The sequence below is a fragment of the Manis javanica genome, chromosome 3 (genome assembly GCF_040802235.1).
Source record: "Manis javanica isolate MJ-LG chromosome 3, MJ_LKY, whole genome shotgun sequence".
Taxonomy (NCBI): domain Eukaryota; kingdom Metazoa; phylum Chordata; class Mammalia; order Pholidota; family Manidae; genus Manis; species Manis javanica.
The window spans coordinates 71436251-71580429 of record NC_133158.1 but is presented as its reverse complement, the minus strand read 5'-3'; the positions used below and the strand labels follow the sequence as shown (position 1 = coordinate 71580429).

The 144179-nt window shown below is 39.1% G+C and overlaps 1 protein-coding gene and 1 long non-coding RNA gene across 2 annotated transcripts; both read left to right on the top strand.

Annotated features, from left to right (window-relative positions):
- Window positions 1–46407: 46407 nt before the first annotated feature.
- On the top strand, window positions 46408–123943 carry LOC140848399 (uncharacterized). Its single transcript, XR_012129213.1, has 4 exons — window positions 46408–46806; window positions 109486–109594; window positions 121700–121878; window positions 123859–123943. It is a non-coding gene; the product is annotated as an uncharacterized lncRNA (long non-coding RNA).
- A 71-nt stretch (window positions 123944–124014) lies between these two features.
- HHLA2 (HHLA2 member of B7 family) lies at window positions 124015–138535 on the top strand. Its single transcript, XM_073230462.1, has 6 exons — window positions 124015–124130; window positions 126301–126392; window positions 127382–127648; window positions 129851–130168; window positions 132737–132851; window positions 135986–138535. The coding sequence occupies exons 1-5, from the start codon at window positions 124015–124017 to the stop codon at window positions 132820–132822; spliced, it is 879 nt and encodes a 292-aa protein (XP_073086563.1). The 3' UTR covers window positions 132823–132851; window positions 135986–138535.
- Window positions 138536–144179: the final 5644 nt, after the last annotated feature.

Below are 144179 nucleotides of genomic sequence, written 5' to 3'. Positions count from 1 at the left end.
TGTGAGACTGGGTGCCATGTGGAAGAACTACAGTGAACAAGAAAACTCATGCACCATCTCAAGCAGGGGATACTTTTGTCATGCAGGAATTCAGCCCAATTTTGCTTTGTGTTCTAATGTTGCAAGGATGTGAACCTTGACTTACATGTCAATGTGAGATTCTCATGTTCTTGAAGGTGACCTTTATATACAGAAAATATTATTTCAGTGGCTACTTGTTAAAGATATTTGATTTGTTAATATGTAGAAGTTCAAAATTGAGAAGCCTTGTTCTTAACTTTTATTTTAATATTTAAATCTTACTCAATTTTTAAAGTAGTGAATTGATTACAGTCAAGTTTAAGGGGGAATTTGCAACTTAAAGTCCTTTAGAGATTTTAATCTTTAATCTATTCATAAACTTAATATATTTGTTTTAATATTGTCTGACAAAGCATTCCAGATACTGTTAAAACTGAATCTAAAAGTAAAAAAAAAGTTGGGAGGGAAGAGGAGTAAGTTCTATTAAGTATTCCAATACTGTTTGTAAGCACGGATTTCAATGTAAAATGAAAAGTCCAAATCAGTTGCCCTTTTACATATTATAGGCTGGAATCACAAGTCATTCTGTTTTTCTAATAGGCCAAATTTTCAAACATTAGATACTTAGGTGTCAAATATGCACAAATTAAACATTCTTATTACTATTGCGGATTTGACTTTCATCATTACTGTATTTAGTGTTACAGTTTTCCAGGATTAATATATATTCCCCCAACAGAGAACTAATAATCTGTGAGGTGGGGACTTATTAAGTTTTCCATCCAATATACCAAGAGATTCCTGCATCAGAGGTAGAAAAGTTTCTTGCTCAGATCACCAGTGGGACACAGTAAGTCCTAGCTTTCTGTAACAAAGTCCCGAATTTAGAAAAGGAAGTGGTTTTGTAACCCATTCCTCTTGGTTTTCTTCATTTTCCAGCTCTTACTAATGGAAGTCTTCTAACTCCTCAAGGACTATAGATAACTTTGGTAAATGCCATCCAGTTATACTGTACATATTTCAAGGCTTTGCTCTGCTCCATGATCTCATTTTTTGAGGGTGAGAAACAAAGTGCATATATTCAGCTTACTGCCTCTGTGTAGATGATGGGGATGGCTATTCAAGGGTTCCAGGTAGGAGTATATGTTTCGGTGAAGGGGAGTGGAAGCTTATTAAATTTGCATCTTAGAGTGGTCCAGCAATATTATGAAGGGACTATCGTAAGGTGAAAATTGATACAGAAGGCAATTTAAATAGTCAGGTGAGAGATGGTCCTGTACAGGGATGGGTGGCAGTTGGAATGGTGGAAAGAGGGTAGATACTAAGAGGGAGATTCAATACCTAGTGATGTTTTCTAGGACATGAATGGCACCACAAAGATGCCCTACTTTGGAGCAAGAAAGCTGTTCATTATATCCCTATTCCACTGGGTCACTGGCTATGGGATATCACAGACATCTCTAGGTAAGGTGGCTTCTATTGGTCAAGAGTAATTTTCTGGAGAAGGATGCAACTGTGAGCACTGAGCAGCAATACTCACAGCACCTGGGGAGTGGGTACATCAGCCCTGGAAAAAGGGATCTGGGCAGGCACCAGCAGCTTTTACTACAATATTTGCATTAAAATGCAATACCTCTGAATTTCCTTATTTGAGATATATACTAAAGTAGTGAAGCTGTTCTTGAGCTAAGGTTTTAAAAATATTTTCAAAAGGTAAGGCTTCTAAAGGTATAGACCATTGGTTGGTCAGCTATAGTATAAACTGTCAGATGAGAAAATACACCTAAGTAATTGCAAATATTGAAACATTCAATCTGGTTTGTTGATTAGAGTTCTTTTCTATTCAGTCATATATGTTACTAACACTTTGAGACATATTGGGCACTAAGAAGGATTGATTTGATTTGTCAGAGTAAGGTTAAATAGAATTAAGTTTATTCTTTAAGAGCTTGATTACGAAGATTCAATTTATTTTATAGTGTGGGATGGCATTTTTTCCCCCAGGAAAAATTAAATTCAAGATGGACAGTAAACAATAAATGTTATAAGATTAAGCTTTCTTACTGGGGTTCTGTAGAGTCTGATGAAAGCAAAATCTGCTAGATGCTATAACTTCATGGTATAGCTCTGCATCTCAGTGCATGTTACTAACAGCCTCTTCCCCAGTGGTTGTTAGCACCTTCTCTTGGGGTGTTGGAACCTGTTGCCCAAACCATCACATGGTGATAAAACATTAAATCCAATTGTCTTCTTTTTATTCCTAGCTATTTAGTAGAGATGATTTCCTATATATTTTGCTTCATTAATAGGACAGGTAATCCATTCTGCCTACTGAGATTTTGATAAGAGAACTTTTTTCTTTATGAAGTGTGAATCTCAAAGCCCAAACTAATAGATCCAGAGATCAGTGTTTTGCTTTTGACAGCCACAGAGAGTATTTTTTAGATTTTTTTTTTGCCCAGGAAATATTTGAGTACATATAATGTGTTGAGCACTATGCATGAACATGGCATTAATAAAGGTGGTTTCTGTTGGTCAAAAGTAATTTTCTGGAGAATGATGCAACTGTGAGCCTGGTCTCTATGCTCAAATATCTCATATTCTGACCAGCATACACGTGTAAACTGGCAAGTGCAACCTAAGACACAGAGAAGTATAAAGTGTGTTTTGGAAGAAGGCTCTCTAGGCTTCATTCATCCTATCCCTCCACGAGACAGACTTGGTCATGCCTCCTTGGTTGTATCCTTATTGCTTATGATAATTCCTTTCTCTGGAGTCCCATTTTTCTACTAGGCTCTGAAAGGTAAAGAAGAATTAGGGGAAATTAATAGGAGAATCAATGTAATTGACATAGAGCTGTTGCCTGGTGAGCTGGACTTCAGCGCAAAGGTGATAGATCTTCTCTTGTGTGTCCCTTGTGTGGGCTGCTGGCCTACTGCCTTTTGCTATGTGTGCAGGGGCATGAGCTGACTCTTTTGCATGGGAAGTTTAGCCTGGGGTGGGTCATTCATCAGATATTTTGAGAATCTGGAGAAAAACATGTACCTGTGGCCAGTCCTCTAAAAATTCAAATTGGAATGTGATTAAGTGCATTCCAAAGAACACTCCACTCCATATAGCCCTTAAATCAAGGGCATAAACTAAAAACTCTTTATGACTTCCTAACAGCATATCATTTTCAATAGGTCTTTATGCTGGATATATATGCACAATAAGTATTTTTTTTTATTGTAGCTGTGGAGTTCAGAGGAATACTCATAAACTTCCTGTGAAACTTTTCTTCCTTCTCCTCAGTACTCCAAGGCAGATAATGGATTTTCATAATAGCTTTCTGAGGAAGTGTAGACAATTGATAGTACATAGAATGTGTGGTTGTCTAAGTCTCCAGGAAGAAGGGGAAATCCTTCTTCCCCTATAGAGTGGGAAATGATGGTTTCCCCTTCACCCCATAGGGATGTGAAAAAATGGCAGCCCCTTATTTCCTTATTAATGTGAAATGTTTATGCTTATCTGGTTCACTTTCAGACTTCAGATTTTGAGCAGATGTCTCTTTGCTTCTTCTCATGCCTGTAAAACTATTTTTGTTTTCATGGCTTTAAAATAAGATTTACTCTCTGGAAGAATTAACTTACCTCTCTAATTCTCTCAGTCTTCTTGATTATCATATATTTATTCTTTCAGATGGACTCTAAATTTATTTAATGTTAAAGTATGAACTCTTAGAATACCTTTCATAGTATTAAATTTACCATCCATGGATACTCTATATACTTTGAATATTTTATTCAATTAAAAAGGTCTCTGAAAAACTTATATTTTTTATTTTTAAACTGGCAGTAAATTTTAAAACAAATTCTTGCTATTTTCCTTATGCTAGTAAGTAATCACTGTTTTGTATAAAAACTCCATATTTTACTTTCTGAAGGCAAGGAAAGATTGTTATAATGCAAAAAACTTGAATCTCCTCAGTTTCATGGAAGAATAGTACTTCTGAAATTGGAGGCAGGAGCTTTTATAAGTAAAATTAGAAATGCTCCATAGGATCTTGTTCTTTCAAAAGAAACACCAAGTCCTTTCATCAAATAAAAAGAAAAATGTCTTTATTCTTGCTTGGAATACAATAATGACTTCCTTAGAGTTTTCCCTGTGTATCTGGGCCTCTTTCACACTTTTGTCTACATTGTTCCCAGAGTAATCTTTCTAAAATGCAAATGTGGACATGTCACTGTCCTACCTGACATCCACACATGGATCTCCACTTGGGAATAAAGCCAAAAATATCTTATATACAAACCTCTAGGGACAGATCCAGGTTTTCTGGGGCCTGAACCTTATGCAATTTTGGTGTGTGTGGGATCTTTTTTAATAAAAAGGAGTGTAAAATTTTGAATTCAAAATAAACTACAGGGCCTTAGAAGGGGCAGTGCAAGTGAGGTTTCCTGGAGCATAAATTTCACTAATTTCCTGGTATACCTGCCTCTATTAAGGGAATTGTTTTATCATCTCAAATCAGTTAAGGTTACCATGTCCAGATAAAGTATCTAACAAGCTGAAGTTGAAAAAAAACTTTTTTTGTACCCTTCTCTATTCTCTGGCTGGAACCCTGTAAATTAGATTAATAAAAGACAGATTAATAAGAGAAAAATAGTTTATTAGCACGTGTAGCAAGTGTATATGTGAGAGAAACTCAATGAATAGCTCATAGGGGTGGTTAGAATTTGGGCTTACATTATATCTTAACAATACTAATTTACAGAGAAGTGACAAGATGAAGGAAATGGGTTTTAGGGTCCCAAGTAAAAATATGGGGGAAACTAATGGAAGATAAGGATTGTTTTGGTAAGGCATGTTATGAAGATTGCTCTCTGACTGGGCTGGTAAGAGTCTTAGGTGACTAAGAGTTAGGCTTGATTTTAGGCAAATGTGCACAAAGGCAGAAATATATATATATTTTTTGGCATCTTCTATTTCTCAATTGTTTTCAGCTCAAAATAACCTTTATGCCTGGGTGGCATATTTTGGTGTGTCATATTCTGAATCCCTATAGCCTAGAGATCTCTGATTAGAACTCAAGGTGGCCACACATAGCCTGGATGATTCTTCCTAACATAAGACAGACTTGTTGAGCCCTATTTATAGTCACCACAAAGAGAATAGTAAACCCATAGTTTTCAGACCAGATAGGTCTCAAAAATGTTCAAGTTTGACCCTTAAATTACTAAATTAAATAAAGTCAGTTAAATTATTCCCTGTGATTTGAGATTGCACTTTCTACCCAGGAGAAATTTCCCTCACTAATTCTTTCTCCCAGCAGAAATCTCCTTCACTAATTCTTAACTTCCTGGTTAAAATCTCTATTTAACGGTCTTTGTGTTTGGCTAAGCCACAGTTCTTAATGATACTTTAATAGTGGCTAATTGGATTCTGTATCTTTTATATTTTTGGTTTTGTAGTCAGCACTACCAAAGTCACGCTAATGATACTCATCATTAACTCTTCCTCACATCAGACAGTGTTTCTGGATTCTCTTCAGTGGAGACTGAAGAGAATGGAGTGATAAGAGTGCTACAGTGTAAGAATTTTTTCTTACTCTATATAACCATTCTTTCCTCACTCAGTAAATTCTGTTCCTTGCTTTTGATTCTTCTAGAGCCTCTTTTCAAAAATTGCAATAATTCCTTAATCCTTAGGTAACCTTTCTCTAAAACGATTGTACTAGTTAAGAATCAGAGACCAAAATGGGATTAGACATGCAAGAATTTTATTAGGGTGTATGCCTGGAATCGAAAATGACAAAGGCTGGGTGAGCAGTCATGTCTTGGTGCAAGACTGGTACCAAATGAAGAATCCAGGAAGGAGGGTCGTATGGAAATGCTCACTTTACACTGCAATGTAGCCTAAGGGCCCCACTCAAAGCTGGCAGCCTTTGTATCACTCTGTGTATGAGTTGGGTGAATATTTCCAGGTTTGGAATGTGTTGCCTCCGGAAGCCAAAGAAGTCTTCCAAATGCTTTGCTCCCTTCTTTATGAAGGGAATGCAAAATGCAGTAATTTGTCTTTTACTTTGAAGCATGTTCCAGCATGCCCTTGCTCACACTAGGTTCTCAAATCTTCTGATGGGACTGGCACTTGAATCTTTGATCTCTCACCCTCTAGAGCTCATGTGTCTTATTAAGGCCAACTACCACTTGCTCCTGCTCAATATTGTCAGGGATGTAATGGTGTGATGTTCTATGGGATGTCCTGCAGGCCTAGTTCTTTTTGGACTATGACAGAGGTCAGGAGAGTTAACATAGCCCTGAGGGGGAAATCTCAATAAATTTTGTTGTCCATCATTGTGAATGCAAACTGTTTATGATCCTTTTTCTTTATTAGGAATAAATAGAATACAATCACTAGACTAACAGCTGTATATTGTGTACTTGATGCCCTATTAATTTGCTTTATCAACCATACCATGCCTGCTAAGTACCTACAATCTAGGATGTACCTTGGTTGACAATGTGACAGTCTTCGGTCATTTCCCAGGATCCATCTGGCTTTGGAAGGGGCCAGAGTATCAAATTAAATGGAGATATGAAAGGAGCCACCACTCCTGAATCCTTCAGATACATGACACTGGTACTAATATTTGCCATACCCCTGTATGGGACATAATAATGTTTTTGATTTACTGTCTTGGTGGGGGTGGGCAAGTTTAGAGGTTTCCATTTGACTATCCCCATTTTGAAAGATCTTTCTCCAGAGGCCAGGGACATAATGTGGTAATGACTACAACTGCCAAGTCTTTCAATTCAAATCATGTATGCAAACATCTGTTGTACTGTCATGGTACACCTTTGCCATAGTATGGCAGAATCCTTCCTCAGAGAGCCCAGCCCCTTCTTTGGTTAGTGGGATGCAAATATATAAATTTGTTCTGGTCTGGAAACTGAGCAAGTAATTGTGACTTTGTTGGGCAACCATGCTCAGCATTCTGTTCCTCCGTTCTTGTCTTTATTTGGTTGGAATGTTAAGCATCATCCTGGGTAGCTGCCTATCTGTTTTGTCACTCGAGACACCAAGCTCTGTTAACCATCTCTACAACTCCCTGTGGATCAAGCAGCCTTGGCTGTCCTCTGGCCTTGCCAGTCATTATGGTATTACAGCTGCCTGACTCCTGACAGACAAGTGCCACCATCTGGCCTCTATTACTTCAAGGCCCCCTCATCTCCATGGATGTTAATCAGTCTAGCTGTGCAACTGCTTCTAGAATTAGCATCCTTCACCTGTAGAGAAAAGCCATCACAGAATTTCTTAGTGATGCTGATGCCTTTTTCACCAGTGCCCTCCTGATGGCCTTGGTAAATGGTGTACTCTCTCGGCCCTCCCATGGAAGAAAATCTTCCGGTGGGTCTTCTGGCCTTATATATCCATACCATGTGCCACTTCCCTCAGCTACTTAATTATTTCATCTGCCTTCTACTGGGGCAACATGAACATCTCTATTCTACTGAGGATCTACCCTAGCTGTGAGTTTACCTATCTTTTGGGGTCCTTGCTAAGGTGTTAAATCCTGGATCTTGATAAACTATCCCCAAAGTCAATGAATTCAAGTTTATTCAGGTAAACATTCTGTCCCCATTAATCAAGCACTTTCAAAATCTACTTCCAGAAGTAATTTCCTGACTCCTGCCAGCTCATTCATGTAATTCTTTGAGTATATAGTCTCTTTCCTCCCTTATAAGGTCCAGCACGTCTCCACTTGTGTTAAGCTAAAATTTAACCCTACTTACTGGCCTGGCAGCCAGGAGAAGTCATAGGGGTAGCCTGTGTGGGTATCATCTGTTGCCTTGTCAGGGTGAAACTTCTGTTGTGCTGGGAGAATTCTTTCAAATGAAAGAACTACAGAGATGCTAGTTCTTACCAGAGAAGAGTGTGCTACCTCTGCAATCCCAGAAGGCCTGGGAGGTTGCAAAGTCAACATCCTCAGGATAGCCAGTCAGATGTCCCTATCTTGTTTCAGGGTTCCAGGTTTTCTCTACCATGGCCCTGACCATCGCACAACTGACCTACCTTGGCTGAAAATGTCTCTGGAGCTCTGGGAATTTATCAAGTCTTCAGTCTGCTGCTCAACTGTTTTTGCTCTCCCAGGAGAGATGGGCCTCTTTATGAACTGCCACCAAGGCTCCCTGGCTCTCATATTTAGCTGCTAACTGCTTGTTTACAGCCCTCATCTCCCATTATCCCTCTGCAGCATGACCAAACAACTCAGCAGTAACATGCAACTTCCCATCTTTGTAAGCACTGTTTCCCCCATGGTTTTCAAATGCCAGTATCAACCCTATCTACCAAGTATTTTCCTCCACTGAAATGTTTACCAGAGATCACATCATTCACCAAGGCCATCAGGAAGACACCGGTGAGAAGTCACTGAAATCTAGTAATTTAGTCACTACCTTTTGCCAAAAATTGTGCTCCACCTACCAAGCAGGATGGTGCCCACTCTTCCTAGTGGCCAGTGAGCCAATACTAACCTGCCATTTCACTGCTTATTTTTTTGGGCCATTCCTGGTACACTGGTGTTTGTTTGGGTCCTTTGAGAATCAAATGCCAAGACTGGGTTAAACTAAAAGGATTTTATTAGAGAAAATGCCTGTATGAGAAAAGAACGATGAGTGAAATGGAAAAGGCTGGAAGAGCTGTCAGTCTGTGGGCACATCTGATCTCAAGCGAGGAGGAGATGGAAGGAAGGTGGAGTGGAAGTATGTGGTTACAGTCTAAGGAAGGCTCTGCAAGATCTTTGAGGAAGTCCTCAATCATTAGAGGTGTCCATGTGCCTTCAGTACTGTGTCATTGCCTGAGAGCAGCCCTTGGCAAGCACTGTCTCTGTTCAAAACAAAGGCTGTGGTTTTTTTCAGATTGCAACATTTGGAGCCTCTGGTCAATTCTTCTCATTCTTATGGACACCAAAGCTTAATCAGTGTTCTAGTTACTATTTATGCATAGCAATGAACACCAAAACTTAGCTTAAGACACCATTCTATTTGTAGTGTTAAAGAAAAAACAAAATGGAAGCCGCAGTGTAAATGTAATCCTAGACAAAACACTCATAGTCATATAACCAAAACTTAAATTGTCCTGATTTCCCTAAAATGCTGACTCTGACCTTAAGCTTTTTCATGTTAGTGTGACATGTAAGTTTATACAGTGCTACCATGCTAAAAGGAATGCAAGTTTCTAGTAACCAAACATAGTAGAAAACAATGTACTTCCTCATTCATGCTTTGTAAACTGAGCTCTAACTCTAAGACCTGAATTTCATACCACTTTCAGTTTTGAAGTCTCTATGTTTGTGAACAATTTGGTTCTTGCTCAATAAAATATTCATATCAAATAAAGCTCTCTGAATTTTCTCTTGACAGTAAATTGATTCTATGGGCTAGCAACTCAGAGCATATCAAACATGGCTTGTCTCTGCTCTGTATTGTTTAGGACTTCAGCTAGGAAGACTTGACGGCTGTGGCCACTTCATGGTTGGGGGCGGGACTCCTCTGAAGGCTATTTCCTCATAGCAGGCACCTGGGCTGGGATGGTGTGAAGATTAAGAATGCCAGTTAGGATGCCCTACATGGCCTTTACACGTGGCTTCGCTTCCTTACATGATAACATCAGGGCAGTCAGACTACTTGCAAGATGGCCTCCAAGCGTAAGCATTCTGGTGAACAAGGAACACCTTTTGTACCGAGCTTCCGTTGTATTGCATTGGTCAATGCAGTCACAAGCCCACTTGGTCTCATGGTGAAGGAGACAAACCTCCCACACCTTTTGATGGAAGGGGTGACAGTTTTGTGGCCATTTTTTCAAACCTCCTCAACCAGTGAACAGGTTCCTATAAGGAAAGCTCTAGAAAACTTTCAGCTTAATGTGTAGCTGTTTCTCGCTTCCTGGATTTATACTTATCACAATACTCTTCAAAGTATATTGTAATTACATGTTTACTTCTTTTCAGTCTTCCTTGTTCCCCTGCACCTGGCATGCAGGTGCATAATAGGTATTCCTTCCTTAAACCTACTTTGGAGCAAAACTAACATATACAATAGTGTACAACGTAGGACAATAAAATTACAAGTTGATGTGATTCAAGTTATATTAGAAGACCAAAATTTTCCTTGCTCTCTCATCTGAATTAAACCCAGGTTGATGAAAACCAGGAATTATCCAAATAACAAACTGTAGGGAGCTATTTCAGGATTCTTCTTTTTTCTGAAGCAGTTGATAAACATTTCAACTACAGGTTGACATGAAATTACAAAATAAAATCTGAATTTGCCTCCGAAATGGCCTTCATAAACTGGGAATAGGCAACTGAGCTCTTAACCTAAAGAAGTTAAATAGCCTTAATAAATTACTAATGATTTCTTAAGGATATTCTCAGTGTATTCAAGTGGAGTGTGTTTACTATTGTTGGAAGGCTACAAGATAATTGGGAAGAATGGCACCACTTTGTCCTGAAGGACAGAACAATTCTTTAACCTTTCCCTACTCATATCTCCGTTTAAAAATATATCAAAAAGTAAATGAAGAATATTAGTTAATAAAATGGATTAAAGTATTTAATCTCTATCAGCACAGTGGTTAAAATACAAAGTAACAGAAGAAATGAGGGAAACGAATGAGACCAAACCAAAATATATTTTATGGCTGTATGTCAAATTACCCTTGAGTTTGTTTAATCTTTGTGTGATTTATACATGAAGAGCTAGCTAATTTGTGATATTGTTTGGAGAACTCAGAGGTATCAGAGTGAAGGCAGTTTTTCCAAAACTAAAATGAGCTGGGAAGATAAGAAAATCCACCATTTAAAATAAATTGGCTTAGGGACTAGCAAAACTCAGCACAAAGCTCTATCACAAATAAAATCCTTATTGGAAACTCAGCTTTTACCTATCAGTAAATATAATATTCTTATATTTATTTTAGCCCTGTGCAGCAATAGATATCACTTATTTATAATTTTGATTTTGCCTGTGACAATTTGCATAGCTTGGTAATTTAAGAAATTTACAGAATGTTAAAGGGAAAGCAAAGATCTGCTGAAATTAGAAAAACAACCATCAATGCATTTTCATCATTGTGCAGAATCTAATTACTGGATTTAGGCCTGTCTTTCTTGAAGATTGGTAGGATTACATCGTTATCATCTCTTGTTTTCCCCTTGGTTTTTGTTCAGACTACAATAGAGCCAAGTGGACTGCTTTCTCTGTGGTTTCCTTGTCTCACTTGTAGCAGGCCTGCCCAAAGAGAGAATACGTATGTACAGATGGGAGATAGCTCTTTAACTTGGTTTTAGCATAAACTCCATTGGGTTGAAAGCTCAAAATAATAGTGAAAAATACTATGAATCCAGAAAGATATGGTTGGCTAGCTGTATCCTGATTACCTACCAGTTCTGAGAGTTACAGAGAGAGCGAAAGGAGAGCACCTATGTCTGACATCAGTTAAGGCTACAAAGCTAAAGAGAAGATTCTTTTAGTTTGAGAAATTAATTGTATTTACCTGAACTTTATGATTACATAATCACTCAATACACCTATATGTCGTTGGCAGTTTCTGGCTGTTAAGTCAAGGTAATTAGATAAGGATAAATCCTTTTAGATACTAAAACTAACATTTAATGGGAATATCCTTAAATATGTGGAGTTCCTGAGCCTGATCTATTACAAACTATGCCGGTGCCCATCCCCCAACCAATAAGAATGGTCTAATTGACTGCATTTGAATGGAGCTTGTACATCTATGTGTTTCAAATCTCCACAGTAAAATCTAAATGCGGCTAGTAGTTACATCATCCTCCCAGGAAAGTTCTATCTTGCATCATGTTGCTATGGATAAAAATTCAAAACTACTTTTTCTTTTTTCACAAAACACTGCCTGTGAGATTAACTACACTGCCCCGTGACATTTTGCAGTGTGACTTTTTCTCTGTTAGTTATCATCCATCTTGGGCTTCAACTTCCTATTAATACTCTTTTACCTTACAGAAAAGATTTTTCTCCTTTATGAGGAAGAAATAAAACCAAATTAAACAGTTCTGCCTCCTTTCACTGTATGATTTTTAAAAAAATCATATTCTTCAAGCAGTGGGGTCTGTCCTATCTTTATTGCTTTCTTCCTTTACAAACCTAATTCCAACTTCCTAGTGCAGTCCTTTATTGTTTTTCATTATATGACTGTTCCCTGAAACTGATCTGAATTGTTGAATTTATGCACGTTTCCCTTTTTCTTTCCTCTGTTATCCCCCAAGATGGTCCAGGTGCCAGGATTTAGTGTGAGCCCTCTACCAGGCCTGAACTGCCTCTCACAATAATAGATTGACATTTGAATGCTCTGACTGCTTTGAAATAAATTTTAACCCTAATAGTACATGTGTGGCAGTCAATTATCTGGCACACTTTTCACAATGTGCTTGACATTCTTTCCTTTGGTTGTAATAGATGCTGAGGTGTTTTCACTTTCTCCCAAAGTTTCTATTCTACTTCAAAATGCAGTAATTTTTGTTGATCAGAGTGAAATTAATCAAGAGGATAAAATATGTTCTTCCAGAAAAGCAGCTTCTTAAAAGTTCTGCTTCATTTTTTCAGATGGATTTCTCAGGCAGGTCAAGATTTTCAGAGAACATTCTTTTTCACAGTACCCCTTCTATAGGAAGTTTTCCTACATCAATAGTCAACTTAGACAAATTTTATGTAAATAGAATTTTTCAATTATTTTCCATAATAGAAAAAATTTGGAATAAACTAACATGTCCAGGGGTACGTAGTTAATATTCCATTGTATATATGTCCTCTAATTTAGGAAATATTGGAAAAGCTGTTTTAAGGTATTTAAAGACATGGAAAAATACTCATGCAATAAAAAAATAGTTTTGAAAATTGTGTATAAACAGCATAATATCAGGGTTCTAAAAATATATGCATATAAAAAATAAGATTGCTCATTATGTTAACAAAGTTATTCTGTAATGATGATTGTATTATCTGTGTTTCTTTTTTAATTTTCCAGTCACTGTAATCATATACTACTTTCAAAATAAGGAAAAGTTATTAGATCATGTTTTAAATCATACATACACTTCTGTTAATGGATATTTGCTTAGTTGGGGTTCTCTATCTTTTTTAAACCTTGGTTTAGAATCTGTTTATTAATCACTTATCAGGTGTACTACTGGGGACGGAAGAAATAGTTGCTTGCTAAATAATTGTTCTGATTCTCTTTCATGATTCTTACTATGCTAGGTACAGCGCTAAGGGTGTGAAGTACACAATGTCTTGTGTGTCTAATTTAGACATTACCTTCCTTGATCCTTAAAAGAAATCTGGTATTTTATAGTTGAGGGCACTGAAGCTCAGACTGTCCAAGGTCACATAAGCATATGTGTGGTAAGCTATAATTGATCCAAGGTCTCTAATAACAAAGCCTATCTTTCCACTACAAAGTGAACATTATCATGCTTCCTCCATAGTACTTGGATAACATAGCAGCCTCTAACAGAGTCATTTGAATATACAATAAAGTTTCTTCATTGCCCTGCTTTTCATTAGATTTTTTGTTAACCTTTTTTTAAGATAATTGCAGATGCACATGCAGCTGTAAGAAATAATATAGAGAGATCCTTCCTACCCTTTACCTAGTATACTCCAGTGGTAACATCTTTTAAAACAATGGTACCATATCATCATCAGGATATAGACACGGAAACAGTCAAGATGCATTAGCACCAGGATACCTCATGTAGACCTTTTGTAGCCACGTGCACTTCCTTCTACCATCCCACTTAACCTTTGGAAACTGCTAAACTGTCCTGTTACACATAATTTATCATTTCAAGAATGTTACATAAATTGAATCAAACAGTATGTAACCTTTTGTTGTTTTTTTTTAAATGCAATGTCATTTCCTAGAAATTCCACTTGGTGTTGTATGTATCAGTTGTTTGTGTCCTTTTATTGCTGAGTGGTATTCTGTGGTATAGACATACCACAGTTTGTTTAGTCATTCATCTATTATGGGATGTTATTTTTTTTTTAATTTTAACCATAATAGTACATGTGTGGCAGTCAATTATTATATTTTTAATCTTTAAAAATATACTGGAAGAAATTTGCAATGAAGGATAATTAATTGAAGACAGGTTATTTTGGAATGAAGGAGAATTACTTAAAGACAAAGATACTCTTCAAAGATGACAGCCATCAACTTTTTCTCCTCCTCACAGAATGAAGATTGGTGTCTTTACTTCAAGACCCAGGAGAGTCCACACTTGTAAATATTCCCTTAAATCTATGATTCTCAGCTCTATCAGACCCAATGGTACCTTACAACAAATGTTTGTAATGCCTTCTTTTCTATGACAAGAAAAAATTAATCAGTAATAGAACCTAACTATCTAGTTTTTAAAGATCAATATAATATACCCTGTTACATAAAGGAAAAAAAAATTAGACAAATTACATATTCTAGAATGGAAATGTTCAGTCATAACTACATTAAAAGACAATGCAGTAGTTAGGTGTTAGTACCTCCTTCTTGAATAATGAAGCTAGCAAACCTGAAGTTACTTCATACAAGGTACATAGGGAAACTGAAGCAGTAGTATGGGTAGACACTAAAATAAAATCTAGCATTACTCTTGTGTATAAGAAAAAGAGAACTTATTTTACATAATGTATATAATAACATTATAATGCATATAATAATTTTATAATGTATATAACACCACCACTTGAAATAGAAATAATATGCCAAAATAAATTACAAACTGTTAAAATGGAAACAATGGGGATATATGATTCTTACACATGAGATCAGCATTACAAGTACAGTATTAAAATGTCCTATGTTATGATAAGGCTGTGAAAGTGACAAAGTGTCACATCTCCTGTTTTGAAATCGCATTACATGTTGGGGAATATGTTCATTCTTAGCTAAAAAGGTCTGGGTGGCTATATTCTTCAATAAACAATAGGACTGGGAATACAATGGATTGGGAAGAAACCATCAAGTAAGAGGCTACAGAGAAATTGTGTGATGAACTACTGGGGACCATATTTCAGTAAAAGTTGAAAGCAGGCAACCACAAAATAATTTCAATGAAATTTTCACAATATAAGTTTTTATCCTTAGTATATAAAATAATGAAAGGTGGTAAGAATGTAAAATTTTAAAACAGTTTTATAATGAACTGTAGTGAATATCCTGTATGTTCTGCTAATTTAATAATATTTGTTATTAGTGATTTAAAAGGATTCCTAAAGCCATTATATATTTTCAATCTGCCTTGTCATTCTTGTAGTAATTGCACTTCTGCACTGAAACCTTTTTTTACCTAATATGTGCTTGAAAATGCTGCACAACATCGAGTAGATAAAAAGTAAACTTAAACTCAATATATTGTTTTAAAGTAATCTTTATCCCCGTTAATTTTTTTCCTGACATCTTTCTGTTACATTACTTTGACTTCTTGCATAAATACATGTAAAATCTTTTTACTATTTCATTCACTAAAATATGGTAGGTTTATACTTGTAATGAGTTGGGCTTTCTGAGATATTAAAAAAATTTTCAGGAAGCTGCTACTTATGTGGAATTATCCTTTGTGTTTTAGAGTACATGACATACTAGCCACTAACCATTAAATACTCAAGTCTCCATTTCCCTGCCCCCAGACAAGCAAGAATGCTTCCACATTTCCAAGAAGAACCCCAAGCTCCGGTACCTGCCTTGTTGGGAACTTCAACTAACGCTGTGGCTCCTGCCCTTTTGTGGGGTGATTGTTAAGTTTCAGCTATTTGAGCCTGAGGAGTGAAGTCTGGACAAACAGATTCTGGAATGATTTCCTGATGGGTGGAGGCAGCCATCATGTGTTTGATGAAATGGTGATTTTAGAACTGAATTTAAATGATAAATGTCAGATTTGGCAAAAGTGAGTGGGAAATAAATGCAAAGGTTATTCGCAAAGAAGAAAGTCATGTAAAAGACTAATTTTGTTCCTTATTTTGTTATGGTTGTTTTTAATCTGCAAAGCTGGATTAGGGCGTGGGAACCAAGAAGGAACAGAAAATAATATGCAAGCTATGTGCCATATGCTAAGAGCTCTACTGCTAGTTTCAAGTCTAATCTTTACAAAAACTCTTTGAGGAGTTACACTGTCATTTAATCCTCATTTAGTAGTACAGGAAACAGGGATTCTGAGAAATTATTTAAGTTTTCTACTATTAAGAAGGAAAGAACTCGACTTGGTATCACAGGGACGTCAGGTACAGTGAGACGAGAGACCAGTCAAGAAAGCAAAGTCAGTTTTACTGCACTCTGCAGAGTAGCAGAGCGGGCCTGCCTAAGGTGAGACAGGCCCGGGTGCTCATTCTGAGGCTTCTTTTAGGTGGTTTTTGGTAGGGCAGAGAGGTCCTTGATTGACAGCTGTCAGCTCTCTAGGCTTGTTCTGATTGGTAAAATAGGAACAGGGGCTGTGCTGTGCCTGTGCTTCTGATATTTCTTATGTAGGTAGACCCTGGGCATTTACTGAGTTACTCTTGGACCCTGTGGCTTCATCTGATTAACTCTCTGAGTCATTTCTGGCTTTCTGGCTCTATCTGATCAATTCCCTCAGTCATCTTTGGGGTGCTCTATCTCCTCCTCATCCCACTCATTTCTGTCTTTCTGCCTAACACTACCTCTGTTGAAAAACAGTATCTGCCAAAAGAGGAACAAGAAGAAAACTGAATGCTGGAAATGAACAGATTGAAATACTCATGGTGTTGAATAGGCAAGCAGGCTCATTTGGTACAAAATACTCCTTGTTTTGGGGGAAATAGAAAGCCTTTGTGATATCTCCTAACTTGATCTAAGGTCTTTTGTCCAAGTGGTAAGAATATACTTCGTACGTAGGAACAAGATATGTCACCCAAGGTTTAGACTTTTCAGGTCTAGCTATGGCTAGGCCCCTATTAAATAATGGGATCAGTACTTGTGCTATAACTAAATATTTCAAATTGAAAGATGGAACAAGTTCTCCTTAGCTCAGATTAAAGATTCAATGCAGGCAAAATGAGTTGCTTTCTGAGAGGTTATGGACAGAAAACCTCTTACTGTCTAATGTGTCACCCTTGGCAAGATATATATTTTAACCAGTAGGTCTTAATGCTTCAATTCTCCTAAAGGCAGTGCACTGGAACACGGTCCTACTAACTCAGGAGGGCCAACATTTTCAGGAATTTTGCTATCTGTTTGTTAAAAAGATAGTTTGAAATCAGCTGTGATGGGAATATTTACATCATAGAAATAAGCAAACCCTACATATCTAGCTCCTATGCTCCCCCCCTTCCAAAACTAATTGTTAAATAATTATCAGCATAGTACTGTTTAAAAGCTATAAAATAGTTCGAGTATTACCTGTGCTCATGCAATCTTGGATTTTTCAGGGTATCTTTCTGTGGCTTAAAATCATTGGCCATATAACAACTACTGAAAACAATTTTTGCCCTTATGCCATAACCCATGTTTGTTTGGGGTAAGGAAATTAACAGTTATTTATTTTGGGGGAGCAATCTAGTACAAATGTAGTATAATTAGTTTATGGCTCATTAAGGCCTTTATTATTTCCATTTGTCTTTACCCTTTACTCCCATCATCCTTTGCTGTCATTGGCAAACATTCTAATCAATACAACATTTATACTTTTGTTTATGTTATTGTAAAATGTGTACTGTTCTGCATACATATATAAACTTATAAAAATGGTTTATCTCATTCTATTTCATACTTTTTACATCCAGAAACTGTTTTAAGGATTCTTAATTTGACTATGTTGTAACCAACTGTCTCCTGGAAAGACTTCACTAGTCACTTTCCCATCAGCCATTCTTGAGGATTCCCATATTCCCACATTCTTGCCAACATTTAGCTTTCAATATCCAGGCTAATAGGTATAAAGTGGTATCTTTTCCTAATTTACATTTCTTTGATTACTAATGAGTTTGAGCATCTTGTTAAATATTCACTAGTCTTTTGGGTTTTCTCTTCTGAAAACAGCCTGTGGATATATATATACACTTTCCACAACATTTTTTCTTTCCATAGAGTCCCTTCTGTTTATTATAGTTCTAGGTATCAGTTTCTTGTCAATTTCAGATTCTGTAGGGGTCTTTGGAGGAATAAATTTAAGTATCTTTAATATCCTGGCCCTAAAATTAGAAGTCCATAATTTCATTTTTTTTTTTTGGTGATAGTGTACTAAGAAGAAAACTGTGCATTACCTTGCCCTACACCCTCCCCTTTGGATAGATTTTTTTCAGTCAAGATAGATTAGAGTATGTTGCAGTACAAACCATCCCCCATATCTTTGTGACTTAAAACAGACAGAGGCCTCAATGAGAAATGAACATGTCGACTGTGGATTTGCAGAGGAGTTCTGCCTGCCAGTCACTCAGGGACTGATGGATCAGGCACCACCTCAAGCTTTGCTGGTTAAGACAAAGGGAGAAGGCAGAATTTTGGAGAGTCTAGCACTAACAATTAAATGCTTGGCCTGGAAGTGGCACCTGTTGTCCATAACTCTTGGTCAGAAAAAGTCATGTGGCCTTGTCCATTTCCAAGATGACGAGCAAGTACAATTTTGTGAGAAAAAAGATAGATGCAAACTGTCTTAAAAAATCATTAATATTTGCCCCTCTGGCCACCAGATATGCTGATCACCACTTTCTTTCCTGCAGCCAAAACAGTTAACTTTCTTGAGAGGGGCAACCCAAAAGTCACTTCCAGTTAGTGCAGCAAAATCAAAGCCCAGCATCTCTGAGTGATAAATACAATTCTTTACATCAGGTCCAGGTATGGTTCTTCTTTATCTGGAAACACATGAACTGAAAAGACAAGCTGTTAGTTTCTCACACATGCAAAATACATGGGTGCAAATAGCAAAGGGTAATTCAAACAAACCACTGAGTTCAGGTTGGTAAAGAATGGGACACTTGGGAGTCAATGGCCATTTAAAAATCACCCTTGGGGATGTGTTGTGAGAGTCCTTTATACTGGTGGGTGGGGGATGTTTCTAATTAGGGCTCAATTTTACTTTCTGGGAGGGACTTCCAAAAGTCCATTGTTTTCCAGGGTCCTTGGCTTTGGCCTTGAGGAGGCTCTCCCTACTCCATTATCTTCCTTGCTACATTTGAGAAGGGCCCTGGAGAATATATTTCCCTTAGAGGTTGAGAAGCTTTCTTTATGTTTCTTTCAGTCTCTACTTTAGGGCCCAAGGGTCATTTTAAGTTTCAAATTTTGGTTTAGCCTTATGGTTCTTTGAACTACAACTACAAATGCAAACTCTGATTATAATCAATAGCATGTGCCAATAGACACATCCACAATTATTTTCAATTAAGTGCACAACTTGAACCTACAAGGATTTGGTGAATCATAGCCTTTGTTTCTTCATGGAGCCATTTTGTGCTCTTAAAATGATGTGGTGGATGCTTTAACCTTACTACATCTGTGCTCTGAAGTAACTGACACCATTCAGGAGTTTTAAGCTTCAGCCATGTGTTTGATTTAGTTCTTGTGGTAAGTATGAATTCTAACGAGCCTTTTTGCTCAGAAGCCTTCTCATTTTTATCTTTTACCAACTGGGAATCATAAACAGTGCTTCTCCTATCCCTGAAGTCCTAGGCTTTCTGAACTCTCTCTCTGCCCTCTCATTCTTGCTTGCAAACCAGCCAACTCTTTCCAGAGTTAATCTATTTCTTGTTTGTTGACAGAGATAGCCAATTAAAATTATATTTTCCAACATCTTCCCTCAGAGCTTCAAGATTATCAAGCACATATATTACATACCTTCCAAAGTGTCACAGCGAAAATTTTACCAAATGTTTCACCACTGCATAACATGGACTGCTATTCTTCCAGCCTCAAAAATTTATTTTCGTCCTACCTAGCCCCTAGGCCAATACCAAATAATGTGAGAATCCTCCCACAGTCACCCAGGTGATGGAACTGTCTTTTGTCAAAATATGCTTGCACAATCAGAAATTTTCAAGAAGTTTTATTGAGGCTACTCAGGCTCCAACTTCATGAATTTGTCCTTTCAAGGGACCCTTGAGTGAAATGTCTAAATCAGAGATCTCAGTAGCCCTTTTCTACTTGTTTGAAGTAGAACAGAGAGAGAAGATTCATGCTTAAGACTAGAAAGTTGAATCAAGTAGCAAAGTAACAAAGACACTTACCACCAAGAAAGAGGTCTTTTATTAACCTCCTAAGAGGCTTGGATGAATGTGGAGACAAAATGCAACAAGCTGAGTAGCAAGAAGGTTTACTCAAAGCAAAGTACACACTCAATGAAAAGGAGAAGGCTGTCTCAGAAGAGAGGTGCACATAAAGGCTTAGAATTTGAATTTTTAAGGATTTCAAGAATGGGGTAAAGGGTCAGGGGAGTGTAGGGTGATGTGTGATCTCATGATGTCTATCTCTGGTGGTAGAGACATTATGTTACTGTAGGTAAAATTTTAATATTTCCAGAATGTCTTGCCTGGCTTCTGCATATCAATAGGTGTTTCCAAGGGATGGAGAGAATTAGTCTATGTACATATCAATAGGTAATTACAAGGGTGTGCAAGGGTTTATCTGGACCAGAGATGTTGGGTGGAGTTCTCTTTCTTTTCTCCTGAAGCCAGGTCAAGAGAGAGACAGGGTCAACTGCTTGTAAGAAATAAAAGGGTTTCTTAACTTTATTTATCCTTTTTGAATGATTTAGGTTTTAGAGGTATTTTGCCCCTGGGATTTTTCCCCTGGAGTTACATCTGGTGGTAGTTGGCAGGACCTCTACACCTGAAATCTGTCTAAATGGTTGTGACTCTTGGGCGGGTTGCCTCTAGAGATGATGGGGAGGCCCCAGTGGCTGCAGTAGTGGAGAGTAAAGCTTTACTTGGGAACTCCTTATATGTGGGGCTTCCAATTGAGGAGCCCCTAGTGGGGAATGCGTCTAGAGTAAAGCACCTCCTAGAGGGGTGGGGCCTTCCCCAGAACTGGGGAAGAATGGAAATACTGGAAACTGCAGAATTAGTCCTCCATCATATAGAAGACTGCTTAGAGGACCTGAGCGGCTGTGTAGCAGCTGGCATTGTAGGATCTCTTTTCATTGAGATAGTGGGAAATATTATTGAGAAGAGAAGAGAGAGAGACTTCAGGAGGAGAGAGACACACTTAAGCATTGCTTGGAGGAGCTGGGTGATGACCAAAGGAGCACTCTTAAGAAGAGAGACAGTTATTGAGAGGACGGGTCATGCTCCCGGAAAACTCCTTAACAGCAGCAAGGGGGCAGGCAGCAGGAGAGTCCCTATTGCAGAAGGTCATGGGGGAAGGGAAGGAAAGAGTGGTGCCTTCAGAGAAGGAGATGGTGGAGGAGGTGTTGAGAGAGGATGAGAGGGTGGGGCAGAGGATCGATCTGTGGCTGAGGCCACCTCCTGAGGCACCAGACTTTCCTGTATTAAAGGCACACCGAGTTGCAATTCAGAAAGTAAAAACAACAACTGCGGGCTCCTGAGGGGGAGAAGTCGCCCCCCTCCCCAGGTTGTGGAGCACTCTAGAATGAGCCAGTGGCCATGAGCACCCGGTATTGGCAGACGCCATCAGAACCTCTGCCTAATTGGCTTTTGCATCTCTGGGATATGGGGGTGGAAAACATTGTTATGTCAGGTTCTGATATGAATAGACTGGCTTCCCTGATGAATCACCCTTCACTCCAGCAGCAGTTGCAAAGTGCCTGTCACACCTCAGGGAATAGGTGCTTCTATATTGGCTGGCAGCACCTATCAGGGCAGTGTGGCTTAACCAGGGTGATTTACCATACTTACCCACTAGCTTGAAAATGTATGTAGAGCTCCAGCAGGTATTGCAGGTATTGGGTATTAAAAATATCATCTATAATATGGACCTTCAGGGGCGCTGATAAGGAGTGTTCACTGTAGGAATGAGAAATCTGGTGTTCCATACAGCTCCTTCATCTCTCTTTGGGTCCTTAGTGACTATTCTTTGCCATCCACACAGGACAGCTCATAAGTGAGGCTACTTGTACTTTAGCAGATCTGGAGGAGGTTGAAGCAATAAGAGCCCGGAAGGAAGTAAGGGCTATGACTGAAAGGAGAGGTGCAGAAGTCACCATGAAGGTCTTGAGGACCCAGATGTGGGTTGATATTATAAAAGCTGGGGTAGTAAAAGAAAAACTTGATGGGAAGCCCAATAGCATCTTATTAGAACTCTGGCATCAGTTAAAGCCAGAACAGTAGTTCCAGCTGCTGTGGTCCAGGACATGGAAGCTGGAGGCAAAGCCCCATGTCTGGCCTATGTCCCTGCAAGACTTCCTGGGAGACAGTACTCAGTCTCTGCCTGGCCCTCACCTCCACAGGACTAGGCATCATGGTTCGACTGAGGGAATGCTCAAGGCCCCCACCTTAGGGGACATGGTGGGGACCAGAGGCCACATGTAGAATTATTAATTCATTGGTCCCCTGTGAATGTACAATGTGTCCTAGCACTGGTGGACACAGGAGCTAACTCTTCTTTGATTTATGACAACCCTGAGCATTTTCCTGGGACCCCTGCTGTGATAGAAGGCTATGGAGGTAAGACAATTAGAGTGAAGAAAGCCCAAATCCCTTTGGGGATAGGGTGTTTACCCCAAAAGGAGTATACTGTGTACATTTCTCCCATCCCTAAATATATGTTGGGGGTGCACAAGGAAATTGGAGAAACTCTAGAGGAGTTGGAGAAGGTAGGCATCATAAAGCCCTACAGGCCTTGAGTGTAATGGTCTCATCAAGGCCCTGTGAGCTAGATGTTCATGTAACTGAGGATGGTTGTGGATGGGGTCTTTGGTAGCAGCTTGAACGGATACTCCAACCTATTGGATTCTGGTCACAACTATGCAAAGGAGCAAAGGTTGGTACACCTTGATAGAGAAGCTGAAGGGCCCCCACCCATAAGATGGCGAACTCACCCCTCGTGCCCCCTAATCCCAGCACCTAGCCAATAGCCACAAGCCCCGTAGAAGTGACACCTCAATCAGCTCATGCCCCTTCCTATATAACCCAGCACCTTTCCCTAATAAAGCGGAATTCTCCGGTGAATTGCTGCTGTGTGTCGCTCCTTTCCTTTCAGAAGCCATCAGCTGCTGTGCACCATGCCTTGCTGGCTACAGAGCCCATCACCAGAACAGCTCCGACAAAGGTAATAACCACCAATCCCTCTGCAGGGTGGGTGCAAAACTGGACCCAAAGGCCACTGAGTGGCATTTCACAAACACCTACACTGGCCAAATGAGGCACATATTTATAGCAGCATAGTGCCCTTTCCAGTAGCCCCTTAAGTGGAGAACTCCAATGCTTCCTGGGGCCAGTGATGTATACCAATGGGGAGCAGGAAGAACTTGTTTTTGTGCCATTGGTAGCCAAGTGTCCTTATCAGGAGGGAAAAGCCCCTATACCTGAAGATGCTTTGTATACAGATGGCTCCAGCTGTGGGAAGCCCCCAAAGTGGAGGACTGTGGCTTTCCATCCAAAGACTGAGACATTATGGATGGAGGTTGGAGAGGGGAAAAGCAGCCTTTGGGTTGAGTTGCAGGCAGTATGGCTCCTAATCACCCAGGAGCCCTCCCCTATAGTTGTCTGCACTGACAGCTGGGCTGTCTATTGGGGCTTGACTCTGTGGCTACCAACATGGTACCATGCCAACAGAATGGCTGGTCACCAGCCCCTTTGGGGTCAAGAGTAGTGGCAAGACCTATGGGCCTCTGATCAGACTAAGACTGTTACCATATGTCATGTGACTGGTCATTTGCCTTTGGCATCCCCAGGAAATGATGAAGCAGACACATTGGCCCATGGGTGGGGCTTGCCATTGACCTTTGAAGAAGTCAGTAGAGCCCAGAAGGAGTGCCTTGTGTGCTCTAAGAGGGACTTACACCAAGTCCCACAGCAACATGGGACAATAGTAGGAGGACCAATACCCCTTGTCAGGTGGTAAATAGACCATATTGGGCCTCTGCCCATGTCAGAAGGATATTGGTATGCCATGACTTGTGTGGATACAGCTACTGGACTATTGGTTGCTTTTCCTGCACATCATGCAGATCAGCAAACCACCAAGAGGGGCCTAGAGCATCTCTTTGCAGCCTATGGCCGGCTGCAGGTGACTGAACGAGATCAAGGCACCTACTTTACTGGACATGTGTTACAAGAATGGGTGCAGCAATTAGGAATAAAGTGGAAGTTTCATGTACCATATAACCCTACTGGGGCAGGAATGATAGAGAGGTACAGTGGTTTGTTGAAATCTGGCCTAATGTCAGACACCAACAGTCTAGTGGGTTGGTCAGTTTGCTTATGGACAGTGCTGCAGCATTTTAATGAGAAGCCCTGAAAAGGAGACTTGAGTCCTGTGGATATGCTAACACACCTTGTTGACTCTCCTATACAACTGTATATGCAAACCAAAGAGGAATTATTGAAGCTAGGATGTGGCCAGCAGAGCAACATCCTGCTGCCAGCCCCAACTGCATTAAAATCTGGAGACACTGGTCAGTGGGCATGGCCCTGGACATTTTGACACATGGACCAGCAATGGCTGGCCTTCTGGAATCTTGGGGAAAAGACCTGGAAGCTGGCCTCATGTGTATTCCTGGAGTAATGGCAGTATGGCCCCCCAAAATCATGGTACTATACCCAAAATGTCCGGGAGGTAAGAGCATCTTATGGGGAAGGTTTGTTTTATCTTTTTGGCCAGTGCGTGTACCTCCCATAGCCTTATATATTGACCCATCCATAACTCCCACAGGGAGGGGGGTGAAAGTCTGATGTACTAGATCAGGATGAGATCCCATTCCTGTCACTGTCCTATCACAGGACCACTCTCTTGCATGTATCCTACCTGATGGACAAGATTTGCCTATGCTGCTGTCATTAAAACATATATCTTATTACCCTTAAAGTTATTTTCTTCTATGGTTCTTCTGGCCTGGATGTGCCCCCTGGTTGCAGCTGCTGCATGATGATTGCTCTGAACTCCCTACCTGTTCAGCTACTGACTGACTGTGGAATGGGCAGGCTTTATACTTAATCTGCATAGGACTTTGAACCTAACTGAATCTTCTGCATTGAAGATTATCATGATTTTATATTATTAGTCTGCTTACAATGTTCCAGTTTTCTCATCATTGCAGAAGATGGGGAATGTGTAGATTGTGAGGCGAGATTTCTGGAGGGGTGGGCTGTGGGTAAAATTATAATATTTCCAGTATCTCTCGTCTGGCTTTAGTGCATCTGCATATCAATAGGTGTTTGCAAGGGGTGGAGAGAATTAGTCCATCAATATATCAATAGATAATTACAAGGGCTTGGGAGGGTTCATCTGGACTGGAGAGGCTGGGTAGAGTTCTCTTTCTTTTCTGCTACAGCTGGGTCAGGAGAGAGATGGGGACAACTTCTTGTAAGAAATAAAAGGGTTTCTTAACTTCATTTCTCCCTTTGACTGATTTCCCTTTGACAAAACCAGGATACAGGCTATATTTGGCCCCAGGGCTGTAGTTTGTCAATCCCTGGTGCAGAGAAATTTGGCCAAATCTCTGTAGGAACATGGATACTGGGAAGCTGCAAGGGAGACAAGGGGGCATCTACAGTAAAAAGTCATGCCATATGATGGAGTCCTTATTGGTTAATGTCTATGCTAAAATACCAAATTTCTAGGCTCCAGAAGTTATGCATGGAAAGATGTAGATACATCCTTTTAGCCCAAAGCTGACTGGACATCATTTCTGAGAGAAGATGAGGAGGAAGCCTGAAAAGAATCTTTAAATAGGAATGCAATTAAATGATTTTGAACTTGGCTGGAAATAATTGTTGGATTGGAGTAGTCTTTCTACTGATGAGCAGAAGTGGGGCTCCAGAGCTAGGATGAAATTGGTTATAGAGATAGTTCTAACGATGTTCTTTCCAATTTGACTTTCAAATCTATACTAAGTTTATATAGAGGTTTGAACAACCACCAATGAATTAGAGGCAATAAATGCATGTCTCTCTGCTATTGTTGCTTTAAGCTGCCAAATTTGTACACTGCAGATTCAAAACCCCTTTTAGTTTTAAATAGCTTTTGTACTCCTTTCTATGTATATCCAAGCCTATGGTAAGAGATAAACTTATTTATCTTGTAATCCCCAATTATTTTTAATCACTTTGCATAAAAAATAAGATGTATTTTTAAATAGTTTATTTTTTTGAGAAACTTTCTAGCCTGAAAATAGGGTAATTTTCAAACCAATTCTGACAACACCAAACTCACTGAAAGATACTATCAAAGTTTACTTGATTAGGAAAATATTAACACTAGCCAGACTATAAGAAAAAAAATGGAGAAATTAATTCCAATTATTGGAAACATTTAGGTTTTTAAAACATGTCAAAAGTTCAATTATAAAAATTAATTTCCAAATGACCCCTATATTGGCTCTTCATGTTTCCTAACAGGAAGAGCTGTATGGCAAACAAAGAAGTCCTCAAATCTTGAGTTGATCTCTATCTAGATAGGGTTATTGGGCTCTTTTAGTGCCTAGGAAGTTTTGGCCTAAGAGGTCAGCTATCATACCCACATTTGGGACAGTTAAACTCTTTTAATCACACCTCTTAGACAATAATCCTGTGGAAAAGCCTCTGATGGTTTTGAGATGTTCTAGTCCATGTGCCTTTGGTCTTTACATCTCTCCTTTTGAAAGTCTTTGGTCTGGTAGCTTTTCATTCTGCTGCCAGGCATGTGTTAGAGCAGAGTTGTACAGGGTTTGAGTTGAACTGGTTGCATGGTGGTATAAACCAGGTCGGGCCTCACGGAATCCCCAGGGCTAAGACAGACAGGAACCTCAAGGCTAGTGTATCTGTCAAGAAAGTGTGTTCACACAAAGTTCTTAATGGCTTTTGCTGTCTTTAATTCTGGGCCAGCCCAGGTCCCTCTGCCCAGTTCTATACTGCCTTTGTAGTATCTTAAAAATTGGACATGAGAAGACTTGTAATTGGACTTGTATTTTATCTCTTAGTCTGATGTCCAACATGATTATATGTTTAAAATGACCTGGGAGTCTTCAGAAAGACTTGAGCCAGTCATTTCTCAGGGGTGAGTTATTGTCTTAATGTGATGTCCCTCCATGGGATAGGTAAAAACCTTATCAAGGCATCTATAGTAGGTATATCTGGGAACGTTCTGTCCTGGTAGGTCCCTAGTCTACCCTGTTCCATCCTTTGTTTGCTCCATCCTTGGGCAATGAAGAGTATGGCAATAAATAGTTCTAGATATCTTATTCAGATGTCTAGGGGCAGAATGTCTACTTCATTCAGTTGTCTTCTTTCTCTGAGGATCTTGAATCAGCAGTTGACTTGCTCTTTCTCTGAGGATCTTGAATCAGCAGTTGACTTGCAGTTGAACATTATTTAAAGTCTGTAGTGGATATAACTTTCTAATTCTGTTAATATTTCTACTTTTCCATAGTATTGGGGATTAGTAAGGTAGTGAAGTTTCTGAATAAAGGACAAAACCTTTCTCTGTCTCGATGACAGCAACTTTCTTGAGTAGGCAACATTTGTGTTGCTTTAGCATTTCAGATTCATGAACTACTACTGGACTACTGATAAACTACTCCAAACAGCTATCAATGATAAGTGTGTATGTGTATTTATCATACTTATTGGCAGTTTAACATGCCCTTTGTCTGACTACAAGTCAACCACTTGAGTAATTTGGCTTTTGTTAAGGGACTGGATTCTACAAGAATCCAGAGTAGTTATTGTAGTCTAGAGTAGTTATTGCACATCCATTCTGATACAACTTTTCACTTTTAAGATAAAATCCATCCCCCCAAAAAACAAGTCAGAGTCTGGTATGGGCATATCCAAAAGATGTGTTCTTGGATGAGCACTTCTCAAAGTATAGAAAAAGAACCATGAGATTCTCTTTCATTAGGTAAGGTTGATCATGCTGCTGGATTAAGAATGTTAAATCAGTAGACAGGAATATGAAGAGGAGAGAAAAACAGTATTTCATAATTATTTCAACCTCAACAAAAATTTCTAGATGTTTTCATTTAATAATAGGGACAGTACTGCATGTGGTACCATCGGACTTATGGATTGTTATTAGTTCAAGACCTCTGGTAAAAAAGATGTCAAGAAGAAATAGAAGTGCAAAGCTTTAATGGAAGCAATGAGCCTGTGAAATATAAAGGTGAGAGTAGTCAGGTAAAGTCTTCAGACTATGATGTGGGTGTAATACTTGTGAAAGAAAAGAAGAAAGGAGAATAGGGAATGAAAGACCTCAAGCTAAGGTAAATCTCAGAGAAAGTCATTTGGTCAGCCCAGTCGGGAGCTGCAGAGCAAAGACTGCCCTTAAGGAAGTCCCGTGTTGGGACTTACACCAGAGTGACTGAGCACCATCTGCATGGGAAGACTGTTCTGAATTCTGTGGCACATCTCAAAAAAAAAGCATATGGACACTGTCAGCTAACTGCACTCCCTGTGGCAGGTTTTCTGTTTGCAGGCAGTCCTAATGGAGCATTACATTGCTCTCACAGTCCGTGCTTGCTCTATGCAGGTCCACTGAACACAAAAGTTCAGGAAGCAGCTTCTTCAAGGTTCCTGTGGGCCTCTCTTCCTGAGCAGGGACTTAGAGTGGGGGTTGGTGGGTGTAACCATAGCTTTGCTGTCGCAGTTGGTTTTGGGGCCATAACTGATATGATGATTACTAGTTGGCAGTCCCAATCTCTTTGGACTATATTATGACACAGGGCCAGATTGTTAACTGTCCCTGAGGCAAAATTATAAAGGAATTTTATCTGTTCCATATGAATGCAAGTTTTCTTATTCTTGTTCCTGATTGGGACAGAAAATAAAATATTTGTTATATCTATGATTATATCCCATGCACCTGAAGCCTTATTAATCTGCTCTAATGGTGCTATCACATCCAGCCCAGTGGCTGTCACAGGGCTACTATTTGGTTGAGCTTGCAGTAGTCTATAGTCATTATCCAGGATCCACTCAATTTCTCTGGGGCCAGAGTGGCAAATTAAATGGAGATATAAAAGGGACCACCACTCTTGTATCACTTCTGGAGTGTGACATTGTTTTATATTTATTATCATGGCTGGGGTGGTACTTCAGAGGCTTCCACATGACGTTTCCCACCATGATAACTCCTACCAGGAGAACAATGACCCAGTGTGAGGGTTATGCCATCTGACAGGCATGTCAATCCTTATACATTTAAGGGCAAGGGAAATGATGACTGTGTAGTCCTACAGACCAAGTGGAGGCACTGTAAATCAGCAGAATCCATTTATAATCTCATCTTTGCATGCCCCAGTTTAGCAATGGAGCCTTGATTATGTTCTGTGGGTATCAGTGTCATTGAAGAACCTAGGTCCAAAAGTCTTTGAAATGTCTGGATATTCCTTTGCCCTTATGTTGAAGTAAATGGTCATGGATTTCATTGAGAAGGACTAACGGACTCATTACAGTAGATATCTACCATGGTTTTGCAAAGTCCTTTCTCCTGAAGACCCAGTCACCTTTGTCAGTCAATGAGTTCTAGATTTTAAAACTGTCCAAGTCCAGAAACTAAGTAAAATCACGTGACTTTTAAATGAGATGACCACCTTCTGCCTCCTGCTCTTCCATTCTTGCCTCCCTTTGTATGTTGAGCAGCATTCTCACTAACTGCTCATATATTTTGTCTCTAGAGACATTGGAATTCCATGCAGGCTAAGACCCCTTAGCTGACCCTCCAAACTTTCTGGTTGTTAAGGTAATTCTGGCCCCCTGGTTTAGCATTTAACTACTACCCTCTTCCCTCTGATCTTCCATTAGCTCTATTGCTATTAGTGAGGTAAATCCTGAGACCATCTTTCCTAACTCTTAGCCCTGGCCTGAAGAGGAGAGCAAACACTGAACTATTTACAGAATCCCCCCTCCAACACATTCCAAAGGCCTGTTGAATAGTGCATATTCTGGACACTTCTGTGAAACATAATCCTGTGGTGGGTATTCTGGCCTCATAAAACACACCATTCTAAGAAAACCCACTTTCCTGAACCTTTTATTCCCTTTCTCCACTGTCTGTCTAGCAACTCAGGTATTTTTACTTTGCACAGGGTGGACCAGCACTTCCCTAGGTTTCTAAGAACCATCCTAGCAGCATGCTCACTCCAATCCTAGGGTCCATGCCTTATCCTGTAAGTGCCTCCAAGTCAACAGCTCATTTGTACAGTCTGTCACCCTTAACCAAATTACTAAAATGGACACACTCCTTGTTGTTTTTAGTTCAAGCTAGCTAATTTTCGGGGGCATTTAATTCTATCCTTTCTTAACAAGCCCAGTTTAACCCAAGCTGGCTTATGCCAAGGTTTAACCCTAGTTGTCCACCTGAAAGCCAAGAGACAAAATGCAGACATTTCTTGGGGTGGGCACCCAATGCCTTGTGAGGAAGAGCCTTTAAATGTCTTCCTGTATGAGGTCAAAGCTAGCCTCTAACAGGACAGGCTGGGACACCTTTCTAAGTTTCAGTTCAGGGTGTCCACAGAACCACAATCCCCAGGGATGCCCATCTAGATGCTGTCTTGCCATATTTCCCCAAACATGGCCTTGTCCCTCACATAGCAGACTCTGTCTTAGATAAACTTTCACAAGTCTTTGAAACTTCCCAGTCTTAACTATCAAATTTGTAATTTGCTCCTCACTTGTACCTACCACCCTTCTGAACAATATAAGGGACTCCTTGGAAGCTACTAGACAGGCTCTCAGGTTCTCACACTTAGTTTTGAATTGTTTAACTGCCCTACAGTGTCTCATTTCCCTTTTATTAGTTCATTGGTGAAACTTAGCAATAACCAGCTAATTCTACTTTTCTCCTATGTATGTATGTATTATCATCCTTATTATCCTTTAAATAGTCCCACTGGGAAGGGTATCCCTCAATTGGGATGTTTTTGTTGTCCTAATTTGTGACATTTTTAGTAATTTGGTTTCAACCTTGTGCCAGGGAGTAACCTTGCCTCATATACCATTTAGGATGGAGTCCTTCTCACCACCCAGCTAGGGACTGAACCATTCCCCAAATCCCATCTTACCACCTGCTTTTTTGGACCATCCAGGTACCAATTGTGTTAGGTGTGTCTTCTGGGAAGGAGATAGAAATGCATGAGTTTTATTGCTGGTAATACCTGTGAAACATAAAGGAGAAAGTAAGCAGGAAGAGGGAAAGCCTTTAGACTATGATGCAGGTCTGACCCTGTTAAGTAAGGCAGGGAAGGAAGGGGAATTGGGTTAGAAGACCATGAGATGGTAGTGCAGCTTTGATAGTCTCAGTGAGTCCGATGGAGAGCTCCAGAGCAAAAACTGCCTATCACAGGAGGCTTGTATTGGCCAAGAATAACCATACTCCAGCATCCCTGTATTTCAAAGTCACTGGCTGAGAGCTGTCTGGGGTGGACTCTCTTTGACTCAAACACAACAACCGATCTTGAAGATGCTACAGCTAGAGGTTGTCAGTGACCTGCTCCTCATTACAGGGAGATCAGAGCATTGTACTTTTGTACTTTTATAGTGCCAAATTAGATATGTGCAAGAGGCAGGCATTACTTTTTACATTTCAGACCCTTTATCTGGGTTCATTTCCCTTCTGTTTGAATAACACTCATTAAAATTTACTTAGTGAAGTTATTCTGGTTGTAAAAAAATTATAATGCTCTTTTTCTTGAGAATGTCTCCAGGTATAGGATGGTAAGTTATTTTTTCCTCTTCACTTTAAATATATCATTTCCCTGTCTTCTGCCTCCCATGATACTCTTTTAAGAACTCAACCATCATTCTAATCATCTTTATTTTGTAAACTATCTTTCATTTGTCTCTGACTACTTTTACAGTCTCTCTTTCTTCAATATTGATGATGGGTCAATGTGTGGTTTTATTTTTATTTTTATTGCTTTGGGCTTCTTGGGAGTCTTTGCTTTTTCATAGCTATAAAAATTTACCAGTCACTATCTCTTCCTTAAGCTCTCTAAGTTGTTCTGGACCTCTAATTAGATAAATGTTTGACTTTTCATTCTATTTTCCTTGCCTTCTCTTTATATATCAATCCTCCTGGGATGCATTTTGGAAATTTTCTTCAAATTATACTTTCAGTATAGGCAGAGCAAAATTAATCAGCTTTTTAATTCATACTCTAAATTTTCCATTTTATCTACTGTAATCTTTTCTACACATTTTAGCTGGTTGTATTTTAAATCTCTTGATTCTCATTCTTTAAAATCTTTTGATCCCAGCTCATTTTCAATAATCTCTTTCTCCAACATATTTGCTTTTTATTCTGATATCTGAAAATGTTTGTGGGTCTACTTTTGCCAGGTCTTTCTTACAGTATATTTTCATTATTCTGCAATTTGTGTTTTGGCTCATAGGGAGATGCTCAGTTTCCTTGGAAATTTATCTGTGGGAATTTTTGGAGGTCTTGGCTTTTGTTAAGTTCCTCAGAGAGGATTGATTATTTTCTTTTCTCAGCATCCTGAAGATATGGCTGATCCAAAACAATGGCAAATGAAATTTCTGCTTGGACTTTCCTTAGACCACACAAGTAACTTGACAATACACTTGAGGCCTAGTTATGGTTGTGTGTTCTCAGGGAAGAATTTATCTTTATATACCTTCACTTAGTAACAAGCTCGAGAAGGTATGTTTCTTTAACGTCATCTTTTTAGATTCCCTAACTCAGTGGGCCATAGGGTTTAGTTCCTCTTCCTCATATTAGCTCACAAAGCAGCAGCTCAATAATCTCCAGCATTCAGCTGAACCTGAAACTGACAGGGTAAGAGTGATTTGGTGCCTGCTTATCCAGCATTCCTGGTCTGAAATAATTTGGGGAATTTTTCATATTCCTTAATTTTGTACCAGTCTATTGGCACTTTGAAAACATATTTTTTTTAATTTCCATTTGTTCTTTTAGATAAAGGAGAGTCCATTCGTTCTTTTAGATAAAGGAGAGAGGTGTTGTGGATATTTAATCCCTATGCTTCTGGAAATACAAAAATCTGTTCTTCTTCATGGAATCCTGATTGTTTTCTCTATTCCTTACTGGAAACTAAGAGCACATATTTTGGTAGCTGGATACTTGAAGTAAAAACAATTTCAATAGAAATTTAACTTACTGTAGAAAAAAAAAAGAAATTTACGGCCAGGATTCACACCTCCCCTGATTCTAATACTGCTCCATGTACACATAACTGAGCCTACTTGCATACACGTGGGCGTGAGGATGTTTACCGCCAATAGATCTCTGCTCCGAGGGAACTGTCAGTCATGGAGTTAGAAGCCCAGGGTAGGGGTGGTGAGTAAACACACGACCCCTGGACATAATTGGTCCAGCGTCTGCCAGTCACCGTAGAGAACCTCCCACAGAGTTCCTCCTGGTGCTAGGGGTTGGGAAGTAGAGGCCCGGGAAGGGGGAGCCCAGAGAGAGCAGAGAGCAGAGCCCTCTACTAGAGACATACAGAGAGGCAGGTGGCACCAGGAGCTGGCTAGTATTGGCGAGCAGAGACTGAACCATAAGAGAGCTCAGGGGGCCAGCAGAGAAGGGTGGAGGGAGAAGCTGCAGAGCCTTGGTGCTAGCCCCATGCCGGGCAGCAGGAGGGAGCAGCGCCAGGGCCAACAGAGACCAAGACGCATTCTGTCTTTGTACTTGTACATAGGCGGGAGACTGCCCTGAGAATAAAAGTTGGTATGAGCCCCTTGTAACACTATGTTGTGGTTATTCGGTTTACCTAATTCATATTGAACTTGCTCAAAGCGGGGAACCTCCTCCACCTAGAGCAACATCCCCAAATTTTTCCATGAGGAAAGTTCGCTGCTGAGAAGGGGAAAATTAACATAGTCCAAGTAAAAGAACCTGTTTGTTATGAGAGCATCTTTATTTAAAAAGCCAATTTACTGCTTGCCTTTGTTATCTAATATAATCTTGATGTTAACAAAATATGTATCCTTTTATGATTTACCCAAACTGTTCTACTTCCAGTCTCCTTGCTTCCTTCTATTGATCTCCCATCTGCTCCATTCTATTCCCTTAGAGTTAAAATTCCAGGCTATGTTTTTAATACTCTCGTGTTAGGGCCGCATGCACATTTCAAAGTAGAAACATGCATTTCTAAGGTTCCTATTTATATTATTTTTCCTGTGAACTATGCTGGAGGACTGAAAAATTTCTACTGACCCCTTCAAGACCTTAGCCCCAGCTGTCCCTTTCCACCTCTCTTACTAAACCCAGCTGTCCCACCAATGGATACTAAACACATCCCCAATCTTGTCCTGTGTTTGACTTTTAAGAATTTGAGCAATGAAATCTGATCTTCCTTAACAGTAGTCAATAGCACCTTTAAGTGTCTGGCTTCCCCCAGAACATTCAACTTGAGCCCTCATCACAATGCAACTTTTAAAATAAATACTTGAGATAAGTGCTTTTCTTCCCCCTCCTTTCACACCCCTTTTGTTCAATAAATGCTTGTTAGTTATCAGGCAATGAGTATTGTTGGTGTTATGGTGATAGGTAAATAAATATGACCTCTGTCTTTAAGGAAGTCTTTTAAAAAACTATATAGAAAGATAAATTTTTCCCATATGATTTGACATATTCCTCAAATCCCTTGGTAACTGAAGAAATATAATCCAAGTTTGAGTAAATTTGGCCTCTTCAGGTAAGTAGGACAAAAGAATATGAGTGTGTATCTGACTCCTCTGAAAGTGGTAAGCCTGTGTGTCTGGCCAGAGGAATTCCTTCTACAACATGCAGAGACAAAGTATATTCCCACAGTCAGACATCTGATCTTCACATAAAATAGTCTTCTCTGAAGGAATCCTATCCTTTAACTCTCTTCCAAAGTGGGAAATGAGATTCAGGCAGATTTACATCTTCCAGAAAAATAAAGAAATTTGGGTATGTGAAAAATAGATGGATTCATTTACTGTGTTTAAGGAAATCTAAATATTTAAAACAGACCATTGGGGTGGCAATCAAATCACCATATCTGAATTTCCTCAAAAAGTAAGAGAGAATCTTCACTTTCACATGACTTTGACTTGTTAGAACCTGGAAGCTGAACCAATTAATATTAGTGTTATGATTATATACCTTGCAAATGTCTTTTGCTCTAAAACTCTTAACCATTTAATAGCTTAAAGAAATGGTCATTGTGTGCTCCATTGTGGCGGTCTAAAATTAAATAAGTTAGTTTTCTTCATCCAATAAGTTATATACTGTTGGAATGTTGTAGTTTAGAGTTGCTTATGTGTAATCCTCCTTTAATAACTTAATGCAGGAGAAATAGGACCCCATATCTGTACATTACATTAACTATGTACCTATATTGATGTTAGTTGTAAAGGAAAGCCTAATCTGTAACTACTGGAGTGGAATCCTGAGTATTTCCTCCTGGTGACTGTAATATTCTCACAAAGTCATCCTTGACTATGCTGGCAACCATCTCCAGTTTTGTTCTGCTAGCCTCAGTATATTTCTTTTTTACCCCTCTGTGGAACAATGAGGTAACTGGGAATAAAGACAGGGCAAGACTGGTGATAATGGCAGGATGTTATTGAGTTATTACAGTAGTGTGTAATAACTTTTTGTTAGTGGTGGTGGTGGTGGTAAAAGATGAGGGTATCTATCACTCAGAAGAGAGTGCTTGCATGTATAACCACTCTATTCCTATGACATTGGGTGTCATCCCCATTCTGTTACTGAGTGAAAGGAAAGGAGCGACGCACAGCAGCAATTCACCGGAGAATTCCGCTTTATTAGGGAAAGGTGCTGGGTTATATAGGAAGGGGCATGAATTGATTGAGATGTCACTTCTATGGGGCTGGTGGCTGTTGGCTAGGTGCTGGGATTGGGAGGGGGGCGAGAGGTGATTGGGCTTCAGGTGGCGCCGGCGGGAACCGAGGACCCCGAAGAGAAGCCGGAAGTTTGCCATCTTACTGGTGGGGGCCCTTCACTGAGAAATGTCACTGTTGCTGAGGATTGACTGAAGATACACTGTAAAATCACTATAACATAGGAGGAACTTGCTTTTGAGTAGGCATTTGCATTTCTGTTATGTGCTAGGGGGTTTGTTAAAGAAATCATATTCCAGTACAGAGCAAAATCACCAACTCCAAGGGAGAAAGTCAAGTATAGTCCTAAAGGTATGGAGAGGATATGAGAGTCTGGCAGATACTGAATCTCCCTGGAGCTAGAAGATTCAGTGGAAGTCTGGTAATATGCTTGAAAGATCAGGAGACTTAGCATAGTGTCATTTTAAAAAGAAAACCCAGTATTTCAGTGTCTACAATGAGTCAAGTACCTTACAAATGTTCTTGTTCTTGTTTAATCTTCTGCACTGCCTTTTGTTACAGATGAGGAAACTGCAATATAAAGATCAAATCCTAAGGTGACAAAAAGGACTTCTGCTTCCAGAAAGATCAAGTGGAAGTGTTGGGGGAGCCTTGTGTATCTTCTTTGGTTTTTTGTCCCCTCTGAAACAAAGAATTGAAGAACGGAGACATAGCAGTGAAGCAGAGTAAAAGTTTTATTTAAAGTTACTTAGAGAAAAAGTGCAGGCAACCTCAGAGAGAGGAGCGCACTGAAAGGTTGGGGGTGCTCCCTTTTAAGGATTTTTCAGGAATGTGACAAAGGGCTAGGAGTGTGGACTTGTTAAGTGGTATCAGTCCTCCAGGTAATTCTGGAAAATTAGCTTAACACAAAAAATTTACTGCTCTGGTTGCCTCCCAGGATAGCAGCTTATTGGTTTGGGAGCCTATCAATTAAGACTGCCTGCCCTTCCTCCAAGGTGGGCTGAGTTATTGTCTGTTTGCTAAAGAGGATGTTAAGAATCTTACTTCTTAACTTCTTGGATTTTAAAATGCAATTTTTGTCTTTAAGATGGAATCTTCCTGCCTTTATTATGCTGTTTATAGGTAGGCCTTTTAGCAGGCTAGAGTAAATCTTACAAAGGCATGATCTAACTGACACAATGAAGACATGGGCTGTGCTCAGATACTTTTCCTTTCTGGAGAATATTCGAACATTCAAGGTCAAGTTGCTCCTGGCTTTTTGAGCTATAACTGATTAACTCTGGGTCTTTTTAGTGGACTTTCCTGGCCTTATTCTCTTTCCACCCTGCTCATATCTATTTTCCTCCCTAACAGAATTACTTGTCATACCCTGCCCCTTAAAACACATGAAAAGACATTCATCATTATTAGACACCTGGGAATGCAAACTAAAACCATAGTGAGATATCACTGTACACTTAGCAGAATGGGTAAATAGTGACAGCACCAAATGCTGGTAAAAAATAGTGACAATACCATAGGCTGGTAAATATTTAGAGAAACTGGATCACTCATACTGCTAGTAAATGGTTCATACTGCTGGAGGGAATATAAATGGTACAGCCTTCTGGAAATCAGGCATTTAGAAAAAAAAAAAACTCTCCTAGCAATTGCACTCCTGGGTATTTATCCCAGAGAAATAAACATCTATGTTCACTCAGAAACCTGTATATATAGATATTTATGGCAGCTTTTTTCAGAACAACCAAAAACAGAAGATAGTCCTGATGAACTTCAGCAAGTGAATAGTTAAACAAAGTATAATATACCCATACCATGGGATACTACTCAGCAATAAAAAGGAATAAACTACTGATACATGCAACAACCTTGATGTATTTCCAGAGAATTATGCTGAGTTAAAGTCTATATATTGTCTAATAGCATTTAGAAGACATTCTTGAAATGACAAAATTATAGAGATGGAGAACAGATTAGGGAATGCCAGGGGTTAGGTGGGGTGAAAGAGGAAGAAGAATGTGGCTATAAATGGTCAATATAAGAGATTCTGTGGTCATGGACATGTTCTATATCTTGACTTTATGAATATCAATATCCTAGTTGTAATAGGCTGAATTGTATTCCTTAAAATTCATATGTTGAAGTCCTAACCCCCAGCACCTCAGCCTGCAACCATATTGGGAGATTGAGTGTTTAAAGAAGTACCTAGTTAAAATGAGGCCCTTAGGGTGGCCATAATCCATTATGACTGGTTTCCTTATAAGAAGAGGAAATTGGTCACTGACACATACAGAGGGAAGGTCCTGTGAAGACACAGGGAGAAGACAGATATTTATAAGCCAAGAGAAACTAACCTTGCCAGCAGCTAAAATTGTTCAGCTCACCTTTACTTCAGCTTCTGAGGTCAAGAAGCCTCAGAAGAAATCAACTGTGCTAATAACTTGATCTCAGACTTCTAGCCTCCAGAACTGAGGAGATAAATTTCTATTGCTGAAGCCATACAATCTGTAATACTTTGTTATGGCAGCCCTAGCAAACTAGTATACTACTTATGTATTATACTAAAGTTTTACAGGATGTTATCTTTCTGGGAAACTGGTTAAAGGGTACATGGGATCTCTTTGTATTATTTCTTATAACTGCATGTTAATCTATAATTATCCCAAAATAAAAAGTAAAAAAAAAAGTGGTTCTGAGGTTCAAATGAAGGACTCTCCATTACTAAAGCTTGTTCTCAAAACTGACCCAAACTTTTGACTCAGTCACTTGGCAGAGGACAATCATCAAATCTGAGGTTGAGTCAAAAATCCAAATTAAGAATACAGACTGAAGTGATTGGCATGGATGCTGACCTAGAGTCTTAGTAGTAATAGGTCAAAATAAAGCATTTTGCTGTGGGTTTTTCTGATTTTCTTAATTGTGGGTCAATACTCATGACTACTTTCTTTTTCAGAGAAATGATCCAGTCTCACAGACCCACAGTTCAGAGTAGAGAGTGACCTTGAGTTCTATTGTTTGCATATATAAGTAAAAACACATCACCAAATCTTAAAGTACTTGATGCCACACAGTGCTATGTGATTTTCCAGAAATCATACTGCATGATTTTGAATGCAACTGTATCATAGTGACTAGGAAGGTATTGCTTTTAAATAGGTATTTTTGGTACCACATAGACATAGACCCTAAATGCAAGCCAGCTATGTTGGGTCCTCAACTGAAAAACAGTAATCTGAATTAAAAACCTGTAGTCTGTTTCAATGCTTAAAAAAATAAAAATCCAAAAGAAAAAAAAATCCCTTTGTTGAATGCAAGATGCTTCTGTGTGTTTCTCATGTGGTAAGGGATTTTCATAAAGAACTTTCAGAGGTAATTTTGACTTGGTGAGTGTTTTGTTTTATATGCTGACTTTAGAAATTAACCTCCTCCTAAAATCCAATCCCACTTTGCTATTTTGACACTTCTTTTGTATGAAAGTATTCATTAACATTTCACATAATTGCCCTGTTTCCAGAGCAAGTATGTAATTTCCTACAGAGTGAAGACTTCATAATGCATATCCAATAAAGTCCATCCTGTCTGCCAGTAGCTGATGCCTTAGTTTTACCATGAGCTTGAAAGAGATTTTTCTGCTGTGAATCCTGTCCTTTTACATCCTGTGGATCTTGTTGGCCATCTACACCCACAAAAGGTGACCATCAGGAGAGGCCATCTGTAATGTCTACTATTCTCCAGTCATTGTTCTTCCCTAAAAAACTCCTAGCTTTTTTTCTGAATACGTACTGCTAGTGATGATAGCCAAGCCAACATACAGGATTTTAAACAAGATAAATTAGAGGACTTTCATAACTTCATTTTTACTAAGTCAGTCATGCAAGTATGAATCTAATTTTGATAATAATATTGGAGAGTAGGGAAAGCCATGATAATGTATAAAGGATAACTCACATTCTAGTGAAATGTGAAGTCAAAGGATACTTTTGAAAGAAAGGTATTTTTCCTTCTGACTAACAAGTAAATTGCACAGAGCTTCAAGAAGAATTTGTATTAAATCAAGTATACATTTTTTTCCTGAGCAATTCATAGCAATTATGGAAACAGATTTCACTTTATTATTTTTTAACTGAAATACTACTATTTTTTATGTTCAAGTTACAATTTAAATGTTCTTTAATAATTTTGTTAAGTTATTAATCACATAGATAATTCTCATGTTCAGCCCATAGGATAATAACTGATAACTTTTTATAAGTGTCTCTATTTTAGGTTTTGAGAGAAATGGATTCCTTGGCTACTTGATATAGATTGTATATATGTTCTTGAGGAGAGCCATGAAAGAAACTCAATCGGTTGTTCCACAGTGACGGATGGTTCAGCCAAATATATCTAAGATCCAGAAGCTAGGTCTTACTTTCTTTTCTTCATGTTTATAACTTAACAGACTGCATCTCAATCTTTAGTGACAAGCAATCATAGCAATGTTTACATGCAGGCTGCTTGATTTCTGATGTCTGTCAAATATTATAAAATAGTCTTTGTTGGCTCTTAAATCAGAAGCATTGTGGCCAACTGATCCGATAGTCTGCATAAGCAGAATTGTTCCTTTTGTACTGTTATTTATACTTAGATTTGTCCTTTCCAAATCAAGAATAGTTTGACATTTCAGCAGTTTTTCTTGAACCTGTGCTAGTACATGATACTGATAGCAATATGGTACTTCATCCAAGAGATTTCATTTACATTTTGTACCAGAAGCAAGCAAATACGAATAATTATATTCCATATTTATAAAATCCGTGATGGTCAAACCTCCATTAATACATATATGCATATATTATTACAATTGGTAAATATTTATATCATAACTACTATAAACCTAGAACTTTAAGGACATCATTCTGTTTTCTCTATTTAGTAATATTGCTTAAAATAACTATCAATTATGTCTAAAATCAGAAGCCATAAGAATAAAAATTTTACTCTTATTAGAAAATGGAGGATGTAAAGGATCCATCCAGGAAGCTTTATAGACACAGAACCCTTATAAACTGACCCTAGAAATGTCATTGTGTAAAGAAAATGATCTCCAGATCTTCTAAGTCATCTGTAGAAGCCCAATTTATGTATTTCTCTTTGCATTTATATATGCATCATTTTTCTTTAAAAATTGCAATCTTAAGAGTACCCATAATTTCTCACTATTAAGCAACTAATGTGTGCAAGGCTCTACAGAACTTAAAAAGGTTATATTTAGTATTAAAATATTAAATCTTGAAGAGAGAACCAAGATGGCGGCGTGAGTAGAGCAGTGGAAATCTCCTCCCAAAACCATATATATTTTTGAAAATACAACAAATACGACTAATCCTAAAAGAGAGACCAGAAGACACAGGACAAGAGCCAGACTACATCCACACCCGTGAGAACCCAGTGCCTGGCGAAAGGGGTAAGATACAAGCCACGGCCTGGCGGGACCTGAGGCCCCTCACCCCAGCTCCCGGCGGGAGGAGAGAAGTCAGAGCGGGGAGGGAGAGGGAGCCCAGGACTGCTAAACACCCAGCCCTAGCCATCTGCACCAGAGCGCAGACACACAGTGCATGCATGGGGTGCTGGAAACCAGGGAAACAGGACTGTAAGACCTGTGAGTGGGTCCCCGCAGCCAGTGCCCCTGGGACAAAGAAAAGTGAGTGCTTTTTGAAAGTCTTAAAGGGACAGGGACCTCACAGGTGGACAGGAGCATCCCGGGACACTTAGCCTAGCAGCTGGGAATCCCGGGAAACACTGGGCGCCCGATACCTGCAACACAGCTTGAAGGACCCTCACTGCAATAAACAGCCTCCCGCCTGTTCCCCCTCTGACACAGATCCGCCATACTGAAGCAGCAGCCTGAGGCAGGCCACGCCCACAACAACTGCAGAACTAAACTCCATAGCCGCTGGGCAGGAATCAGAAGCCCTGTCTGTGTGCAGCTGCCCAGCACGAGCCACTAGAGGCTGCTGTTCTCCCAGGAGAGGAAGGCCACAAACTGGCAAGAAGGGACATTCTCTTACCCAACACATGCACCAGCTCCCCACAAATATATCTATCGCCATGAAAAGGCAGAAGAAATTTATACAGACCAAGATCACAGAGGCAAACCCTGAGAAGGAGATAGACCTAACCAGTCATCCTGAAAAAGAATTAAAAATAAAGCTCATAACCATTCTGATGGAGCTGCAGAGAAATATGCAAGAGCTAAGGGATGATGTCCGGAAGGACATTACAGAAATGAAACAATCTTTGGAAGGATTTATAAACAGAATGGATAAGATGCAAGAGGCCATTGATGGAATAGAAACCAGACAACAGGAACACATAGAAGCTGATGCAGAGAGAGATAAAAGGATCTTCAGAAATGAAATAATATTAAGAGAACTGTGTGACCAATCCAAAAGGAACAATATCCACATTATAGGGGTACCAGAATAAGAAGAGAGAGAAAAAGGGATAGAAAGTGTCTTTGAAGAAATAATTGCTGAAAACTTCCCCAAACTGGGGGAGGAAATAATTATTGATCAGACCATGGAAGTGTACAGAACTCCCAACAGAAAGTACCCAAGGAGGACAACACCAAGACACATAATAATTAAAATGGCAAAGATCAAGGACAAGGAAGGAGTTTTAAAGGCAGCTAGAGAGAGGAAAAAGGTCACCTACAAAAGCAAACCCATCAGGCTATCATCAGACTTCTCAACAGAAACCTTACAGGCCAGAAGAGAATGGCATGATATATTTAATGCAATGAAAGAGAAGGGCCTTGAACCAAGAATACTGTATCCAGCACGACTATCATTTAAATATGAAGGAGGGATTAAACAATTCCCAGACAAGCAAAAGCTGAGGGAATTTGCCTCCCACAAACCACCTCTACAGGGTATTTTAGAGGGACTGCTCTAGATGGGAGCACTCCTAAGGCTAAATAGATGTCACCAGAGAAAATAAAATCACAGCAAAGAAAGCAGACCAACCAAATACTAATTAAAGGCAAAAAATAAAATCAACTACCCACAAAAGCAGTTAAAGGAAGCACAAAAGAGCACAGAATAAAACAACCAACATCTAAAGAATGGAGGAGGAGGAATAAGAAGGGAGAAAAATAAAGAATGACCAGACAGTGTTTAAAATAACTCAATAAGTGAGTTAAGTTAGACAGTAAGATCCTAAAGAAGCTAACCTTGAACCTTTGGTAACCACGAATCTAAAGCATGCAATGGCAGTAAGTACATATCTTTCAATAATCACCCTAAAGGTAAATGGACTGAATGCACCAATCAAAAGACACAGAATAACAGAATGGATAAAAAAGCAAGACCTATCTCTATGCTTCTTACAAGAGACTCACCTCAAACCCAAAGACTATAGAAGCAAAGAAAGACTGAAGGAACAAAACAACAGCAGAATCATAGAACCTAAGAATGAACTAACAGTTACCAAAGGGAAAGGAACTGGGGAGAAAGGGAGGGAAGGAAGGGATAAGGATGGCGAAAAAGAAAGGGGGCATTACAATTAGCATGTATAATGTGGGGGGACATGGGGAGGGCTGTGCGACCCAGAGAAAACTAGCGATTCTACAGCATCTTACTATGCTGATGGACAGTGACTGTAATGGGAATTGTGGAGGGAACTTGGTGAAGGGGGGACCCTAGTAAACATAATATTCTTCGTGTAACTGTAGATTAATGACAAAAAATAAATTAATTTAAAAAAATATTAAATCTTATAGCCATATTTGTGTGTGATTTTAAGTGAAAAATAAGATGAGTATTGAATTTTAGGTCTGGCGATTAATAGGGTATTAAGAATGAACCAGAAAATCTAAAGGATGTATTTGCAGCTTGTTGTAACTTTGTTTCCTCCAAGAAGCAGAGCCTGAGGTTGTTTTGGGGAAGTGAATCCAGAGAATCGGGAACAGAAGTATGAAATAAGGAAAGAGGGAGAGCTAACTGAAGGGTGTGTGGTTGAGCTGGCTCTCCCTTTGGGCAACTGAGGCCACTGGAACATGTTAATTTTCTCTCCTTCAGGATTCTCACTAGGAAGCAGAGAATCCCTGGGACAAGCAAGACAGACACACAGTGTAGCTGAGATGAGGTGCCATCAAGAACACCTGCGCATGGTTAACACTTGACCTAGCAATGGCCAAAGCCAAAAGATGGGCAGATGGGATATGAAAGGGGCATGGTGCGTGTCTAATGTGATGCCCATCTTTGACACTTATTCATTAGGTACATCACTTGTTCACTCTTAGCACTTGTTTCCTCCTCCTAAAAGAGGCAGGGGGTAACCTACCCTGTCTATGTCCCAGAGTGATCATAAGGATTTGTAAAAACCCTTGGAAGCCATTTGAAATATAACTCACTACAAAACTGACTATAGCTAAGGCTATTCTAGACATGTAGAAATAGAGAGAAAACAGTACTAAGAGGATGTCACAGAAAGAATCTAGAAGGCCCTGAGAAGCCCATGCATATGACATGGCAGGTCTAAAGCAACCATGGACCAGAAAGGGAAGAAATGCACAAATGATGACATCTTGGAAAATAGATGTGTGAATTTAACAGACCAAATTATCTTCTAATGGGCATATTAGGAAATTGTTTTTTGTCAGAAAAAATATTGATCACACTGACTTACCAAATGTCTAATATATGAAGACTGTAATACCCATTCTGCTTCTCAGAGCAATTTTAAGATTCTGTGTTTCAGTCATGAAACCCCTCAGATTTAGAGCTCAAATTCATTTCCTTCTGCTGTGTTTTGACAATTCAAAGACTCCAGTTGGATTATTAATTTCAGCCCTCTATGATCTCTGACGATTCAGCCAGTAGCTACTCTCCCATCCTCAAGTTATATGGCAGTTACACTTTTATTTCTTCAGAACCTTTGAAAATTAGGAAGTGCTAAATGCCAGTGTTGTTTTAAATTCTCCTGTGAGCCTTAGTGTAGGTGCATATGCATGATAGATACAAAGCTAACAATATTCCCTATGCCATCTCTCCTCCCAGCAACTTGAAGACATTATAGAGGAACTCTGCAGAGGGGTGTCCAAACTGATTCTTGAGTGGTAACAAGTCTCAAAGCCTAACAGCTGAACCTCTCTGCAAGCACTGGCCCCCTGGCCTTCCCTAATCTAGAGTCCTCATGGCTCAATCTGCTTGCTTTCAGGTCCTCCTTCCTGAAGAGGTAGTGACAAATATATCACAAGGGAAAGGTACAGAACCTAAAACTTTTGATCTAGACTTCAGTCGTATTACACATGTTGTAATAACTTTCTCTGTGATTTAAACCTCAAAACAGCCTTATCTCCCAGCCATTGATTTTCTTAAAAACTCTGTTGCTATTTTTATTTCAGTTTGAACAATCTCTGCATAATAAATATCTTTGTGTGTATATGGTATTTCATTGTGAAACTTTAAAAATGTTCAACGTATATCTGTTCTTCTATTGTGAGACTGTGAAAGTCTGTTCTCCTTATGTGTGTGCTTTAGGATAGTAGCAATTTTCTAAAACTAACATTAGAGTGGCTGTGATATACCAGGAACTATGTGGCCCTGGGGATTCAGAGGTGAAAGCTGAGATTGCATGAATCTTTAAAGGAAGTCCTAGTTTGATCTTACTTCATATTGGATCTCATTAAATAATGATTAAAATTGGTGTGTATGACTTTGAGGATTCTGGGAGGGGGGCAGAGACCTCCAACTCAGCTTCCAGTGGATGATTAAAATCTTACCAAAGAGAACTTCTGAGAAGAAGGAGAGCAAGAAAGAGATGAAAAAAGAGAGGGGAGAAGTCACCAAATGCACCCTGTCCTCTCCTGCAAGTCTCTCCATGTGGCAGGAGGATAAAATTGATGTGGGGAGTAATGCATGAAGGCTGGAAGGCAAGTCAGGGCCACGTGATCAAGGGCTTTGGGTGTCCTGCTAAGGCTTTGATCCAAACAGAAGAGTCCTATTGAGGAGAACATTGTCTTCATGAAATATCTTTTTGTTTACTTTGTAGCTTTTGTTTCATACACTGCATAGGCAAATTGACCACCTACTAAATGCTAGTATGTGCTAAGCACAATGCTAGTTGTGAGGATATAAGGATGGGCAAAGCATAGTTCCAAGTACCTACCACACATGTGGCAAAGAGAGAGAGGGAGAGAGTAGGAAACACCTAATAATTATAGTAACAGTGCATGCTGTGGTAACAGAAAGCAGAGGTACTGCTAGGCTCTCCCCCACAGAGTTCAGGGAAGTCTTTACAAAGAAGGCTGAAACTGACCTTCTTAAGCGTGGGTGTTGTAGCAACCAGACCCGCAATGAGAATTGCAGGTGCAGATGAACTACGACTTGGCTTAGGGTTGTGGTTCGTTTCCATGGAACTGTCAGCACCCACTGCAACTGGCAGCATACTTTTTTTTACCACTCGGCAGCAAACTAAACAGAGTTTGGAGGTCACAGAGCAGTCCCACAGCATGAAGTTGCCTAAATTATGCTGCTGATGGTGAAGGCTGGCACATACAGAATGAAAACCAGAGTGCACTACTTACATAGGTCAAAGTTTAGCTGCTCCATTATATTGTCTGTGATTGGGCATTCTGCTCTGGACTTTGGAGAGCTATACTGACCCTGATCTGGGTGGAGTTCCTTTTGAAAGAAGGAGTCCTGTGCAACATCATTGGTTGCCTTGATCTGCTATGAAATGATTTCTCAAACATACCTTAGACTTCAGTCTCTGACACACAGTACAGTCCTCATCCCTTTCCTCTCACACTGGAATTCAACCTCTGTTCTTATGGACTGCTTAGCATTCAGATGAACAGCACAGATACCTGAGAAAGGTAGGAATTTCTAAATTGTTTATACCTAGAATTTAAAATTGGGCATGAATTAATAAACAATGTGTGGTTTTACTTTATGCTTAGTTTTTCTGTTAGGAAAACATGTGGCTTGTTATTTAAACTGATTTCATGCAAATATCTATAGTATCTGTGTACACAATGAATGCTTAATAAAATGTTGTCTAGAAACATCATGCTGAAATATTTCAAATAAAAGAACTTAACCAAAAATGATAAATGATAAAATTGAGAAAGATGAAAGTACTAATGTTTTGAGAAGACAGTGAAAGAAGAATGAGAAATTTCTGTTTTGAAATTTATGTCTGAGGGTATATTCTTACTCATAATTATTCACCCAGGTATACTACAGAGGCTTGTTAGCTGCTCCAAATATATACTTGCCCGGCTCTGTGAGGAAAAAAGGACCCTTGTAGTAGTTTTCTAGCAGAATCGAGAGATTTTTGAATTCTAAAATAACAAATGAAGTCTGCTGGGTATTTACACTGTCTCAAGGAGAGTCATTAAGTTAATCTAATTTTTTAATGTTTAAGAAAGGATTCAACAAGTGAGATTTAATTCTCATTAGTTTCATTATATTAGGGACTTCGGACATTAGAAAAAAAATTAAAATATAATTTAGGTTTTTTGTGTTACTGGTACCTGACAAAGTGAACTTGAGTTTTCCCGATTGACCAGAAACTTGGACGAAATCATTTCTGTCCAGAATAATAAGGTGGTGTCATCTCCCACATTTATAAGCATATTTTAATTAAAATATATAATAAAGTATAGTGGTCAGCATCATAGTCTCTAGGGTCAAATAATCCTTGGTGTGAATACCAGCTCCCCCATTAAGTGTTTGTATATTTTTCTCTGAACCTTGTTTCCTAATCTGTAAAATAGGGTAGAAAGGATGTCCTAGGTTTGTTGTGGAGATTCAGTGAAATGTATTAAAGTGCTTAGCAAGGCACCTGGTATATAGAAAGTGTTCAATAATTATTGAGTATTATTATTTCAGAATATAGATGTGAAAGACAAATGATTTCCTAATGATGTCATAAAATGATGTTATGATACCTTGTCATAATATTGAGTGTCCTGAAAGTTTGGTGGATATTAAAGAAAACTACAGTCTGTGTGTGAATGCTCTGCCCAGTTTCAGTGTGGGGCCAACAGCATGCTCTATCAGTTGGCCTGTGCTGATATTGGGGAAGGGACCAATTCCTGGATTTAGTTTTCCTCCAGATGCTTAGAGGAGACCACAGTTGTATGAATATTTTAATCAATAACCAGGGGTCCTGGCAGTCCTTCCTGTGGTTGGTAACCACATAAAGGTGTTAAAGGTGTTTTGTCCCCTGCATCTGTCCATTAGCTGGAAATTCCCAGAGCTTTGCCTAGGAGTGGAAACTTTGTCTAACCTAGCATCCTCTTTTTTGAGGCTTTGAAGTAATCTCTGTAATGACTCCCAAATCCAGAAGTGCAGACTTTTCCCCCATCTGATGGCAAAGAATATTTCATCTCTAAAAGGCTCCCCAGCAGCTGCCCAAGGGCCACCGAAGAGCACACTTACTTTCTGACTTATTTTAATTTCTTGGAAGACCAAATTGCTTACTCAGGAAAAAAAAAAACCGTTTTTTTTTTTAACTTCTCCCAGAGACTGGCTCTTGTGTATATACTCTCTAGGGGCTCTGACCTGACTCCCCTAGAAAAATAACTAGGGTGCAAGTTCATTCCATGTGTCATTCTACAATCCCTGCTGTTCTGATTTTCTTTAACTTTGGGCTCTCCTTTCCAGTAAAATACTATCTTCCTAACCAGAGCGCACTTTTCAATGGTGTGTGCTTGTGGTATTTATGTATTAAAAATCCTTCTAATTTAGCTCAAACTGAAGTTCTCATACATATTTAAGGGCATCTTTTACTCCAAGATCTTTAAAAATATGTGTAATTCTTTCTTTTGAGATAGATCTTAACCTTGAAGGCTTTCTTTTCTCTGGATGTTCATTTCTGGCAGGTCTCTATGATAATATCTTCTGCTGCATCCCTCTCTGTTGAAGAATAGGATGCAGCTTATCATCTTTCCAGTTTCAAAATTTTTCTCTGTAAAAACCATTAAATATCTTTAAAACTATTAAACTGTAAACACTAATAAATGTCTCATTAGAGGCTTGCTTTTAAATTCCAAGTAATGGGGGTTGTTCTTCCTTTGCTCTGGATCTTGGAATCCTATAGTCTTTCATTGTACATCATTCCTTCTTCTCAACCATTTACAGTTCAGACTACTAATCCCCAACCAAAAAGATACTAAGATGCAAATTGGGGATGCACAAATGATGTTTTCAGCGTTATTACTTAAAAAAATTTTTTTGAAGTATAGTTGACATAATATATAATGTAACACAATATAACATATAAATGTATATATTATATATGATATAATTAGTTTCAGGTATACAGCACAGTGATTTGACACCATATTATGAAATGCTCACCACAATTAAGTGTAGTTACCATCTGTCACTACACAAGTTATTACAATATTATTGACTATATTCCCTGTGCTGTACTTTTCATCACCATGACTTATTTATTTTACTAGCAGTGTGTACCTCTTGATCCCCTCCACCTATGTTGCCTGTCTCCCTTCCCTCTTCCCCTCTGGCAACCACCAGTTTGTTGTCTGTATTTATGAGTCTCTTTCTGGGGTTTTGTTTTTTGCTTGTTCATTTGTTTGTAGATCCCACATGTAAGTGAAATCATGTGGTATTTGTCTTTCCCTGTCTTAGTTCACTTAGCACAATACTCTATAGATCAATCCATGTTGTTGCAAGTAGCAAGATTTTATTAATTTTTTTATGGACAATAATATTCCATTGTGTATATGTACCACATCTTCTTTATCCCTTTATCTACTGATGGACCCTTTAGGTTGCTTCCATATCTTGGCTATTGTAAATAATACTGCAGGAAACATAGGGACATAGATCTTTTCACATTGGTGTTTTTGTTTTCTTCAGGTAAATACCCAGGAAGATGCAAATCAAAATCACAATGAGATATTACCTCCCACCAGTCAGAATGGCTGGTATCTGACAGCTTTATTTCTCTAGTACTTTCTGTTTCAGATGGGATATCTTCTCCAGGACCACCAGGTTCTGTCCTATATATCATCTTTGACAAATGGGGTCCTTTTTATCTAATCTCACTTAGATTAGAGGCATTGCAAAGAACACCTTGTGAAGAGAGCAACTTTCTTGCCTTCTCTTTTTGTTGTGTCCTCTATCTGCCCTAGCTGTAATCACTAGAATATCCTGACCAGCACACAAAATCAATGTTACTAAGACTGCCTTTGGTAATATTCCTATTTTTAGGATGATAGGATTTAACATAATTTCAAATTAGGGAATGAAATATTTCTTCTTTGGATAATACCCCTGTCTTATACAAATTTCAGTACTTCATTGAGCATTCTTTTCCAAGTTACATATTTAAAATTTAATCATTGTTTTGGGATTATGATAGGCATATTGTTTTTCTTTTAAACTGGGCCCTCCCCTTCATGCTCTCCCAGCCCACTCTATCCCGAACTTAGTTTGTATTTAAAGTATTTTTAAAGACAGTTTTCCATATTTAAATAGGCTTCCTTAATTTCTGTATTCTTTGAACAATTTCCTCTCATCATCTAATCTCTCAAGAATTTGCTATACCTTTTTTAAAGCTGTGATATAGTTTTTAAAAACCTGAAGCATTTAATGATCATTTGCCTATAATTATGTCAGCAATTTCTACCATAACTTTTGATGTAACTGCAAAAATTTCCCCAAGCTATGTTTCTAAGTAACACAGACAATAAGCTAAAATATTTAGCAAAGCTGTCTCATTTGTTTTAAAAATTATAAATGCAAATTAATGCAAGACAAAGATGCCTCTTTTTATTAACAAAATATTTAAAATACCTAATGCTGGTTATTTTGAGGTATGATAAGCACTTTCAAACATGGCTAGTGGCTGTGTATTTACAAACCCTTTTTGAAAGCATTATCTCAGTAAAGATAGAGTGTGTATAATTCTACAGCCAATTTCAAATTCATAAAGTGCCAAGACACAATATAAAAAGCTCACTATTTCCAGACATGGTGGGTTACTAGAAAGGTCATTTCCTGGTAGGTATAATGGAATTGAATTCTAAGGGCTAAGAAGCTATTGGTTGTTCACTTTTTTCCTCTGAGATACATTATTTGCATGTGGGACCTGTAGACAATAAAAATATGAACATTTTTTTTTTACTCTCAAGACTTTTATCCCATTTGATAATAAAGCAAAAAGCCTTTGGCAACTTCTTAAATTCCATCTGGTAATTAATGGTAAGGGGGCCTCATTTCTGAGTTTCAAGGCTTTTATAATGATTAAAATTATTGTGTATGTACTATATGCCAGACATTGTTCTAAGCACTTTTATACATATAAATTTGTTTAATCCACCAAACCATCTAAGAGGTTCTTTTCCCCATTTCTGTCCAATGCCATAGACCTAAGGATAGGAGCCAGGGTCTATATCCCAACAGTTTTATTTCTTATTGGTCTTTCTCAACAAGATCAGTTATGGTAGGTGTTTATCCCTCTCCCCAGGTATTATCAGACATAGAAAGCTCTGGTCTATACTGTACTCTCTTACCAGAACTATCTCTGGAGAGTTAAATGTTAGGATTAGCTTCCACCTACAGAGTATGGGTTTAATATTTATCCATGAATGAAAGTATGGTCAGAATATCTATCAGCCCTTAAAGCTGTGGCACTAGCTGGTCAGTGGAGACACTTCCCAGTCAGAATGCACCCGGTGTTAAACAGCCAGTAAGACCGTGTTGGATGTAGTGACTGGATATTGACCCACTCCATGACGGACTTATCCAGGGATGTCTGTGAGACTCAAGAAAATTAGCAGCTAAGTTTATCTTTACAAGGTGCATTATGTTTAAAGAACCTATGGGAACAACCTTAGGAATTTGCTAAGGGCTCCATAATCATAATGCAAAGCAAGTTCTTTCTATACCTTGTGTTGTTTAATCTAGCCCAGAATTAGAGATCTTCACTCCTCTTGGGCCTTCATTTCACTCTTGGACATTCTTTGTTCTATTACTTTTAGCTTAAAGAACCATTTTTTTAATAGGAAGATGCAAACAAAATAAGAATTCTGTGGTCTGTTAAACACATGCTAAGGAGTAGAGCCCATCCTTTTTCCAGTATAAACTCCAGATGTGGCTTTATTTCCAAAGTGCTCCTCATTTTTAACTCTTTTTCTTAGACTTGCCTCAAACTGGAATGTGTCTTTTCTGGTATTTTAATTCTAGCTTGCGAATATGCTCATATTGAATTTTTCCTTGACAATACCTTTCTAACAATTATCTCTAAGATTTCTTTTTGAAAATCTGAGTTTAGAGAAACTTTTTGAGTCACAAAATTTTCTTTGGCCTTTCTTCCTATTTTTGCAGGGAGGGAGGACTTTTTGTGAAAGTATTTGTATTGAACTTGAAAGACTCCATCCATTGTGCCGTTTTTCATTTTAGGGAGTTTCACTATGGCATTATAGCTAAATTCTTGGAAATGTTTAGAAGTTAATCTTTTTTAAAGTTTATAGCAATGTCTGTCTGTGTTCACTAGTTTTTTTTTTTTAATAACGTGATTACCTTTTTACAAGTTTCTCCTATAAACAGCCCATTTTTTTTTATCCTCTTTTCGGGAAAGTGGCATTGTACTGTGCTTAATTTAAAGACAGGAGAATGTGTACTGTGTGAGGTAGTAGTTTGAACATTATTCTTACACCTTGGTTCTTGTCAAGCAAGGATCCTAAGATCTGAGCTTTGGAGATCTTTTAAAGTAGAGGCTTTTACTGTTTGTATCAATATCTTATACATCATTTTTCATGAATAGTGTTAGATTTTTGGAGTGGTTAGCTCCCTTTGTTAGTGGACATTCAGAAATTAATCTTTTCTAGAACTCCCCCTGGTTGTAAATTCCTGGCAAAAAAGCTCAATTCCTTTCATGCAAAACAAAATGTTCACTGCTTTTTCATTATAGCTTTCATATGAGTGAAGTTTTTGTACTTTTGGGGGGCAGATATCCCTTTCATTACAGCTGTGTATTCCAAAATATAATTCAGATATGTTTTATACTTAGACCATATTAGTTATCTATTTATGTGTGCCAAACTAACCCAAAATGTAGCTCCTTAAAACAACTGTTAGCTCAGAGTTTCTGTATGTCAAAAATGTGTATACAACTTAGCTGCATGCCCCTGGCTCAAGGCTTCTCAAGAGGTTGCAGTTCAGTGTGTTAGCCAGGGCTACTGTCTCTTCTGAAGGTTTGATAGATGCAGGATTTACTTCCAAACTTAGACACATGGTTGTTAGAGGAATTCAATTCCTTGTGGGCTGTTGGTCTTGAGGGCCTTAGTTTCTTGTTGTTTGTGGGCAAGAGGCCTCTCTCAGCTCCTTGCCATATGGACCTCTTATATTGCAGCTCACAATGTGGCAGCTGGCTCCCTCAGAACAAAGGAGTAAGTGAGGGCCCAAGACGGAAATCAGTCTTTCTGTAACCTAATCCTGGAAGTGACACCTGATCACTTCAGCTGTATCCTACCAGTGAGTCACTAGATAGATCTTAGATTCAAGGGTGGTGGAATACATGAGAGTGTGAATTCTAGAAGGCAGATCACTGGAACCATCAAAAAAACTGTCTGTCACACCTGCCAGGTGGAACATGCATGTGTGCATGTAAGTGTGTGAAGAAAAGAGTCTCAGTGAGCCATGGGTTTAAACTAATATCTTATAAGAGGCCAAGCATGATAAATGCCCTAATAGAAGTGATGACATTGCAATGGGAGTGTAAAGGAAAGGAAAGTAGTTTGGAGGAAGATCTCATGAAACTCTATGGGGTTATATGTGACTTTGAGAAATCGTAAGAGCTTTGATAGGTGGGTGTTGACATAAAGAACATCCCAGGAGGGGGAAGCATCATGGGCTGAGCACAGGGGAACAGTCAGGGGATAGGTAAGTGACTGAACATGAATCTATATATTTGAGGAAGAGAATAAACTGATCAGAGAATGTCCCTGGGTCATACTCTGTATCTTCCATGACATGTGGTATGAGGTTAATAGCAGGTGCTTTATACTTGGGGCTTCCGACTTGATATGAATTTGGAATAAATTATTCAGTTCCTCACCCATCAATCTATTCATCTATAATGGACACACTGGTATATATTTTATAGAATTATTGCTAGGATCAAATAAAGGACTGTTTTCAACATATGCAGCAAATTTCCTGCCATATTGCCAACACTTATTGAGGGACTTCTGTTAAATACAAAATGAATCGTAGGAGATCTTCTTGTGTTTGTGGGTGAAAAGACTATCTGTGCACAGCAAAAAATGAGAAAGCTTTGAAAGATCAATTTTTGTTGTTGACTTTATTTACTTCATATATCTGGCTCTGACTTGGAAGGTAAAAGTATACAGAAACCACATCTTACCTAAGCTGTATAGCTGAAATGGTCGCACCTAAACATGCCCCAAAAATAACAGGCTTCTCAGCCTCTTGACAATCAAGACTTGACAGCGTGGAGTAGCAGGAGGATGGGCTTTGGAACAGGACTGAGGTCCATCCATGTCACTTTGAGCAATTTACTTACTCTCTAAACCTCCATTTTCTCACTTGAAGTGGAGATCAAATAGGAACTTAAATAGAAACTATTATAGCTCATAACTAATTATCCTGCCTTTTAACATCTTTTCAAAGATGTATTTCCATAGAGAAGGCTCTCTTAACTCCTTATCTTTTTAAGGCTCTCTCTATAGGTGTTCTAATTGAATTTTTTTTCTTTCTTTCTTACGGTTTATGCTCCATTTGCCCTGCTGACTAGAGAAGAGAGAGGCATTTCTGGGAAGGAAAAATCTCTCTTACTGTTTCACAGATTTTCCTAAAGACAGAAAATGATCTAATTGAGTCTATTATAATCATATTTTTGAATTCTGCCTACTTAGAATCTTCTTTTTCTTTTTACTGTTTTACCCTTTGGTCAATATAGTTAAAATACTGCAACTTCCACCTTTTCTTCCCCAAGCCCAGCTGGCAATATATTTTTTAAAATCCAAAATACATTCCTCTAAACTTGTTCTTATCTAACTTTTTATACCTAATCTCCAGATTAGAAGGATGGTTTCTAAAAACATATTTATACTTCCTAGCCAATTTAAAATCAGTATCTGTGGAGGACAGCTATGACTGGCATGTGGCATATGCAGAGTATGTAAAATATTATTCACTTTACTAGAGTGGGAGGCATGGTAGAAAAAATATGAAAGCTTGGCTGAAGGAATAGATAAGAATTATGCCTCTGAAATATGTACCTCTGAAGATGTATGTGGACAGATTGTATAGTGCCCAGGGAATAATCTCATCCCAAGAACCTTTTGACTAGAGTTTGTGGTGGTGTTGAAGGGAGGGGACAGATCAATGGCCTTTTCTACAGAATCACTTCAAAGGAGTTGTCAAGAGCTTTTTATTTTACCCAGGTAGTTCTGAGAATTCCTGTTCTTTCCTTTTGAACACAGGAACGCTTTCCTGGGTGTTGCTTCTAGGTTAACCAGAAGGAACTCCTGTCTCACTCATACTTCCCTCCAGCCTTCCTCAGTTACCCTAACAATAATGGGTATGCACACAGTATTCAAATCTTTGGGGCCCTGGAAAGTCACTGTGATTTTTACTGGTTTTCCAGCCTCAAAAAGGATACTCTCACTTTTACAAGTAATGGATAGTTGCTTCCAGAACAGGGTTGAAGCCATGGTCATGTTGTGTGGTTTGGAAACGCTGATTATGGAAATGAGACCAGACTTTTTTCTTTGACTTCAGGATTATTAGCCATTTAAATAAAAGCACCCTAGCATTCTTGAAAAACTGTCCAGATATCAACAAGAGCCCACTTGCTTCAATAACTCAAGTGTTTAAGTGCCAGTGACAACTGAATTGAGCTTCAATTCCTAATGCACATGGTAGAGAGTAAGGGGTGGACTCAGGGAACTTCTCTTCTCCCAGTATTTCTAAGAGGATATGCACTTAATGTTCTTAATTGAAAGGACTTTTTAATCTTCTCAAAAAATATAAAATAATAAACACTAATGTTAACTGTAGGATAAATTCTTTAGGGATGTTGGTTTACTATTCATTTCATCTTTGGTTGTTTTAAGTGCTAATAGGGAATGGTGGGTCTTTTTACCACATTATTATCTTTTTTTGGAAAAAAGAAAACAAAGAGACTTATCAAAATCTAAGAGGGCTGTATTCTTTCCTGTTCACATGACTAGTCTTTCCATGAGAATTTAAATTTCTTCTGCGGTAACCGTGTCAATTGCTAAACGTAGAGATTTAGCAATTGCTGCTCTTAGAGATTTATAAATTGACAAATTATTTTACTAATATAAATATATGTGAGCTGAGCTAGCAGCTCTGTAATTATTAAGATCAACTTGACAACAAAGAAATCCTATCTGTTTTGATTATTATAATATGGTTATGCAAGATGTCAGTATTTAAAGATCTGGGTGAAAATTATACAGAATTTGTTGTACTACTTTTACAATGTTTTGTTAGCTTTGAAATTATTGCAAGAAGAAAAGGTTAAATATATATATATTTAACTATATATATATTGCATATATACAAAACCTTCAAACAAACAAACAAACAAACAAAGAAACCTATTGTCTTGCCAATGGGTTTCAGCCCCAGGCAAGTTCTCTATGGATTCAGTGTGACCAAAGAAAATGACAGCAAACGTTCTTGGGGTGAAAGGGTTATATCCAAATTTATTTCCAGGTGGTAGGTCAGTCACTGAAATCCCATTCACTCAGAGAGAGTCTGCATGCAGCAAGCCAGTCTCTGCCTCTGGACCCCTCTGTCTGCACAGCTGTCCTCTGGGCCCCTCTGTCTTCAGTGCTGCCATCACTTCAGCCTCTACTCTGCAATCCTGCAGCCTTGCAGCCCTGCCACTGTGTCGTGCCCAGAGCACTGGGCGGAGATCTTCATATAGAGTCAACAGCCATCTATTGCCCACAGGTGTGCAGTGAGCCAGTCAACCAGCGCCAGGTGAGAATCCTGGCTACAGGAACTCTCATTTTATCCACACCTATTTGTTTAGTTTTTCAAAAAAGAAAAGCTCACAATTTAAGAAGTTTTTGCAAAAGACCCAGGAAATATAGCAGCCCAACTGCAAATGGGAGCAATTGATAGTCAGAGCTTGGAAATGTTAAGATTGTAGGTTTAGTGGGAGGGGAGACAAGGAGTTAAGTACAAGAATGATAGGGATCTATGTCAGAGTATGATATTCCTTTAGTTTTTTCATGTGATATGATTTTTTTATTAAAAAATTTTATTGAGTTGTAAACTGACATAACATCATATAGTTTTAGGTATACAGTATAATAATTTATATATATTGTGAAATGATCACCACAATAAATCTAGTTAATATCCATCACCACACAGAGTTACAAATTGTTTTTTCTTGTGGTGAGAACTTTTAAAGGGTAGGATATTCTGAGTGGGAGATTTCAGGGGTGGAACAGTTCTGGGTGATAAGGGCAGGAATCCATCTGTGGAAGTGACAGGTTGGGTGCAGAAATGACTCGTTTTGGAGTTCTTGGCTTTTTTTCTCAAAAGTTTTGAATTTGTCATTACATGGTGTGAATAAAGTGAAGGTTCCTATGGCCAGGATTCTCACCTGGCCCTGGTTGGCTAGCCCACTACACACATGTGGTTAATATGTCATTATTGATTCTATATAGAGAGCTCTACCCAGTGCTCTGGGTGACATGGTGGCATGGCTACAAGGCTGCAGGAAAGCAGAGAGGAGACTGGAGTGGCGGCAGCACCAAGGACACAGACTGAGACGGCTGCAGGAACAAAGAGGCCCAGAGGCAGACACCAGCTTGCTGCATGCAGACTTGCTCTCAGTGGACCGGATTCTAGTAATTGGCATGCCACACTGAAGGAATAAAGTTGGATATAACCCCTTCACCCTAAGAACATTCCGTTGTCATTCCTCAGTCTCATTGAATCCATAGAGAACTTGCCCGGGGCTGAAACCCGTTGACAAAACACATGGGCATCTGTCTTGCCAATGGGTTTCAGCCCCAGGTAAATTCACTGTGGATTCAGTGTGACCAAATAAATGACAGTAGAACATTCTTGGGGTGAAGGGGTTATATCCAACTTTATTCCCACGGTGGCAGGTCAGTCACTAGAATCCCATTCACTCAGAGCAAGTCTGCATGCAGCAAGCCAATTTTGGCCTCTGTGCCTCTGTGCTCTGCTCTCTTGCAGCCATGCCACCATGTCACCCAGAGCACTGGGAGGAGCTCTTTATATAGAGAGTCAATAACAATGTATTGCCCACATGTGTGTAGTGAGCAAGCCAACCAGGGTCAGGTGAGAATCCTGGCCACAGGAACCTTTACTTTATCCACAGCATCAAAATCATCCAGAATGTTGTTAACTTTGGGGCTGAGAGGGAGATTGAATTTTGGTGCTAGTTTTCAAAATCTGTGGGAGCTGGTCAGAATTTAGTAGATAAAAAATAAAAGATTTGTTATTAGTTGTTGCATTTTACAAATTATTTTGCTAATCTAGACAAGACAGGTGGCCCAAGCCACAAGATATTCATTAAAAACATTTCATTCCTATAAAGATGTAAAGACTACTATTATAACCCAACCATCCATGTCCTACCCAGCTTAATACAGCTGACACTCACTAGGTATCTTCCTGTAAAAGCAAGGGTCATTCAGAAGGAATTTAGAGCATTGTTGCATAAGGAGATTGCCAGCTTTACTTCCTGATTCCAATGTGAGAGAAGATAGAAAAAGGAGTCACTCCTTCTTACGTAAAAGGAAACGGGGGGAAAATGGTACTTTGGCAACCAATCTGGTTTCAATTAAGCTGGAAGACAGGAGGAATCTAAGCAGGTTATGGGTAAAGGGCAGTTTATTGTGGAATGATGTTTTCAGAGGGAAGAGATTTGAGAGTTACAGGAGAAGTCTGTGGCTGGGGCAGAAGCAGCGCAGAACCTGGGAAGGGCATGTGAGAAGATGGGCTCCTGTTCACATTGTGAAATTCCAGTCATTGCAGACTTGAGGATACATAGGAAGGAACAGCTCTGGGCTTTCAAGGATAACCTGGCTGGGGTCCCTGAGTCTTAGGGAAGATTTTATGTCAAGCAGCTGCTTAGCCAAAGATTATACAAATGATTTATTAAATTAGCGCCCCCAGGAGAAACCAGTTAGGGAGTGGGGAAGCCAGCATGAGGTATGTGATGAGAACACAACCCAGGTGAGCCAATGATATGCAAAAAGTTGTTTACCCAGACTTATGAGGAAAAAAAACTTCTCATCAAGTGTGGGCTGACATGCCTCCTCTGCTCACCTGGGTTTGGTAGTGTGTGGATGTCAGGGCCGAGACTTCTGCAGCCATAAGTGAAGCTGGATTGCATGTGGAGCAAATCCAGAGAAGCCAAAGCAGAGACATGGGACCTGGTAACACAAGTGCTGGATCAAACTGGAATGAGGCTGCTAGAATCTTTAGTTATGTTTCTCAGGTAATTTCCTTTGTTGTTTAAGCCAGTTTGTTCCAGGATTTTGTTGTTATTACTTGCAACAGAATTGTAAATTCTCAAACATTTTCAGAATCCTATAATTTATCTAAATTTGCTTTAGTCTTGGGATCGAGAGAATAAAAAATGATTAGTGACATCAAATATTTAGGTTTAACTTCTAACATAGCTGAAGTATTTCATGACATTACAATTGAATAATAGAATTTTTCCTTTCTCTTTGGAAAAGAAAAAGGAGATAATTCATCCATAAATATATCTTTTAATTTATTCTTTCTGGTTTTGAAGTTAGTTTTCTTAAAATCTGAGAGTGAAGAGACGTAGGCTGCTCCAATTTTCCCCATTGAATTCAACTTTTTATTTTATATGCAAAACAACTTTACATCCTAAGTGTGCTTCATAGATTACATTTCTAATTCTTGTACATTCTTAATGCTTTTAGTGTCTCGTGCTCTGACACAGTTCTGAAGTCGTCTTTGAAGGGCTTTCTACCATCCTTTTGTTTTGCCCATGAATTCTGGAGACGAGACAGCAGAAAGGGCTGATTGAATTCCAACTGTACTGTAGCTGTTTTCCCACTTTTATTCATTTCCTTTTCTGAAGATTCCAAACACATCTGTTGTTTTCTTCTTGCAATCTTTTTTCTTAAGTTACTTCCGATGCAACTCAGAATTCTTTCCTCATATTTTTCTCCCACTGAAGTTGGCTGTCTTTACCTCCCCTGCCACCAATTATTTCAAGTGTCCTTGCCTCTTCCAGCCCCATTTTCTTCCTTAGGCTAATTTGAGACTACATCACTCCGCCTCTCCCTTTGGACATTTCGGGTGTGGCGCACAGTTGTTTCCATCCATATAACAAATTCTTGTAATTTTACCTATGAGAGTTCTATCTCTATCTCAACTCAAGCAGCCTGAAGATTGTTCTGCCTACTTCTCTCTTCTTAAAGCCAAGCAGCGTATTTTACTTCTCACTTTTTTCTGCCTTTAACCTTTCCATCAATTCTTTTGGGCTTCCAAATTGGTTTAATCTGACTCATTTGCTGAGTAGCCCCCCTGTGAGCTGAGTTGTCCAAGTGTTGCTGGTACATTTAAAAGGTAAAGTTAATTCAATCCACATAACTGAGCCAAGGTATTGGGTTGGATTCTCATTCCAGAAAAAAGTTGAGTCAAGTTATAGGTTTAGGAAATAAGGTTAGTAAGGATCTGAGATTTTATTTCTATATTGTTATTTATATTCGCTATATAATTCATACAAGAATGTATACTTGTCCCATACATCTGATTTTTCTAGTAGGGAAATGAAATTTAATATATGAAGATTTAACAATCTGGACTTTCTATGGTATATAAATTGGGTTGAAAAAAAGAATAAGTTGTTTCACTTTCTATTTTACCCTATGAGTGGTTAGTCTTGAGAAAATAGGTCAGAAGTTATAAGCACTAGATTAAATTGCTGGAAACCTATAAATAGTGTACTACCCAGTCTTCCACCTGTCTACCTTTATTTTGCTGATGGTATATTAACACAGACATTTTACTGGCAGTCTAAAATTTCCCCCAACTTTCTTCCCTGCTAGTTGTACTTCTCATTTTTTCAGGTTACAGCTGGGGAGCCCTTGATTCTGACCATCCAGGGTATGAAGTTCTGTTCAAGGCAAATAATACATTTTTTAGAATTTGTTTTTCAGATTTTTTTCTTTTCCCCAATTCAGTTGTAGCGACTTTACTATTTCTTTGCTGCAGGGGCTTCTCTCAGGTCAATCGTGACTCTTACTTTAGGAAAGTGCCTCTTCCTAGGTTTACTTTTGGCTGAACTCAGAAGAGAATATTTAATGGGGTCTTGAAGTTGAAAGGAGAGGAGGTAGGAAGGAGGTGAGAAAAGGAATTCTTTGGGAGAATTCAATAGATGCATTCTCTTTCAGAGGTCCATTTCTGTCCAAGATTGGCTCTCCCCACGAAAACAGCACAGACTGAGAAGAAATGAAACACCATGGAATCAACATTCTCTGTTTTTTTTTTCCACAAAATAATTGAATTTATGAAAGAGTAAGATCTTAGATTTTTTTTTTTTCTCGTCAGTCTCCAATCTTCTGAAGCATAATGAACAAGTTCTTACATGGTGAATGAATTCTTACATAGTGAATAAGTTCTTACATGGTGAACAGTACAAGGGCATTCATTACAGAAACTTTCAGTTTTGATCATGCATTATGAATTATAAACAATCAAGTCAGATATGAATATTCGTTTGATTTTTTTTTATGGTTTTTTTTTTTTTGAGAGGGCATCTCATATTTATTGATCAAATGGTTGTTAACAACAATAAAATTCAGTATAGGGGGGTCAATGCTCAATGTACAATCATTAATCCATCTCAAGTCTAATTTTCGTCAGTCTCCAATCTTCTGAAGCATAACGAACAAGTTCTTACATGGTGAACGAATTCTTACATAGTGAATAAATTCTTACATGGTGAACAGTACAAGGGCATTCATCACAGAAACTTTCGGTTTTGATCACGCATTATGACCTATAAACAATCAGGTCAAATATGAATATTCGTTTGATTTTTGTACTTGATTTATATGTTGATCCCACATTTCTCCCTTTATTATTATTATTATTTTTATTTTTAATAAAATGCTGAAGTGGTAGGTAGATGCAAGATAAAGGTAGAAAACATAGTTTAGTGCTGTAAGTGGGCAAATGTAGATGATCAGATGATCAGGTGTGTGCCTATGGACTAAGTATTAATCCAAGCTAGACAAGGGCAGCAAAACATCCACGGATGCAGAAGATTTCTCTCAAAGGAGGGGGGGTGAGGTTCTGAGCCTCACCTCTGTTGATCCCCAAATTCTCACCTGATGGCCCCCCTGCGACTGTGCCTGTCTTAGGTTGTTCCTCCCTTGAGGAATCTTACCCGTCTCTGGCTAACCAGTCATCTTCCGGGGCCATACAGGGAGATGTAAAGTTGGTAGGTGAGAGAGAAGCCATATTGTTTGAAAAGGTTAGCTTTTTACTTCTTTGCAGATTTATGCCCTGTGGCTTCTATGCCCAGCACTTGTCTCGAGGTATCTTTACCACCTGGAGGAATTATGATACTCGGTAAATTCGATATGAGGCACGAATTCTATTTAAGGGTTGTAATTAGGAAGAAAGAAGAAAAGCTACAGATGTAGCATATGGAAGGAAACATGGGAGGATTGATTATTTCTTTGACATATCTTCTTGTAGAGTACCTTAAGTATGTATAGGTTTTAAACTACTAACTAATTTGCACATACATATTAACATAATAGGAATACGGTGACATAAACAAAGCAAATCTATAATTACCATCCATCTCCAGTGAAGCCAAGAAAACCATTTAGGCACCCTAGCCATTTGTGAAAATTTGTCTATGATATGATGGATATTGTCCAACTGTACTTGAACCGTCTGAGAGAAATCAGACAAATTAAAGCAGCCCATTTCTGGGATCTGTTCACATCCCATATGTTCTTTTAACCGTAGATAGTCTATAGTCATAAGATTTTGGAGTGCTACACCTTGCACCCCTCCCAACTCCTGGTTGAGTTCCAACAGTACAGATCCAGTCAAATTCATTTCTCACTGTATGCACATGTCAGCCTAGACATCTCCCTCCTCATTCCTATGGCAAGTCCAGGAGATGGTGGGCTGGATGCAGCCACAACCGCAGCATCGTCTGGATCCCTGTGGAGGCTTTTTGATGATCATCCCCCGGCACAAGTCCTCCAGAGAGTGCTGATGCCGGAAGCTCCTCCTCATATCATATCTTAGTTCATTTTCTGGGTATCCAAGCTAGGCCTTGATCTTCTGCATAGAAACAAACAGACCCTTTGCCCACACTTTGGCATGCCCTCTATACCATTGTGCAGAACTCACTGGAGGTCAGCACACAGTAACTGCTTTTTTTTTTCTTTTTATTAAGAGAAAGGAATATTATCAGAAAAGAGTACCTCCATAGCTGATCATCTGACACCCTTTAAGTGATCAACATTAAGGATATTTAAAGCATGCGTTGATCTTTGATTTACCAATGGTTTTATCCCATCAAGGAGTAATCCCCCTTTTCTTTCTTTTTTTTTTTTAATTTTTAATCTATACCTACATGAAGAATACTATGTTTACTATGCTCTCCCCTATATCAGGTCCCCCCTAACAACCACATTACGATTACTGTCCATCAGCTTAGCAAAATGTTGTAGAATCACTACCTGTCCTCTCTGTGTTGTGCAGCCCACCCTCCCCTTTCTCCCTCCACCCCATGCATGCTAATCTTAATACCCCCCTTCTTCTCCCCCCCCTTATCCCTCCCTGCCCACCCATCCTCCCCAGTTCCTTTCTCTTTGGTACCTGTTAGTCCATTTTTGGGTTCTGTAATTCCGCTGCTGTTTTGTTCCTTCAGTTTTTCCTTTGTTCCTATACTCCTCAGATGAGTGAAATCATTTGGAATTTCTCTTTCTCCGCTTGGCTTATTTCACTGAGCATAATACTCTCCAGCTCCATCCATGTTGCTGCAAATGGTTGGATTTTTCCACTTCTTATGGCTGAGTAGTATTCCATTGTGTATATGTACCACATCTTCTTTATCCATTCATCTACCGATGGACATTTAGGTTGCTTCCAATTCTTGGCTATTGTAAATAGTGCTGCGATAAACATAGGGGTGCATCTGTCTTTCTCAAACTTGATTGCTGCATTCTTAGGGTAAATTCCTAGGAGTGGAATTCCTGGGTCAAATGGTAGGTCTGTTTTGAGCATTTTGATGAACCTCCATACTGCTTTCCACAATGGTTGAACTAATTTACATTCCCACCAGCAGTGTAGGAGGGTTCCCCTTTCTCCACAGCCTCGCCAACATTTGTTGTTGTTTGTCTTTTGGATGGCAGCTATCCTTACTGGTGTGAGGTGATACCTCATTGTAGTTTTAATTTGCATTTCTCTGATAATTAGAGATGTGGAGCATCTTTTCATGTGTCTCTTGACCATCTGTATTTCTTCTTTAGAGAACTGTCTTTTCAGTTCCTCTGCCCATTTTTTAATTGGGTTATTTGTTTTTTGTTTGTTGAGGCATGTGAGCTCTTTATATATTCTGGACGTCAAGCCTTTATCGGATGTGTCATTTTCAAATATATTCTCCCATACTGTAGGGTTCCTTTTTGTTCTATTGATGGTGTCGTTCGCTGTACAGAAGCTTTGCAGCTTAATGTAGTCCCACTTGCTCATTTTTGCTGTTGTTTTCCTTGCCCGGGGAGATATGTTCAAGAAGAGGTCACTCATGTTTATGTCTAAGAGGTTTTTGCCTATGTTTTTTTCCAAGAGTTTAATGGTTTCATGACTTACATTCAGGTCTTTGATCCATTTTGAGTTTACCTTTGTATATGGGGTTAGACAATGGTCCAGTTTCATTCTCCTACATGTAGCTGTCCAGTTTTGCCAGCACCATCTGTTGAAGAGACTGTCATTTTGCCATTGTATGTCCATGGCTCCTTTATCAAATATTAATTGACCATATATGTTTGGGTTAATGTCTGGAGTCTCTAATCTGTTCCACTGGTCTGTGGCTCTGTTCTTGTGCCAGTACCAAATTGTCTTGATTACTATGGCTTTGTAGTAGAGCTTGAAGTTGGGGAGTGAGATCCCCCCTACTTTATTCTTCTTTTTCAGGATTGCTTTGGCTATTCGGGCTCTTTGGTGTTTCCATATGAATTTTTGAATTATTTGTTCCAATTCATTGAAGAATGTTGCTGGTAATTTGAGAGGGATTGCATCAAATCTGTATATTGCTTTGGGCCGGATGGCCATTTTGATGATATTAATTCTTCCTAGCCATGAGCATGGGATGAGTTTCCATTTATTAGTGTCCCCTTTAATTTCTCTTAAGAGTGACTTGTAGTTTTCAGAGTATAAGTCTTTCACTTCTTTGGTTAGGTTTATTCCTAGGTATTTTATTCTTTTTGATGCAATGGTGAATGGAATTGTTTTCCTGATTTCTCTTTCTATTGATTCATTGTTAGTGTAATAGAAAGCTACAGATTTCTGTGTGTTAATTTTGTATCCTGCAACTTTGCTGTATTCTGACATCAGTTCTAGTAGTTTTGGAGTGGAGTCTTTAGGGTTTTTTATGTACAATATCATGTCATCTGCAAATAGTGACAGTTTAACTTCTTCTTTACCAATCTGGATTCCTTGTATTTCTTTGTTTTGTCTGATTGCCGTGGCTAGGACCTCCAGGACTATGTTAAATAACAGTGGGGAGAGTGGGCATCCCTGTCTGGTTCCCGATCTCAGAGGAAATGCTTTCAGCTTCTCGCTGTTCAGTATAATGCTGGCTGTGGGTTTATCATATATGGCCTTTATTATGTTGCGGTACTTGCCCTCTGTTCCCATTTTGCTGAGAGTTTTTATCATGAATGGATGTTGAATTTTGTCAAATGCTTTTTCAGCATCTATGGAGATGATCATGTGGTTTTTGTCTTTGTTGATGTGGTGGATGATGTTGATGGGTTTTCGAATGTTGTACCATCCTTGCATCCCTGGGATGAATCCCACTTGGTCATGGTGTATGATCCTTTTGATATACTGTTGAATTCTGTTTGCTAATATTTTATTGAGTATTTTTGCATCTACATTCATCAGGGATATTGGTCTGTAATTTTCTTTTTTGGTGGGGTCTTTGCCTGGTTTTGGTATTAGGGTGATGTTGGCTTCATAGAATGAGTTTGGGAGTATTCCCTCTTCTTCTATTTTTTGGAACACTTTAAGGAGAATGGGTATTATGTCTTCTCTGTGTGTCTGATAAAATTCCGAGGTAAATCCGTCAGGCCCCGGGGTTTTGTTCTTGGGTAGTTTTTTGATTACCGTTTCAATTTCTTTGCTCGTAATTGGTTTGTTTAACTTTTGTGTTTCTTCCTTGGTCAGTCTTGGGAGGTTGTATTTTTCTAGGAAGTTGTCCATTTCTTCTGGGTTTTCCAGCTTGTTGGCATATAGGTTTTCATAGTAGTCTTTAATAATTCTTTGTATTTCTGTGGAGTCTGTCGTGATTTTTCCATTCTCATTTCTGATTATGTTGATTTGTGTTGATTCTCTTTTTCTCTTAATAAGTTGGGCTAGAGGCTTATCTATTTTGTTTATTTTCTCAAAGAACCAGCTCTTGGTTTCATTGATTTTTGCTATTGTTTTATTCTTCTCAATTTTGTTTATTTCTTCTCTGATCTTTATTATGTCCCTCCTTCTGCTGACTTTAGACCTCATTTGTTCTTCTTTTTCCAGTTTTGATAATTGTGATGTTAGACTATTCATTTGGGATTGTTCTTCCTTCTTCAAGTGTGCCTGGATTGCTATATACTTTCCTCTTAAGACTGTTTTCGCTGCGTCCCACAGAAGTTGGGGCTTAGTGTTGTTGTTGTCATTTGTTTCTATATATTCCTTGATCTCTATTTTAATTTGTTCATTGATCCATTGATTATTTAGTAGCATGTTGTTAAGCCTCCATGTGTTTGTGAGCGTTTTTGTTTTCTTTGTAGAATTTATTTCTACTTTTATACTTTTGTGGTCTGAAAAATTGGTTGGTAGAATTTCAATATTTTGGAGTTTACTGAGGCTCTTTTTGTGAACTAGTATGTGGTCTATTCTAGAGAATGTTCCATGTGCACTTGAGAAGAATGTATATCCTGTTGCTTTTGGATGTAGAGTTCTATAGATGTCTATTAGGTCCATCTGTTCTAGGGTGTTGTTCAGTGCCTCTGTGTCCTTACTTATTTTCTGCCCAGTGGATCTATCCTTCGGGGTGAGTGGTGTGTTGAAGTCTCCTAAAATGAATGCATTGCAGTCTATTTCCCTCTTTAGTTCTGTTAGTATTTGCTTCACATATGCTGGTGCTCCTGTATTGGGTGCATATATATTTAGAATGGTTATATCCTCTTGTTGGACTGAGCCCTTTATCATTATGTAGTGTCCTTCTTTATCTCTTGTTAATTTCTTTGTTTTGAAGTCTATTTTGTCTGATATTAGTACTGCAACCCCTGCTTTCTTCTCACTGTTGTTTGCCTGAAATATGTTTTTCCATCCCTTGACTTTTAGTCTATGCTTATCTTTGGGTCTAAGGTGAGTTTCTTGTAAGCAGCATATAGATTGGTCTTGCTTTTTTATCCATTCTATTACTCTGTGTCTTTTGATTGGTGCATTAAGTCCATTTACATTTAGAGTGACTATTGAGAGTTATGTACTTACTGCCATTGCAGGCTTTAGATTCGTGGTTACCAAAGGTTCAAGGTTAGCTTCTTTAGTATCTTACTGCCTAATTTAGCTCGCTTATTGAGCTGTTATATACACTGTCTGGAGATTCGTTTCTTCTCTCCCTTCTTATTCCTCCTCCTCCATTCTTCATATGTTGTGTGTTTTGTTCTGTGCTCTTTTTAGGGGTCTTCCCATTTAGAGCAGTCCCTGTAGGATGCCCTGTAGAGGTGTTTTGTGGGAAGCAAATTCCCTCAGCTTTTGCTTGTCTGGGAATTGTTTAATCCCGCCATCATATTTAAATGATAGTCGTGCTGGATACAGTATCCTTGGTTCAAGGCCCTTCTGTTTCATTGCATTAAGTATATCATGCCATTCTCTTCTAGCCTGTAGGGTTTCTGTTGAGAAGTCTGATGGTAGCCTGATGGGTTTTCCTTTATAGGTGACCTTTTTCTCTCTAGCTGCCTTTAAAATTCTTTCCTTGTCCTTGATCTTTGCCATTTTAATTACTATGTGTCTTGGTGTTGTTCTCCTTGGATCCTTTCTGTTGAGGGTTCTGTGTAATTCCATGGTCTATTCGATTATTTCCTACCCCAGTTTGGGGAAGTTTTCAGCAATTATTTCTTCAAAGAGACTTTCTATCCCTTTTCCTCTTTCTTCTTCTTCTGGTATCCCTATAATACGAATATTATTCCTTTTGGCTTGGTCACATAGTTCTCTTAGTGTTGTTTCATTCCTGGAGATCCTTTTATCTCTCTCTATGTCAGCTTCTATACATTCCTGTTCTCTGGCTTCTATTCCTTCAATGGCCTCTTGCATCTTATCCATTCTGCTTATAAATCCTTCCAGGGATTGTTTCACTTCTGTGATCTCCTTCCTGACATCTGTGATCTCCCTCCGGACTTCATCCCACTGCTCTTGCATTTTTCTCTGCATCTCATCCCATTGCTCTTGCATTTTTCTCTGCATCTCTGTCAGCATGTTCATAATTTTTATTTTGAATTCTTTTTCAGGAGGACTGGTTAGGTCTGTCTCCTTCTCAGGTGTTGTCTCTGTGATCTTTTTCTGCCTGTAGTTTTGTCTTTTCATGGTGATAGAGATAGTGTGCAGAGCTGGTACAAGTGACCACTGGAAGAGCTTCCCTTCTTGTTGGTTTGTGGCCTTCCTCACCTGGGAGAATAGCGACCTCTAGTGGCTTGTGCTGGGCAGCTGTGTGTAGACAGGGCTTCTGCTTCCTGCCCGGTTGCTATGGGGTTTATCTCCGCTGTTGCTGTGGGCGTGGCCTGGCTGTGGCTGCTGCTCCAAAATGGTGGAGCCCCGTTGGAGGGGGAGCGGCTGGGAGGCTATTTATCTCTGTAAGGGGCCTCTGTGCTCCCTGCTGCCCAGGGGGTTAGAGTGCCCAGAGATCCCCAGATTCCCTGCCTCTGGTCTAGGTGACCTGTCCTGCCCCTTTAAGACTTCCAACAAGCACTCTCCTAACCAAAACAACAACAGCAACAATTAGAGAGGAAACAGAAAAAAAGGAAAAAAAGGAAAAAACACTTGATTTTTTTTTTTTGTCCTCAGGCGCCGGTCCCAGGCACTTGCTCACTGGTCCTGCTGCCCTGCCTCCCTAGCACCAGGGCCCTTGTCCCTTCAAGGCTTCCAAAAAGCACCCGCCCACTGGTCCTGCAGGGAAAAATGCGTGATATTCTTTGTCCTCAGGCGCCGGTCCCAGGCCCTCGCTCACCAGTCCCGCCACCCTGCCTCCCTAGCACCAGGGTCCCTGTCCCTTTAAGGCTTCCAAAAAGAGGAAAAAAAAGGGGAAAAACGCGCGATTTCCTCCGTCCTCAGGTGCCGGTCTCAGGCACCCGCCCACTGGTCCCGCAGGGAAAAACGCGGGATATTCTTTGTCCTCAGGCGCCGGTCCCAGGCACCCTCTCACCAGTCCCACCACCCTGCCTCCCTAGCACCGGGGTCCCTGTCCCTTTAAGGCTTCCAAAAAGCACTCACCAAAAAGAGGAAAAAAAAGGGGAAAAACGCACGATTTCCTCCGTCCTCAAGTGCCAGTCTCAGGCACCCACCCACCGGTCCCGCAGGGAAAAACGCGGGATATTCTTTGTCCTCAGGCACCGGTCCCAGGCACCCGCTCACCAGTCCCACCGCCCTGCCTCCCTAGCACCGGGGTCCCTCTCCCTTTAAGGCTTCCAAAAAGCACTTGCCAAAAAGAGAAAAAAAAAGGGGAAAAACGCGCGATTTCCTCCATCCTCAAATGCTGGTCCCAGGCACCCGCTCACCGGTCCCGCCACCCTGCCTCCCTAGCAATGGGCTCCCTGTCCCTTTAAGGCTTCCAAAAAGCACTCGCCAAAAAAAAAAAAAAAAAAACTGCTCCGGTTTCTTTCCACCCGCCGGGAGCCGGGGGGAGGGACGCTCGGGTCAGACCGGGTCGGGGCTTGTATCTTACCCCCTTCGCAAGGTGCTGGGTTCTTGCAGGTGTGGATGTGGTCTGGATGTTGTCCTGTGTCCTGTGGGCTCTATTTTAGGAAGATTTTTCTTTGTTATATTTTCATAGCTCTATGTGTTTTTGGGAGGAGATTTCCACTGCTCTGTTCACGCCGCCATCTTGGCTCCGCCAAGCCTCTGTTGTTTTTTGTGGAGAAGTCAGAGGTCCTTTTTCTTTTTCTCCACCCCTGCCCCACCTCTTTGTTGCTTTATTGTTTAGGCAAAAAAAGTAAAATTTTATCTCCCCTTCTTTTTTATTTGATATTCAGCAAATTTAATTAGGACAGCTCTTGCTGATGAGTGTTTGGTATCAATTTTTCATGAAGCATGGGATGTTCTTTCAATCAATTCAATTCTGTCTTCATTTCAGATAAATTTTCTATTTCATTTATGTATCGTCTCAATTTGATAGGTTCTTGACTTTAAGAGCCAATAACAATTACCCTTATATTGCATCATCTAGGCTCTATAGCTTAACTTTATCTAATTGCATTAATCTCTTCTTTTATCTGAATTATCAGGATATGTCAAATATGTACTATGGTGTGAAATAATAGCAAATATACATATTGGTTCCCGCCCCTTGTTCCTGGCACAGAGCTCCTAAAACCCTTGTAAATGCCTAAGTGATAAAAGTACTAGGAGCATCTTTTGTTCTAATGAGGCGACTCCAGGTGGACTCCTGGTTAGATGCTGGTCGCCAGAAAGACCAAGCCATGATAAGAAGCTTGAAATTTTTGGCTCCATGCTCTTTCTATGGAGAGCAGAGAAGGAAGAGGGGCTGAAAATGGATTTAAGTGGTCATGCCTACACCTCCATAAACTCCCAAGAGAACAGGGTTCAGAAAGCTTCCAGATGGCTGAACACACTCACATGCATGGAGTGAGATGCACCCTAACTCCAAGGGTACAGAAGATTCTGCACTTGGGACCCTCCCAGACCTGGTCCTGTGTATCTCTTTATCTGACTGTTCATCTATATACTTCATCATATCCTTTAATAAACTGGCAAATGGAAGTGTTTCCCTGAGGTCTGTGAGCTGCTCTAGTGAATAATCAAATCCAAGGTGGAGGAGGTCACAGGAACCTCCAATTTGTAGCCAAGTTGGGCAGAATTTATGGGTAACTTGGGGACCTACTACTTGTGACTGGCATCTGAAGTGGAGTTGGGGTGGAAACTGAATTCTTTATATGGAAGATCTGATGCTATCTCCGGGTAGACTATGTCAGAATTGAGTTAAATTGTCAGACTCAGCTGGTATAACAGAATCGTTTGGTGTGGGAAGAAAACCCACACATTTGGTGGCCCAGAGCATCAAAGTGAAGTGTTCTGTGACACAGAATGAGGAGAGCTGCATGTATTTTTTAAAGTATGTGGTAATTGGCTTTCAGTAGTTTCTCTTCTGTATGTAGCTAGCTCTACATTGCTATAAATTCTTCAGAATTTTAATACATGTTCTGTTTCCTTCGATCTGCACTCCCATTTTCATCTTATTCTTTCATTTACTTTGTTTTTATGCATTTGTTTTACTAGTATACATATGCCAGGGATTACTTTCCGGAGGGTATGGACCTAGTGTAAGTAAAGGTTTTCTGTTCTTTGAACTGTTTCATTCTAGGTTGAGCTTTATTTTATTTTTTAGTCATTTGCATGCTATTACTGTAAGCACAGAACCCCCCAGCCCTTTTTGGACTACAGTATATATTGCATATTTAGTGTGTTTTGCTAAACTTATTTCCTTATTTTGCTCAGTAAGTGACTAAATAGTCAAATTGCTCTAAGACAGTATGTGTGTGACGGATTCTTGATTTTTCCCACTGTATCTGAGACCTAAGGCCACTATCACAGCCACCAATACCACAACCTCACATCAACTCTGTGAGGACATTTTGTATTCTATCTTCCTTTTCTTAGCCTGAGTCATTGGCCAGTGGCAGACTGTAAGCTTTGTGTAGTTTTTGCTAGATAACTGAGTTAAAGCTTTTTTTTAAAAGATCTACTAAAATTCCACTCTGGAGTTTACATCAGTGTGTGTGTGTGTGTGTGTGTGTAGATTTCTAATGCAGGGGTAGGGTTGTGGGGGCTTACAGTGTGTAAACTATACTTCCACTGTAGCATCAGCTCCATTGTTTATGTTCTCATTTCTTTCATAGTAATCCCCAGTCAGGAAAAAAGGGAAAAAATGGTTTCTTTCTGAATTTAAATAATAGTTTTCTAGGTCGCCCCTAGCAAATTACCACAAATTTGGTGGCTAAAACAATAGAAAGGTAATCTCACAATTCTGAAGGCTAGAAGTCTGAAACCAAGGCCTCCTGCCAGGCTGGGCTCCCTCTGCAGGCCCTGGGGGGAATCCCTCCTTGCCTCTCCCAGCCTCTGGGACTGCTGCCACTCCCTGGTTCATGGCAGCATAACTCAAATCTTTGCCTCCATAACCTCACGGGCTTCTGCCCTGTGTGTTCTTTCCTGTCTTTCATCAGTCTTAGGGTACAGCCTAATCCAGTATGATTTTGTCTTGCTCCTTACTTTAATGACATCTGCAAAGACTCTGTTTCCAAATATGGTCATATTCTGAGGTTTTAGGTAGACATGAATTTTGGAGGGACATGACAGTTGATACAGATATATTGGGAAGAACTCTTCAAGATTTTTGTCAACATACCCACAAATCTACTGGGCCACTAAGGGACAGCTGTATCACCTCCACTAAAGGCCACACTCCTGTCCTGTAGATGCCTAATCTCTAGATTGGGTAAACTGCTCCTTAAGCCCAGGGTAGTAGGGTTCTCCTCTTTGCAGCCAGCCTTGGAGGCACAGCATTGTCCTCATTAGTCTCCCTTAGTCCTCCCCCTGGCTTTGTGAATGACCACATCAGTGAACTATTCTGACTGCCCCAATATACTGTGACATTTGCTGTTACAGTCCTGGACTGATTCTGTGTCCTTGCATTAGAACTGATTTTAAAGGGAGTATTTCTATCTCCCCATGTAAGACTATATTTGTTATACAGACTTTTCATATATATGCTTTACTGTACTTTTAAAAAGTCTTTTATTCATTTAGTGAGTTTTAAAAATTATTTTGTATATCAATTTTTTCTTCATGTATTCAGATGATTGGATTTTCAACTTTAATCTGTTGAATGTGTTGTGTTCACCTGGTTCTCTAGGAGGCAGAACCTGAAGCAAGGATTAAAATGCTGATACTTAATTTGGCAGGTGCAAAACCAGGGTAGTGAGAGAGAAGGAAAAGGGAAGTGAGGCAAGGAAAGATGGAAAGCTCTGTGAAGGGATGGATTATCAGGCTCTACAGCTTCAGAAGTAGGCAAAAGAGACCTCACAGTTCCATGGTAGTCGTGTTCACATAGGCTGATGGATGGGCTTTTCTGAATGGGTTGTATAGAGTACTGTGTCTCCAAGCAGTATATGAGGGGAGAGAAGGCGGCAGAATTCATGTGCCCAGTTCTAGTGCTTTTTATTGGTTAGTTTACCCGACAGGAAGTAAACTCTCCTATATATCTAAGTTTCATCATCTAGTCCCTTCAATGGCAGCTCAGGATGTCAGGTCCCATGTCCTTCGATTTTTGGTGTTTCATTCAAGCTCAGAAGTGTGAGATGTCAGACATCCCAGCTATGTGGATGATTGGCTCAGTTCTGCAGTGGTGGCCAAAAGGGGAGGCCTGGTACTAATTGGGGCTATTAGACTAATCATATCTTAGCAGTGATAGTAAGGTCTGTGAAGTATTTCAGCAAGGGAATTTAAGAAGGCATATAGATTTGGATCCAACACACGTGGTAAGCCACATTTGTAAGTCTTTCTAATATTGAACCCAATATTAAACCTCATATAAAACTTGGTCACTCAGGCAGCCATAAAAATGTAGGGCTCAGGTCTCCCTCTGTGCAGATAGTTGATTGACAGCCCCAGTTGCTGCCCCTCTGGGTTAATCACCACCTTTGTGTTACAGCCACCTTGGGCCATGACTGATCTCACCTGATGCCCAGCCTTGTTACTGAGCTGATGATTGAGCCCATAGGTGATACTGATGCAGACTCATCTCTGAAGGGCGTAGGAGTCCTACAGTGGGGGACTGGCTTACGGACTTTCTGTTGCTCTTGTCTTGCCAAAACTTTCTTAGAACCACCCTGCAGCCTGAGGCTCTTTTTATTCCATTTCCTCCTGTCTCTCTCTCCTTTCACGCCACAGTCTGAAAGTTCTGACTTCTGCTTCCTCAACTTTGTGCTTCCCAGCAATTTCCCTTAATAAATCTCCTGCATATATTATCAATTGGTGTTGGCTTCTTGAAGGACATAATTAGCACAACTATGGTATATTCCCTGTTTAAACATTGATTTAGTTTGCTAACATTTTTGTCTAGATTTTTGTGTCTGTTTTCCTGAGTGAAAGATGTAATCTTGTGTCCTCATGCTGTCTTTGTACTACCAAGGTGATACTCTCCTTGAAGTTTTCTAATTTTTCATATGTGGGGTAGCTTTATAAAGGAAAGATCCCTGGTGTGGAGAAAGTAAAGGTTTCTATAGTCAGGATTCTCACTGGCCCTGGTTGACTTGTTCACTATGCACGAATGGGCAATACATTGTTATTGACTCTATATAAAGAGCTCTGCCCAGGACTCTGGGTGGCACGGTTGCAAGGCTGCAGGAGAGCAGAGGCTGGAGTCTTGGCAGTGCTGAGGACAAGGGACTGAGATGGCTTCGTGGGTGGAGAGGCCCAGAGGCAGAGACCAGCTGGCTGCTTGCAGACTTGCTCTGAGTGAACAGGATTCTACTGATTGAGAATAAATGTGGGTATAAACCCTTTCACCCCAAGAACATTCTACTGTCACTTTTTTCAGTCTTATTGAATCTATAGTTAACTTGCCCAGGGCTGAAACCCATTGGCAAGGCACCTAGAAAACTGTTTTCAAGTCTATTGGCAGAAAGTTGCTGATAGTATCATTTCAAGCCTACTTTATTTGTAGTTATGTCACATTCTTCATAATATTTTACTCATTTAATTTTGCCAGAAAAACTTATGTCAAATTGTCAATTGTATTAGTCTTATCAATCAACTTTTTTTTTTGGTATCATTAATCTACAATTACAGAAAGAACATTATGTTTACTAGGTTCCCCCCTTCACCAAGTCCCCCCCACATACCCCTTCACAGTCACTGTCCATCTGCTTAGTAAGATGCTGTAAAATCACTTGTCGTCTCTGTATTGCACAGCCCTCCCCGTGTCCCCCACGCACTATACATGCCTCTTTCTTTTTCCCCACCCTTATCCCTCCCTTCCCACCCATCGTCCCCAGTCCCTTTCCTTTTGGTAACTATTAGTCCATTCTTGGGTTCTGTGATTCTGCTGCTGTGTTGTTCCTTCAGTTTTCCTTTGTTCTTATACTCCACATATGAGTGAAATCATTTGGTACTTGTCCTTCTCCACTTGGCTTATTTCACTGAGCATAATACCCTCTAGCTCCATCCATGTTGTTGCGAATGGTAGGATCTGTTTTTTTCTTATGGCTGCGTAATATTCCATTGTGTATATGTATCACATCTTCTTCATTCATCTACTGATGGACACTTAGGTTGCTTCCATATCTTGGCTATTGTAAACAGTGCAGCGATAAACATAGAGGTGCATCTGTCTTTTTCAAACTGGAGTGCTGCATTCCTAGGGTAAATTCCTAGAAGAGGAATTCCTGGGTCAAATGGTATTTCTATTTTGAGAATTCTGAGGAACCTCCATACTGCTTTCCACAATGGTTGAACTAGTTTACATTCCCACCAGCAGTGTAGCAGGGTTAACCTTTCTCCACAACCTCACCAATATTTGTTGTTTGTCTTTTGGATGGTAGCCATCCTTACTAGTGTGAGGTGATATCTCATTGTGGTTTTAATTTGCATTTCTCTGATGATCAGCAATGTGGAGCATCTTTTCATGTGCCTGTTGGCCATCTGAGTTTCTTCTTTAGAGAACTGTCTATTCAGCTCCTCTGCCCATTTTTTAATTGGATTATTTGCTTTTTGTTTGTTGAGGCATGTGAGCTCTTTATATATTTGGATGTCAATCCTTTATCAGATCTGTCATTTATGAATATGTTCTCCCATACTGTAGGATGCCTTTTTGTTCTATTGATGGTGTCCTTTGCTGTACAGAAGCTTTTTAAGTTGATATAGTCCCACTTGTTCATTTTTGCCTTTGTTTCCCTTGCCCGGGGAGATATGTTCAAGAAGAGGTCACTCATGTTTATGTCTAAAAGGTTTTTGCCTATGTTTTTTTCTAAGAGTTTAATGGTTTCATGACTTACATTCAGGTCTTTGATCCATTTGGAGTTTACTTTTGTATATGGGGTTAGACAGTGATCCAGTTACATTCTCTTACATGTAGCTGTACAGTTTTGCCAGCACCATCTGTTGAAGAGACTGTCATTTTCCCATTGTATGTCCATGGCTCCTTTACCAAATATTAATTGGCCATATATGTTTGGGTTAATGTCTGGAGTCTCTATTCTGTTCCATTGGTCTGTGGCTCTGTTCTTGTGCCAGTACCAAATTGTCTTGATTACTGTGGCTTTGTAGTAGAGCTTGAAGTTGGGGAGTGAGATCTTCCCCACTTTATTCTTCCTTCTCAGGATTGTGTTGGCTATTCGGGATCTTTGACGGTTCCATATGAATTTTTGAACTATTTGTTCCAGTTCATTGAAGAATGCTGTTGGTAATTTGATAGGGAATGCATCGAATCTGTATATTGCTTTGGGCAGGATGGCCATTTTGACGATATTAATTCTTCCTAGCCAGGAGCATGGGATGAGTTTCCATTTGTTAGTGACCTCTTCAATTTCTCTTAAGAGTGTCTTGTAGTTTTCAGGGTATAGGTCTTTCACTTCCTTGGTTAGGTTTATTCCTAGGTATTTTATTCTTTTTGATACTATTGTGAATGGAATTGTTTTCCTGATTTCTCTTTCTATTAGTACATTGTTAGTGTATAGGAAAGCTACATATTTCTGTGTGTTAATTTTGTATCCTGCAACTTTGCTGAATTCTGATATCAGTTCTAGTAGTTTTGGGGTGGAGTCTTTAGGGTTTTTTATGTACAATATCATGTCATCTGCAAATAGGGACAGTTTGACTTCTTCTTTGCCAATCTGGATTCCTTGTATTTCTTTGTTTTGTCTTATTGCCATTGCTAGGACCTCCAGTACCACGTTGAATAAAAGTGGGGAGAGTGGGCATCCCTGTCTTGTTCCCGATCTCAGAGAAAAAGCTTTCAGCCTCTTGCTGTTCAGTATGATGTTAGCTGTGGGTTTATCATATATGGCCTTTATTATGTTGAGGTACTTACCCTCTATGCCCATTTTGTTGAGAGATTTTATCATGAATGGATGTTGAATTTCGTCGAATGCTTTTTCAGTATCTATGGAGATGATCATGAGGTTTTGGCCTTTTTTTTGTTGATGTGGTGGATGATGTTGATGGATTTTTGTATGTTGTACCATCCTTGCATCCCTGAGATGAATTCCACTTGGTCATGGTGTATGATCCTCTTGATGTATTTTTGAATTCGGTTTGCTAATATTTTGTTGAGTATTTTTGCATCTATGTTCATCAGGGATATTGGTCTGTAGTTTTCTTTTTTGGTGGGGTCTTTGCCTGGTTTTGGTATTAGGGTGATATTGGCATAATAGAATGAGTTTGGGAGTATTCCCTCCTGTTCTATTTTTTGGAAAACTTTAGGGAGAATGGGTGTTATGTGTTCTCTGTATGTTTGATAAAATTCCGAGGTAAATCCATCTGGCCTGAAAGTTTTGTTCTTGGGTAGTTTTTTGATTACCGATTCAATTTCGTTGCTGGTAATTGGTCTGTTTAGATTTTCTGTTTCTTTCTGGGTCAGTCTTGGAAAGTTGTATTTTTCTAAGAAGTTGTCCATTTCTCCTAGGTTTTCCATCTTGTTAGCATATAGGTTTTCATAGTATTCTCTAATAATTCTTTGTATTTCTGTGGGGTCCGTCGTGATTTTTCCTTTCTTGTTTCTAATTCTGTTGATGTGTGTTGACTCTCTTTTTCTCTTAATAAGTCTGGCTAGAGGCTTATCTATTTTGTTTATTTTCTCGAAGAACCAGCTCTTGGTTTCATTGATTTTTTCTATTGTTTTATTCTTCTCAATTTTGTTTATTTCTTCTCTGATCTTTATTATGTCCCTCTGTCTGCTGACCTTAGGCGTCATTTGTTCTTCTTTTTCCAATTTCGATAATTGTGACATTAGACTATTCATTTGGGATTGTTCTTCCTTCTTTAAATATGCCTGGATTGCTATATACTTTCCTCTTAAGACTGCTTTTGCTGCATCCCACAGAAGTTGGGGCTTTGTGTTATTGTTGTCATTTGTTTCCATATATTGCTGGATCTCCATTTTAATTTGGTCATTGATCCATTGATTATTTAGGAGCATGTTAAGCCTCCATGTGTTTGTGAGCCTTTTTGCTTTCTTTGTACAATTTATTTCTAGTTTTATACCTTTGTGGTCTGAAAAGTTGGTTGGTAGGATTTCAGTCTTTTGGAACTTACTGAGGTTCTTTTTGTGGCCTAGAATGTGGTCTATTCTGGAGAATGTTCCATGTGCACTTGAGAAGAATGTGTATCCTGTTGCTTTTGGATGTAGAGTTCTATAGATATCTATTAGGTCCATCTGTTCTAGCATGTTGTTCAGTGCCTCTGTGTCCTTACTTATTTTCTGTCTGGTGGATCTGGCCTTCAGGGTGAGTGGTGTGTTAAAGTCTCCCAAAATGAATGCATTGCATTCTATTTCCTTCTTTAGTTCTGTTAGTATTTGCTTCACATATGCTGGTGCTCCTGTGTTGGGTGCATATATGTTTAGAATGGTTATATCCTCTTGTTGGACTGAGCCCTTTATCATTATGTATTGTCCTTCTTTATCTCTTGTTACTTTCTTTATTTTGAGGTCTATTTTGTCTGATACTAGCATTGCAACACCTGCTTTTTTCTCCCTATTGTTTGCCTGAAATATCTTTTTCCATCCCTTGACTTTTAATCTGTGTATGTCTTTGGGTTTGAGGTGAGTCTCTTGTAAGCAGCAGATGGATGGGTCTTGCTTTTTTATCGGTTCTATTACTCTGTGTCTTTTGATTGGTGCATTCAATCCATTTACATTTAGGGTGATTATTGAAAGATATGTACTTATTGCCATTGCTGGCTTTAGATTTGTGGTTACAAAAGGTTCAAGGTTAGCTTGTTTACTACCTTACTGTCTGACCTCACTTGCTTATTGAGCTGTTATAAACACAGTCTGATGATTATTTCTTTCCCTTCTTTTTCCTCCTCCTCCATTCTTCATATGTTGGGTGTTTTGTTCTGTGCTCTTTTTAGGAGTGCTCCCATCTACAGCAGTCCCTCTAAGATACCCTGTAGAGGTGGTTTGTGGGAGGCAAATTCCCTCAACTTTTGCTTGTCTGGGAATTGTTTAATCCCTCCTTCATATTTAAATGATAATCATGCTGGATACAGTATCCTTGGTTCAAGGCCCTTCTGTTTCATTGCATTAAATATATCATGACATTCTCTTCTGGCCTGTAAGGTTTCTGTTGAGAAGTCTGATGATAGCCTGATGGGTTTTCCTTTGTAGGTGACCTTTTTACTCTCTCTGGCTGCCTTTAATACTCTGTCCCTGTCCTTGATCTTTGCCATTTGAATGATTATGTGTCTTGGTGTTGACCTCTTTGGATCCCATCTCTCAGGAGTTCTGTGTGCCTCCGTAATCTGAGCAACTATTTCCTCCCCCAGTTTGGGGAAGTTCTCAGCAATTATTTCTTCAAAGACACTTTCTATCCCTTTTTCTCTCTCTTCCTCTGGTACCCCTATAATGTGGATATTGTTCCTTTTGGATTGGTCACACAGTTCTCTTTATATTGTTTCTTTCCTGGAGGTCCTTTTATCTCTCTCTGTGTCAGCTTCTATGCATTCCTGTTCTCTGGTTTCTATTCCATCAATGGCCTCTTGCATCTTTTCCATTCTGCTTATAAATCCTTCCAGAGTTTGTTTCACTTCTGTAATCTCCCTCTGGATGTCTGTAATCTTCCTCTGGACTTCATCCCTTAGCTCTTGCATATTTCTCTGCAGCTCTGTCAGCATGTTTATGATTTTTATTTTGAATTCTTTTTCAGAGAGACTGGTTAGGTCTGCCTCTGCAGATCCTTTCTCAGGTGTAACTATCTTGGTCTAGACCAGATTTTTTTGCCTTTTCATGGTGATTGCAGTGGCTGTAGGCAGGTTGCAGGTGTGTCAGCTGGGAGAAGAAAGTCCTTTCCTGCTTGCTGGATGCCTTGCCCTTCTCCGCTGCCTGTGACAGCTACCTGCACTCCTGGAGCAGCCACCGGGTTAATATCCTAAGCTGCTATGGGCCGGGTGTCCGTCAGAGCAGCGTGGAGCCCTGTGGGGAGTGGCAGGCATGCCAGGTGTGCTCCTCCATGCTAGTGGTGACCCTGCCGGGCAGCTGTGTAGCAGCAGTGGCTTTTGGGTCTGGCCCGGGTGGCTGTGCATTGGGCTGGGATTCTGGTCAGCTCCTGGGAATGCGCTTGCTCCCTCTGGCTCTGCTGCCAGTGTGCGCAGGGCTTTTCCACGCAGGCTTCTACTGAGCTCTGGCTTCACTACCGCTGGTGCACGCAAGCCGTACCCAGTCTGTTCATTTGCGCCACTGCGGGCTAGCCCTGCGGCACATGGATCTGCTCTCAGTTCCTTCTAGCGCTTCCGCCCCCGGCGCGCGCTCCCACTCTCCTGCTACTGGGCCCTTGTGTCGGGGTCCACGCCAGTTGGAGGAACGACTGGAAGGCTGCCTAATCCTGTGAGGGGCTTCAGAGCTGCACTGCCTCCATTTAGGGCACCTAAGTTTCCCTGGTACTCACAGCTGCCGGGACAACTTTGTCCAGCTATGGGGTCCCTGTCTCTTTAAGACTTGCGGAAAGCACTCGCTTTTCTTTTGTCTCAGGGGTGCCGGTTGCAGGGACCTGCCCCCAGGTTTTGCTTTTCCGTTTCTCTAATATGCAGCAGCCCGTGCACCTTGTGTCTGCGTTCCGGGTGCAGATTTCTAGAGCTAGTTGTTTAGCAGTCCTGTCACTCCCTCCCCATTCTGACTCCTTTCTTCCCACCAGGTTTTGTGTTGGGGGAGTGTTCGGGTCCCGCCTGGCCGCAGCTTGTATCTTACCCCTTTTGTGTTATGCTAACTTCTTGCAGATGTAGATGTATCCTGGCTGTTGTACTGCATCCACTGGTGTCTCTTTTAGGAATAGTTGTATTTATTGTATTTTCATAAATATGCATGTTTTGGGGAGGAGATTTCCTTTGAACTACTCATGCCGCCATCTTCCTGTGATCCCTATCAATCAACTTTTATTTAACTTTTTGTATTGTATTTATATTTCCTATTTCATTTATTTCCACAACTGTTTTCTTGGTCTTTACTATTTTGTTGTTTTGCTAACTTCTTAGATTTTGCACTTATTTCATAAATTTTTCAACATTTATTAACTTTTTAATGTAAGTATTTAGGACTATCAATTTCTCTTAAAGGACTGGTTTTACTGAATTCCACATATTTGTACATACTGTATTTTTTCATTTAGTTATATTTAATTTTTAAATTTTGGAATAATTTTAGAGTCACAGAAAAGTTGCAGCAATATTACAGAGAGTCCCTCTTTACCTTCATCTAGGTTTCTTTATGTTAACATCTTATATAACTGTGGCTCATTTGTGAAATCTAAGAAATTAGCAATGGTAAAATACTATAAATTACAGATTTTTTTTTACTTTCATCCATTTATCCACTCATTTTTGTTTTCCATCCATCCCAGAATAGCACGTTTCATGTAGTAATAATCTCCTTTGTGTTCTCTGATCAGTGACAGTTTTCAATCTCCTTATTTTTTTCTGTCCTTGACAGTCTTGAGGTGTAATGATCAGATATTCTGTTGATTACCTCTCAGTACGGCTTTGTCTGTTTTACTCTCCTGATTAGAGTTGTGGGTTTTGTGGCACAATACTACACAAGCAATGTCTCCTTCTCATAAGATTGTGGGCATGTGATAGAATGCTAACTTCAATCACTTGTTTAAGGTGATGTCTGCCCTGTTTTTCCATCATCAAGTTTCTCTTCTCCCCCTTTTCATACTCTATTTGCTGGAAGTGAGTGACTGAGTCCAGCTCTCCTGCAGAGGCCTGGTATGTACTATATATTCCTTGGAATTCTTTGGTAAAGAAAAATATTATTTTTGACCATTTATGTCAGTATAGATGCAGGGATTTAATTTTCTTTTTTTGGTTTATAATCCAATATTATAATTTATTTTGCTGTTAAAATTTCCAGCTTTGACCATTAGGGGCTCTTTGAGGTTGATGCCTGTGTCCTTTAGATATTCCCCCACTTTTTAATGAGTAGTTTCCCCTCTCCATCACTCCCAGATTTGTGTTCACGTACGACTCATATTTACCTAGACTAAAGCATATATATTTTCCTAGAGAGAAATTCTTGGCTAACTTAATAAAAGGTATTATTTTAGCCCCAGTTTTGATATTTATTTATAGGGAAAAATAAGTCTTACATGGATAAAAAGCAGTTATGTATTTTTTAAATTGATCTTGGGGACAGTATCTGAAGAATGAAAAATTTTTAACAAGGTCAGCTGACACATTTGTTATTTTCATCAAATTTTGTAGGAGTTAATGGCACATTGTTCCCCTCTTCTTGGAAAAAAATCAGCTTAATTGTTAATATTTTTGAAATTTCTTGGCAAGTCAGAATAATTCATTTGAATTATCTAGAGAAATTTTAGAGTATAATAGCCTGAATTCTGATTCTCAAAAGTTGTTAATCACTGAAAATTAACTGCATCCCACATCGATCCTGGCAGTTAGAATGAATTTTCTTGTGTGTTATGATTATGGATTTGATTTCTCATCTTGGCAGATAGAGAACTAGATGCCCCTCTGGTGCATCTCAAGACTGATTTGAAAGTTTGAGAGACCATTCAAATTTAGGTTTGAGGAAGATGTGAGTGCTTGACAAATATTTTATTATAAATATTTGATTTTGCCATTTTCCCTGGTATATAAGTTCTTTGAAGGCAGAAACTTTTTTAAATGCAACATTTAGCAGACATATTCAGTCATTATGCTTTTCAACAAATGGTGTTTTGGCAACTGTGCACTAATACGCCCTCACAGAATTCTTGCATAGGATTTTATTTACCAGTCACCAAAATGCACTATGGATTTTGTATAGGGTTATCATTAGAGATCTCCCAGATTGTTGTAAAGAAATAGAGTTGAGAACACTAAAACTCTGTTATTTATTTTTGTTAGTTTTACTAAATGGAAATTTGTGTGTGTGTGCATGTAATATATACTTGGAAAATTTTTCCACTCATAGCAAACTTGTTTTTTTTTTTATTTCCCCCAGCTATTTGATTTGCAAGTGGTGAAGAATAACAGCTGGTAGAGAGGCTTATCTGAGTTTCTTAATAAGCCTATAATCACTTTGTTAAGCCCCTAGGGGCAGTCGTTGTCTAAACTGTCTCTTGAGTAGTTCCAAGTACTGACACAAATTGACAAATAATTAAAGACACAGGTAAATGTGCCCACTGAATTTGTACCTATGGTCAATGCTTAATTATGTTATTTAGCACATGGTGAAACATTCTAGGTGATGACTAACATTTTGAAAATATCATATAATGTTGAATATTAGTTATCCATATGTATGAAGGTGAAAATCGAAGTTCAAGCAAAGGGAAGGGCCTGTCAAGTCAACCTGTGCCAAAATTATTAATAGAATGGACCTCCATCTTAATGTTACCTTCAAAATCCTCCAGCGTTTTCTTATACTTTGCTTAGATTAAATCTGAGATTGGGAACAGGCATCAGGAGGAGGGTAACTCCTTGTTGATCTCCTCCATGGTTTGAGAACTAAGGACACAGTCAAAGGATGACATGTGGTATACTGCATTGAACTGCAGTCACTAAAACCTGGCATAAGTTTCATTCTTTCTGTTTTAATCTAGAGACTAGTTTATTCTATATAATAGTTGAAAAAATGGATGACACATACCTGTTTGGTAAGCATATATGTCACTTGGCTTGAACAGAAGAGTGCAGATGTTGTGTGTGGCTGCACCAGTCACCTGCACATTAGCTCCTGCTCTCTGTCTGCCCTTCCACTACTCTGCTGTGCATCACAAGGAGCTACATTTCCCTGGCCCCCTTTCCTTCTGGCTTCTGTGTAGGTTTGGCCAATAGGAAGCACAAGCAGAAAACTGGAGGACTGGAGAGGAGGAGAGAAGCCACGTTAATCTACCTGTCTTACTTCCTGAGAGGTCTTCTCTGTGTTGCTTCAGGGGTCTAGCTCCCCAGCCTACCACCCACTTCTGCTCCTCCAGTCCTAGGCGTTGTAGTAGCTTCTAATTATTGCTCATCATTGGACTGCCTCTCTCACTCTTGTTGTCCCCCACTTCTCCCATCACCCGTATGGCCAATTTCCTGTAATTAATTTCTTTGTGAAAGACCTGTGGTTGCTGCTTTTTTCTGGCTGGATCTTGTGGACTACTAGCTATGTCAGTGGACAGGTGTCAGTATGAGCAGTAGGCCTTGTTGACGTTCTACCCAGTTTGCTAGGCAGGTGTGCCCAGTCCTCTCTTACTAGGAGTATTGGCTGCTAACAGTTCATGGATGCAGAATTTTCCAGAGGATTGCCCTTGGCTATGCCACCCACCTGGGATGGCTTATGGACAACAACTGACTGTTTTGAAGACTTAAAACATTGAGCTCTTGCCTCAAGGATGAACAAGTCTGCTGCCATCCATGCTCCAGTGCTTCCTGTGTCATTTGTCAGGGACCAGACCTCAGCCAAGCCTGCCTTTGCTTGGCTTCTTTCCCTTCTCTGTCTTAACTTTCCTCACTTCCTTAAAATGTTCTCTTGAAAGCATGCTCAGAAAATCCAGAGAACCCCCATCTCTGGTTCTGCTTCTGGGGAAGCTGAGAAAGTATATTTCACAGAAGAAATGGAGAAAATCAGTCTGTCTTGTGAGATGGTTAAATGGAAGGTGTGAACAGAGCTTCAGTGACAGTCTTTAACAGGGTAGTGGCAGCAAGAATGAAAAAAAGCAACAGCTGGAAATCTCTGTTGTAGTTCTATAGTAGTTATAGAATCTCTACAGTAGTTAGAGAATTTGAAGTTTAATATATGGAATAAGAATGCCTTACACAATTAAGAAGGTATCGAAAGGCTAGATGTTATGGCAAAAAGATGAGACTGTGCTTTTGACTAGGTGAGTGTGGAGTTCCAAGAGTTTTCAAGAGTAAAAATACCTGAGGGTGATTAGAAATCCAGGTCTGTTCTAAGAATAGAAATAGAAACTCTGAGACAATTATATGAAGGCAATTTTTCTCAGACTTGAATAATACATAATTCTCCTTTTTGGGAAAAATTCTCTTGTATATCCTCAGTGTTGTCTTAAATGATTTTTAGTACAGAATTACTTTTCCTTTCTTTCTCTTTTGAAGCTGCTGGTGATGGCTTCCACATGGTATGTCATTTGGTCTCCAGCTGACAAAATATGTCTGCCCCGTCCTTATTAAAATGGGACAAAATGGGACAACTTGATGCTAAACAAGGGCAGTATTGACACTGAAATTGTGTAGCAGCTCTTTAAAATGTTCATTCAGGAGGCTTAGAATATGGGTCATTTTATCACAGAAATGAGAATAAAGTTCCTCAGTGACTTTTAGATGATGAAGAATACATCCTCAGACAATTTGAGGGGAGGGTGAAGGATGAGACTTTGACAAAGATCATCTCAGGCTCTGCTTTCAGGGAAAACAGGCTGCAACAAAGACTGGAACAGGGATAGGAGGAATTTACCTCAGGAAGAGCAAAACCAGACACAAAAGAATAAAGGTCAACATTGTGATGCATTATAGATTAAGTCACCGCCTCCAGCGACTGTGTTCAATCCTTTGGAAACCTTTGAGGAATGTTAGGAAATGTGTTTCAGAACCATTAGCATTTATTCATCCCCTCTAGACCTCCCATGAACATTACCGCCTCCATATTTCTGGATGGTGCATGCATACATGCACACGAAAGCATAGTGAGAAAAATCTTGTTTTTCTCTCTAACTTCCCAGTTCACAACCTCGTAGACACTGGCATAGCCTCAGGACAAAGTGCTTCAGGCTACATGTGCAGTCAGCTGATTGCCACAGCATGACCACAGTAAGAAGCTTACTAGGTGGACTGAAGTCGTGCCTGACAGGTGTCCACACAGGCAAGCTACTATGTGTATGGTGAGGGATAGCCATGGAGTAATGAAAAGACTTGATCTGCATTAAGTTCTGGCTCTTTGCCACCTAGAAACTAACCTCAGGACTGATGGACCAAGGTCACAATCTACTACAGAAACTAAAGCTGAGGTGTTTAGGAACTGACCTCCCATCATACCCCTTTGCAGGGTTAAAACAACTTCACAAGAGCCTTTCTTTTTCCTCTCCTGCTCCTAGCAAAATCCTCTTGAATTTGCAAGGCACAGTTCAAATATTATCTTTGAGGGACTATGCATGGCTTCTCTAACGAGGTATCACTTTGTCTTCTGAGTGTCTGATGTTCCTAGCAGAAGTTAGCGTGTACCATGTTTAGAGTAATCGTACACCCCTTAATTTCTGCTGAATGGGCTGTGGGGCACAGATTGTTTTTTCATCTTTGCACCCACAACACCAGCAGGTAGGCAATCAATACCACCTGGATTGTAATAATGAATGCCTATGAAAACACTTGATACAGAGAGACAGATTAAGGAAGAAAAAACATAGAGGAGGTGGACGGAGGGGTATGGTACCACGTTCCAAAGTCTTGTGAGCACCTACTCTTTTGTTACCATGAGCAAAGCAAATTCAAAGCCCTTTTATCATTTCGTAGGTAGGTTCCTTCCCATTTTGAATCTATTCTTGAAAGTCATTGAGAGAAATTCTCAACTTTTAAATAGAACAGAATACTGCTCAGCATGAGGGAGGATAACAGGAACAAGGGGTGTTTGCCCCCAGAGGCCTTAGGGATGGGTCTGGCTATACCCATAGCTCCTTTCTCCATGTCTCCAGAAAAAAGCTGGAAAGAAAAAAGAAGGTAAGGAGAAGGTGGTAGAACGTGAACAACTATTTGTGTACCCACTAATACACAGCTAGGCATTTTACTTCATCAAGTTGTTGTGAGGAATAAAGAGATTATTTGTATCCAGTGCTTACCCCAATCTCCCTTTTACAGGTGAGAAAACAGCCTAAAAACTATTGTATTAACAAAGTCCTAGAATAGCAAATTTTGGAGCTGGAAGTAAAAAACCAGGCCTGACTCCAGAGCCCAGGCTCTCACCTGCATCCTGCTGAACAGCGACTGGTGCTGACAACACAGCTCAGACGTCCCCGATATAAAAGGAGCTGGCCACTCTGAGCTGAGACTTGTCTCCTATCCATCTGGACGTAAACGTTGCTGTGCCTACCAAGAAAGATGCCAGGCTCTGTGCCAAAACTTCTTTTCAACTCTTCAGAAGATCAAATGCCCTTATTTTTTCCCAGATAGGTTGAAAATGGTGCTTTTGTACTTATGTCAAGCCTTTCATCAGAGACTCTTGCCCTGTGAAATTAGATTAAATTCAAGATGGCTGATCAAGTGTGTGCCTGGGGTGTTCTCGCTTGCCTCCCGGCTCTTGCAACGGCTTTGAGTCCAGAACTGAGTGTCCCTGGGTGCCCCACAAAGTGTACTGTGATTAAGTGCACTCTGTGGCTCTGGGGACAAGGGTATTGGCAACTGGAATCCTCAGGAATGACCAGGAGACCATGCCTCCTATCGCACAGAACAGGGTCATAGTCTAGTGAAGTTTAAGCACCTGCCTGTGGTACCTGTCAGGGAGCTTCCTAAGGCCGTTAGCCTTTCCTTTGCTGCTTGATGCTTCTTCAGTCTGTCCTCCCAGCTGGTCAGCATCCCCTGCAGTGGCAGCAGTACTAACTGCTGCTCACCTGCTCTGTGGTCTTAGGCAAGTCCTCTGATACAGCTTATCTGCCATGTGAAAGGATGAGGCTGGCTAGCACTGCAAGAAGCTTCTACTTCAAGGAGTCTAACCTATTGGATAGGTGAACCAAGATGATTTGTCTTATGGTGAGAATGTTCTCTTCTGGAAACTCAGGGGACTTCCCTCTGAGATAATAAATCTCTTCTAGACACTGCAGGTGATAGATGCCTTAAATGAATAAACCAGTTAGGGATTATTAGTCTTTGTATATTTTGTGTTAAATCCCTTTTATTAGAAAATAGTGCAGAATGTGAAGTTTAATTGATATATAGCCCAGTTTTAAGTACTATTTGCCAAACTAGAGATAGCTGATCTGATCATTTTGAATGTTAAGAGCAGACCTACATGACTGAGGTGAAATGAGAGAAGTTTAGATGCTTCATAAAAATCTTTGGAAAGTATGTCACCTGGCTTTCCTTGGTATTTTTAAAGGGCAATAATAAGCATATATAGAAGTATATGTGGTAGTTTTCTTAAGGTTGTCTCTTTTTAAACTAGAATGGTGTACCTTGCATTTTCTTTCCTCTTGACTTTCAAATATCTATCTGTCCCTTAAAACTACCTCCTTTCAAAAGCCTGATCTGTTTGTGTGGTTTGCATGTGGTTGATGTTTATTTGCGTAATCTGAGGTGGCAGAAAAGGAATATATTTAACCATCTAACCTTTACAATAAGGAACATTTGAAATGTCAACATTTTATTTCAGGAACAGGTGTGCTATTGCACTTATTATAAGGCTTTTATTTATTTATTTACACTATGCATCTTTCTGAAGAGAAGTTTGAAACAGCTTAGAACAGCTTATAATAAGGGTAAAATAATAAAAAGATATGAAAGAGAAGCAGAGTAAATATTTCAGCCAGAAGAGTCAACAGAGTTGCTATGACAGAATGTAAACCTGTGTCTAAGATTCTTAGAAACACACAAGGTGATACACACATTATATAATCTTTAATATTCAAAAGAAGAAACAAGTTCTTATGGTTCAAAACTCAGACCTCTAATGGGGCACATTACATAAAGGACGTTGGTTTAATCCAGTCAACAAATATTTACGCGCCTATTATGTAACCAGACCTGTGTCAGGTGCTGGAGGCAAAACTATGTATGTAGATACGAGTGCTCTTCTCATGAAGCTGGCAGTCTCTAGGCATGATAAACATTAGACCTATTGATACATAATCAATTATACTTTTCTTCTGTGTTAATTAGTGAAACAGTAACAATTCCTAAATTTGCTTTAATGTCTCTGGCTTAGATTCTTTGACTCCCCAATATGAGACCTAAAAGATCAGTAGGCCATCTAGGTTCAGATTACAGAAGAATGGCGAGGCCGGGACAGCCAGAGGAGAGCCTACAGGAGACCGGAAGGGCGGGTGGGGGTGGCCAGCCCAGCAGTTCTGCAATGCACTGATGGTGCTTTACTTTACCAAAGTACAACATGGGCCCAAGTAGATGGATTTTATTTCTTGAGAAATGCTGGCCTTTTATTTTAAAATTACTCATTAAATTACATACTTTAAGTCTTCTTATTTTTTTCAAATAAAACTTGGCAACCCTTTGTCAGTTCCTCCAAAAAAAACTTAAAAAAATTTAACTAGTACATAAAATCCAAAAAGCTGGGAAACACTGGTGTACATAGGACCCTCAACAAGTATGGTTGAGAGACATGAAGATAATAAAGGTTTAGAGTTGAAGCGTGAGTTTGTGACAAGATTTCACAGGTCTGTGGTAGTCTTAAGCATCGTACCCTGGCTATCAGAACACATGGCCGCCCTGGACAATTCTTCAGACTGAGCAATGCAGTAGGGCACCCAGCTCACGGGATGAGTAGGGATTGAAAGTTAGTGCTCATTCCCCTCACCGAGTAGCGTACCCTGGTAGAGGGCAGGGTCTTCCTGAAAGGGAAGTCTTTTTTTTTTTTAAGTAAGAAAATACTGTGGCCAATGATAACTTACTAGTCTTCCAGTGATCTAGCCTGATCCAAGGATAGAACTTAGCCCAGGGGAGTGGATATATGATGTGGAGTTAGGATTCCTGTGACATTCTTTCTTTCAGCCAGGTGTATTTTTTAAAGTATTCAGCTGTTTTCTGATACCACCTAGGAAGGATCTAAAGTGCTAACTGTTGCTGATTAATGATGTATCTATGTGTTTCAGAAATTAAACTGGCAAGTGAAATTATGAGTAGCAGTAAGAGGTGATATCTTCATGTTCCGATCCTTGAGGGAGGTACTTTATTAATTTATAGGTACCAGTAGAATCCTGATGAGTCATATTCTTAAGAGGGTGAGGTAGCCTATGATCCAGGGACATTGCTTCTTGAGAAAAGTATTAGCTTTATCTGTAGTCAGTGTTGAATTTAATCCTTATTAGAACAGTCTTTTTCTTAAGACCACATTATAAAGCAAAGTAGAGATGGTTTTGGTCAAAAGCTTTTTGGGTAAGGTTAGTCAGTTATCATCAACAGCCTTGAAAAAAATCCATAACTGAAAGGTCTGCTTTGACTAACACAGTCTACTAAATATGCCTCTCAGGATGAATTAGCTGCAATATGCATCCATGGGTTACAGGGTAAATTGACATGTTCTATGGAGTTCTTTTGTAATTGACCAATTATATTAGGGACTATGCAGAAAACATTGACTTTCCTTAGCTAATGTTCGTCTAATTCTTGGAAATCAGCAATTACCCAAATTATTTTTTCCCAACATCCTTTTTTTATATTATACCAATTTATGTTCATTGTAGAAAAATTAGAAAATACAGATAAGAAAAAAGTCATTCATAACCCTATCCTGTTAAGAAATAATACCAACATTTTATTTATGCTCTCAAATATTTTCTACCCAAATAAATTTTGTGTCTGTGTATGTTTTGATCTATGGTGACCCTGGCTCTTATGATCTACCTCAGATCACCTTCTACTCCCCCCCACCCTGCCGCCAGCCACCCAAGTCATCTGGGAAGTTGAGTGCATGTCCTAAGATTTCTGGAATTGCTCAGGGACTTTGTCAACCTTGGTTATCATTTCTTGCTTCATCTTGTAGCTGTTTCCCTGACTATACTTGGCAAAGAGCTCCTTTTCTTGTCCTCCCCAAAACACATACAGTGACACTCAGAAGGCAGTGTAAAGTTCTCCAGCCTCTAAACACCTTGTTATTTTGCTCTTTTCTTCTTCATGTCTTCCCACACCCCAAATTCCTGTTTATTTCTTATTCATAGTACCTAGGAAAAGACTTTTATAAGATGATTGCATGGGGGAGTTAGGACCTGAGGGGGTGGGGGTGGGGGTAAGGAGGCAAAGCTCCTAAAAGAATCCTAGTGGTAGCTAGAAAAATACTTTTAAAAAATTCCAGCATATAATGTAGTTGACCTGAAAACAAAGAATGAGACCACACTTTATTCACACAGTGAAACCCACACCCACATTTTAGAATATTGTGGAGAACAGACCTCAGCAAATTTGGCCAGTTTATAGCCATCAGAGTCTTCTTCCTATCAGTTATCTGTTTCCAATGATTAGATCATTGGTAGGGCACTCAATCTCTTTTCCAGGTGGTTTGTCTCAGTCTGGATTCTGCCACGCATACCATGGCAGCCATGAACATACTCAGGTCTCCTTCGGGTAGCACGATGACTGGCAGTGCCAGCTGCTGTGCCTCTGGTTCTCCCTTCATTCACACTGATGTCGTGATTCCCAGGATTGCTCCCAATCACTGGGTACAGCTGGCATATTAATCCACGCCCTTTGCTGCAGCGTGAGTGACTCCTTGGATGGGTAACTTCATCATCAGACTGGCTAAAACTTTCTTGTAATCAGACTGTAATCTGAAACTCTCCCCATCCAAACTTCTTTCCATCTCTGTCTCCTCCACGGGTGTCAGACCTTCATTGCAGTCTGAAGGTCCTCCTGACCTTCTCCAACCATCTTCTCTTTTCCTTCATGGGTATATCCTCCAGTATATCTCCTGCACTATTCTATCTTGGCATCTGCTCAAAGTACCCAAAATAATACATGCATTTAGCAAGTGACATAAAGAATCATAAAACCTGTTGATGGAAGCTTGGTGAAGTGCTAGAACACTTGTCCTGTGGTTATTCTACTCCTATTCATGCAAAAGCAGATGTGCTATCACCAGTGGATAAATATGATGAGCATATTTTATGCTAGTTGGTAAACCTTCCACTGCTAATAGAGCTGGTTATCACTGGGGCATCTGCAGTAGCTGCTTCTAGAGCACAGATGCCTAGAGCTCCTGCACTGAAGAGGGTTCCTCTGGTAGTCCTCAACCACCCCTGGGAAATAAATCAAAACCAGTGCATACACACATCATATCATCTATGAGTAAGTATTTTAAAGCAAATTACAGTGCAATGTGAACTTTACCCTTGTCGGTAAACGTATCATATTTAATTACTGCATAATGGTCAATTGCGTGACTATCCCAATTATTTTAATCAGTTCTGCAAGAGTGGATGTTTTTGGTTCCTGATTTTTAACTGTTAGTTTCTGATTAAGCAAAGCCTTTCTCTGTAATTTGGGCATTGTCCAACTTTTCATAGAATATTTTTTAGAAGTAGAATTGGGTCAAAAATCATGCCCAATGTTAAGGATTTTGATGGTTATTTTATTGCCAAAATGCCAACCAGGAAGTATGTTCCAATTTATAGTCCAACCATTACTGTAAAAATAGGCTTATTTCTTCTTCCTTTAATTCCTTTCTTCTTCTGCATATTAATTATATGTGAAATATAAATGTTTAATCCAAAAAATAATTTTAAAAAACCCTTTGAATCCTCCACCAAGTTTAGAAACTAGACCTTAAATCCTCTCATGCTTGCTGCTTCTTAACATTCCTCTCCATGCCTCCCCTCCACACAGGTGGCAAATACAAAGCTAGCAATGTGAACGTTTCGAGGACAAAAGAAACTTAATAGTCTCTGGGTCTTAGTTCTGCTTCCTGGGAGTTTGTAAGAGCACCTTCTGAGGCATTCAGTGGCAGAGGCCATGTCTGAGCTCTAGGAAATCTGGGGCTCACCATAGTCTATGAATTCAGAAAGGTTGTAGTGTGAAACAGGTACTAGACATATGATCAGAAGGGATGAGGTGAATTGCCCTAGGTTTCTGGCTTCTAAGCTCACTGTGGCCTTGTTCTAACTTCAGAACTAAATGGAAGAAGAAAATTTTGGAGGGATAAATATATGTACAACTCATTTAGGCAGCAAGACCTGGAGGAAGAGCAGGAAATTATCAACAAACTGTCAAAATTAATCCATTCTTATCTACTCTAGGCTCTCTAGAGCATTCATCCAGGTGCTTGGAAAAAAAAAATAGTCTGTATCAAACCAGTGGCGGACCATAGTCATGCATCCTGCAACATGTTTGTCTAGACTCACACTGCTGCAATCTGGTCCTGTCTCCAGCTAGCATCTAGGGATGTCTATTCACTACCCTCCTAGCAATCCCTTTATCCCTCTCCTATTTGGAACTCCTGTTTCCTCTATCACATCTTCCTTTTTTTTGGTTTATATTCTCATCTCAGTGGAGCATATTTATAGTAGCTTCTTGAGAAAAAGGATTGATAGTAAATTTATTTTTTTTGAGACTGTGAATGTATGAAAATGTCAAGGTTTCAGAGTTTGACTGTAATTATTGATTACAAGTAATTTTCCTTTAGAATTCTGGACATTCCTTTCTTCTTGCTTACACTGAGCCATTATAATTCCTGATCCTTTGTGATATACTTTTTCTTCCTGAAAGTTGGTAGAGTTTTCTTTTCCTCTAGTGCTCTGAAATTTTAAATGTCTTTGTGTACTTATTTTCATCTACTACTTCTATTCTGTAAGCTTTTTTCAAAAAGGAACAACAGTTCACCTCCTATTCTGGGGAATTCTGTTGAATAACTTTGTTTTCTGTTTCCTCTGTTCTTTTTGTTTTTTCTTGCAGATTTTCTAGAGTTGTCATCCAATTTTATTATCTCTTTTACTCTTATTTTCTGCCTCTTTGTCTTTTTGTTCTACCTTCAGGAGATTTCCTCTACTACATCTTCTAACCCTCTGTGGACCTCACTTCCACTGTTAGGTTCTCAATTCCAAGGTTTGTTTTCTGTTTCTGTTATTTTTTGTGACATTCTGTTACTCTCTTTTATAGATGCAGTATCTTCTTATTTCTCTGAGGATGATAATAATTTTATTTCATTTGGTTTTGTTGCCCCCTTGCATTATTTATTTATTCCAAAGTTCCTTTTTGTGAGGGAGATCAGGTTTGTTTTGTTTTTAATTTATATTTTCCATGATAGAACTTTCCTCAGGATTCTGGTAAACTTAAATACTTATTTTTAAGACTAGGGGAACTATAAATCTCATCAAGCTCTGAGAGCTTGAACTCTGGGCCTTGCTTATCAACTGAGCTCAATGTAGAGTGATCTAGATTCAGGGGGAGGAGCTTGTATGCAGCATGAAGTATACATTTCATCACTTAATCCTGACCCTTACCCCAGCTGTAATCTGTGCAAGATCATCTTGCTTTTAGTTTCTCCAGAGAACAAACTTCCGGATTTCTCTGAGTTGGGGGAGGCATTCCCTCCTCAGGAGGGAATCTGGAAGGTCTAACTTCTTCTTAAACAGCATAATAGGATTTCACTTTGTTTTTAAAAAATTCTTTGACTTCTGAGAGTTTTCAATTCCTAGTTTGTTATTTTCCTTTTCGCCCCTTATTTGAGCAAGCTTATAAGAAAGCCAGAGAACTCCTTCCTTTGGCAATGGAGGGAAGTTCAGCCCACGCCAGGAGTGAAATTTTCCATTGTCCCACACTCTAATCATGATAAAAACCAGGGCCAATCACTCTCACTATCTCTTAAGACACTCAAGTCAATTCGAAACCAGCTTGGGTGTCGTGCTGCTCTGCACAGAAAGTTCCATGATGCAAGTAATATAATTGTTTCTCACCTCTTAATGTGTGCACTGTGTCATTAGTCTAGACTTCCCATCTGTTCAGTGGGAGAGTGTCTTAGTCTGCTTGGGTTGGTTTAACAAATTACCATATACTGGGTGATTTAAACAACAAACATTCTGCCAGATCCTGTGTCTGGTTAGGACACTCTTCCTGGTTTGCGTAACGCCATCTTCTCATTGATCCTCACCTGGAGAGCAGAGAGAGAAGCATGCTCCCTTCTTCATATAAGGGCACTAATCCCAGCACGAAGGCCCCATCTCCCACATCATTGCATCAGGTATTATGGTTACAGCGTATGAATTTGTGGAGGGAAACAGACATAGTCTGTTAAAAGAGGATCCAGTCTATCTATATTGGATGGCTATAAGAAATAGCTTCCACAGAAGATTTTCTTGTCTTAGGCTTAGTTTTCCTTTCACCACCAGTTCCGAAGACAGTTCCTATGCTTTTGAGCGCTCTGTGTTTTGAACTGGACAGCTCTCACATTTTCCCAGTATTAGCTAGCTATTCACTTTCTTGGGTCTACTAAGTCAATTAGTACTTGCTCATCTTTCTCTAGGTTCCAAAAGTTTGCCGGTATTTTTCCCTCTCCTACTTTCTGATGTGTACATTTCTAAAAAAATTCCTTCTCTAAATTTTTATTGACTTGAGGTAAGAAATAAAATGAGAAGCATGTGTTGAGACTTCTGTTTTAACCCATAAGTGGATCATTTCTTCATACCTTGTCAACAAAGGATGTTATTTTTTTCATTTATTGCTAAATTCCTGAAATGTATACTGCATTTAGTTCTAATTGCTCTGACAAACTATATTATTGATATTACTGGATTCTTATTTGATCCACCATTCATATGACTAAAAGTCTGAAGTACACTTCACCATTTCCGTCAGATTCATAAATCCAGCCATTCAGTTTACCATAAGTTTGCTTCCTATTTTTAGCTGTTCCATTATAATGCAGATGGAAGGCTTCTGCCAATATTCTAGAAACAAGTTGAAATGAAAATGAATTATCTATACCAATCTCTACTCCATTTATGTGAGGGAAATGGAAAGACAATCTATTCATGAGTGTCTGTTTAAAATAAAAGCCACTTTTTTCTTCTTCTTGGTAATAAAAAGTTGATCCATCTTTTTAACAAATTTAGCAGTGACTTAAAATTCTTGGTTATACATGCCAGATTTAAATTAATATTTCAAAGAGCAGTTAATTTGAAAATAATGATTTCATCAAATAGTAACCCTATTTTGTTTTCACAGGTGATTTATAGGTTGGCAAAATTTCTTTTTGTTATTAAAAATATAATTCAAAAGTTATTTTCACAGTAAAAGCATATAGATGAAAATTAGCCCTTCTTTTCCAAAAACACCAGTATCCAAGTCTCCCCTCTTACAGGTAGGGGACCAAATTAAACTTAGTATGTATGTCATGAAAAATGATCTGTGCAGATATAAGCATGTATGCAATTGTGAGCTTTTTAATACTAGCCAGAGCATGTTCTGCCTGCTATTCTGTACTTTATTTTATTTAACCATGTATTTTTGAAGATTATACCATATCAGCACATTTAGGTCTCCTTATACTTTTATTTTTTTATAGAAATAGAATAAATACAGGGAAGAGACAAAATATATATAATTACATGAATCAGCACAAAGCAGAAGTCCATCAGGTAATCACCTGGTTAGCCAAGCTATAGAGCATTGTTAACCCGCCACATCCAAATTACTACCTCCACATTATTTCAACCCTCCAGTCCATCAGATTACTACCATATCTCCCTCAAAGGAAATCTTTTCTGAACTTTTATGACCATCGTTTCCCTGTTCTTCTTTAGTTTTACTGCCTAATATGAAGCCTTAAACTTTATAGCTTAGTTCTGCCTGTTTAGAATTCTTTGTCTGTGTTAGAATTTCAGGCAATTGGAATCAATTTTTCTTCCTTTCTGGCCTTTGCTGCAAATTTATTACTCTATTTTTTTACCTCAACTACTTTGGAAATCACACATTCTTTTCCAGTTCTTTTACTGGTTAATCATACGATTATGACACATATTTTTTGGTTCTTAAAATCTTGTGTTAATTGGTATTTTACCTTCTTTACAGACAGCACAAGGACTTTAGATTCCTTTTAGATATTTAAAGTCCTGTTGACTCCTAAACTTTTAAGCGATTATCGTTACATTCTTTAATTCTGTCTGTATTTCAAAAATTATTATCATTATCATCTTCATTAGTCTACTTACTTAAATTTGCCTCATATTCACCTTTTCATTTTTCTTCATTCCTTCCTGAATCTGAGCTTCCACCTGGCATCATTTTTCTCCTGCCGGTAAATATGTCTTTAGTATTTCTTTTAGTACAGACCTACTGGTTATAAATTCTGTTTGTGTGTCTTAAACTTATATCACTTTTTTAAAAATATATTTTTGCCAGACTTGTAATTCTGGATTGGGTGTTATTTTCTTAATGATATTATTCTCTTGTCTTCTGACTTCTTTTAACTCTATTTTGAAGTCAGCTATCTGCCTAATTATTTCCTTTTTAAAAACAATATGTCCTTTTTTGTTATTCCCAACTACTTTAATATTTTTTCTTTCCTGGGTTTTTAACATTCTACTGTGAGATTCATGGTGATTTTCTCTTTATTCTGTTAAGGGTTTGTTGGGCTTCTTGAAACTGTAAATTAATGTCTTTCAGTTTTGGAAAATTCTCATATATTATTTCTTCAAATAATCCTTCCTACTCTCTTTTTTCCCCCCTAGGATCTCACTTATATTGCATCTTCTCACTGTATCCTTTGTTTATCTTTCTAATGTTTCTATTCTACTCTTTGTCTTTGATTCATTCTAGATATTTCTTTCTGACCAATCAATATTTCAGGCTACAAATTCTCTTGGACTATTTAAATAGCTGTTAAGTCAAGCTAATAAATTGTTGAATTAATTCTGGTTGTTACTTCCCAGTTTTTATAGTTTCTGTTTGGTCCTTTATTATGGTTTTCAGTTTTCTGCCAAAATTCTCTAGTCTCCTTTAACAAAGTAAGTATGGTTATTATGAAGTCTGTGTCTAAAAACTTCAACATCTTGAAGTACTCATGAATTTTATTTTCAATTATTTCTGTCTGTTTGATTGTTATCTTGTCTTAGAGTGCCTGGTTATTTTTTATTGTGCACCAGACATTGTATTTGAAAAAATGTTGTAGAAATAATTTTAAGCTTGGGATACAATATCTTTTTGCAAAGAGGATTTATATTTTATTCTTTTAGTCATATGGGGTACTAATACTATGGGATCACCTTACTACAATTTCATCCTTACAGCATGTAGAAGAGTACTAAAAAGATGCATCTTTTTAATGATGCTAAAGTATTATCTATGGCAAATGCAGAGATAGGCGATCACATTTTGGTATTATCTGTGCTAGCTATTTATTTAAAACTTACTATGTTCCAGTAGTATTTTAAGTGCTTTCCAAATATCATTAAAGTAAATCTCATAATAAGGTCATTCTTATGATCCTGAGATGGCTATTACTATTATCCCTATGTTACAGATGTAAAACTGATGCAGAGAAGAGGTGGGTAACCTGGCCAATGGTACATGGCTTAAAAGAGGAAGCTGGGCTTTGTATCCATGTAGTCTGGTTCCACAGTCTCTGGTCCTGATGTGGTAGAGAAACAACATTCTTTAAAGGGAAAATATGCATATTCTTGTTTTTGTCAATTCTTCTTAGCTTCCTTAGTTCAGTTCCTGGTTGCCAAATGTATTGAACCAAAGGGCAAACACCATCAATAGGATCAAGTAATTTAAGTTTCTTCTGGGGGCAAATTTTGTGAATGGTCACTAGGCTAACTTGAAGAACTTGGTTTGGTAAAAGATAATGCTGTTGAGGTAAGTTTAGACTGTGAACACTGTATTATTCTGGGAAATGGAAAAATTTGAATTTAGGTGGGGAAGGGCAGTTAGAAGTGGCACTTTTGACTTTGTCTAAATATTATTAACTTAAAAATGTATTATCTATTTGTCATCTTGGCAGGGGTGCTGGGTGGGTTTAGGAGAAAATCACAGTAGGATTATTATATGGGGAAAGGAGACTGAGAGAGCTCCCAGTTGGTATAAACTTACTTCTGTGATTCAGAATTGGGAAGAAACAGAACTGTGGGTTAAGTGTAGGGTCTCCACAGACTCCTTTGCACTAAGAGCAGCAAGTGTGGAGAAATGGCATCTTTGAACTCTGAACCTTTGCTTGATTCATGTGTGAGATTTGTTTATGGTGTTTCTTTTTTCCAATGACTATTCAGGCTGCTTCAGCATGAATAGTTGGCTCAGTACCCAGAGAGTGATTAGCTAAGTCAGGGAGCAAAATGGCATACAATATAGAGGAAATTTACCCTGGAACAAGTGTAGATCATTTAGTCAAATTACTATATTCTCAGCATGCTATGACTTCCCTGAGAGAGAATGCCATGGGAACTGTCTTAGAACCACAACTAAACAGAATTTATTTTCCAAGGAACCTAAAAAGCATGACCTAACATGTGATTAAGGACCACTAACATGACTTTGGAGGGAAAGATGCGATAAAAAAAAAAAGACCAAGTGAGGCATAAAACAATCCTACTTTTATGAGTCAGAACTCCTGGCTGTAAGTGACAGAAACCAGATTCAAATCAACTTAACCACAGCCATCAAGAGAGGGGAAGAGGAACAAATTACTGTCTTAAGCTAATTTCCATATATTGACTGCTTATCAGTATAAATTTACACTTGTTGGAGATGGAGAGAGGATCAAAATGTTTTCAGCAGGGCTAAACTTACTTTCGAGGGGTCTGAACTTAAAAGTAGATAAAAGGAATGTATTGGCTCATGATACTGGGAACAGTGGGGCAGGTACTAAATCACACTTAACTGGATCCAGAAACTGAAAGTCATACCTCTGCTGCCCTTGCACTACCCAACCTATCTTCGATCTCTGCTCCTCTCTTTGTGGGCTCATTAATTCTAATACCCATGTACTTTTCCCATGTTGTTAGGGAAGGAGGACGTGGCATCTTTCACTCTTCCTAGATTAATCAGGCTTAGAACAAGTGTTGTATTAACTATCTACTGCTGTATAACAAATCATCTCAAAGCTCAATAGATTAAAAACAACAATCATTTATCATCTTACAGAGTTTCTGAGGGTCAGGAATCTGAAAGCAGCTTAGCTGGATGGTTCTGGCAGCTTATGGGGTTGCAGCTAAGGTGTTGGCCAGGGCAGCAGTCACCTAAAGGGACTGGAGAAACTACTTCCAAGCTCATCAGTCCAGTTACTGGTGGGAGGCTTCAGTTCCGTTCATGTGGACCTCTCCTGTGGCTGTCACTGTGATTGCAGCCTGATAAGACCCTGAGCATAAAGACGTATTTAAGTTGTGCTGGGACTCCTGACCCACTGAGATTATGAGATAATAAGTATGTGTTGTTTTAAGCTGTTAAATTTATGGTGATTTGTTACACAGCATAGAAAACTAATACAGGTGCGTACCTAATAAAGCTGAATGATTAGGTAGATGTCAATTCAATCTCTCCTCACATTGTGAATTGGGAGGGAGATCCCCCAAGGAAAGAAAAATGCTGTCAGACAAAGGAGGGATAGCAAAGGCTGCTTGGCAAACCAAACTTAGCTCTCAGTTTGTAATTGTGTTTCAAACCTGGGACCCTAGCCATTTCCAGGATGTGAATCATCCAGAAATACCCTTCACTAATATCTAAAACAGTGTTCTCAAAATGTGGTCTTAGGGACAACTTGCGATAGGACTCTCTGGAGTATTTGTTAAAATAAAGACAATCATCTCCATAGATGCTGAAAAAGCATTCAACAAAATTCAACATCCATTCATGATAAAAACTCTCAACAAAATGGGTATAGAGGGCAAGTATCTCAACATAATAAAAGGCCATAAATGACAAACCCACAGCCAACATCATACTTAACAGTGAGAAGCTGAAAGCCTTTCCTTTAAGATCGGGAACAAGACAAGGATGCCCACTCTCTCCAATTTTATTCAGCATAGTTCCGGAGGTCCTCGCCAAGGCAATCAGACAACACAAAGAAATAAAAGGCATCCAGATTGGTAAGGAAGAGGTGAAACTGTCCCTGTTTGCAGATGACATGATATTGTACATAAAAAACCCTTAGGAATCTACTCTAAAATTATTAGATCTAATTTCTGAATTCAGCAAAGTTGCAGGATACAAAATTAATACACAGAAATCTGTTGCATTCCTATACACTAATGGTAAACTAGCAGAAAGAAAAATCAGGAAAACAATTCTATTCACAATTGCATCAAAAAGAATAAAATACCTAGGAATAAACCTAACAAAGGAAGTGAAAGACCTATACTCTGAAAACTACAAGACACTCATGAAAGAAATTTAAAGGTACCAGTAAATGGAAACACATCCCATGCTCATGGATAGGAAGAATTAATATTGTCAAAATAGCCATCCTGCCTAAAGCCATCAACAGATTCAATGCAATCCCTATAAAAATACCAACAGCATTTTTTGGTGAACTAGAGCAAATAGTTCTAAAATTCATATGGAACCCCAAATAGCCAAAGCAATCCTGAGAAGGGAGAATAAAGCTGGGGGGATTACACTCCCCGACTTCAAGCTGTACTACAAAGCCACAGTAATCAAGACAATTTGGTACTGGTACAAGAACAGAACCATAGACCAATGGAACAGGCTAGAGAGCCCAGATATAAACCCAAGCATATATGGTCAATTAATACATGATAAAGGAGCCATGGATATACAATGGGGAGGTGACAGACTCTTCAACAGCTGGTGTTGGCAAAACTGGACAGCTACATGCAAGAGAATGAAACTGGATTATTATCTAACTCCATACACAAAAGTAAACTTGAAATGGATCAAAGACCTGAATGTAAGTCATGAAACCATAAAACTCTTAGAAGATAACATTGACAAAAATCTCCTGAATGTAAACGTGAACAACTTTTTTCTGAACGCATCTCCTCAGGCAAGGGAAACAAATGCAAAAATGAACAAGTGGGACTACATCAAACTAAAAAGCTTCTGTACAGCAAAGGAAACCATCAGCAGAACAAAAAGACATCCTACAATATGGGAGAATATGTCTGTAAATGTTATATCTGACAAGGGGTTAACATCCAAAATATATAAAGAACTCACAAGCCTCAACACCCAAAAAGCAAATAACCCGATTAAAAAATGGGTGGAGGATATGAACAGACAATTCTCCAAAGAAGAAATTCAGTTGGCCAACAGACACATGAAAAGATGCTCCACATCACTAATTATCAGGGAAATACAAATAAAAACCACAATGTGATATCACCTCATATAAGTAAGGATGGCCAGCATTGAAAAGACTAAGAACAATGAATGCTGGTGAAGATGCGGAGAAAGGGGAACCCTCCTACACTGCTGGTGGGAATGTAAGCTAGTTCAACCATTGTGGAAAGCAGTATGGAGGTTCTTCAAAAAACTAAAAATAGAAATTCCATTTGACCCAGGAATTGCACTCCTAGGAAGTTACTCTAAGAATGCAGGATCCCAATTTCAAAAAGACATATGCACCCCTATGTTTATCACAGCACTATTTACAATAGCCAAGAAATGGAAGCTACCTAAGTGTCCATCAGTAGATGAAAGGATAAAGAAGATGTGGTACATATACACAATGGAACACTATTCAGCCATAAGAAAGAAACAAATCCTACCATTTGCAACAACATGGATGGAGCTGGAGGATATTATGCTCAGTGAAATAAGCCAGGCAGAGAAAGACAAATACCGAATGATTTCCCTCATTTGTGGAATATAACAGTAAAGCAAAACTGAAGGAACAAAATAGAGACAGACTCACAGACTTCAAGAAGGGTCTAGTGGTTACCAAAGGAGAGGGGTGTGGGAGGGCAGGGAGGGGGAAGGAGAGAGAAGGGGATTGAGGGGTATTATGATTGGTGCACATGGTGTTGGGGGGAATCATAGGGAAGACAGTGTATTACAGAGAAGGCAAATAATGACTCTGTGGGATCTTACTACACTGATGGACAGTGACTGCAATGGGGTATGGGGAGGACACAATAATATGGGTGAATGTAGTAACCACATTGTTTTTCATGTGAAACCCTCATAAAAGTGTGTGTCAATAATACCTTAATAATAAAAAAATTAGAGGCTACTAGTCCTCACTCCAGATGTATTGACTCAATCTCTGTGTGATACACCTTAGGGCTATATATTCTTTTTATTTATCATTTTATAGTTTTTTATTTTGGAGACTTTCAAAAGCAGAAAAAAGTTGAAGTACAGTGAACACTTTTTATGCCTATCTCTAAGATTCATCAGTTATTATGTAACCCAACTTTCTTTCTCCTATACATATTTATGTACATGATTTTATTGCCAAAGTATTTGAAAGTAAATTACAAGCATTCACTTCACCCCTACACATATTAATACATCTCCCACAAGTGAAGTTATTTCATATAATCACATACCTTTCTCACATTGAAGAAATGAAACATTAATGTATTATCTAGTACAGTCATTTTTTTCTCAGTTATTCTCAGAATGCCCTTTAGATTACTGCTTCTTAAAGTTTGATCCTTAAACCAGCATTCCAGGTATCACTGTGTTTTTACAAGAATCCAGTAATTCATGTGCACATCAGTCTGAGAAGCCCTGCACCAATATTTTGATTGAATACATAGTCAAGGCACTCATTGCATTTTGGTTACCAATGTTTTCTTTACCCTCTAGCATCCTTAAACTAGTATAGTCTGTGTTTTTTCTATTCTTTTTTATTCTTTTCTTGTTCTCCCTTCTTCCTTGCCTCCCCCTTATCTACTCTGGCAAAGACAATGTGACATTTAAAAACCCCACCATACTTTTGAAACAAACCACAGAAAGCTGTTTAAGGGTTTAATGAGTAATACAAGCAAGACGTAGAGGAATGTTGTAGCAAGTGACATTACTAGGAGTTGACTGCGGTTTCATGAAAGGCGTGGCACTTCTGCAGATCTTGAAATCACAGATGCTGTCTTTATGGGAAAGAACTTGTGCAAAAAAAGTGTGATATCTTGGGAAGCCAAGATACTTTCTTTCAAGTAGCTAGTTCAAGAAACAACAGCCATTTTTAAAGGCATGTTGTAGCTTGATTCATAGCAATCAGAAATCTTAATTTGAAAAAATAATTTCCAAACTCAAAATGGATGCTACTTAACTGTGAAAACAAAATTATCCCTGGGTAGTGAAATTTGTGAGTTGCCAATCTTTTGCAAAAAGGTATCATTGTAAAATCCTGACTTGCATTATAAATTCCCATAACATTAATTATCAATCCAGTCTTCAAAATCACCTCATAAATAAATGTACATTTACATACCATGTTTTATTTCCCCATATTGTTATTTGAACTTCCACCCCATTATTGGACATTTAAATTGCTTCCAATTCTTCACTTTAACAAAAGGCCCTGTCCACATATCTATTGCATCTCTGATTATTTTTTATAGTAGAGTCCTAACAGGTTGCAATAGGCTCAAACTGGAGTGTATGCCCAGCTCACATTAGTTCCCTGAGAGGCTCTCTCTGGACCAACATTCTCAGTTCTTGTCCCTAACCATTCTAGTCCAGGAATAGACCACCTTGATCCAAGCTTCCCCTGCCACCAACACCAAAAAGAGAGAAGACTTGGAAACCTGACAAAGGCAAAAACATCTGGGGTCATCTTGGGTAGGGGCCTAATGCAATGACCTCAGGCTTCTGCAGCTAGGTTTTGACATTGCACTGCTCCTATTTCTTCCCAAAGCTGGTTTGTGCAGCACTTGCTTGAGTCATGTGATCAACCTTAGACTGCATTCCCCAAAATGCATGTTTTGTGAGGTTCCTTTCAATTGCTACCAAAAAAGAAACCCCTAACAGATACTGATGGTGGCTTATTTATAACAGACACCTAGATAAAGACAATATTTTGAATTAGCCAATGGACCTTACTAGGATGAAAGGCAGTGAGGTCCCCTTCTGTGCTCTGGGACAGAAGTGTACAGGCTCATGGTAAGTGGTAGCCAGATATCTTGCCAACCTCTCACCTTCAGGCAACGGGGCATCTCCTTGGAGTGAAGCCCTGGGTGTCTGGGGAGCTGTTGCCAAAATCAACAGAATGGAGGCTAATGAGGTACCCTGGCCCTGCACATTATCACATTATGTAGCTGGTCCTGGTCCAAGGCCACAAAGCCATTAAGTGGAGGTGATATAAACAAATCTGGGCAATCTCACTCCACTGCCTGAGTTTGTTCTTTTTTAAGTGGAATAAATGAGTTTATTCACAGGTCTCTCTTACTCCCTCCAATCTTTTTTTAAATTAAGGTATCATTGATATACAATCTTATGAATGTTTCACATGAGCAATGCTGTGGTTATTACATTCACCCATATTATCAAGTTCCCCCCACCAACACCTTTGCACTCACTGTCCATCAACATAGTAAGATGCTATAGAGTCACTACTTGTATTCTCTGAGCTATACTGCCTTCCCCATGATCCAATTACATTATGTGTGCTAATTGTAATGCTCCTTCTCTGAGCTATACTGCCTTCCCCATGATCCAATTACATTATGTGTGCTAATCGTAATGCCCCTTAATCCCCTTCTCCCCATAGCCCGATTTCTTAACCACCTTATTATACTCCCTTGCCCAATGCATCTAACTTCTTTATATGAAGGGAAGCTGATGTCAACTGCCCCCAACTATAGAGTTGTCTGAATTAGCAACAAGAAATACAAGATTCCCAGTTAAATTTGAATTCCAGATAACCATGAATGTTTTGATTTAATATAAATATGTCCCAAATAATGCACACGACATGATTATAAGAAAAAATTATTGTTTATCTGAATTAAAATGTAACTGCATATCCTGTATTTTATCTGGCATCCCTACATGGCCCAATTCCGTATCTCTCTTTTCATTATTGCTCTAAGTGACAAAACTTAAATTCAACACATATAAGCCTCAGAGGTTAGAGTGAAGAAAACATTTTCAGGGGAAGTTTCAGCAATTCAGATCTGCTGAAATCATTGCTATAGCACTCACCAGGTAGTCTGTATTAAATGAACTAGCCCTAGGAAGCCTACTTTAATTTCAAGTTAGGTGGTTTGGGGAGTGCAAACCATTACTAAATGCTGTCCTATACTAGGTGACATTGAATTCCTTCCTATCATTCTAGAGCTTTTCTTACTCTTAAAGTCTGCAAGAACTGGAAACATTAGTTTGGCTATATGTGTATGTGTCTGGCCCATCAACCTCTCATTCTATTCTGCTCCTGGGATGGAAGAATTTTCTTTCCCATAAGAAACAGATTACTGAGCCAGGCTGAAGAATCCTTCATAAATGTACGTTACTGGCTGTTTTTGTAGGCCAGAACTGCAGAGGAGAGAGAGGCAATGAAAATGGGACCCCTGAACTCAGCAGAGTTAGGAGGAGCCGTGCTGAAGGCAACTGATTGCAGACCCTGAGCGGGTGTGACCAGAGGCCCAAAGGCAGGGTAGTGATCAGGGTTTGGGGAATAGATAAGCAGAAATCTTTAGCTCAAATTCAACATTGACTCTTCAGTAATTATATGGGCAGACTTTAAGGTCTGTTTTTTGTGTTGTGTTTGGTTTATTTTTTACTTTTTTGATGTAAAAACAAAAACTTGCATTCTTCAAATGTCTTCAGTATTTGCAATGGCTAAACCAAGGAACAGGATGGGAATAAAGTATGAATATCCACATGTACATCTTTCAAGACTTTGAAAATATCCTAGGATGACCATGGTTTTGCATTTGATCAACTATTTTGAAGGTATGGGATATATAAATGCTACCATTTGGCTCTCCTACTCTGAGCAAATTTTACAAAGAGGTCAAGGAGCTAACTTGAGGATTCTCAAAGTTGCCAGGTTGCCTATTATAAAGTCAGAGAAATATGCATTAATTATAGTCCCACAGAGACTAGTGTGAGTAAACTTAGCTGACCTACAGGTAGAGTCTTTCCAGGAACATAACATTCATGTCAAGTATTTACAACAGAGGTAATTTAATGCAGGGAACCAGGTGATAGAGGGTCTGGAAAATCAAGTAGAAGATAGTGAGAAATTCAGGGAAGAGTGAGAAGTCGCTTCTACAATGGGAAGAATTAATTCTATGGGATCTCAGGGATGAGGTCACCTTGTGAAAGAACTCTGGGATGTCTGCCTATCAGGAGACTGAGCCACGGAAAATATGGAGCTGGTGTCAGAAAAGCTGCCCAGCATATTATTCCTTAACCAGGTGGTGTTTCTCACTGCAATGCTCTCCAAGTGTTGTCTCCTCATTGGAAGAAGTTAATGCAGTGACCAGCGGATCTAGATACTGAATGGTACCTATGGCAAATCCTAATAGAACTGCAAAAAACTCCTAGATTTTGAGAAAGGCTTTGCTTCCTTTAGCAAGGGATAGTCCGTTTAGAAACTGTCTACATGGATCAGATAGCACTGTTTACGTAAAAGATATTTGTATTTTACAGTCTATGATCAAGGATCCAAATCTACAACAAAGTAAAAGCAAAGCCTGTTCACGTGATTGAGAGCCTCTTCTGTAGGGATGGCTTTCTGGTGAGCATTCACACGGAACATGAAGAAGGAAGTCATGGCAATAGGGATGGAGGCTCTGTATAGACCCGACTGCATAGCCACTCCTTCAATAAAGCAGACCAGGCTGGACCACCGCTGAATGCTCAGCTTGTCAGCCTTAGAGGTCAGCCCACCTCTCTGATGTGACATCACACCTAGTAAAGACAAGTCAGATCCTTGTTGGATTATATTTAATTGCCCTTGTTATAGAAGGAAACAGCATTCCCCTTTTCCACTTCCTCCAGGGTGTGCCTCTTCCAGAACTACCATCTGCAGACTTCCTGAATGCTTCATACACCATCTTATTACCCACCAAGGTTGGCTGCACAGGGCGTTCTCTGATCAAAAACAAAGAAGGCCATAGACTAATTCAAATGTAATTCACTGCTTTATGTTCCGTATCAATGAAGCAGCTAGCCTTCTCATATGGTGGAATAGCCTCTACAAACTTAGCAGTACAATCTTCCAGGAGCCACCTGATGACATAGCTATGTCACAGAAGATTGTAAAGTTAGGCTCTGAACCAGTGTCCCGAATAAGGCACTGTTCCCCTGTATCTAGAAGATGTGGATCTCAGAACCACAGAATGAGGAGGGACTGATGTGTGTAACAATTATAACCAACTAACCTACTCATCATGTTTACTCACTATTGCTTTTAGTGTCACTCACCTTCCCTTTGGGATACGGCATGGTTTTCCTGTATTGGAAGCTAAAAGTGATCATTTGGGTTCTTCATGCCAGAAGACCCAATGGCAGGAAATTGAGATAGTATATTGGCCCTGGGTGATAGACCATGCCTAGTAAGAGGACTGTGATTCCTACTGTACAACTAGAAGGAATATGATACAAAGTGTTTTTTTTATGTTCTCCTCGGGGAAGGTTAATGGGAGACTATTGCCTCTCTGCAGGCAAGACCATTAAGAACTGAAACAGCTCAAGAATCAAGGTTCAGGCTGCCCCACTGGGGAAGTAGGTCATGGAATGGCAGAAGATAAGAAGATCCCAGAATGAGTAATAGGAAAGGGAAGATGTAAATACTAGCTCTGACATAGGGATAAGTGACAGAAAGACTATATAGGCTGTTTCCTAGCTTGCTGTGCCATAATTTACAGCAAAATGATTTATTTTCTATCCATATTTTATAGAATATATTGTTGGTGGTAAAACATTCCTTTTGGACCATAGATTTAGGCAGAATTTGAGGGGGAATGTGTTTCATCTAAGGAGGAGTTACTCAAAATGGGGGTCTGCAGGCTGGTGCCTACTGGTGAGCTCTTTATTACTAGTTCATATTGCAAGTATAGAAATAAAGAATAAGTACTTAAAATTACTCTATCAAACTGACATCAAAATTTCCAGACCTGGTGTATACAATAATAAAAAATTGAGGCTTGCATTTTATGTTTAATTTCATTTTTCTAACAATTCATTTTTATTGCATTTTCCCAATGAATTTATCCATGACAGATTACAAATAAAACAATACTGTTCCTTTACTACAGGTAGTTTAAGAAACACTGATTTTGATGGGCAGTAGCCTTGTGAAATCCTCTGTTGCTCCTGGATGCTGCAGCTGTGTGTAGCTTTGGACTTCTTTCCACTGTGAAGGAGGTGAGTGGACCTGCCCCCATTCATAGAGCATTTGGGTGGTGGTGGGTGGAAGCAGGACTGGCTGCATAGGAATGTGTGTGTGTGTGTCGGGCAGCCAAAGTGCATATATAGAAATACACCAGTGAACTGACATCAGTTTATGTCCTGCTGTCTCTGCTCCCTGCCGTGGTTTACTGTCCCAGGAGTGTGTGTAACCAGTGCTTGGCCTGGGTCAATTGGGAAAGCAGGTAAGGGACTTAGTAGGTACAAGCAGATTGGAACTGAGTCACTATATAAAAGAACACTATATAAAATCTGCAGGGTTCCTGCCATTGTCTTTCCTGGCATTATCTAGGCCTCTTTTCAAAGCTTTGTTGTTCTTCCTTCAGCTCTGGGGTTCCCCAGTGTAGTGTCCTTCTAAATTCCCTTCTTGCTTAAGTTTTAAATCTGTTGCTTGTCACTAAACTCACCTTAAATGATATAAAAGTCTTGTACTTTTAAAGGCATCTGATAAATATCACCAAAATGCTTTCTAGAAGTTGTATATCAATGCATACCGCAACCAAAGATATAAGTGACAATCTCCAAGTATCTCTCCCAAAACTGAATATTAAATGTATATATGTATATGCATGTGTACAGACTTCTATCTATGTGTATCTTTGCCATTCTGCCAGGTTGGAAGTGGGGCCTTGTTTAGAATTTTTTTCATATCTTTCAATATTATTGAATGTTGGGAGATTAACTGTCAGGACACTTTGATGTGAAAGTTATAGAAACCAAATTCAAATTAGCTGATGCAAAAAGATTCGATTAACATATGCAAAATGGAAAGATACTGGGATAGTTTATAGAATTGGATTAAAAAGTGTGGGAACCAAGGCCACGAGGACACGCTGAGTAGAGGGCACTGCGTCCACTCCGGAGCGCTCACCTGCTGTCGCCACACTCTCACCCTCAGTGTTACCGTGGACTCTACTCATTGCTTTATTTCTGTAAAGCAGTTCTGTTCATGGGGCAGGAATTTTTTCCCTCAGTGGTTCCAAAAGCACATTCTCCAGCCTCCAGACCTGGCAGAGAAAGACCGCATTTACTATCTGGAGTGCTTTGGCACTTGTTGGATCCCACTCCGGATGAGTTGCCGTGATTCACTATGGCAACCCTTGGGTGGAATGGTAGGGCAGGACACTGACCAACAGCAATGAACAGTCCTCCCAGACTGACATGAAATGGGGAAAAGAGGTTCCCCTGAAGGCAAGGCTGCTGGGCAGGAAGAAATGTCTCTTGCACAGTTAGCAGGAGCTCACGACTTCTGAGCAGATTGATTACATGTTGAAATCAGTGTTTGAGCGCAGTGGTACATGTGTAGGGTGACCATGTAATTAATCATCCAAACTGGGACACTTTGAAAGTGAAAGAAGCTACTCTTAATAATTAATGAAATACATGTTAACCTTATTTGGAGAGCTAAGGAAGTGGAAGCAGAGAGGGCACTTTGGAGTCATTGCACTCTTTCCTGTTGTAAAAAGGTCTGACAGTAATTTATAGGTGTAAAACCATGTGTTTTTACACCATCAACCACCCACTGAAAAAAGAATAACTTCTTGAAACTAGGGCCAAAACTCGCAAAAAGGTGAAGATTCAGGAAAAGGTCAAGATTCATGAAAAGGCTATATCTACCCTGGAAGGCATTTGTTCCTCCATAACTGGTTCTCACAGTAATAACCTTGAGATGGTGAATTTCTGATGTCACTTGTGATGTTCATGATAGAGTAGTTAGTAGGCCTCAAAATCATGAGCCTGACATGGTTTAAAGTCTTGACTTTGCCATTTGCCACTGTGACCTTGAGCAAGTTAATTTACCTGTCTAAACCTCAGTGTCTTCATCTCTCAAATGGAAGTTATAACTGCACATGATTGTATTTAGATTTATGGTGTATATAACATTATTATGTGCTAACTAGCCCTGAAGTGTTAGCTGCTAATATTATCAAAAGGAATAATAAATGCAGAAGCAAAGAAAAAAATACAGATTTTTTTTTTAGCAGATGGGAGCCCCTAGTAAACATTGTTCATACCAGTTCTTTCATCCATCTTTATTTACTCACATAATCTGCCCTTCTGATCTGCCAGTTCCTCCTCCACCAAGTGCCACACAAATACAGAAAACACTCCATTTTGTGGCAAGGAGGGACTAGCTGAATGTCTCTCATGCTGTTTAAGAATGTTTTTATGTTTGTCTTTTGTGTCACTAGGACCTTTAAACAGTGATTTGGGCAGGTAGGGACAAAATCCTGGTTCACAGGACTTTAAATAGTCTGTAGCGAGAAGTGGCAGCAGATATGGTCCCAGATGTAACTTGGAAGGTAAAGATAGTTGGGAATCTAGGTCATAAAGGGAACAACAGAGCTGAGGAATGGCATTCAGTGTGTTTGTAGGCATGGGGGAGAGAGAGTGGGGTATTTTGGAAGAAGCACGAGGGTCTAGGGAAAGATAAGAGGGGATGAAACTGAGTCACCGAGGACTTACCAGAAGAACTGATAGGGAGGAGAGATAAGAGACTTCTTATTTATCAAAGAATGTAGTATCTCATCACTGAGAGTCAGGATTGGAAGCTAGGCTGGGAGAAGCCGTCATCGACTCCACAGAGAGCCGTGCCGGGTCTGCATCTCACTGCCAGGGCACGTGGGAACATGAGCAAGGACGCCTCACTTTTAAAAATCCTCCTTTTCAGGATTGGTTGGTCTCCCTCCCCTCCTCCTCCTCCTTCTCCTCTCCTCCCCATTCCCTGAATTTTTCAGTGTCTCCACTGAACTCAGAAACCCTTCTAGGAAAACTTCTAACTATAGAAACAAATAGAACTGAGCAAAGGCTGACCTACTGAGTGCATCTGGGCAGCTTGGTCGGTGAGGGGACCAGCATACCCAGGTGACTGAGCGAGTCAGACTCCTGTACCTGCATCTGAAAGGCCTGTCACCCACTTGTGTTGTCCCTTCTTTAGTCTTAGCTTTATAAATTCAACACTGAACTTATGACAGTGAAGTGCACATAATTACATCATGACACGCCAAATTCCTTTTTTCCACCAGTATTCAAGTCCTACTTATACACTGTGACATTACTTTACTAGTTCATAGCCTTATTTTTAAAGGCACCTTGAAAACAATATTTACTCTTTTTTTTTCTTTGAAACAAATAAGGAGAAAAAGGGCTCTGGCCAGTAAACTAGTTAACCAAACTCTTTTCTAAGTGTACATTAGGGAATTTCCATATTTGCAAGATATGGCTTCAGTTGAGAATCAGTATTTTCGTTATAATATTGACACTAAAAAGAAACAGGAATTTTATAGTTAATGTGGTTTTGCTATTAGAAATATTGTCCTATAAAAAACACAAGGCACATTAAACTTACTATGAACTTCCAGTGGTTCATATCTTCTTTCAATATGTGCGGTAAAGGAAGAAAAATTATTTTTTTCATTGATGTATTTATGTGGATAAAAATATAGAGCCTACGACCTGTGTCAGTAGCTCTTCACCAGGTAAGAGTTATTTTTATTATGTCACTTTGGGGTGTTTGGAGACATCTGAAGACTCAACTCATAGAAGTTTAAATGTATTATTTAATTAACAGGAAACCTAAAGGTAGAGGATCCAGAACAGGCTGGTACAGGGACTCAAACATATCACTGCAAACCCAGATGCTCTCCATCTTTCTATCTTTCTAATCTGTCATCCTTGTTATGTTGACTTTTTAATCCTTATACTTGTTTTTTCACATCTGTAAGATGGCTTCTGCAGTTTCAGGCGTCAAATCAATGCTCAAAAAGTAGACCAGTTTGCCATGAAGTCCGTCTCTTGCATCTATCCCTCTTATAAAGACAAAAAAGTTTCCACAGAATTCCTCCCAATAGATCTCTCCCTGGTTGTGTCCCATTGTCCAAAATGGTGTCAACACATTTTTATTTTTGTGCATTTTCTTTTCAGTTTAATTCCAGTCATCTGTTTCCCAAAATAGTGCCACAGTCCGGCCATACTTCCCTATTTCCCTTGAGCTTAGAGTTAGAAGGAAGAAAAGGAATTATAATAGTAGACATTATAGTCCAATACTCAAGTGTGATGTGAACATGGCTGGATTCATAATTTACAAGAAAGTTGGGAGGTTCTGACGGGCCTCCACCCCTCACTCCAGGCCCAGCTCCTCCCTTCCCAGCTGCAGCAGACTCCAACCCCCACGCTGAGCCAATTGTGGTGTCATTACCTTTCTCCATTCCTTTAGCTAGAGGTGGTCATGTTCTGCACAGGACTGGACACAGAGGGAATTCTGTTAGTAGGGAAGGAGGGAAAGGGTACTTGTATCTGTCACAGTATCTCCACATTTTATTCATTTCACACTGTTAAGTTGGTTTTTAAATGGCTTCTGTCACATTTACTTAGCTGATGCTTATAGGCTGGCTCCTTGTATTCATCTGCTATAATCCCACTGGTATGAACTTTGTAAAACACAAATCTGACTTCATCATTAACTTTCTATTTCCTTAGTGTGGTTTACAAGAATGGTTATGATCTAGCTCTTGCACACCTTTCTAGCATATCTTCTTCCACATGGCCTGCTTGGTATTTGTATTCTTATGCAGCTGCATCTCTGCTTAGAATATTTTCCCTCCTCCATTTCTATTTTTCCCTATAGGCTTCCTGAGCTTTTCCCCATCCTTCAAAGTATACTTTGAGAAGATTTCCTCAATGTCATGTCCCCACTAAGCTCAAGTGTGTTTCCTCTGTCCTTCCATAGCACCAGATAGGAGTTCTTATTACTTCCTATATCTCTGTATTCTGATTTTATTTGTTTATATAATCCATCTATCTTTCTCTGACTCATCCCTGTGTAGTTTGTGACCCTCAGGAGAAGCTCAAATTATGTTTTTAATGGCAGAATAGGCAAGCTTGGTGAATGACAGAGTGGGATACCATACAAAGATCTAGTCTTATTTCCTAGAAGGTCACCATAAACCTGAGGTATTTCATTTTCTCTTGTTTTTCAGACCTTTAACATTTTCTGACTCTAATTTAGGAATGGACTGTGAGTAGAAGATAGAGCTAAAGTAATGGAGCTTTATAAACAAAAGTTATTTGGCAGGATTGACTCTGAACTGTACAGAAAACTCACTGGTACAAAGCCAAGCTAATAACCACTGTACTTTGGAACCGATTCACTAAGCTGTGTACACAGAACTAGGCCAGCAGTCTCTCCTTTCTTGTGTACCAGCTGGTCGAGTTAGCTACAGCTTTAAATTCTGAGGACTGAAAGCCACCAATTCAGGTGCCCTTAGGCACAAGTACTTGCCAGAAAGAACTTTTTTTATAAAGCATCACTTAATAAAAGCTCTGAATGGTCTATGCAGCTTGAAATGAGCCTTGTAAAGATTAGATTTTGCCTATTCTTCACACCAAATCCTTGATTCTGATATTCTGTTATGGATCACTTGATCCCAACACCTTGATATATAAATACAAGGAGGGGTTCTTCTGGATTTGAAAGGATGACATGGGGATTGAGCTGGGATGGTTAATCTTATACTGGGGGATAAGGAATATTAATATATCCTTTACCATACAACAAACATCTTTAACTATAATAACTGTGACCATCAAAGGATGGGTCATCGTATTCCCAAATTTGAAACCAGAATTAGGTGATAAACCTGCACCCACATTAGCGGGAAGCCTCCCCGTGCAGGCTGGCACAGATTCTTTGACCCCGGTACTGCTGCTCCTCTGTGTTAAGGAAGCGTTGGATCTGTGGTGAGACTTCACCATATCGTCTCAGGCTCTCACTACTTCTGTGGAAATCCTTACAGTCTGACACAATCAGGCTGAATAGTTGGTCTGGTTAAAAACAATAGATATCCAAGTTATATATTTTGGATGTTTTTAAAATTAAAGTATATGATTTAAAAATGTCCCCCCATTTTCTAGTCTTTAAGGGGAAGAGGTCAAGGCCTTGTTCTGAGTATGGAGCCACTGTTCGATTTCCTGTGTCATCTTTCTTGCACAATTAATCAATAAGGCTCCATCCAGGAGTTCCAGTTCCTGTTTCTTAAAAGTGGTGAGAAAACTTTGCTTTCAGATTGTTAGGAGTCTAACTCATTCCGGACCTTTACAATTTGCTTTCATTCTTTTACAGTCTCTCTCATGCCTAATCCAATGGCAGGATTCTCTACCCTCCTTTTCTGTGTCTCGCTTTCATTCAGCTTTTTTGGAGCATTCATCTTATTCAACTTTGTTGTTGGAGAAACACCAAGTTTGTCTTGTCCTCCCATTCAATCAATTAACATAACATTAAGTTAAATTATATAATGACGGTAACACACAGAATTGATGGGAGTAGAAGTTTGCAGAAATAGCAGACTGGCTTCCCAGAGGCATTTGGCATGCTGTAGGCATCTATCAGTGTGTTTTATAGAGGGACAGGTGACTGTTTTCAAGAAGTCCTTGGCCTTACATCTGCACATGTTCAAAGCTCACTTCACTTAATGGAGTCTGGTTCCATTGCTTACTACCTTTATGTGCTCAACGAAATGCCTGCCTTCTGCCTTGTTAACCCTGGCATTTTCTTTTGTCTGTTGTCTTGGCTTTGCAGCATTCTTGATAAAAAAAAGAAAGAAAAAAAAAACACCTGTGCAGCTATATTCTTTCTTATATAGAGTGTTATTGAGGAGACTTATATAATCTACCTTTTCGGCAAGAGGAAACCTTTTGTGATGAGTCTGAAGTGGGAAATGGCCCTTGGGGGCACAGCAGTGCCTTGCTTCTGCTATGTAATGTGGTTTCCTGTGCCACCTTTGTCTTGGCTCTGCTTCCATGGGACCAACCACACCAGAGAAGGGTTTTTGTGGGCATGAAATGAGAGAGCTCAGTAGAAGCGTGTAAGGAAGTGTAGGAGAGGATGGGACTGAGAAAGAAGCTTAGTGGAGCTATGGCTTCAGAAGTTGCTTCATCAGGGGTCTCTGGGCCACAGACTGATTCTTGCCTAGAAGCCACCGCTGGGGCGGGAAGTAGGAAAGGAGTGTAATTCCCAGAGTCACAACTTCCATCACCTGAGAGTAATCCTCCAAGGAAGGTTGCAGTTCTGTGAGCAGGTAGCAGTAGCTGAGCAATGCATGCATGGGAATTGAATTGATGAAAGTGATCAGAGGGAATCTGGGAAGCTGGTTAGTAGTCAGATAATACACAAAATATCAGATATTAGATGTGTGACATTTTTTAAATAGCTACTTTCATTTGGCCCGATTTATGAGCCTTCCTGCATTTTTTAGCCTCACCTGTTTCCTGGGCCCTCGACCGGTTAGACAAAGAAAGTGCCTGCCTCAATGCCCTTGCCTCATTCCCATGCGTGTCAGCTTCCCCGGGGAGGCCGACTTCAGCATGTTCTCCACTGTACCCACTGCAGTGGGAGCTGCGACAGCTACAGCACCCAGGCAGGCCCCAGAGAGACTCAGAGGCTGTAGTTTCCACTGCCCTGTATTTCTAGACCCCAAGTGCCTTATTGTGAGGCATGGTAGCTGGCTACTTTAGTGGCTGTCCTGAGGGCCTAGGAAGAACATGGAAATTAAAGTCCCACGGGGAAAATGTTGATGAATGGAGAAAACCTATAGATAAATTCCTTCTGCTTTCTTCCTCTGATACATTTTTCTGAGGTGCTGTGGTCTGTACAGGACGCCTGGAGATCATCCCTTGTGACTGACCGAGTGGCTCTGTTTTCTGGTCTGAAGCTGTGGCCAGCAAGTTAACCTCCCCCTACCAACTGATTTCCCTTCTCACTGTTCCACTTCTCCTTTTCCCTCTCCATTTCACTCTTGCTGCCCTGCAACTGTACCTCTAAAGCACGCCAAAATATTGGCACATACTTTTAATTTTTAAAAATGTATTAGTACATATGTAATCTGCTTTCCAAATAAACCAGCAAAGCAAGAAGTACTGTTCAATCCACACATAGAAACAGAGCTGAAGCACAGACAATACCCCTAGATAGTCAAAGTTTCAAGCCAATAAATGAATCCTAAAGTGGTAGATTTTCACTGTAAAACATCAGGGGAGCTCTTTTTTGAGTAAAGACAGGGTAATCCTAAAATTGCTCTTTTGTTCTTTTTTCTATCTAAACAAAGTCAATTCTATTAAAATCTAAATGGATGCTAAGGAGAAAGCCCTAGGATGCTACAAAGAGTTTTCCTTTTATTATGACTTCTTTCACAGATTGGCTCCATGCCATGGGTACTGTGGAGAGGCACTGAATTTAAAAACAATACAGAAGAGAAATAGCACCCTGGAAGCTGCTTTTCCTGAAGTAATTCATAACATGAACTGGCATGATACAACTGTTGTGAAATATTTCTGTTTAAAAAAAAAAATGAATTGACATTCTATGTGGCTCTGGTCATATCTAGGCCAGCAGTTCTGAGGCCAGGATTAGTTCTGAGTATTACTGGTGAGCAGGCTAGAGAATCTGACCTGAACACAAGCAAAGTTAGAATCATTGTCACAAGTACTGCTGATGCCTGCAGTCAGTTTGGTCTGTAGCTATTGAGATGCTATGGGTAGCTGTTCTGTTCTCTATTTTATGCTTGTAGAATGTCTTCTATTTTCTCTTCTGTCTGATTAGTCTATGCATTTGGATTTCTTTTTGCCATGTTCCATTACAGAGGTTGACTCTCTATGCCTTTCTCCTCCACATCTGGAATCTCACCAAAATGTACTAGAACAAGATGCTTCTAACATTTGAGCCCTTTTGTAAGGGTGTTGATTGCAACTTGGATAACTTCAGTTTAATCCAAGGTGGAAGATTTTTTCTGATTTTGGGGAAGAAAATAAATGTCTAAAAATAAAGCTTAGGCATAAAAATAGGGCCAAATACTCATTAACTGCCTCACTTAGCTGAAAGCTGAAATTATTTCAACAGCGCTAAATCAAGCGTTTGTATAAAAGAGGTTGAGTATGTTTTTTATTCATAGTACTTTATCTTAGATGATAAATGGGTTACTGTAATTTGTCATTTTATTCAAAAGACATGAATTAAATCATTCTCAAGGGCCTAATCTTTGGCTCATGCTCATGTTGACCCTTGAATTGGAGCACTTATATGCACAGCCTTTTGGAATGTGTGTTATAAGCTGTTCTCAAAAAGACTGAAGGGCAGGCAGGACCTGGGGCCAGAGTATGTAAGGCTTTGTAGGCTAGCATTAAGAATTTGGATCCAAGTGTGGTGGGAAGCCACTGGAGGGATTTAATTTGAAGGATGCAATAGAATGATTAATATTTTTAAAATATGACTCTTGGCTGCTGTGTTAGCAGTGGATTGTAAAGAGGCAAGAGTAGAAAAAGGGTAACTAGCCAGATAGCTATTTCTGATATGCAGGTAAGAAGTGATAGTGGCTCTGGAGTGTGATGGTAATGGTGGAATTCGAAGTACATGAATAATGGAGTTTTTTCTAATCCATTAATGAAAATGACTGGTTAATGGATTGGAAATGGGATATAAAAGAAAGGAAGAATCAAGGTTGATTTCTAAGTTTCTGGCCTAAACAACTGGGAGGATTTGTTACCAATTATTGAGATGAAGAATAGGGTAATTTTTGTTGTTTTGTCTTGCTTGGAGGGAGCAGAGAACAAATATAAAAGGAATAAGGTAGAAATAAAGGGCTAATGTTAATCCTGTTGTACCTATAAGGAATCAAAATGAATAGGTCAAATGTGCAATTGAGTGTATGACCTTGACTCAGTATATAAACTTGCCACATTCCCACCAAATATTCTCATTCAGAATCTTGGAACAGAGGCACTCATTTAGGCAGAGAGTATAGGCATATCTCGTTTGTACTTCACAGATAATACATTTTTTATAAATTGAAGTTTGGTGACAACCATATGTCAAGCAAGTCTATCAGCACTATTTTTCCAACAGCATTTGCTCACTTCATATCTGTGTCACATTTTAGCAATTCTTGTAATATTCTAAACTTTTCCATTATTATTGCATTTGTTGCATGATCTGTATTCAGTAAGCTCTGATGCTATTATTGTAATTGTTTTGGGGCACCGTGAACTGTGCCATATAAGATAGCAAACTTCATGAACATGTGTGTTCTTACTACCCCACTGACTGGCTGATCCCCCCTCTCTCTACCTCTTCTCAGGCCTCCTGTTCTTTGAGACAAACCCATATTGAAGTTAGGCCGACTCTAATGCATAAAAATAGGCCCTCTAAGTGTTCAAATGAAACATCTTTCACTTCAAATCAAAAGATATAAATGATTAAGCTTAGTGAGGAAGACATGAACAAAGCAGAGATAGGCCAAAAGCTAGGCCAAATTGTGAATGCAAAGGAAAAGTTCTTGATGCAAATTTAAAGTGCTACTCCAGTGAACACACAAATGATAAGAAAGCTAAACAGCTCATGGATTATCTGGAGAAAGTTTTAGTGGTCTGAATAGGAGATCCAATCAGCTACAACATTCTCTCAGGCCAAAGCCCAATCCAGAGCAAAGCCCTAACTGTCTCCAATTCTGTGAAGGCCAAGAGAACTTAAGAGGCTGCAAAAGAAAAGTTGGAAGCTAGCAGAGGTTGCTTCATGAGTTTAAAGGAAAGAAACTGTCTCCATAACATAAGAGTACAAGGGGAAGCAGCAAATGCTGATGAAGAAGCTACAGCAAGTTATCCAGAAGATCTCACTAAAATAGTTAATGAAGGGGTTACACTGAACAACAGATTTTCAGTGTAGACAAAACAGCCTTCTACTGGAAGAAGATGCCGCTTAGGACTTTCATGGCTAGAGAGGAGAAGTCCACGCCTGGCTTCAAAAATTTTCAAAGGACAGGCTGATTCTCTTGTTAATGATGAACGCAACTGCTGGTTTTCAGTTGAGGCCAATGCTTATTTACCATTCTTAAAATCGTAGGGCCCTTAAGGATTATGCTAAATCTTCTCTGCCTGTGCCTTATAAATAGAAAAACAAAGCCTGGATAACAGCACATCTGTTTATACATGATTTACTGAATATTTTAAGCTCACTTTTGAGGCTTGCTTAGAAAAAAAAAAAAGACTTCTTTCAAAGTATTACTGCTCCTTGACAATGCACCTGGTCATCCAAGAGCTTTGATGAGATGTAAAATGAAATGAATGTTGTTTGCATGCCTGGTAACACAACATCAATTCTGCAGCCCAGGGATCAAGGAATGATTTTGACTTTCAAATCTCAAGAAAGACATTTCATAAGGCTATGGCTGCCATAGATAGTGATTCCTCTGATGGGTCTGAACAAAGTAAATTGAAATGTTTCTGGAAAGAATTCACCATTCTTGAAGCCACTGAGAACATTTGTGATTCATAGGAAGAGGTCAAAATATCAACAAGAACAGGAGTTTAGAAGAAATTAATTCTAACCTTCATGGATGACTTAGAGGAGTACAAGACTTCAGTGGAGGATGTAACTACATACATGATGGAAATAGCAAGAGAACTAGAATTAAAAGTGGAGCCTGAAGATGTGACTGAATTGCTGCAATTTCATGATAAAACTTGAATGGGTGAGGAGTTGCTTATGATGAGCAAAAGCAGCAGTTTCTTGAGATGGAATCTATTCCTGGTGAAGGTGCTTTGAAGGCTGTTGAAATGACAAGAAAGCATTTAGAATATTACATAAACTTAGTTGATGAAGCAGAGGCAGGGTTTGAGAGGACTGGCTCCAATTTTGAAAGAAGTTGTGTGGGTAAAATTCTGTCAGACAGCATCACATGCAACAGAGACATCGTTTCTGATAAGAAGTCAGTTAATGCAGCAAGCTTCACTGTTGTCTTATTGTAAGAAATTGCCCCAGCTTACCCACCCTTAAGCAACCACCAGCCTGATCAGTCAGCAGCCATCAAGGCAAGACTATCCACAAGAAAAATTATTACAACTCACTGAAAGCTCAGATGATGGTTAGCATTTGTTTTAGCAATAAAGTTTTTTAATGAAGGCATGTCTACTCGTTTTTTTAAACATAGTGTTATTGCACGCTTAGACTACAGTATAAACATAACTTTTATATGCACTGGGAAGCAAAAAAAAATCATTTGATTTGCTTTATTGTAGCGGTCTGGAGCTGAATGTGCAATACCTCCGAGGTATGCCTGTATAGACCAAGTGTAAGGCCTGAGAACATTCTGTGTTTCCACATAAATAGGGAAAGCCCAATAAAGGATTGAGGAGCAGCAGTGAGGAATGAAAAACTAAGAGAATGTGGTGGTCAAGAAATGAAGAGAAGACCTTATGTGAGTAAAGTACCGTCCAACTATGCTGAGTGTTGTTCGGAGATTGGATAAGTTGAGGACACACAGGCCAACCATGCCCAGCGTGGAAGTTTTTGACAGCATGAAGTTCTTAGTGACACTGACCAGGGCAGTGTATGACATGGCATGCAGACAGAGGTCCAGAGTGGACTGAAGGGAGATTGTAAAGGGGAAATGGGGATGGCTATTGAGACAATTATTTCAGGAAGTTAATAGTGATGAAAAACGGGTAGATAACTAATCAAGAATCAGAGAGAGAATATTGTTTTTTTCTCAAGTTCTTAAGATAGGACATATTGGAACATTTATGCTTACAAGATCTAGTAGAACCTGATGATACAGTAGAGAGGGAATACAATTGCAGGGACAGATTTATTGAATGTAAAACAAATGTGGGAAGAAGAGCAAAAGTGAAGGGTTTTGCTTTGGATAAGATAAGGGGAAGCAGAAAGTGCACACAGCTGTTAATGGTTTGGTCGAATTGATAATAGGAAGAAGAGGGAATATCCAAATTAATTGTGACTAATGAAGCAAGAGCATCAGCTAAAAGGGAGGTGGAAAAAGGAACTTTGGAGGTTTCAAGAAAGGTGGCAAATATTGGAGTTACTATGAACAATGGGATGGTGAACTTGTAGTGGGACAATAGATATACAGTGTCCCAAAGTTACACTGAACAAGGTGGATATGAGTTAATTTTTGCTTAGAAAAAGACGTTAAATCTTGCTTGTTTTTTCAAGAACCTATACAGGTAAAAAGAATTATTATATATTTACATATGTTAATAGCAGAAAATGAGTTTAATGATTAGTTATAATCTTACCATTCAGAGATAATCATTGTGATATGTATGTTTTCATACATTATACATACAAATACACCTATATGAAGAAATTGTGATAACTAATACTATTTTACAAGTTACTGCTTTACCAAACATTTTAGCTATTGCTCTGAGAAAGATGGCAGCTATTGGAGTGATGACTTCTTTTTATCATTTCATGATAATTTTGTATTGCAAATGTTTTCCCTGCTTATTTGTATTTTAATATGTTTTTATTGCTTTTACAATTTTTATATAGACATATCTACAATAAAAAGTTTATAGTCATGTTAAAAAGGCCCTCTTCTCAGGCTGTATATTCAATTATTTTCTTCTAGTCTTTAAAATGTAAAAATGAAGCCATAAATTATTAATCTACCAGGTTTTATTTTGATCAGATGTGATGAAGGAATCTAATTTTATTTTTTAGAATAGTTTCAGTTACTCCCAAATCTCATATCCTACAACAGATTTAGAATACAACCTTGTAATAGTAGAGCTCCCAGATGATTTCTTCAAAATGTTCTTCTAGAGTTTTTAAAACTTATTATATGCTATTCCTTAAGTTATTTTTTAAAGAGTAAGAATTATCTCAATCTCATCACCAGGGAAATTAAGTTATATTTTACTTGCTTGAAGTTCATAGCATTACAAACTTTTGTAAAAGATTAGTATTGTGTGTGTATATATTTTGCCATTTGTATTTTTTCACTGTTTTTTAGTTTTTGAAACACTCTGTGAGTCAGGATTGGCTGCCTTATGATTTACACTATTATTAGACATTTAAGAATATATTTCTAGGTTATGTTTTTTATGTGTGATTATAAATAACATCACAGTTAATGTCATTGACATTAATATTTAATTGGATTTGTTTTTAGTGTATTTACAGTAAAAGCAAAAACTATTACCCAGAAGCCACTGTTGAATGTATCCCAAATCTTTATTCACTCATAGCCACTTTTCAGTACCTACTACAGAGCAGGCATTAATTTTAAGGTGAAACCTGCTCTTCAGAGTTAACATCCTTTTGTATATTTAGTGATGTGTCATGTCACTCTCTTATGTGTGGAAATATGTGTGCTTTTCAAAAAGGGACTGTGCTGTTTAAAACATGCATTGTAATCTGATGTTTTTCCTAGAGCATCAAGAGCTTTCCATTCCATTGAACCATCTTTTACAGTATCATCTTTAATAGCTGCAGAAGAATTTTTTGTGTGGAGGTACTATAGTTTATTTAATCTTTTGTAGTCAGACACTTTCTTTTCCAATTCCTGTTTGCACTCAAAATCCATAACATGCATGTTTCGCTTCTCTTTGCTAATGTAACTGATATCACCTCCACAAGACATGAAGGCCCAGGCAGCACTCTCTTTCTTCCTCATTCTCCTACTATCTCCAAGCGGATGTCAAGGTAAGTTCCTTGATAGTTATTTGTATCATTGGATGGGAACATGAGCCCACAGTGCAATTTCCTCGGTAGCCACAGCATTGTGAGCCTTTGTGAAAGATCAGGCATGAGACACGGAAGACAGACTGGAAGTCTACAGGAAGATTAACATTCATATTTATTCCTGTCTACTCTAATTAAGGCTTTCTAATCTGTTACCTATGACCAGATATAAAATCACTAGAAAGGCAAGTTTGATTGGTTGATTGATTTTGTACCCTTGGTACTTAACACTTGACAGAAAGCATTATTCACTTTGTTAGATCCTGTGACAGGCATTTTTAATTATCCAATGGAATATTAAAGGTGCTTACTAGAGCAATTAGGGAGCACTCCTTTTCTTTCCCACCTTTCCATCTCTTTCTCTCAACATAGTAGCACACCCCTCTTGCTCTTTGTACAGAAATAAACCAAATCTCTCTGAGGAAGGGAAGTGGGGCATGGTGAGAGTCAAAAGGGCCTCACAGGAGGAGACAGGGGTAAAAGAATTGTGACAGGGTCCTTGAGCCCCTGGTTCTACCAGGTCAGCGGCCTTGGCCAAAGTCTGAAGTTTACTCCATTGTCCACAAGATAGGTCCTATCCAGTTCCAGTGTCATAAAATCCATAGATAAAGCACACAGTCTACTTAAAATGTTTTGTGAATTGGTCAAAGAAGCTGTATGGAAGTGCAGTATGGGGAATATAGCCAATAATACCATTATTTTTTTGTATGTTGACAGATGGTAACTGCACTTATTGTGGGGAGCACTTAGTAATGCATGTAATTGTTGAATCACTATGTTGTACGTCTGAAGCCAATATAATATTGTATGTTAACTATATTTCAACAAAAAATGAAAAGAAGCTGAATGCTGCCTTCAATAATTATGAAATGGCTAAGTATATTTTCTTTGCAAAAAACTTGATTGTTATGAATCTATTTGCTTTTAAAAATCAACCTCTGAAGTTGAGAGTTAATATATATCTATATCTATCTATCTATCTATCTATCTATCTATCTATCTATCTATCTATCTATCTATCTATCTATCTATCTATCTATCTATCCATCCATCCATCCATCCATCCATCCATCCATCCATCCATCCATCCATCCATCCATCCATCCATCCATCCATCCATCTATCTATCTATCTATCTATCTATCTATCTATCTATCTATCTATCTATCTATCTATATATCAGGAGGAGTGGACTTTCACATTTATACCCAGAACAATGTTCCTTAACTACATTTTGATTAATTGATAGAATAGTTCTCTAAAACCAAATAAGTAAGTTACCTCATTTTCCCTTTCAGACTCCTGCCCGTGTGCTCCCTTGCCTGAGACTAATGTCCATATATTCCTAACAGATTCCTGAATCCAGTATTGTCCCCTTCATCCTCAAAATATTTCTTAAAAAGACCGAGTTAGGTTTGCTATATTCTTTAAGGTCCTGACTCCTAGACAGCTGGGTAAACTAATTTGTTATTGTTATAGTAGGTGTTAAAAGCGAATATGTTCAGGGAATAAAAATCAACAGGAGTCTTTTACATATATAACATACATAATTTCTAGTAACTGTAGCAGGCCAGGATCAGAGGAGGGATGAGACAATTGATCAAGTGGGAGCAAACTAATTTTTTTATGCTTTAGGCTATTGCCAGTTCTCATAATTACACTAAATCAAGCATATATTCTACTGAAATTGCATAAATTCTGATGGAGAGTTTCATGGCATGTTTCTAGTAATCAGATTGGCAAGGGTTCTTGATGATGGGGTCTGTTAATGATCAAGCTGCTGACCTAGGATAGTTCTAGGTAAAGTTCTGATAGAACCTTTGATAAGCACCCATCACTAATTCTCTTCATAACTGCTCTTGATTTTAGATACATTGTTTTTAGCTTCCTTCTTTCATCTTAGTACTATGAATGAGCAAACAGTCATTGGAAGACTTGATGAAGATGTAATTCTTCCTTGCACATTTGAGAGTGGACCTGAAGTTGTAATTCACTGGAAGAACCAAGATAACAAAATTTACAAATACTACAAAAACAGTGACCAATTAGAAAATCAAGATGCCAGATACAGAAACAGAACATCCCTCTTCCATAGTGAAATTCACAATGGGAATGCCTCTTTATCTCTCAGAAAATTAAGCCTTCTAGATGAAGGAATTTACGTGTGCTACGTGGGGACAGCAACTAGAAAAATCACACACAAAGTGGTACTAAAGGTGGGAGGTAAATATGTATAGAAGGTTTTATAAAATATAACAATGATATCATTCCATGTTTTTCTGAAATATCTTTTTCTTAATATGCTATGGGCTTCCTTCCAACTCAATACATATACATCTACCTCATTATTTTTATTGCATAGTATCTCATAGCATAGACATGCTATAATCAATACACCCATTCCTCCACTGGTAGGTATTCAGTTATTTCCAGTGCTTCATTATGAAAAAAAATGTTGTGATGAATATCCTTATATTTAATACCGGAAGAGGATCTGAAAGAAAAGTATCATATATAAGATTTTAATGTTATTTCCACTAGCAGTACAAGAGTATCCTTTTTGCCCTTAGTCTTATCAAAACCTAGTATTATCTTAAAAATTTCTACCAATATGAGAGCTGAAAAAAATAGTGACTTGTTAATTTAAATTACATTTTTCTGTTTGCTAATGAAGCTGATTTCAATATAGGCTTTCTTCCTGTCCATACTAACTCTATTCATTTATTTATTGAAGGAGGGTGATTTTCTAATGGATTGCTTTATCCTGTCCTTGTTTCTTCTCCCTCTGCCCCTTCAGACCTTGACTTAGAAATCTCAGAATTATGTGTAAATAAAGACTCAAAAAGACTGAATTAGTACCTGAAGAGTACAGAGTGCTGAATGAGCTCATTTATAGACTTCCACACCCCCACATTTTGGTTGCTCAGTGAGGCCTTTAGATTTCTTTCTAGAATTCTTTGAAGAAAATAGAAATTGCTAGTTGCTATGCATCCATGCATGCTCTTTTTTTTCCCCTTGTAGATAATCACACTATATCTTAAGGTTTGACAGAGTTTTTATTTTGGTTTTCCTTTTAGTAAATGCCAAGTTTTGCTCATAAAGCTTAGCTTTTCAGTTCATGGTTATTAATATAGTAAGTGTTCTGCACAGATGGCCTAAAAAGAAACCAATAATGACAGTTTCTCATTTCTGCCCATCCTTCTCCCTGATAGCTTTCATCACACCTGCAATGAAGTATGAAAAGAGGAACACAAATAGCTTCTTAATATGCAGTGTGTTAAGTGTTTATCCTCGTCCGATTATCACATGGCAAGTGGACAATATACCTACCTCTGCAAGCAGTATGGAAGAAAATGGCTCTTTGGGGCCTTTTTATGTTAACAGTAGAATAAATATTACAGGATCAAATTCATCTTATGAATGTGCTATTGAAAATTCATTGCTGGAGCAAACATGGACAGGGAGATGGACAATGAAAGGTAAGCTCCATAGGGCTCTCTGTGAACATGTGCTACACCAGAGGTTGGGAGGGAACAAGGACCAATTTTCAGGGAAAGAAAGAAAATGCATCTGCAGCAGTCGGGAGACAGAGACTGGAGTCCCAGGCCTAATGTTTACTGGCTGTTATTACCTTAAGCCATCATTGTTCCTTCTGAGCATTAGCTCCTCACTGATAAAACAGCAGTAATTCTTACCTTTCTAGGTGTTTATGAGTTGAAGGAAAACATTTGTGAAATTGAAAGTAGCAAACCTATCTGTGAATATTACTATATTTCTCTGATTCAGCCTCTACACAGGATTTTCTACCTGCATTGCACTTTTAAAAGATCAGAGAAGGAAAGAATAGTTGTCTATTAGCAGGCCACAACCTCTAAGTCTTACCAATCTTTCAACCAAACAAATATTACTTAATCAGTATTATTGCTTCTGTTTAGTCTCTTTCCATACTTTAGCCCATTAATCTTTATCAACACCTCTGTCATAGCATGAGCAGCTTTAACACTCCTTCCTCTCATTTATTTGAACAAACCCAAACTCTGATTAATCTCTATACCTATAACCTACTGTTCAAGAGAAGATTAAGGGGAAAAAAATTTAATTTGACACCGCTTATCTAATTCCAAAGGAAAATTGTCTTATATTTCACTAGAGGCAAAGCAAAATTTTTCTGTAAATCTCCATTCTATGGAGAAAATGGAGATTAGCTCTCCTTACTGGCCTTTTCTTCCCCTGAGTTTCATATTTTCAAAATGCTCACCAAGACACTAAATGATGAATTATTTGCCACCTTTACCTGACTTCAGTGTTCAAAGGATGGGCAACCCAATGCACACTTCTCATCAGCCAGGCAGCTGTGGAAATGGATGGGAAGTGGGAATGGGTTGAAAATGTTAATATTAAATTGTAAATATTTGTATGGAAAATCCTGTTTTCTCTTGTTTATTCAGAACTGAGTGTCCTGAAGCTCCAATAGTTCCTTAGGCTCCATCCAGTGTTGCCTTGTTGAAGGTCTCTTATGTGCCAAGCTTTGTTGTTCTCAAAATGTGAACTTAAAACCATGAACTCGTAATTACTCATTTCTGAATCCGCAGTATTCAGTACGAACATGTACAAATACAACTAAACCAGGAAGGTAGCATACTAAGGGAGCCATTAATTCTCTTCACTGTGGTTGGGTATGAATGGGGTGGTTACAGAATGTATGCTTAAGGAGGTTGCATAAAGATGGATTTTAAAAGTGTAGTAGGAAATTTGAGAACACAGGCATCTCGCCTTAACAAAACAAAATAAAAACCAATGTACAAAAGCCCAGGGGAGTAAATATTGCCTGAATTTGTGGAAGTGGAAGTGGTTGAGAGTGAAGCTTAAGTATCAAGAGATAAGCTGGAGAGGGAGGTAAGAACCAGACCAAATGCCTCCATCTTGGTAAGGAGCTTGCATGGTATCCTGGAGGTATAATGGGGCCAAAGAAGGATTTGAAGCATCAGAGAGACCTGGACTTGCATTGTAGATGGCTGGCTTTGGCATCACTCTCTTACAGGTGGACTCTCCCTGGTGAGTCTAGAGCCAGGGAGAACAATTCCTGATAATCCATGGAGGTATACAGAACCCCAGAACAGGAAGCACAACATGGGGCTGGATCTAGAGTGACAAGCTGAGATTGCCCCCAGACACAGTGCTCTAAAAGAACTCAGTCCAGTGGGGGATTTACCTGCACACAGTTGGAAATACACTTCTTACGTGCAGTAAAAGAAACTTTGACCAGAAAGAGATTAAAAAGGTGTTAAAACCAAAATAGTAATAGACTTCTAGAGAGCAGAGTGACAAGAGAAGAGTACACCAGCATTTGAAAGGTCACCAGAAGAACACTGAGTTAAAAAGGCTGGTACCGGTAACAACATTCTTGAGTGCCCACTGGGGGACTAGAGGAGATAAAAAACAGGTGTGTCATTTCCCTAGCTGGCCCAGTTTTAGGCCTCCTTGAAGACCTGAACTTAACCGTGGTGGCAGACTTTAAAATAGTGGTAATAAAGCTTTTCTTTTAAGAAACTCCACAATACAAATATCTAATTGCTTTTCAAAAATGTATTTTCAAATATGTTTCTAAATGTATTTGTACCTGGAAAATTTATTTGAAAATTTTATTTTCATTTATGTTTCCTTTTCTGTATTGTTATTAGATGGCCTTCATAAAATGCAAAGTGAAAATTTTTCACTTTCATGTGAATTTGTGAACAATTTTTTTCTACTAAATCAAGAGTTCATAGTCACTTGGTCCAGAGTGCAAAGTGGAACTTCCTCCATCCTGGGTTACTTTCTGAGCTCCTCACAAAATACAACCATCAATGAACCCCGACTTTCATGGAAAGGAGAGCTAATAAACCAGAGTGACTTCTCTTTGACTCTGAAGGATCTTGGCCTTTCAGACAGTGGGGAGTACTTATGCAATATTTCTTCAAGCAAATATACTTCACTCACTGTGCAAACATTGCATGTAGGTAAGTTACAAGGAGGGCTGGTTAATGGGTTTTGGCTATACTAGTGGAGATTGTGACTATCAAACAGAAGCATAAGGTTGGTATTTCAAGAATACTTTTGATTAGCATTTCTGAACATGTTATCTACAGGATACTGCTAGTCAAGATAATAGACAAACTCCATCCTTCAACCACAGGAAAGTCTTGCATTAAAAATAAAAAGGAAGAAAGAAAGAAAGACACTAAACTCCCATAAGATTTCCTTCTCAGGGTCTCTAGGCTTCATAAACCAGGAGGGAACCTATATATACAGAGACTCTGTGAGCTGAGCATCTTCAATTCCTGCTTACCGCTGTGTTTAATACATGCTTTAGGGTCTGGGGTTTGGGGAGTTGAGGTTGTAGGCACAGTGGGAAGTTAGAACTGGAGCTCTCCTGGATGCTGTGGAACATGGTCTGTGAACCTGGTGGAAACACCAAAGGACATTAAAAACACTACGTGAATGCCTGGTTCAGCTCATTTTTTACATTTACTGATAGGTAAGTGCCAAAACTCAATATTTAAAATATTTCTAGTCTTCTCTCCTTGGAATTATGGAATGTATGCTCATGAAATTGACTTTCTCGGTGGGCTGATTGAGTCCCTTACCCTTAGCTATCAATTTGACATTGTGGGAGACCATAACAGCTCTCTTTTTTATTCTTTTATTAAAGATATTTGAGTTAGTGGAACATATGTTTTAGAAATTGTGTTGTGGTTGTAGTTGTGAAAATTGGGCGGAATACAGATTTGGAGGCTTGGTGATTATATGTAGTGTGATTTGGAGATAAGAACAGAGTTGTCCTTAGGTCAAGTGGACTTCACATAGATAGAAACTTCTAGACACTGAGTGATAACACTTCTTTTGTAGAACTGTCATTTTGAGACTACTAAAAACTGGGATGCATTTGAAGTTTCTAGTTTTCACCAAATTAGGAGTGTCAATTTTATGTAAAACACAGTTAAGATTGCATCCTATTTTTTACAATGTTACCTCGTGTTGGTTTCATTTTGAAGTGTAGAAAAATAATCAGGAAGAAATGGTCTGAAGCCCAGATATGGCCCCTTTTAATAACCAGGGGTCTAATTTTCAGTTTATACAAAGTGAAGCATCAGGACCTTTCCATCTCTGACAAAGAAAAGAGGTTTTGCAGAACCTCTCATTCCCAAGCCAGCCCAGCCAGTCAAGACTGGAGGAGGGTCTACGCACACTTTCCCTCCAGGAAGAGGTCTGTAGCAGGAGCCACCCAGGCAGAAGAGAGAACACGGCATATAGTCCTAGTACCCTTGACATCACTCTTTCAAAGAAACTTGGTTTTCTATTCTGAATTGCAATTTTCTACTTGTTGCATTGCCCAAGAGATGCTACAAATTGGAAAAGGAGGCCCAAATAGGGAAACCCCATAATTCCTGGAGTCTAGGTCTGCTCAATAAAGGTTTCACTGAATTGAATGGAATTCAATAACTTGCTAAATTTTGCTGCTGAATCAATATGTGACCTTGAGCAAATCTCTTTAGATAGGAGGGTCATGTATACTGCAAGAAGCTATACCTGAAGGATTTTCTTCAGGAGGAAAAATATGCACATGAAAACACTTTAGAAACCATGTTAATATTTCTACCCAATTGTTCCCTCTTTACATGGGTATAGAATTTCAGAATGACACAGATGTGTGGAGAGATTAATATTATATGTTTGCAGAATATTATTAATTTAGAGTATGTTCATAAAAATGAACATCTGTTATATAGAGCTATTCATTTAAAAAAATAGCTATAAACATTTTTCCCCGTGAATTGGTCTTTGTGCAGTAATGCTTGCTCCACACTCTTTGGTAGAACACAGATCACAAGATTAGCAGGTTCTGACTTTTGTAACTCAGTCTCCAAGATTCTGCCTTCTGGGGTCCCCACTTCCTTCAATATTAATTACAATTCTAATTACAGTTACAATTATAACCAAGATGCTGGAAAAAGCTCAGCATCTTCCTCTAAACAAGCCCATGGCTTATACTCAGCTCTTCTCCTCTTCTCTTTATCACCATTCCTCTGGGACCCTGTCTTCTCCAAGCCAAGAGGCATTGCTCCCCCCACCCAATTCATCCCCCAGGGAGAAGGCTGGACTGAGGCTAGTTTGTTCAGATTACTCCTTCGTAGAAGTGTGTTAATTCTCTTATTAGAATATGAATCAATAGAAACATAAATTGCATAACACACTCACTGCCTCTCAAGTTTTCAGACTCTTTCTCCCTCAATTCCCACCCCTCTAAGCCCCAAATTGGTTAATATTACAATTTTTGCAGGTTCCCACGATGGAGACATTGAGGCTGAGAGGTACTGACATACATGAAAAAAAAATTCTCTGGTTCAGACAGAGCCTTATCTTTAATGGGTCTTTTCATTATCAAAAGTGTTTCCACTATTACGAAATTTACTCTCCCTGAAATGCAGAAATAACAGGTTTTTTAAATCATAAATATATTCTACCCACCCACGTGTTTTATTTTTTGGTAATTTTCTTTCAGCTTATAGACTTTTTGTTTTATTTAGGACTGAGTCAAAGGACACTTGTCCGGATAATTATTCTGTCTTTGCATTTGGTGGCTTTGGTTTTGCTGGTAATTTGCATAATCTAAATCGAGATGACACATTTACTGCAACACAGGTAATATATCATTGGGGATTGGGGTTCTGTACTTGGGTGTTCAGGCAGAGGTATATCAAAGATAACATGGGTAAACAGATTAGAATTTTCTGGAGAATCATTTGTAAAATTATCAGAAATCTTTTTAAATGCTCTCAAATTTCCACCTAACACTTATACTTCTAGAAATTTATCCTGAGTTAGAGAGATCCAGCATGCTCCATACAAGTAAATCCATTGTGGCACTCTGCCATTTCTTCCAGTCATCCTATTTCAGTAACACACAGGAAATTGATTAAATTAATTGAAAACCACATTATTTAAATTGTTTAAGTTAATTGAAAATTACATTATTTTCTACTAAGGAAAAGAAACAAATTTAAATCTGGCAGTAAAATAATACACAGGATGATCCACATTTTCTTGCATTGAAAAATAGCTGCTGCAGAGAAATAAGTTTTGAAGAGGTTGTCCCCTATGTCTGGACTTTAGGAGTCTTCAGGCTCTGTTTTCCCTTTGAGCTATTTCTAAAATTTCTACTTCTGAAAAGAACATTGTCTTTTATAGGTTATTTTACTTCAATCCTGTTACATTAAAAATAAAAACCTTTTTCTACACTTTCTGCAACAAGCCTGTGTTACTTATAGTAATTTAATTATTGTAATTTAAAATGATATGATTAAGATACCATGGACACAGGACTTCTTAAAAGACTTAGATCTAGGAAAAACTTAAATCTACTTCTTTATTTTACAGATCAGGAACCTGGAATCCAGAAAGTTAACTCAAATGCTAAGTAGACATCTGAAACAGACTCATTGTATACCGCCTTAGATGACTTGGCTAACTAGCAGTAGAGGTAGATCTAGGCCCCACAAAGCTCTCTCTGTTATCCCATAATCTCTCTGGAAGGTTCTAAGTGTCCTGGGAGTTTGAGATCCATCCCACTTCCCTTCCACTGGTTGATATTTGCCTATTGTCTCTGCTGAAACTAAGGGATATGGTCACAGCAGACAGTTATTCAAGGTAAGATATTAAGTGTGACAGTGAGCAAGAGTTTCACCAATTCTTGCCTTGTGAGTGTTTTACTAATAGGCAAGCTAGTCCCTTTATCTGCTACTCCTGTCTCTAGCTGGTCAGAAGTTAAAAAAAAGGGAAAGTCACAGGTAGTTTAATTTGCCCCCCAAGTGCAATCCCTGACCTAATACAATGAAACTTATAATTGGATTATGTTTACATTATAGGGGAGAGGGGCATTACATACTACTCAAGAATGAGTTTAATTTCTCTGATGGAAGTGCACAAAAGGTCCGAACAGAGAACACCTGACATATGCAAAACTCTACAAAGGGGAACACAGAAGATGGTGTTTTCCCCCAGAGCTGGGAGCAGCTGATTTGCTAGCAAATCTGAACTTGAAGGGACAAAGAAAGGGAGAATTTTCCAGAATCTGGAAGGCTGGATCAGCTGCCTTTTAAGATGAGTGACCTTCCTTTGAAGGACACAGTGAGACCAAGATGACCTTACAGGGAAGGAGCTGGAAGAATACACCTGGTTTTGTTCTTCCTTCTGATCCCCACCCCAAGTGGAACCCATCCAGGTCAGCTTCCCAGGGCAGAGAGCAGGATGGATTCTATTGCTGGAGAAGCAGTCGGCAGATGTCAGCAAAAACAATGTCAGGGTACTGGCCACCTCTTAAAAACAGAATGTTCTGCAGTTAGACAGGCTGAAAATATATTTCAGGTTGCTATTTTAAAAGTCACAAAATCTTGCTACCTCCAGGTCCCTCACTGTAGTTTCACATGACTGTGTTTCTTACGTTTTCTTTTTAAATTCCCTTTTCTATAACTGTGCTTTAAAATGCTCATTGTCTAGGATAAGTATAAATTATCCTAGACTTTAGGAGGATCCAGAAGGAAAGCCATCTTGGAGAAGTGACCTTGTGCCCCTTCATCCTTAATCATCACTCTCTACTCATGCAACTCCTCCGTGGCTATAATTTTCCATTGTTAACAGTTGGTAGGAATCAGGCTAACAATCCTAAAAAGCCAGGAATTCCTAGCCTGCTTGAATTTCTTTTATCCCCACTTTGAAGCAACTGAATCAGCCATAGAATTTACTGCTGCTTATAGCTGATGAAGTTTTTCTACCCTAGAGGCATTTTTAACACTGTTTGTTGGAAGAAACATATGAAAGGGGAGAACTAAGGTGATTTTAATAACATAATTCTACTGAGGCAGGAAAAAGGGAAAATTGGAGGATTTGCAAAGAGACTTTCTAAAATTTCTATTTTTTCCTGTAAAAAACTGTTTCATCTACTGATGGGCGAGCCAACAATGCAGAAGAATACACAGTAAGGCATTTCTTTTATCAAACCATTTATAGTGTAAGAAAGCTACTGTAAAAGATAATTAAAGTTTTGATTGGCTACTGTAAAAGATAATTAAAGTTTTGATTGATTCACATATCACCGTGCAAGACTTTTATAAAGGCAAAAAAGGCAAAAGGGATTGAAGAATAATATAACAGAAAAAATATAATTAGGCTTTTCCCCATGTCTATAATTAAGCAGGCTCTACTTGCTTGAATAAATGGTTGCTCTTCTCATCTCCTATTGTTATTTGCAGAGGAGATCTCAAATGGCATTATGCATATGATGGTGCACCAATGTACTTACTCCTCTGATAGAAATAGGGGATTCCATAGAAACAGAGAGACATACAAAGTAGAGAGAAGCAGACTGCAGTTTCTGCCAAATTCAGACTGCCGTCCTTCCATACTTTTCCAGCCACTTTTAGATTCTGTGGGGACTTATAATTCACTTAAGAATTATAGTTTGATTGTATAAGCTTTATTTGCTGCACAACTTTTTTAAATTTGTGAGTTCCATTAATCATAATATAAAAGCAAAGAGTAGGGTAAATTTGTTTTTCTACTGTTAAAAACTCAGGAGCATCTAGCTGGAAGATTAAAACTGATTAGACCCAGATGTCACAACTAGTCTCATGGATCTCGGATTACAGATGCAAACCAAAGCTTAAAGCTCCCCCTCTCCAAAACCAGGCCAAAACACTACCATCATTAAATGCTTAAGGTAAAAATGGTTATTCTGACATGAACAACAGCCACTTAGAGTCCCTATGTCTTGATTCTAGGCATTCTCAGCATAACCAGCCAGTACAGTAAATGAAGACAGGACTGTCAACACACCACAAGCACCCGTACTATCCAATGACTTCACCTCCTCTTTCCTCACTGCAATTACACCAATGGCTTGACATAACTTGACAATTCTACCATTGCAAAAATTTGGAACCAACTTTTTTCCAGTATCCCATTCACTCTTCAAGCCCAAAGCATCATTCTCTGGCCCCCTACCTGTAAAAAGACTGTACATGCCTGGATGCCTGCATTCCTACTTCAGCCAGCCCAGGAAGCTACAATGATGTTCCCACCAAGAACTTAGAAGAAGTGCATCACTAAGAGCTAGTTCAACATCTGATCAGCCGATGATGGGTGAGAAAGCAGAAGAAGACGATTAATTGCTGAGACATTCTTTTCTGTGAATGGTCAATATCAGTTTAACCAAGTAGATTTGGTATGATGAGTCTTAGGGACCCAGTCAGTAAGAATGACAGTATCTCCAAGCCTGCCTAAGGCAAAGGGTTCTATCAAGTTAAGAACTGACACCTCTCAACCCCAGGTGCATAGCTGAGTGACCCTAGCCATGAAAATAATTTGGTTCACCCTTCTGGCTTAGTTGTCATATTGATTCTCATCCTTATAAATAAATTTGATTTCCATGAAAATTTTTATGCAAGGAGAGAATAGATAGCCCCGCTGACTTGATGATGAGTTCCACTTAATTTTAATCATCAATTTATAAGAAAGAAAAATCCAACCAGGATTTTTGAGACTTAGTCAATCAAGTCTCACCTCTTTAGTTTACAGGAGAAAACCAATCCTGATTTGTGTGTGAATGCCACACTTTGTCCAATTTTCCCTATCAACTGGCCTTAACTTCACAATCTCATACCTTGTACAGTTTTGTTAACTCTAAGTATTTGCCACAATATTGTGGCAGATATTCATCATTCACTGTAAAGTTCATCATAAACTGTAAAGTATGCCATCGTAAAGAAAAAAAAGGACCACAGGACACTGTGAAGAGAAAATGCTCAGAACTGCTGTAGTCTTCTTACAACAATGAGAGGGACAAATTCAAAGATCAAAGCCAGTACACTGAGGATAGCAGACAGGAACAAGCCTGGGTCTTTCAACATGGCTGAGTTCCTGAATTAGTCTTAGAGCCACCTGCATGAATCAGGATTGGATCAGAGAGGCAGACTGCTGAGAATGACAGAGAATAAGGATTTATTGTAGAGATTTAACCTTACACAACTGTGGGCCCAGGTGAAGTCTATGGCAAGCTGTCCCCTCTGCATCTGGTGCAGGACCTGAAGTTGCTGCAGGTCAGCAGTACCAGCGGTCAGGGAGGGGAGTGGAACACAGAGTGACCTGGAACCCATAAGAATGGGACAAACATATATGGTCAATAAATGCACGATAAAGGAGCTATGAACATACAATGGAGAAATGACAGCCTCTTCAACAACTGGTGTTGGCAACACTGGACAGCTACATGTAAAAGAATGAAACTGGATTATTGTCTAACTCCATACACAAAAGTAAACTCAAAATGGATCATAGACTGAATGTAAGTCATGAAACCATAAAACTCTTAGAAGAAAACATAGGCAAAAATCTCTTGAATATAAACATGAGCAATTTTTTTCCTGGACACATCTCCTCAGGCAAGGGAAACAAACGCAAAAATGAACAAATGAGACTATATCAAACTACAATGTTTCTGTACAGCAAAGGACACCATCTGTAGAACGAAAAAGCATCCTACAATATGGGAGAATATATTCATGAATGACATATCCAATAAGGGGTTGACATCCAAAATACATAAAGAACTCATGCCTCAACACCCAAAAAGAAAATAACCCAATTAAAAAATGGGCAGAGGATATGAACAGACACTTCTCCAAAGAAGAAATGCCCAATAGACACATGAAAAGATGCTCCACATCGCTAATCATCAAGGAAATGCAAATTAAAACCAAAATTATATATCATCTCACACCAGGTAGAATGGTCAACATTGAAAAAACTAGGAACAACAAATGATGGCAAAGATGTGGAGAAAGGAGAACCCTCCTATGCTGCTGGTGGGAATGTAAATTAGTTCAACCATTGTGGAAAGCAATATGGAGGTTCCTCAAAAAAGTAAAAATAGAAATACCATTTGACCCAGGAATTCCACTCCTAGGAATTCACCTGAGAAAAACAATATCACAGATTCAAAATGATGTATACACCCATATGTTTATCACAGCACTATTTACGATAGCGAATACATAGAAGCAACCTAAGTGTTCATTAATAGATGGATGGATAAAGGAGATGTGGTACATATACACAATGGAATATTATTCAGCCATAAGAAGAAAACAAATCCTACTATTTGCAACAACATGGATGGAGCTAGAGGGTATTAAGCTCAGTGAAATAAGCCAGGCAGAGAAAGACAAGTACCAGATGATTTCACTCATTTGTTGAGTTAACAATGAAGCAAGGACTGAAGGAATAAAACAGAAGCAGAACCACAGACTCCAAGAAGGGACTAACGGTTACCAAAGGGAAAGGAGTTGGGGAAGGTGGGTGGGGAGGGAGGGAGAAGAGGATTAAGGGGCATTATGATCACATATAATGTAGGGGGGTCACGGGGAAGGCAGTATAACACAGAGAAAAGCAGTGACTCTATAGCATCTTACTATGCTGATGGACAGTGATTATAATGGGGTGGGTGTGGGGGACTTGATAATTTGGGTGAATGTAGTAACCACATGTTTTTCCTGTGAAACCATAAGATTGTATATCAATGATACCTTAATAAAAAAAAAAGGGAACCTGTGCCTACTGGGCTTCCACAATCAATGCCATGAGTGACTTGCCAGAGTTGCTGCTCACATGCCTGGCCAGGACCCTAAAACTAACAGGGGCTGGAGAGCTGTGGGTCCGGAGAGCTATTGGTGGTCTCTACTAGCTCACCTCTTTGGCCTGGGATAATATTTACCAGCTGTCAGTGTCTTGGGCCATATGATGACCTTATGAGCATAAAATAAACAGCTACTCCATCACTTCTGCCTCTCAAATCTGGTGAAAATTTCCCTTGCAACCAGTGCTGATACACAGCCACAGGGAGAACGGAATCCTGGGACACATGTCCCCAGCTTAGCTCAGCGGACACCTCCACACAGGCATACCACCTGTCATCTCTGAGCTGGGCGGCTTCTGTGAGAAGTCGCTTCAGAGTTTAAAGCATGTAGCCTACATGTGTGTTGATTTAGGAGGGTTTTACCTACAAGTTCAAAGTGCTTAACTGGCTATTTGTAAATAACACTGGTAAGAGTTTAACTTCCACCATGAGAGGCTAAAAATTATAAACTCATAGATAGAGGGATGAGTCAAGCAACGTTCACTAACTTCAGGAATAATCATTTACCAACATACCCTAGTTCCCATGGACCATAACTGGTCTAAGGATGATTTCTATGAATATTACTCACTAAGAGGCAATATAGACAAAAGAACAAGAATGAATTTATTTTTTTAACTTCAGAATTTAAAGATTCTTGTACCAATTTAATCTTTCATGTGAAATGTTTACTTGTATTTGAGAATCAAAAAGTCCCATTAACCTTGGAAGCAAGGATTTTCCTTTTATTACATTTCCCTAATCACCTAGTTTAAACTGTTTTCATACCACATAAACATGTTCTTTTGTAATGTTTGTTTCAAGTGCAACTTAAGGTTTTTGCTGTTAAATGTGTGTAGCTCCTTGTGTGCCTCCAGCCACTGTCCTTCATTAACAAAGACTGCTTATTCTTCAGGAACCTAAAAAACAGAGTATCAGTGTGTTTTGTCAGGGTCCCATGACTCTCACCAGTGCAACACATGCCCAGAACCAAGCCCAGCCCTTTCCAGAGGTAAGCAGGCCTCAGCCAACTCTTCATTAGCTTCAAAGGGAGCCAGGGAATTGAGGCAATTATATACATTACAGAAAGCAGACACCAGTAATTCATCCCAAGGGCAAGCTCGGTCACTCTTAAACGTCTCCCTGCCTTGCCTTGCCAGCAAAGGCAGCGCCCTCTATAGAAGACCCCCTGGAGGGAACGACTCTGTAGCCACATCGCCAATTTACTCCACAGCCCTGAAACACAACTTTGTCAGAAAACCTTTTCCTTTGGTTTATGACAGTTGAGAGATTTTCAGGCCTTCCTTTTGTGAATGGGAAACAATTAGTCATTGCACTGCCAGGGATAGTTTTCCTATTTACCTTTGGCCTCTCAGAAGCAATTTCTGCTTCACTCATTTTATTCTTTGTTGGAAATAATGGTGACCAAGTTGAATGTACTACATATGTTTTGGAGGCCTTTCCACCTCCTGCAGCTGAGTGCAATCACAACACTTATGAGGCATGTCCCTAACAAATCTGTTAAATGGGGTTGCAGGGCAGGCTCTGCACAGAACCCAAATCCAATGCCATAACCTTCCTCAATCTGAGGCCACAGTTCAGCCATGTAACTGGACATAGGCTTTATCTCTGAGACAGCTGTTTAAGATCAACAAAAAAATCCCTGGAGTCTGCCAGTGACTTCTTCTCATATTTAGATTTAATATGCCATGCTTCTCAGATTTAGATTTAAATATATTCAATTTGGTTTCTCCTTCAAAAGAGATCCTTTTGCCCTCCTTAAGGTAGTATTTATGATTCTCTACTTGTCTTTCAGGTTATTAATATAATAACAAAGAGGATTGGGCATATACCAAATGTCTGAAAATGAAATGATGGTGCCTATCTGTGCTGGGAATGGTGCTAAGCACTTTGTAGGCATCTGTAAAGGGAAGCTAATAATACATTATCCAACTCCTTTAATTTACTTCTTGTAAAATCAGATCTCATTTAAAAACGATGTGCTCCAGGGAAAATCTCAGTAAAGCAGAGTAGGCTACCCTGATCACTGTGGCCTGAATGTTTATGTCTCCCCAAAATTTCTGTGTTGAAATTCTACCCCCCATGGTGATATTAGGAGGTGGGGACTATGGGAGGTCATTAGGACATGAGGGTGGAGCCCTCATGAATGGGATTAAGGCCCTTTCTTAAAAAGATCCCTAGAGAGTGTCTCTCCTCTTTCTACCACATGAGGTTACAAGGGAGAAGAAGGCTATAAAGGAGGAAATGGCCTTCAGCACATGTAGAACCTGCCAGCATCAGGATCTTGGCCTTTCCACACTGTGAGACATAAATGTTGGTATATAAACCACCCAGGCCCTGGTATTCTGCTACAGCAGCCTGAACACATTAACACACTGAACTTGCTGAGCCTACCGTTCACAGTGTTGTCACTTTGCCACTTTGTAAAGCTAGGGTGGTGGCTTCTCCCATGGGATCCAAACAGCAGCGTCATGGACCACAGAGATGTAGAAAGGTTCTTCCCCTTATTTTAGGTCAGAACCAGGAATAAAGTAAGGAGCTAGAAAGCAGGACACTTGTGTTGTTTTCCACTGCCTGAATTTTAAACCTGTCCCCTAGGTCTCCTTATTGATATGGTATAAAGTCACATACTTGTTTACCATGAAAGAGTTTGCTCAAAATTTCAAACAGATCCACCTATGCTTTTTAAATCACTTTGCTCCCTAGACTCCTGACTCTTCTACACAAATTAATTTGGGTTTCAGGGCTCAGAGCTGCAAGTTAGCCTGGAATTAAGGAACTTGAGAAGTATAAATACAATGTACATCACACTCAAATGCTTAGCACTTCATACTAACTGGACAAGCAGAATTTAATAATATGGGAAGATTTTATAAGAATCTGTTTTTTTGTTGTTGCTGCTGTTATTGTTTTTCTTTAAAGATTTTAAAAAGAGAGACAAATCTCATACTGGTCCATGTGGTGACATGAACTTAACTATACATGTTTTAAAGTTAGAACAGAGCTGACTATCCAAGTACCTTTATTCCAAATTCTTTTGCTTCAATCTTGAGTTTATTGACCTGAGATTCTGCTGTCTCTGCCCTTTCTTTAGCTACATTCAACTCACATTGTTGCTGCTTATACTTGGAAAGTTATTGATTGGCTTGTGCTCTCTATAAAAGTAAAGAATGAAAGACAAAGGAAATCCCTGTGCTTGCATAGTTATATTTTTTCCTGCTCTGACATAAAAAGTTGAAAAACGTGTGAAAGGAATCTAAACTTCAGAGCATTGAATGGAATATCAGATTTGGGTATGACATATAGGGATTCAGACTTTCTAGCAGGCAGGAGATCCATTTTTATAACTTGTTTCCTAGAAATTTAGAACTTGGTCAGCATGTTCCACCAACTGTATGTAGTACAGCTTTTGCAGACTTGAACAGATAAGCAGAGTTGTTTTATAATCAGTTCAACATCCTATTCTACCTCTGGGTAGAGGGAGCTTATCTTTAAAATTATATAGGTCAACAGGTTAGACATAGTGTTTTAGACCAAATCATGTAAATAACCAACTCAAAAACCCTCAGGAGATAATATTATTAGGCATAAGCCAATATATATGGCAGCTATCAATTACATTCCCAGTTAGTACCCCAGGACACAAACGCAGGGTTGGCAAGTACATTTCAAGTGATGATGGCTCTGGTGGTCAGTGGGGCTTGTGTTCATGGGTTTAATGGGACAGTAGAAAACAAACAGTTTTTAACTATCACCCTAAGGCTCAGTACAGAGGGGACAAATAGAAATGCCCTTCTCTCAATCTTCTCCTGAAAGAAGTATTTTGCAAATCTTAAAAGCTCCTGCCTGAGGGTCTGGCTACCAATCAGCCTGCATATGGGTATTGACTGAGCTCCTCCCTTTTGGGACACTAACAAGACTTGGACACCTCAACTATTGGGAGCCACTAGAACAAAGAACCCTACTTGGACAGTCACAAAGATTTTAGATACAACCAAGTACTAGGAAATCGTTGAAAAATAAGGATCATCTATGTGAGGTCACTCATTCAAGGCTGTTTTATCCAATGCATAGAAATCAACACAGAGTCAAGGGAATTGAAGAACCAGAGGAATATGTTCTAAATGAAAGAGCAAGATTAAATCTCATAAAAAGACTGAGAAAAATGATTTACCTGATAAAAGAGTTCAAAACACTGGTCATAAAGATGTTTACCAAGCTCAGGAGAACAAGGCATGAATAAAATGAAAATCTCAACAAGGAGATAGAAAATATAAGAGAGTAGCAAACAGAAATCCCAGAGATGAAGAATACAATAACTCAACTGAAAGATAAAACAAAGAGGTTCAACAGCAGAGTAGATAAAGTCAAAGAAAGGAGCAGTGAACTTAAAGACAGGGAATTCACCCCATCAGAACATCAGAAGAAAAAAGAATGAAAAGAGTAGTGATAACTAAGAGTCTTAGGAAACAAAACCAAGGAGAACAACATTCCCATTATAGATGTTACAGGAGAAGAGAGAAAGGGGAAGAAAACATATTTGAAGAAATAATAGCTGAACACTTCCGTGACCTAGGGAATGAAGCAGACATCCAGATGCAGGAATCCCAGAGATTTCCAAATGAGATTTGGAACAACACCTGAAGAGACCAACACCAAAACACATTATAATTAAATTGTCAAAGGTTAAACATAAGGAAATAATTTTAAAAGAAGCAAGAGAAAAACAACTTGTTATATACAAAGGAACCCCTATAAGACCATCAGCAGATTTTTTAGTAGAAAATTTCCAGGCCATAAGGAAGTGAAATGATATATTCAAAATATGGAGAGAGAAAAAAAAAAAACTTCCAGTCAAGAATACTCTACCCAGAAAAATTGTCCTTTGGAATAAAAGAGAGATAAAACAGTTTTCCAGACAAGTAAAAGCTGAAGGAGGTCAGCACCACTAAAGCAGCCTTACACGAAATGCTAAAGGGACTTTATAATGCTGAACAAAAAGACACTAATTAGTAATAGAAAACATGAAAGTATAATTCTCACTGGTAAAAAAAATAAAAATTCAGAATAATCTAATTATGTAAATCACTTAAAAATCCAGTATAAAGGTTAAAAGATAAAAATAAAACTACAAAAAGGGAGCCAAGATGGCGGTCTGAGTAGAGCAGTGGAAATCTCCTCCCAAAATCACATATATCTATGAAAATATAACAAAGACAACTCTTCCTAGAATAAAGACCAGAGGACACAGGACAACATCCAGACCACATCCACATCTGCGT

Excerpts from the sequence above, each read along its gene's own strand:
- HHLA2 (XM_073230462.1), top strand. The coding sequence starts at position 124,015 with ATGCATGTTTCGCTTCTCTTTGCTAATGTAACTGATATCACCTCCACA. Across the intron at positions 126,393-127,381 it reads AGTGGTACTAAAGGTGGGAG|CTTTCATCACACCTGCAATG; the intron begins GTAAATATGTAT and ends TCTCCCTGATAG. Across the intron at positions 127,649-129,850 it reads AGGGAGATGGACAATGAAAG|ATGGCCTTCATAAAATGCAA; the intron begins GTAAGCTCCATA and ends TATTGTTATTAG.